The 144,179-nt window shown below is 36.4% G+C and overlaps 1 long non-coding RNA gene across 1 annotated transcript; it reads right to left on the bottom strand.

The window, feature by feature from the left end:
* Positions 1-77,121: 77,121 nt before the first annotated feature.
* LOC108586520 lies at positions 77,122-140,976 on the bottom strand. Its single transcript, XR_001903934.3, has 3 exons — positions 137,032-140,976; positions 128,418-128,473; positions 77,122-79,238 (listed from the first exon to the last, which is right to left on the bottom strand). It is a non-coding gene; the product is annotated as an uncharacterized LOC108586520 (long non-coding RNA).
* Positions 140,977-144,179: the final 3,203 nt, after the last annotated feature.

Genomic DNA, 144,179 nt, shown 5'->3' with positions numbered 1-144,179 from the left:
GGAAAGTTTTACAATACTGACATTTTTGACTGTGTAGTGTGGGATTATTTTCATCCTTCTTGTTCTTATTTTACTTGCAGAAAAAAAAAATGTTGTGCCTGTCATATGACTTGGAAAACTTGAAGAATTTGATACTGTATATAAAAGTTTGTAACCAAAAGATACAGCCTGTATGTTCAAGTTTGAATCAATATAGAAAAATTTAAAGAATAAAGTATTGTCATTTAGATTAATTCCAACCTTCCTAACTTTCTGAATCTATTTCTGCAAAGGTCACTTCTTGCAAGAAAATAATCAGATAAAGGTGAAACTTGCTAGCATCAATATCATAAACCAAACTTTCTCAAGCCAGAATTAGCTAAAAGTAGAACCAAGAAAACAAAATTATAACACACTTTTTAATAATAGAAAGTGTTATTTGACCTCAGTCTCTGATGTTCCTTAAATAGAAAAATATGAATTACTCATGTACACTCTTTAAATTTTTGGTATACAGGAAATTTTTATCATCTCTGAGAAATTAACAAAAATATTTTAATATTCAAAGCATTTTAACATTTCGTCAATTCTGAGCTTCTAGGCTGAATCGTGTTTGTTGCCACATCATAGTAAGGGGCTCATCACATCAGTGAGGATTTCTATTATTTATAGACCTGTGTGCCAGATGCTGACCATCTCAAAGTCTCAATCATGAGAACTTTCCTCCTACCATCCTAAGGACTTATCAATTTATATTTTTGAATCATCTTGTCAGAATAGATGCTAAAAGGAAGGCCTGACAGTGTACACATTGTATGGGCTTTCAATTATTCAGCTGTCTGTCATCTTATGTGGAGTCTGGACAACCCAGATCAGATGAAATGCAATAATAAGTACCAGTAAGTAAGCCCAACCTCATGAGAGGCATAAAAAGGAAAAGAATGTCAGGACCATACTTCTTGGTAACAGAAAACTCATACTAATTTATAATCCTAGGATATAGTGTTTTCAAATGGAATTGCTGTATTGAGATCTGCAGTACAAATTCTACTAATTGCATTTGCACACCTGCTCTATCCCTGCAACTGTGGGTTTTGAAGCCTGGGGATATTTCTAGCAATCTTGCCATTAATTACACTTCAAAATTATCTGATTGCATAGCACAATGTTGGAATAACACATGAAGCTGGGCTTTGGTATGTCATGTTTTTGTGGAGGAAAGGAGTTCTTTTTTCTTCTCAATGCACTCACCTCCTCATGCTACTGTCTTTCTGACTCTTCTCTCTTTTCTTCGCAAGTTCAACTGCTTCTACCAAGACACTAATGTCGTAATTTCTCAAGGCTCTATCCCAATGCATTTCTTATTTTCATTCTATACTCATCTCCTAAGAATTTCACCTGTACTCATGTCATTATCATCAATATACATCTTCCTAGAGCTTTAGATTCATATACCCTACTAGCTACTTGAAGCCTTGTTTAAATATTATAATTGTGTCACGAGTCCAATGTTTCTAAAGTGGAACCCGACTAAGCCTATAGATTCCAAAAGATCTTTAATAAATACTGTTTTTCTTTTCTCCTGGAATTCTCTCTCTGCACATTTTCCCCTAGTTAACTCCTACATATTCTTTAATCAGGTAGGTTTCTTGATCTTCTTAGCAAGAGAACATTCTTTTAAACTCTCATTGGACTCTGAACCTTTTCTTTATATGCTCTATTAAAATTCTAATTGAAATCAAATAATCACACAATAAAAATGTAACAATGAGCTTTACCACTTGGGTGTCAATGCCAAGAGGACTAAAACTATGTTTATAAAGCCTCATGATTGTACTGCTAGTATCCAGGATACTGCCAGACCAGCGGTAGATGTTTGAATATCTATTAATTAAACAAGAATGAAGGAATGACAGAACTGTCCTTCATTCCTTCAGTACTGCTGAAGATCCACCAAAGAGAAAGAAAAAGCTTAACTTGAATACCACTTCAGCTGAAAGATTTGAGCAAAGTGAAAATTGAGTGTTCTATGAAACAAAATTTCATTTTGGCTCATCACATTGCCAAATTCCTTATGAAATTTAAAGGAGACATCAAATTAGCCACTTCTTGGGAGTATAGAATGACTTGAAAATGAATAACTTCACCTGAATAGTGACTGTCAGGGGAAAGTAAATTTGATAATATTATTTTGTATTCAAATGATGTGTTTGTTTTGAGACAGGGTCTCACCCTGTTGCTCAGGCTGGCACCTCACAGCTTACTGCAGCCTCAACCTCTCTGACTCAAACGATGCTCCCACTTCAGTATCTAAACTAGCTGAGACCACAAGTGTGTGCTACTACGCCTGACTAATTCTTGTATTTTTTGGTAGAGAGGGGGGTCTCATTCTGTTGCCCAGGCTGGTCTTGAACTCCTAGGCTCAAGCATTCCTCCTGGCTCATTCTCTCTAAGCCAGAGCCATTGCACCAGCCTTATTATCACATTGTTGTGATACAAATATGAAGATATTATTTATTATAAAAGGTAATATGGCTGGTGAAAATTAACACGGAAGCACATGTATAATAGTTTTAACTTCCTAATAGCAATAATCCAGTAGTTATGAATGCTGTAATTCAATCAAGAAACATGCACTTTTAGGGTTTCTACCTCAGAAAAACACTAGATGCTCTGGGCATAGTGGTTTATAATGTGTCCTCAGCATACCTCCTGCATGGACTACCAGTGAATCTAAGGTTTGTGGGAAATCCCTTGAGCACTGTCTTAGTCCATTGAGACTGCTGTAACAAAATGTAGTATAAAATGAGTATCTTATTAACACCAGACATGTATTGCTCACAGCTCTAGAAACTGGGAAGTCTAAAATCAAGGCACTAGCATATTCTGTGTCTGGTGAGGGCATGTTTGCTCATAAATGGTGCTTTCTTTCTATGCCCTCTTCTGGCAGAAGAGGTGAAGGATCCCCGTTGGGTCTCTTTACAGGGACTGTATGCCATTCATGTGGGCTCTGCCCTGATGACCTAATCAAGCCTCAATAACCTCACTTCCTAATAACATCACCTTGGAAGTTAGAATTTCAATATATTTAAAAGTCTTTGGTAAATTCTGCAATTTCATGAGCCAGGACTTCTTTCCAGGAGAGTAAGGGCAAACATCTGGTAGAACTATCAAAATTCAACAGGACAGAGACAATAGATGTGCCAGAAAGAGAAGGTAGATAGAAGTGGGGATGGGCAAAGAGCCAGAAAAATCTCTGAAAGCAAGTTACCAAATTTTTGAACCTCTCACAAAAACAGAAGAGGGAACTCTGTGAAGTAAGAAGGCTAAACTAATTTATACCATCTAAAACCTCAAGAAGACTAATTTTAATTAAAAATGAGCTTCTGAAAAGTATTGAGGTCACATTCAATGTGGAATAATTACAAAGAAGAAAGAGAATGTTGAGTAGAAAAGCATCCATCTAGGACATGTAATAACCAGAAAAAAATGCCCATAACATAGATTACAACTCAAACCTACTTCAAAATGAGCTAAAGCCTTGAAAAAATGTTATAAAGTATTTAATAACTACATAAGTTGTAACTAGAAAACCTCAGATATGTTATGGCAGAATTCCAGAGAGAAGTCCAGACACAAGGAAAAGCTCAATTCAGAAATAAAACAAAACCAGAGGACAGAAACAAACTGAAAAAAAAAAAAACAAAAAGACATGAAATACCTTCAAAGAAGTAGAAATTGAAAAGGAGAAAAAGTGTAAAAATTAAAATGTAATTAATAAAGAGATAGAAATTATTTGAGAAAAATGATGAATATTAAAAATAGATTAAACATTTTCAACACATACATAAAAGAATCCTTGAATAAAACCAAAGCCAGAAGCCAGCAAACAGACTGCATACTAAAAAGTCTAATTCAAAAAAAATTCTTGAAAGCTAAAAACTAAGTAAAAGTAGATATAAAAGGGCACATTATATACCTTTTAATTTGGGCTTACAACAATCAACTCTGCCATATATTCTGGTAAAATTAGTAAACTTAAAAATAAAGACAAATTGTACAAAGCAAAACTTTAGTGGCTCTAGGCAAAAATAGCAAATGAAAATTAGACTATCATAAGACTTTTGACAGGAATATTTTATGACAGAAGAAAATGGAGCAATATGTTTAAAATACTCTGGGGGGAAATGTGAAAAAATATTTTATATTCAGAAAAATTCACTTTTGATCGTAAAGGGCACAGATAACTGTTGACAACACTCAAGAACGCAGGCGACTTTGGTTTCATCGCTGTGTCCTTAGGAATTTACTAGAGAATGAGCTTCAGACAACAATGATGACTGGAAAGACATCAGCAGAAAGACTAGTAGTGAGCATTAAATATAGAATCATATGTAGCACAAAAACTAAATAGAAAGTTTAAATTGAGTGAGTAAGATATGTAATGGGTACATGCTATAATGATGCAGACATGAGAAAAGATTGTGTACAAAAATAGAAATCATTTTCAATTATCTTATTGGTGTTAATAATATCCGTATTGTAATATCAGTATTCTAAGCATATTTTATGAGTAACGTAAGATAAAGCAGATCCAACGGTTGCTTTCTTCAACAGATAAAAAGGGGTAAAAGAGGATGGAGGTGAAAACTGTATAATTAAAAACATTCCAGTTTTTAAAAATTAAGCAAGACTAAATATTAGCATCCAGAGATGTATTATTTGATAATAAATTATCAAATGCAAGGAAATAATTACCATAAAAGTGAGAATAGTACTTGCTTTTGTTAACAGACAAAAGAAGGGGCTTCCAGGGTGGCTGGCAAAGTTCTATTTCTTGACCCAGGTATTTGCTTTATGATAATTCATTAAGCAACATAAAAATTAGTATTTCTATAACTGTTTCTGTTTTGTAAAAATTAAATGCAAATAAAAATAAGTGAATACCTGAAACTTACAGTTTTATAACATGGATTATTATATTCATTTTTATTACTGGTTACATACAAAGAAATATATTACAATTGAAAAGAAAATACCTTAAATATAGTGATTGTCCAAGTAAGGAAATACTACCTAGGTGCAAACTTTGTTTTCCTTTTCTTTAGAACTTGAAGCAAAACTGGAAAATAACTATTTCCTCTTGCATTTATTTGCCACACTGCCATTTATCTTATTGTGCAATGAAGTTGGCATGAACCACAAGCTTCTGTTATTACGATGATCTGAAGTAAGACTGAAGAATTAAAAATTTCATGAATGTCAGCTTAAAAGGTTCATGAGATGCTGTCTGGATGATAGCAGGTCGTTTCTGAATCCTCAAGATTACTGTATTACCTTTGTATTAGATTATCTGGATGAGTACCACCCAATCATCTCTGGATGATTGCCAACTGTTCATTACATTTTCTGTTATGCAGGATTGATCTACCAAGCTAATTCTCAGAGTTGAGATTATTTTTCTATTTTATATTATTTTTGGCTTCTATCTTTCTAGTAAAAGAGGAAATGCATTTAATGGCCAAAATGTGTAATACTCATGTTTACATTTTTAATTATCTTAAGGGTAAACACATCCTTGAATTTTCTGTAGGACAAGCAATGACTTTACTTAGTCACTAATTCCTTCTTTCAGTTCATCATTTGTTTCAACTCTAATTTGATCCATTTGAAGATAGCTTTTCTTCATGAGAAGATAGCTCCAAAATACCTTCATGATTCAGATAATTTCAAAGAACAAGCTCTTTATAAATATCGATTATATTTTCTAATGCTAATAAAAATGTCACATTACTTAGTGAAAAACATTTTAAAAAATAATTTCTAAAATAAGGCTAAATGTATAGTGCATGTATTTGTCTAGTCTATGTTTATGTTTATATTCAGCAACAGAGCACCACAGGGCTTTAAAGTCCTTGCTATTGTTGGTCATCAAGGATAGAAATGACTGTTGTTTTTTTCTCTGTGCCTCTCTGGCAAATAGAAGTCTTAACCCCGCAGAAGTGGCTGTTATAAAATCCAAGGTGGGAGGAGGGGGAGGTTTGTTCTCTATTGTAGTATGTCTAGTCTGTGTTTAGAAAGCGCATTGTAAGAAAATTCAAAATGTAAGCTCTCCCCACCCTAAGCCTTGCTCATTCCTTTAAGATGCTCTGCCCTCCAACATGATAGATTAAAGTATCTGCTCTGGAAGGGCAGCTGTGTTCCATCATGTAAGACTGATGCTCTTGGAATTTATAGTGAAAACTCATGCATCATGATTATTGTGTAACTTACATGAATTTATTATTCATCCAAACAAATCACACATGTACCTCTTAACTGACCCTCATTAAGTGGGGCCTCCCTCGTTTTAGAGTCCCATTTATCTCTTTTCCGTAGCCAAGTTGCCATCTGGTCAGTTTATTGATGGCAATTGTTATTTTTACATGAAACTCAATTGAAACTTAACAGAAGTCAGTTGTTTTACATGTCTTCAATTAAATTTAAAATTAGCTATCACTCTCATGTGAGAGATTTAAAAATTGCTACAGCTGCCTTTAAATGGTTAAATAATTGAAGCAAAATCTCAATGGTAGAGAGCAGTCAGATCGTTTCCATATGCAAATTGGAAATGCTAAAATAGAAGGGTAAACGGTCTTTGGTAAACTTAATATTTTCCCTTTCCTTATTAATAATTCAAGAGCATGTGTCACTTTAGACATATATGACATATTACGGATATTAACATAATCCAGAATCGTGTAATTACCCACACAAAAGTCAATGCCAGACCCTACCACAGAGCCTTGGTCACTAGGCATAATAACATAATAAATGCTGGTTAAATGCATAATAGTCAATGGAACATGGAAATATTTTTCTCAAGAAAAGAGGACTCTGTTTTGTGAGATTAAAATGAAACTATATTTGTGAATAATTTACATTGGATAAAAAATACTCTGATTATTAGATTCTTACCTCCTACCGACTGAAAAAAAAATGACATGGGGGTTTTTGATATGTAAGTAGTATTGCATAGTACTTAGGTCATTGGCTTTGGAATTTGACAGAATCTGTGTAAAACAACTGTCATCTATTACCTGTCAACCTTAATCTCTCTCTGTCTTAGTTTCTTAATCTATATTATGGACACAGTATCTATATGGTAAAGTTTTGGCTAAGGGTTAAAATGATGGTATATGCATAACTTACTTAGTTTATGGGAAGGAAACTTTTTATTTGAAAAACCTGCTCATAGGAGATTTGCTTATTTCTAAGCAAAAGCTGCTGGTGGTATGGCCTACAGGGAATCTTGACATTAAAACAAAAGGTATTTATTCCTCCTAAAAGCTTAGCAATTAGTACATAATTGAAATAATTGCATATTCCAGGTGTGATATGCAATGTCTTCTGAAATGGAATAATCAAATTTTCCTTTATTATTAAAGTTGCAAAGATTATTTGAAGTGGAATATTCCAGTAAGTGAACACTTGAAGAAAATGTTTGTATGTCACAGCATAAAGGTAAGTTGGGTTATATTTATGAAAAGATTGAGTGTAATATTTTTATATTGGAATGTATTAATATAGATCCCATTCCAATGTATTAATATACATTCCATGACAGACACAGTATCTCTGTCTTCAAACTTTTTCTCTGAAACCTGTAATGCTATTCTTGGGCATTCAATTTCTTTTTTAAAAAAATTTATTTTATTATTCTTATTATTGAGATGAGGTCTTGCTATGTTGCCCAGGCTGGTCTTGAACTCCTGGACTGAAGCAATGCTCCAGTTTCAACCTCCCAAAGTGCTGGAATTACAGACGTGAGTCACCACCCTTGGGCTATTTCTTTTAAGTTGACTTCATATGTTTTTAGTGCATTATTTTTCTTCCTTGAATTTGTTATATTTGCATTCAAATAATTTAGGTTCACCTCACAAATTCACTCAGACACTTTCTTAAAAGCACTGATAGAGATACCTACTCTTGACTTTTCCATTTGATTAATAGAAAATAATCACTTTCTCACTCTCTCTGGTGCAGTTTGGTTAATTAACTGATATAGGCAGCACAAATAATTCCTACAGTAGTGTACTTATTGTTTTAAGAATTATGTGAAAATTAGTCTCTTACTACATGATTAGATTTTTAGATCTGGTAATGAACAAAAAGAGTCTTTCTGTGCCATCTTTTAATGTGTTTTTAATCACCAGCTAAATAACAAAGAATTGTCTTTTAAAATAATTAAGACTACATATCGAGTCTCCATAGGATGTCAACAATAAAGGGGTTAATGAAGCATCCAATCATCATGGAAACAATCAAAAAATGTCTTGCTTTAAACAACCCAAAGCAATTTCCACAATCTAAATGCATCTGTGCTAGAATAATTTCCATAGCATCTGAACATTTTTCATCCTGCAGAGATTACAAGACAAAAAAGAGGGAAGCTTACAAATGATGGCAACCTCCTATGTAAGTGGAGCCAAATATTTAAATGAAAAAATCTGTCAAAAAAGCCAAGCTATTACAGTTTTATAAACCATGCTAAACATCATGGCATGACCTCAGTCATGGCACAATTTAGAACCACGAAAGAATGCTGCAAAGAGAGATTTCCATTTACACATTGTACATAGCTTCTCAGAATATTAATAAAACCTTTGTTATATGTTAAAGCAACGCAAGGTTTTTCTCCTTTTATAATCCAAGAGCAATTCAAGGCCCAAACCAAATACCAATTTGTTGCATCGTTGTAAACATCTCCCATAGACATGTATGGAAATAATATATGCCCTAAATCAAATTAAATGAGCTTTTATTTAAACAGTCTGAAGATAAAAATTACAAGAAAAAAATGTTGACAGTACATAGACTTTTCTGTGGATTTATATTAACTTGTCAGTATATTTCATTCATGCACAAGTTATGATACAAACACAGTTTTTGGAAGCTGGATTCAATTCAGTATTATATTATTGAACATGTTAAAAAACCAACTGCCTTAGGTACCAGGCTCAGAGACATCAAAATTAAAACAAACTCATTTGCTTTTTATCTCTAATATATTTACTAGCAAATTGCATTGGCAACAGAAAGCTCAATATTTGTATGATAAATTAATAAATGTATAAAGAATCTCCCTAATCTTAAGTTTTTCCATCTATTAAATGGGAAATACATATGCTATAATATGAGTTAATCGAAGTGTTATACATATTTTGTATTTTATATATACCTATTATATAGTATATGTACATATATTGCAAATAGAAATTATGTCAGGCATACATAATAGATGTTCATTAAGTGATACTTAAAGGACCATTAAATGGTAGTAAAGCCTTCACTAAAGAAGATAATACAATAAATATATTAAATGGTTACTTAAAAGAGGATTTTTTTCAACTCCATGGACAAGAAGTAACATACAGTACTAGCCATCCATATTATCTTGAAGCATAAATTTACACTTTTCTATTGGGTACCATTTAGATGAAGAAAATAGGTCAAACAGCAATGTCCAAATATAATTTTGTTTGTCTTTTTTGATTGTATATATTTGTGTACTTGTATATACAGTCCTTTGTATACTTCCTTTATTTAATAATTTCTAAAAAGCTTTTTCTTGATATTTGAATACAAGTTGGTATAATTTCTACTTATGATCAGGAGGGGACTAGAGAACAATTAAACATGGAAACTGAAGTCATTTCTACTTAATGTCACTATAATCAACATGGAAAACCAATTTGCAGCCCCAAATGATTGTTTTGCCTTGATAAGTGAGTTGTTTTGGCTGAGTGTACTGAATAAATGTTCAACTTCATAGACTTGGTGCCAGTCAGCTTGCCCTTATACTGGAAATGGATTCCAGGTTTCATACAAGGACCATTTCTATAGAGCCAAGAGTGAAATGAAGAGGGGCTGTTTCCTGGTAAATTTTTCAAGAAACCAATTAATTGTCATAAAACTATTGGTAACAATGTAGAAAATGTGCAGCAAGCACACACAGTTTAAATACATAATTTCATTTTTAAATTAATCCAAATCATATGCTTTCTCTCTGATAACATTCTTAAGATTTTATAACACTCACTACTCATGGGAATCATGAGAATTTTGTAGAATATAACAAACTAACTAATTTCAAACAAGCAGTGTACACCAGGGAATTCTTACATGAATGCATAGTTTCCAAAATCTCACAAAAAAAATTACATCTGGGCTCAGATTTGCAATTGGAGGAATATATTTCATGTACCTGGCTTCTAAGACGAACATTTTTTCCCATATTTTAATATTTCTGAAATTACAATATACATATCTAGGGCATCACCTCTCCTTCCTCAAATACCTGTTAATTCAGCAATATCACAAAATAAAATAAATAAAATATATTGTGATTTTAAAGTCATATAATATATACTAGATATCAAGTTTATAACATGTGTAATGTATTATAAATATATTTATATGTTTTATACATTACGTTAATGAATAACACATAATGTAAACATATATTTAAATATATGTAAAATGTAATACAGTAATATACAGGTAAGGCATAGAATGCGTATTGTGTATAATTTGTAAATGGGTGAGACATTGCTTTTCAGCACCATTGAAGGTCTGTACAACATGATACTTTAATAATCTCATAAAAGTTTAATTAAAGAAACACAATTGACAGTGAGCTCTGTGGTTTGGATTTTCTATGACCGACCACATTCATATACTCGGAATAGGTAATCAACTAGTTCACAACAGTAAATTCTCACCAATAATTTCTGAAGAGTTCACTTATTTAGCTTTCCGGTCATTCTTATTATATACTTTATTTTAACAGGTGAATCATTATTTTATTAAATTATTTTTGAAGCACACTACAAATGCAAAATAGAATTGTTAATAATAAAACAAGTTCTAAAATAAAAGCTTAAAATACAGCTTTAATCATTCATGTTTCATAAGGCTTAGGAACAATTACAATAATTATTATGAATAGAATTTAGTATTAAAATATCACATCTTTATACCCAATTATCTTTGTTTAAACCACTCTACTTGTTTTCTAATACATTTAAAAGCATGGTACGGGTATAAAAGTTGACACAGAATAAAGAAGTCAGAAATAAAGCTACACATGTACAGTCAACTGATTTTCGACAGTCAACAAAAATAAACAATAAGGAAAGGATACCCTATACAATAAATGGTGCTTGGAAAACTGGCTAGCAAATCCAGAAGAATGACACTGGACCCCTACCTCTTGACATATAGAGAAATTAACTCAAGATGAATCAAAGGCTTAAATGTAAGACCTCAAACTATAAAAATCCTAGAAGAAAACCTAGGAAAAACTCTTCTGAACATTGGACTGAACAAAGAATTTTTAGACCTCAAAGAAATAAAAAATTGACAAATGAGACTTAAACTAAGGAGCTTCGGCACAGCCAAAGAAACAATCAGAAGAACAAACAGACAACCTAGAGAATGGGAGAATACATTTGTAAACTCTGCATCTGACAAAGACTAATATTCAGAATCTATAAAGAACTTAAATCAACAAAAAGTAAACAACCCAAACAACCCCTTTGAAAAGCGGGCAAAGGACATAAACAGACACCACACAAAAGAAGACATACAAACGGCCAACAAACATATGAAAAAATGCTTAACATAATGAATCATCAGAGAAATGCAAATTAAAACCACACTGAGATACTGTCTCACACCACTCAGAAAGGTCATTATAAAAATGTCAAGAAATAACAGGTGTTTGTGAGGATGCAGAAAAAAAAGGGAATGCTTACACACTGTTGGTGGAAATGTAAACTAGTACAACCTCTATGAAAACCAGTTTCAAGATATCTCAAAGAATTAAAAATTGAACTGTCATTTGATCCAGCAATTCCACTACTGGGTATCTAGCAAAAGGAAAAACATTGTCATATCAAAAAAAACCAACTGCGTTTGTATGTTCATCCCAGCAGTATTCACAATAGCAAAATCATGGAATCAACCTACGTGCCTATCAACAGTGGATTAGATAAAGAATATGTGGCACATATATACCATGGAACACTATGCAGCCATAAAAAGAATGAGATCATATCCTCTGCAGCAACATAGATAAAGCCGGAGGCCTTAATCCTAAGCGAATTAATGCCAGAACAGAAAACCAAATACCATATATTCTTACTTATAAATGGAAGTTAAACATTGGGTACTCATTGTTTCTGGCATAAGGACAGAAACAATAGACATTGGGGACTCACAAAGAGAAGAGGGGAAGAGTGGGGAAAGGGTTTCAAAATAGACTGGATTATGAAAATGTGGCACATATACACCATGGAATACTATGCAGCCATGAAAAAGGATGAGTTCATGTCCTTTGTAGGGACATGGATGCAGCTGGAAACCATCATTCTCAGCAAACTATCGCAAGAACAGAAAACCAAACACCTCATGTTCTCACTCATAGGTGGGAACTGAACAATGAGAACACTTGGACACTGGAAGGGGAACATCACACACCGGGGCCTGTTGTGGGATGGGGTAAGGGGGGAGGGATAGCATTAGGAAATATACCTAATGTAAATGACGAGTTGATGGGTGCAGCACACCAACATGGCACATGTATACATATGTAACAAACCTGCACATTGTGCACAGGTACCCTAGAACATAAAGTATAATAAAAAAAGAAAAAGAAAAAAAATTAGTTACTGGATAATGGTAATATATTCACTCTTTGGGTGATGGGTTCAATAGAAGCCCAAATCCCAGTATTACACAATATACCCACGTAACAGACTTTCACGTGTACCTCCTGAATCCAAAATAATGAAAAATAGCAGTACATTAGTACATAATTTTACAAAATGCATTGCATCATATTTTCATATTTCTAAAATATGTAGGTATACCTTATCTCTTTTAGTCTTTTCAGTGCTTATGAGTCAGTTCAACCAACACGCACAAAAATTCAATTGGTATATCTGTAGTTAGCTAAGTCATGAAATCTGAAGATGACTCACTGAATAAGCAAATGTAGTTGTTGAATATTAACTGACATGAGATTTACAGGCATTTCACCAAAGACTATTTAAAATATTCCTCTTCTAATGAATTACTAAAGAATCACAACATATAATTAGGTTTACAGGCTTTAATCAGTGACTGGAGTATATATAAGATTTAATGGTGGCTATCATACTGAATTTGGGAATATGCTGTAATCATCTGAGATTTTCAAACATTAAATTTCATAAAATTCTATCAGTTGATGCATGTCATAAAACATATATATATTTCTGATGTGAAAAAAAACAAAAAAGGTTTAAAAAGAAACACTCCAAATTAAACAAGTAGTAAATATTTACATACTTTTAAAGTAATGGAATTATTGTTTTATTACAGTCATTTAAAAATCTTTAGAAAACAACTGTACACCTCCCACCCCAAGGCATAGTAATGAAAATTTTGAATATTTGACTAGATTATTTCATAATTGAGCAGATTTTTCAGGGTGAAAAAATAAGATTGGGGAAACTTTAAAAATATGAAATTACTAGATAGCTCAATACTTGTGAAGGTATAATATTCTCCACAGGAGACAGTAGAGCACAAAGGTTAAAAAATACAGGCTCTGATGATCATCTGCCATTGAACTCTAGATAGTTTATCAGACTTCCAGTTTCTTCATCTGTAATATCATGATAATAATTCAATATAATTAGCAGGACAGTTCTGAAAACTACATATTAAAAAAAAATGACTACATTAGAAGTGTCCATTAAATACCAGCCATTGTTTCTGTTTTGATAATTTATTTCACACAGCTATATTCTAACACTGCTATTACTAACATCGCTCATCTTTCATCTCTAATGATGGTGATAATGGTGATGATAGGGAGTAGAAATATTGCATTTTCCAGAATTCTGGTTTGTTATTATCAGAATCAATAGATGAAAGTTTCTGTAAATTTATTGTTCTTTTAAAAATATTAGTTCATGCCTGTAATCCCAGCACTTTGGGAGGCTGAGGCGGGCAGATCACCTGAGGTCAGGAGTTCAAGACCAGCCTGGCCAACATGGTGAAACCCTGTCTCTACTAAAAATACAAAAAATTAGCTGGGCGTGGTGGTGGGTGCCTGTAATCCTAGCTACTCGGGAGACTGAGACAAGAGAATTGCTTGAACCCGGGAGGTGAAGGTTGCAGTGAGCCGAGATTGCGCCATTGCACTCCAGCCTGGGCAACACGAGCGAAACTCTGTCTCCAAAAAAAAAAAAAAAAAAGAAAGAAAAGAAAAGAAAAGAAAATATATTAGTTGGCTAATTTAAATTTCATGCACTTTTCCTTTTTTTTCTTTGTTAATTACCTGGTCACTAAACACACCTTGAAAAAACTGACCAAAAGACCAAGAGCAAAAAGAGAAGTATCAAAGTTCTACAGGAGACCTGCATCCTGAAATAAAAGAATAGAATTAAAGTAACCAAGAGTTATTACTATTTCCTAGAATACTATCTATTACAATATCCAAAATGTAAGAGCTGATACTGGTGAATTTATAAACATTGTGATCATCACTCTTACTACAGTCCTTGAGTTTCAATTTTCTATTATTTAGAGTTTTATGTTATGACAATATGACGATATCAAAATTTGATGTTATCCAAACATTACCTAGAAATCATGCTTTGTAACATTTTTAAAGTAGCTTACTTATTTTGAACATAACAATAAAATAATTGAGGAAGAGACACATAAGAATCCTTGCTTTTCAGAAACAGCAAGATAAGGTCTGGGATACAATCAGTTACCATATTTTCTAAGTGTATAACAGTGGTCCACTTCTTACAACAATATAGCTCATGAGTATTCGAGAGACTTCAAAATGTGGAGTCAAAATCATGTGTTTAGAGTGGTCTCTCCATGCCTTTGATGTACAAAGCAAATCAGCCTGAAATCATCAGAGAATTGCCATGACAGGGGTTGGACATATCTCAGCATGATCAAAGCATTCCAAGCCAATGACATTTGAAAGAAAATTAAAGCTTTCTCCACTGAGATTTAGCCATCTTCTAAACAGAATAAATGTAAGAACACTAAGATGGATGGATATGTGAAGTACAGCTAGCATTCCCCCAAACCATCACAATGGTGCTTCATTTATTAAAAAGTAGTGTTCACCATATCCATTTGCATACTATGGAACTCTCCATGCAAAAGCTTTTATTACTATTTTTTCATCCTTTTAATCTACTCCAAAATGAGAAATTACCCTTTGAAAATGGCATTTGTTTGTCATTGTAGATAAGGAATCATGCAAACTTAAAGACAGAGTTGTTGAGAATTAATCTTCTATTATGTCTAATGCAAAAAGTCTGATAACAACTAATGTAACTCTCTAGCAAGAACCCCTATAATGGGCTGAGCACAGTGGCTCACGCTTGTAATCCCAGCAATTTGGGAGGCCGAGGTGGGCGGATCACGAGGTCAGAAGTTCGAGACCAGACTGGCCAAAATGGTGAAACCCCGTCTCTACTAAAAATACAAAATTTAGTTGGGTGTGCTGGCACGTGCCTGTAGTTCCAGCTACTCAAAAGGCTGAGACAGGAGAATCGCTTGTACCCAGGAGGTGAAGGTTACAGTGAGCTGAGACCGTGCCATTGCACTCTAGCCTGGGTGACAGAGCAAGACTCTGTCTCAAAAAAAAAAGGAAAAGGAAAAAGAAAAAGAACTCCTATAATGAAATGTAATGACTTAACATGTTTTAATGATTCAAATGACAGTTATTACTTATCTAGGACAATAACTGAAGTTCTAAAGTATATTGTTATCCCTGACATGATCAGAGGTTAAAAGGACAGATTGAAAATTCAAAGCTTGCATTTGCTTTGCAAAGCACATCTTCAAGTGTTCTCTAATATTCTGAAAGACCATTCATTCTGAGACAAACTGAGCATTGAAATATTCTCAGCATGTTGATTGTTCTAGAAATGTTAAATAGTACAAGGCGTATTATATAAAATGGCCCTGAGAACTGCTTGCTTTTACATATTCAAAAATAATTTTGCAATGTAATAAGCTTGTTCTAATTTAGTTTTGCAGATGGTCATTCACTGAAGGCAAGTAGACTTTGTATAAAGCAAATATAGGAAAATTCTCTTTTGATACACTTAAGTACTCTGTCCCTTGGAATAGAGGTGAACGTTACATATCATGTTTTTAGTATTTGTTAAGTATATTGTTCAAGATTCACTATGAAAAACATTTTGGGCATTTTAAAAATGAAAAATATATGATTGCACCTAAATAAGATTTTATTTTGATGGGCATATAATTAGAGAGGCATAAGAGGAGAAAAATAGTGATCAGTGCCAGAACTACATGAGGCCATTCCATGTAACAGGTGCTTCTGTTAAGAAAAACAAGTTTTGCAACATGGTACAGGATTTCAAGACCAGAGTATGGCTGTATGAAAAGTCACTGGTATCATGGCTAACATTCCAAACTCCAGAGTCAGGCTTTTTGGATCCAAATCTTGTCTTTCTCACTTTCTGTGTAGGTTTAGACAATAAAGACAACAGTCCTTTAAGTCATAGAGCTGTTGTGAGGATCTAATGAGATGATGCATATGAATCCTAAAAAGCAGATACATAAAATGAACAAGTCTAGAGATCAAATGCACAACTTGAGGACTGTAAGTAATACAATTATACTGTATTTGGGATTCATGCTATATGGGTAGATTTTAGCTGTTCTATCCACAAAACAACAACAAAATAGATAACTATTTGAGATGATTGGTATGTTAATCTGCTTCAGCATAGTAATCACTTTACTATCTGTGTATATTCCATAACATCATGTTGTGTACCTTAAGTACACACAGTAAAACTTATTTTTTAAAAACCTGATAAATATTAAGCCCCCAAGAAACATTTACAATGTTCATTAACATTGTTATTTTTGCTACTGTTTATATTTTCATGTTGATAAAGTTTATTTTTATTTGCCATTTTTAACTTGGGTTTTGGTAGACAATATTTTCCAAAGAAATTCGAGGGTTTAACCATTTATATGTGATAAATCAAGTAGTGACAATGGTGCTGAAGCTGGTAAACAGAAATGTCTAGAGAATTGATGCAGGTTCTTCCCTGAATTGCAAAAGTTTTGAAAAAACATGTTCTTAAGTAATTCAGTCCCTGAGTATAGTATGACCATTCTCTGTCATTTATTTGTTTGTTTACAAAAGAGAAATAAGCTCGGAGAGGTTAATGACTGAGGCAAAGTCCCAATCCTAGAAAATGGAAAAATCAGGCCTAATAGGTACCTTGTGATTGCAGGTACTTTATATTTCCTCATTCTCCCAACTCTCTCACTTATGGTGTTCAAATATAGCACTTCTTTTACTATCCTTTCAGCAGAAGATCTTACTTGCACATCACTTTGTTTGTCAGCTGTTAGTCTTTCAAACATTTTGCAAACATTTTATCAGATACTGTGTTTGCAATAAACATTCTCACTTTTTACAACTGACAGAGACATATATGACATCTATAGTTAGATATCTGTCAAACTTTTGACTTTTCTTGTTAGTAAAGATATTGCTCAGGGAATTATCTACACATCCTCATATGTGGCTGACTGTTCTAAAGGCTTGTTGAACATGTATTTGGAAAACGCACCCACTCTACATATCATATATCATAAACTACTTTTGTTACATTTCCTATACTTTTACCTGTAAAAAAAAAAAAAAAAAAAAAAAAAAGAAAAAAAAAAACCCTTGCAGTTGTGTTTTTTAGTTAAACTCAAGAATAGTCTGTTTAGAGACGACAGATAACCCTCTTTAGATAGGAGGCAAACAAATCTAGATAGAAATTCCTTCCTCTGAGATTTGGTGTCCAGAGAAAAGTAGAAGTAATCATGTTGTCAGTACAGAAATGCAGCTTAAAACAACACTTTGGTCATTCTAACTGGTGTGAGATGGTATCTCATTGTGGTTTTGATTTGCATTTCTCTGATGGCCAGTGATGACGAGCATTTTTTCATGTATCTGTTGGCTGTATGAATGTCTTCTTTTGAGAAATGTCTGTTCATATCCCTTGCCGGCTTTTTGATGGGGTTGTTTGTTTTTTTCTTGTAAATTTGTTTGAGTTCTTTGTAGGTTCTGGATATTAGCCCTTTGTCAGATGAGTAGATTGCAACAATGTTCTCCCATTCTCTAGGTTGCCTGTTCACTCTGATGGTAGTTTCTTTTGCTGTGCAGAAGCTCTTTAGTTTAATTAGATCCCATTTGTCACTTTTGGATTTTGTTGCCATTGCTTTTGGGGTTTTAGACATGAAGTCCTTGCCCATTTCTATGTCCTGAATGGTATTACCTAGGTTTTCTTCTGGGTTTTTATGGTATTAGGTCTAACATTTAAGTCTCTAATCCATCTTGAATTAATTTTCACATAAGAAGTAAGGAAAGGATCCAGTTTCAGCTTTCTACTTATGGCTAGCCAACTTTCCCAGCACCATTTATTAAATAGGGAATCCTTTCTCCATTTCTTGTTTTTCTCAGGTTTGTCAAAAATCAGATGGCTGTAGATGTGTGGTATTATTTCTGAGGACTCTGTTCTGTTCCATTGGTCTATATCTCTGTTTTGGTACCAGTAGCATGCTGTTTTGCTTACTGTAGCCTTGTAGTATAGTTTGAAGTCAGGTAGCGTGATGCCTCCAGCTTTGTTCTTTTGACTTAGGATTGTCTTGGCAATGCGGGCTCTTTTTTGGTTCCATATGAACTTTAAAGCAGTTTTTTCCAATTCTGTGAAGAAAGTCATTGGTAGCTTGATGGCGATGGCATTGAATCTATAAATTACCTTGGGCAGTATGGCCATTTTCATGATATTGAGTCTTCCTATCCATGAACATGGTATGTTCTTCCATTTGTTTATGTCCTCTTTTATTTCACTGAGCAGTGGTTTGTAGTTCTCCTTGAAGAGGTCCTTTACATCCCTTGTAAGTTGGATTCCTAGGTATTTTATTCTCTTTGAAGCAATTGTGAATGGAAGTTCATTCCTGATTTGGCTCTGTGTTTGTCTGTTACTGGTGTATAAGAATGCTTGTGATTTTTGCACATTAATTTTGTATCCTGAGACTTTGCTATAGTCGTTTATCAGCTTAAGGAGATTTTGGGCTGAGATGATGGGGTTTTCTAAATATACAATCATGTCATCTGCAAACAGGGACAATTTGACTTCTTCTTTTCCTAAGTGAATACCCTTTATTTCTTTCTCTTGCCTGATTGCCCACACCAGTTAGAATGGCAATCATTAAAAAGTCAGGAAACAACAGGTGCTGCAGAGGATGTGGAGAAATAGGAACACTTTTACACTGTTGGTGGGATTGTAAACTAGTTCAACCATTATGGAAAACAGTATGGCGATTCCTCAAGGATCTAGAACTGGAAGTACCATATGACCCAACCATCCCATTACTGGGTATATACCCAAAGGATTATAAATCTTGCTGCTATAAAGACACATGCACACGTATGTTCATTGCGGCACTATTCACAATAGCAAAGACTTGGAATCAACCCAAATGTCCATCAGTGACAGACTGGATTAAGAAAATGTGGCACATATACACCATGGAATACTATGCAGCCATAAAAAAGGATGAGTTCGTGTCCTTTGTAGGGACATGGATGCAGCTGGAAACCATCATTCTCAGCAAACTATCGTAAGAACAGAAAACCAAACACCGCATGTTCTCACTCATAGGTGGGAACTGAACAATGAGATCATTTGGACTCGGGAAGGGGAACATCACACACTGGGGCCTATTATGGGGAGGGGGGAGGAGGGAGGGATTGCATTGGGAGTTATACCTGATGTAAATGACGAGTTGATGGGTGCTGACGAGTTGATGGGTGCAGCACACCAACATGGCACAAGTATACATATGTAACAAACCTGCACGTTATGCACATGTACCCTAGAACTTAAATAATAAAAAAAAAAAAACAACACTTTGGTCAATGACAGACCTCACACATGATGATGGCCACACCTAAGATTATAATAGAGCTGAGAAATTCCCATTGCCTCATGACATGGTAGCCATCTTAATATCATAAGCATCATAAACATCACATATTACTCGTGTTTATGATCATGCTGGTCTAAACAAACCTACTATGCTGCTAGTCATATGAAAGTATAGCTTATACAATTATATATAGTACATAATACTAGATAATAGATGACTATGTTACTAATTTATGTATTTACTAATATAGTTTTTATCATTATTTTTAGCATGTATTTCTTCTACTTATAAAAAAGTTAACTGAAAAACAGCCTCAGGCAGGTCCTTCAGGCAGTATTCCAGAAGAAGGCACTGTTATAGGAGATGACAGCTCCATGCGTGTTATTGCCCCTGAAGACCTTCCAGTGGGACAAGATGTGAAGGTGGAACACAGTGTTATGGATGATCTTGACTCTGTGTAGGTTAAACTAACGTATGTGTTTGTGACTCAGTTTTGCACAAAAATGTTTTAAAAATGAAAAAATATTATAAATAGAAAAAAGCTGAAAGAATAAAGATGAAATTTTTGTACAGCTCTAAAATGTGTTTGTGTTTTAAGCTAAGTGTTCCTACAGAGGAGTTAAAAGGTTTTTTATAAATGAATAAGTTTATAGAATATAAAGGTTCCAGTAAGCTAAGGTTAATTTACTATTAAAGAAAGAAAATAGTTTTTTAAAAATTTAATGCAGCTTAACTCTACAGTATTTGTAACGTCTATGGTAGTGTACAGTGAGGTCCTAGGCCTTCACACTCACTCACAACTCACTCACTGATTCATTCACCCAGAGCAACTCTCTGACCTCCAAGTTCAGTTCATGGTAACTAATTATGCACACACATATATAGGTGGTACCATTTAAAAAACCTTTTATGCGGTAGTTTTGCTGTACTTTTTCTATATTTAGATATGTTTAGATATACAAGTACTCGCCATTGTGTTAAACTGCCTACAGTATTGGTACACTAACATACTGTACAGGCTTGTAGTCAAGGAGCAATAGGCTATACCATATAACCTACATGTGTAGTAGGCTACACCATCTTGGTTTGTGTAAGTACACTCTGTGATGTTTGCACAATGACGGAATTGCCTAATGGTGCATTTCTTAGAATGTATCACCATCACTAATCAACACATGATTGTATTAGTATCTCCAAACTTGTTAGTCTTCTAGTGCTATTCCATTATTTCTGTGTTATATTTTTGATCGTCTGCTAAATATATGTGAAAGATGCTGCCTCATGAACTTTGGAAATTTCTTGGCCATTTATCATATCAAATTCTTTGCTTTATCTGAAAAGGATAAAATACATAAATTATCTCTAGAAGAGTATAGTACCCCAAGACTTTGACCCTCTTATTTCTGAGAGGTTATTTTAATATTTATTTCACAACATGAGGAAGAAATTAAAGCATAATATATTATGCAGTCTTTCTATCTCACATTAAATCATGAGAAATTTTGCATTAATGTTTCTTGTAATATATTTATTTGGAGATAGAGAAAACTACTTTAAAATTCACATTGAACCAAAGAAGAGCCCAAATAGCCAAGCCAATTCTAAGCAAAAAGAACAAAATTGGAGGCATCCTACTATCCAACTTCAAACTATACTACAGGGCTACAGTAACCAAAACAGCATGGTACTGGTACAGAGCAGACACTTAGATCAATGGAACAGAATAAAGAACCCAGAAATAAAACTGTACACTTAACAACTATCTGATTTTTGGCAAGCTTGACAAAAACAAGCAATGGGAAACGGATTCCCTATTCAATAAATGGTGCTGGGATAACTGGTTAGCAATATGTAGAAAATTGTAACTGGACCCCTTATTTACACTTTAATTCAAGATAGAGTAAAGACTTTACTGTAAAACCCAAAACTATAAAAACCCTGGAAGACTACCTAGGGAATACCATTCAGGACATAGACATGGCCAACGCTTTCATGACAAAGACACCAAAAGCAATTGCAACAAAAGCAAAAATTGACAAATGTGATCTAACTACACTAAAGAGCTTCTATACAGCCAAAGAAACTATCAACTGAAAAAAGAGACAATGTATAGAATGGGAGAAAAAATTTTGCAAACTATGCCTCAGACAAAGGTTTAATATCCAGCATCTACAAGGAACTTAAACAAATTTACAAAAGAAAAACACCCCATTAAAAAGTGGGCAAAGGACATGAACAGAAACTTCTCAGAAGAAGACATACATGCGGCCAACAAGCATATGAAAAAAAGGTCAATATCACTGATCATTAGAGAAATGTAAATCAAAACGACAATGAGATACTATCTCACACAAGTCAGAATGGCTATTACCAAAAAGTCAAAAAATAATAGATGCTGGTGAGGTTGTGGAGAAAAAGAAATGCTTTTACAATGTTGGTTCGGAATGTAAATTGGTTCAACCATTGTGCAAGACAGTGTGACGATTCCTCAAAGACCTAAAGTTAGAAATACCATTAAACCCAGCAATCTCATTACTGGGTATATACCCAGAGGAATATAAATCATTCTATTATAAAGACACATGCACGTGTATATTCGTTGCAGCACTATTCACAATAAGAAAGACTTGGAACCAACCCAAATGCCCATCAAGGATAGACCGGATAAAGAAAATGTCGTACAAATACACCATGGAATACTCTGCAGCCATAAAAAGAATGAGATTGTGTCCTTTGCAGAAACATGGATGGAGCTAGAGGCCATTATTCTTAGCAAACTAGTGCAGGAACAGAAAACAAGATACCACATGTTGTCACTTATAAATGCAAGTTAAATGATGAGAACACATGAACACATAGAGGGGAGCAACACACACTGGGGCCTATTGGAGGCTGGAGGTTGGGAGAAGGGAGAGGATCACAAAAAATAAATAATGGATACTAGGATAATGCCTGGGTGATGAAATAATTGGTACAACAAACCCCCATGTAACACACTTACCTATGAAACAAATCTTCACATCCTGCACATGTACCCCTGTACTTAAAATAAAAGGAAAAAAAAAAAAAGGTAATCTGACCTTTAACCTAAAGAAAAAAATAATATACAGGAAGAGACCACCTCTCAATGCCCCTAAGAAGAGAGGAAACATGCGAGATAGATGGCATTTTGTTAACTATCTTGGGCATAAAGAGTGTGTCAGGTCATTTTGTTCTGTGTATCTAATATCCAGATCATGCCCACAGAGCTTGATTAGTAGGGAAATTTTGTAGTGAATGCCACATCTAATAAGAAAATGGCAGGTGGCGGTAAACCAAAATCGGTAGCATTTGGACTTTCAAAACATTTTCATTAACACAGATGGGGGAAAAAATGGATATATGGTGACTGGTTTTCATTAATATCTATAATATTTAAAAACTTTGTTAAAAAATACTGATGGATGTCTATCTCTTGAGAGTCTGTTATTCACTCAAACACCTAATAAAAAATTTCATTAATTAATGTAGTACTTGGCAAGAAGAAGGGAGTCTTTCCTAACCTTCAACCAATAATATTTGTAAAAGAAAAATATTATAGCCATCTTACCTTAGTGTTAGATCTGATGAGACTGCAAATTGGTTAAAATATTCACATTAAATTCACAGCTAAAGAAATATTGTTTTACTCTTTATCTTTTAACTGAAGGTTGAAATGATTGGTCCCTAAGTTGTTCATGAATCATCTTTACAGATATGTAAAAGAATATACATATACAAGTCTTTATTAAATAAGCTTATCATTTCTAGCTCCAATTTGAAAATTATTACCATGGAGCTAAAAATCATATGGCATCATACTGTGCTAAAATTTTTTCAATCACTTATTCAAAAGTTTATAATATAAGCAGATTCAGGAAGTGAAATGTCATAAAAGATGTTTTGAAAACATTATTGCTTAAGGCAAACTTCCTGGAGTGATGAATTTTATTAAAATAAATATTAATTAAGGGATGCATTGTTCTTCATAATCAGTCAATTCAAATTCTTTTACAGTCATCATTCATAAACTTGTGAGTTTGGAATAATCTGGCCAATTATGATTATGTAATAAACGACATAAAAGGTACTTCTGGTTATTTGGTTAAATGATAATTTAGCAATGATATGAGTCACTGAATACACGTGATTACAACTGTTGGAAAATTTTAACAAAAATGCCTCTAGACTGAACATACACATCATGTCACCCTTTGGCTCAACTATGTTCATATGTGTTTCAAGGAGATGAGGTTGATGTCCTTTCAATATTCATTAATTGGCTATAAAATACTAGTCCTTATCCAATTTGATGTAGTCGCATTCTTTTATGTTAGCTTTAGATTTTTCCCTTTTGACCTTCATTCATAATGTGCTTCAACTTTTGCTTTTGAGTCAGCATCCTTGTTGTTGAATAAGGTGTTTTACTTCTTAGTTTACTGTGCTCCTGCATAATAGAAATCCATATAAAATATCAAAAACAAACATTTGTATTTCACATTCTTTGTAAGTAAACAAACAGTGTATACCACTTAAAGAACCTGCTTATTCTGAACTAATGTTAACAACTTTAACTTCATTTCTTTTTAAGTGTCTCAGTAATTTGTTTCTCAAAAATCATTTAAGGCCAGGCAAGGTGGCTCAGGCCTGTAATCCCAGAACTTTGGGAAGGCGAGGTGGGTGGATTACCTGAGGTCAGGAGTTCGAGACTAGCCTGGCCAACATGGTGAAACCCATCTCTACTAAAAATACAAAAATTAGCTGGGTGTGGTGGTGTGTGCCTGTAATCCCATGAAAGAGGAAGCACCTTACTTCATGTACAGGTATAATTTCAATAAATGTTAGCTATAACTATAATGGATACTCTGGACTTGGGAAATGATTTACAAATATTTAGAACTGAATTAAATTTCTTTATACTCAAGAATTTAGGCAGATATTCGAAATATGTACTATAACAAAAACTAAAGATTCTCCCTTCTTCCTCATATAATCTTTCTCTACAGAATTTCTTATTTAGAGATCTGCTGCAATTATATAGGAGTCAAATTCATCCTGTTTATTCTGCTAATTGAAATGCTGTATTTGATTTTTATCTCCAGATATGAACCATAGTCAATGTATAAGAACTAACGTTAGTTGATTGTTGATTGGCTACATCTCAAATGTGATCCCAAATGGGAAGACTGCTTTTCATGCTTTGAAGTGTACATTTTCATATGCATAATGCACTTATCACAGAGAAGTTAAAACAGACCGGGAAATAGCCCTGACTCTGAGCCACCAGCAATTTAATATTGACATCCCATGACAATAAGTTCTGGTGAATTAACAATGCAGTAGAAAACCTCTAGGACACCTGTCTAGCCCAATTATGGCTTTTAAGAAATTTCCCCTCTTCTCATTTACATCTACAGGTTTGGACTACATAAGCTCACCTACCTGGCCAAAACCAATTACGTGCAATAGATACTTAACCCACACTGGAGTAACCAAGTTTTCTTTTCAGATATTTTTGAGTTAGGTCATTGGGGTTCAATTCAGTTGGCTAATGGTGCTAAAAGCAGCAAAATTCCTGTTCTGAATAAGCAATCAAGCTCATTAGGGAAAAACAAAAATAAAAAACAAAGCAAAACCAAATCCAACAGAAAACAAAAAAGAGAAAGTCACTCTATGGTGACATAAAAACAATAAGCAGAGACAGCAAACACCAGAGATTTGGAGTAAGCTATAGGGTTACTAATGACTTTCCGTTTTCTGGTGTCAACCCTTATCAATCTAAACCACACTTTTTTAAATTTAGCTAGTGGGAAACATTCCTGTATCTATGAAACATATGAGTTTTATTAATATAAAGCAACTGGCTATGTTAAACCCATTCTATGCCATAATTCTCATGAAATTCTTCTAGAGTTCCAGGGCTTTTACAGTAGTATATTTTTGTACTCATATAAATGAATTTCATGAAGGAAAAGAATATGTGGGTTTGAGGATTACCCATGGAACCATCATCTATGAAGCACGTTTTAAATAGCTTCTTTAAACTTTGTTTTAATCATAAAACTTTCAGTGGGTTTCCTACTTTTAAGTCAGTTTTAACTATGAGCTCTTTCAAAGTAAGATCTATTAGAGAAGTATACTCTTGATCTTACCAGAAATAGATGAATTTTTAAAATGAGACAGCTATGTGAGTCATAAAATACATGTTAAATAATTGATGGAGTTTATAAACTTTTACTTTCTAAGAAATAAACCATTTAATTAAGAAATCTGCAATTGAGACATTCTCCTGAAAACCAGACTACAATTTCTTCTTTGACTTATATCTTTAAAAAAAAACAACTTTTTCATGATTTTGTGCTCTATTTATCAAGATGAAACTTGAATCAAAATGTTTTATCATGGCTTGAAATAACTTTTGTTATTTTTTTATTGTTGTTAATTAATTATTCTCATATAACAGGACCCTAAGTCTATTTCATGTTGCCTATGCCAAGTGGTTCATATTACATATTAAGAACATATATTTTGTCCTTTATCACCCACATTACTTTATAGTATAAAATATATTTTTATTTTTTATTTGCTATGAAGAAAAATGAATAAATCCATTACAATCCAGGCAAAATTAGTTTATCAACATGTAAACACTATATTCAATTTCCTAGATATTTTTCTAGCATTGCCTCATTTGGAAAGGTTCTCATGGATGAACCTATTTTGTAAATTAAGACAATTTGAAGTCAGGCTTGAGTAAGATTACTTTGACCTTGTGATATTGGGCTTTAGATTTTTCTAATTTGAATGTGATGCATTTAAGAAAATAGTCATATTTTTCTAGCTCTTCTAATTTAGTGTCTTTAATTTTCTATTAAGTAAATTATGCATGGGTTTATTTATTAGAGGAAAATATGTAAATGCTAAGTGGACCATTTACCTGAATCCTTAGCACCTAAAACCTTTTAGCAAATAATAACATTGCCTTGTACATCCAAAATAACAATTTTTATTTCCAACCGTTTTTACACCTAATATATATATATAGAGAGAGAGATTTATATCTATCTATCTATCTATATATTTGAGATGGCATCTCACTCTGTTGCCCAGGCTGGAGTGCAGTGGCATAATTTTGGCTCACTGCAACCTCCACCTCCTGGGTTCAAGCGAGTCTCCTGCCTCAGCCTCCCAAGTAGCTCAGATTACAGTCAGCTACCACCATGTCCAGCTAATTTTTGTATTTTTTAGTAGAGATAGGGTTTCACCATATTGGCCAGGCTGGTCTTGAAGTCCTGACCTCAAGGATCTGCCCGCCTTGGGCTCCCAAAGTGCTCCCAAAGTGCTAGGATTACAGGCGTGACCCACCGCACTTGGCCTTATTTGTATATTCTTTTTTTTTTTTGAGATGGAGTGTCACTCTGTTGCTCAGGCTAGAGTGCAGTGGCGCGATCTCGGCTCACTACAAGCTCTGCCTCCCGGGTTCATGCTATTCTCCTGCCTCAGTCTCCCAAGTAGCCGGGACTACAGGTGCCTGCCACCACGCCCAACTAATTTTTTGTATTTTTAGTAGAGACGGGGTTTCACCGTGTTAGCCAGGATGGTCTCGATCTCCTGACCTCGTGATCCACCCGCCTCGGCCTCCCAAAGTGCTGGGATTACAGGCAGGAGCCACCGTACCAGCCCACTACTGTATATTCTTAAGAGAGAGATGGGTCACAGGAATATTACCTCTATGTCATTATAAAGAACACCAGTCTCTGGTGAGATTAAATGATATTTGAAGGTCACACACCTGGCTACAAAAGAGCTGTATATATTTCAGTCCCTCAACTGATAACCTCACTAGCTCCACAAAGTCAATGTAATTTTAGTAGGACATCCATAGCCTGGCAAGTGAGGTATTGGAAGAACATTTGAGCCTTTCTCAAAAAAACATAATAAATCCACCCATTTTTCTCCATCCTTAATCTCACCTTGACTCATGCTTTTTATATTTTGATGGCTCCAAGTTTGTCTTTCCTTCTTCCTTTCTTTTACTCTTCCAGTATATTGACCATAATGACTTTCTTTTTATGTAACTCTCATGCCAAACTCACCTTAAAAATAAGCATTAAGTGACTTTCCCACAGTTACACAACTAGTCAATTGTATAGCCTGGAGCAAAGCCATCCTTTATGACTATCAGATTCCTGAATAAAATCATGAATTCTCCAAGGGTGGAGATTATCATGCATTTCTGCAATATTAAATCTCAGCACTTCGGGAGGCCGAGGCTGGTGGATCACCTGAGGTCAGGAATTTGAGACCAGCTTGGCCAACATGACGAAACCCCATCCCTACTAAAAATACAGAAATTAGCCAGGCATGGTGGCACATGACCGTGATCCCAGCTACTCGGGAGGCTGAGGCAGAATCGATTGAACCCGCAAGGCGGAGGTTGCAGTAAGAGGAGATTGCGCTATTGCACTCTACCCTGGGCAAAAAAGCCAGACATTGTTTCAAAAAAAAAAAAAAAGAATAATAGGTGCATCATAAATAGTAATTATATCAAGGTCAATATGGACTAGCTAAGGTATTAGCATTAATACCTTGCCCCAATGAAATTGTGGTTGTGGTTGTCAGGGACGAGCAAATAATCAAATATCAAACACTAAGTGCAGATGCCATGTTCAGTTAAACTTGAGTTACACGTTAAGTTAAATATTTTTAAAACGATCTAAGTACAGGTTATGTATTGAGTTACTTTCAGAGCTGCAGTGTTTTACTTGTGATCAGACAGGGGTAGCTTCCTAATATACTTTATATTGTTTCCTGGTATATTTAGGTAAACTTCTTTAAGCAGAGACATTGTGAATATAAAGAAGTAAGAGCAGGCTTTTAGCATTAACCTTAATTGATGCTCTAAGGCCGAATAAGCCCTTCAGCAGTAAGTGTCCTTAGCTAGATAAACCGCTGTGTCATAGAAGGCCCCCAAACTGTACTCCTTCTGATCTCCCTCCATACCAGCCAGCTGCTGCCTGGCAGTTCAAGAAGACACTGCTTAAAAGGACTTGCAAGTTTGACAAAAAAAGTTGGAGAAATTGATTGGTATTTAGAGTTTAGTGGTCTCCTATGGGTATTCCTGGGTTTCTGTGACTGATTTTGATGAAGTGCTTTTATTTGTCTCTCTACCCAGAGACTGCAGATGAATTTGCAATAGAGCAGCATGCCTCCTGTTTAGCTTTGTCAGGCACCACTTAGACATGTTATAATTTATTTTCCAGGAAAAATATTTCTCATGAGGGCTTCTGGCTAACACAGTTATAAAGCAGCTGGCTACCGTTCAGCCTGCTGTCTGTTGGCAGCTGGGCATCCCTGTACAGGTTGAAAAGAAACACAACTAGAAAGAAAAGTTGTGGAAGAAGAGGGGCACAGTTCAAAACTCCTACCTATGCAGGCCCAGATCTTTTCTTCCTGGCTGCTTTCGGTAGTTAACAACTTTGCAAACATCCTACTAAATCTGACAGGAAGTGCTGTTATTTCTTTTGTGTGCTTGTGGTTGCATGGTTGTGCTGTGGAGATCATCTTAAAAACAGGCACCGGCTTGTTCTAGTCATTGTGCAGACTCAAAACTGCCCTTAAAAATTCATTGAATCACCCAGTTATTTTTTTTTTCTAACATAGAACACTCTAGCTAGAGCTTCAGATAATTACTTTGTTCATTTTAAAGGAACATGTTTTAAAAAATACTTAACACTGCATTCACATACTTTGTGGGGAGATGTTCTATTACGAGCAGTGCAGAAGAATTGAAATTAATTGGTATCAGTGTTCCTTGTTATATATTCATTCTAGGGCATATGTTGACCAAACGGAATAGCAAGCAAAATTGCCAAATAATTTAACTTTTTCTTTTCAGTAGTGACATACCATGCGTCATCAAGTCTCAGAGATTATCAATTATAACAAAATATTTTAATGAACTACTAGAAAATGTTTTAAAATCTGCCAAATAACCAAAAGCATATACTTTTTGTCACTTCAAATTTATTTTTAATTTAAAGAGCTCTTTTAGACTTAGATACTTATCCTAACATTCTTTCACATAAAAAGGAAAGATTAAGGTAAATAATTGTGCTATGATATTCTTAAAACTTCTTCACCCTTTGTCCGGTTGTTCTGAATCATTCTTCAATTCTGAGGCATCAATGCCTGAGTTTTTTCCACAGAAAATTCTGTGCCACTGAATTGACACATACTGAAATATTTTGTAAAAACACAGCAGTATTGCCTCTAGGAAATTTTTCTCAAACTTGCTGACACCCATTATGCAAAATTTGATGCTTCTATTTTCTTACTTGTGTCTGCAGGTGTCAATAAAAAATCATCAGGTAACAACTAGGTATCATATTCTTTCCTCATATGAGTCTCAAATTGTTGATTGACGTAAACATCAACATTGATAGTCTCCAATTGTCCAGTCAGGCCTCCAGGAACAGCAAACCAAGTTCCCACGGGCACTGAAAATTATGTTCCGATTTTAAGATGTCATCAATGGTAAGATATATCTGGATTTTCAAGATGTTAAAATGTGAAAAGATACATCTTAAATTTCAATATATATAAAGGATGAATAGGTTAAATACACATATGGACAAGTCCATTGTGTGCCACAAGTGTAGAAGGATTTCAGAGAGAAGTAGCCTACACGAGTTTTGAGTTGAATAACGTTGTGATCAGAATCACACAGAAACTTGAAAATGTGGATAATCTTACCATCTAGGAACTGAGGCCTGGTTAACTTAACAAGCAGTCCAGGGGACTGTGACGCACAGATAGTTGGAGAAAACACTTTGTAGAAAGTCTGGGGCCCACCGGCTGTGTGTTGCTGGCTGTCACACACTTTACATGGGAAGAGCATACCTCCAGGTTTGCCCAGGATGGTTCGAGTTTATGCCTCTTTTCCTACCTTCTTATTATTACTATACCCATTCACTCTTAAAAGTGTCCAGTCTTGGAGAATTTTATAAAGTCATTCTAATTTTATGTGAGATGTAAAAGATGTATAATCATAACATTTATGCAGCCTTGCTGCTAACATGCAAATAGATCCTGTTTTTAAAATGGCTACTGAAAACCCACTGGCGATTTCACTCTCAGGCCACTCAATGAGAATCCAGTGTGCTGAGAATTTATCTTTAAGACAGAAAAGACAAAATTAACGAGGAATATTTTGTGCTTTGAAAAGTCTATCAGACCCAAACAAACTCTTAATAAGGACAAAATCACTAACAATGCTAACTCTAGGATCCCACTGGCTGAACGTGTGGGGTTTTTCACTATGTACTTTTCACCGTTCTCATATGTATTGTTCAGAGGCTAAAATCACTCTACCAGAAGTAGCAAGCTTTTCACGGGTTGTTTCTATTATTACACGATGGCCAGTTTGGGGAGTTTTTTAGATGGTGTAAGTTGAGGTGTTTCCTTTTACCTGGTATTCATAATGGAATTCTCCAACTGATTCTCTTCCCCGATCTCAGTTTAACTTAAAATGGAACAAGAACAAACTTTTACCTCAAAGACGGCATCAATTCATGTAATGGAAATAAGGAATGTTTAGTATAAGCACTGTCTGTACAGGGAAGAAGTGAGTTCTTTCCAACTGAATCAAAACAGCCAAAGAGATGTAAGTTTCAGAATATCTGTGAGTCAGTTCAGAAGAAGTGCCTTGGAGAATTATGAAATTTCTCTATGAGTAAATTTGGTGATGCGACAGATTTTGTCAACAAATTGTGATTTGACAGTAGCACAGTATTTGAACTCTATTTGTCTAATTAGACCATGATTTAGGAAATACTTGAAACCAATCTCTGTTTCATTGAGGCTTACAATTGTGTTGACCATATAAATCATTTGGCAACCCAAATGATCTGCATTAGAAAATGAAAAATCAAATATTTAAGGGGCTCTTCTTCCTTGTCTACCGTCTTTGGCTAACCTAGGACCAGCGGGTGAATAATTGAGTAAATAGGCTGGGCGTGGTGGCTTATGCCTGTAATCCCAGCACTTTGGGAGGCTGAGGCGGGTGGATCATGAGGTCAAGAAATCGAGACCATCCCGGCCAACATGGTGAAACCTCATCTCTACTAAAAATACAAAAATTAGCTGAGCATGGTGGCTCATGCTTGTAGTCCCAGCTACTCGGGAGTCTGAGGCAGGAGAATCGCTTGAACCCAGGAGGCAGAGGTTGCAATGAGCCGAGATTGCGACACTGAACTCCAGCCTGGCAACAGAGCAAGACTCCATCTCAAAAAAAATAAAATAAAAATAAAAATAGTAAATAGATTTTGGATTAATATGAGGATGGAATTAGTAGTAGTTAGAGCTTGCAAATTTGTTAGAATAATTCTTTTCTTTGGAGGTGAATTCCCCATCTCTGGATGCAGTTTGGTCCAGAACAGAACCCTTAAATGTGGGATGTGTGTACATCAGGGAATGTGCAAATGTGCAAATGTGTGGTGAGCACAAAGAAAATATAAAATAATATAATCCCAAAATAAGGAAAAAGGCTTTACTGATATTGAAGATACAGAATGACTCTGGTCCCTCATAGGGTCCACAAGGCAGACCATCATGCGAGAAGGAAGTGTGGGAGTTTCACAGGACGGAGTGGTCAAGCGATACCTTCATTTTTTTCCCTCACTTTTAGCGTATGGAAACGCAGAAGTTTATGTGAACTATGCTAGGTGGATTTATACAGATAATGAATGGTCTAACGTTTAAACAAACCAACTACCGTAAACTGATGATGTGGTTTAAAAACTATTATTATCTATATCCTTAAACTCAAGATAACATTTATTATGAAAGCCCAGTTAGAAAACAAGAGAATGGTCAATCTGACACTTTGTCTGTTCTTCTTTAAGTATAAAAGTGTTCTTAACCACAATACTGGGTTAAAAACCATCTTATCAGATTTAATAAGAATTGGTGAAAGAGATCATTTGAAATACAGATGAAATTTCCTTTATGTGTTTATTTTGCCTTAAGGTATGAGTAATAATATTAAAATAAAGCCATCACAATTAGCAAGTTTGTTTTTTTTTTTTTTTTTTTTTTTTTTTTTAAGACAGAGTCTCTCTCTGTCACCCAGGCTGGAGTACAGAGGTGCGATCTCAGCTCACTGCAAACTCCACATCCCAGGTTCATGCCATTCTCCTGCCTCAGCCTCCCAAGTAGCTGGGACTACAGGTACCTGCCACCACATCTGGCTAATTTTTTTGTGTTTTTAGTAGAAACGGGGTTTCACTGTGATAGCCAGGATGGTCTTGATCTCCTGATCTCGTGATCCGCCCCCCTCAGCCTCCTAAAGTGCTGTCACTCAGGCCAGAGTGCAATGGCACAATCTCGGCTCACTGCAAACTCCACCTGCCAGGTTCAAGTAATTCTCCTGCCTCAGCCTCCCAAGTAGCTGAGACTACAGGCGCATGCCACCATGCCCAGCTTATATATATATATTTTAGTAGAGATGGGATTTCACCATGCTGGCCAGGCTGGTCTGGAACTCCTGACCTCATGATCCACCCACCTTGGCCTCCCAAAGTGCTGGGATTACAGGTGTGAGCCACCACGCCCAGCCAGCAAGGTATTTTTAAAGTAATCATTCAGATACTTTCTTGAAGTCTTTTACTTGTGAAAGATTAAAAAATTTCCTTCTGAGAGAACATTAATTCTGTCATAGTAAAAATGACTGAGATAATGTGTGGCAAATGATTTGGTGACAAACTAAAAATGCATTATGATGATGATTATTATTTTAGACAGAGTCTTGCTCTGTCATCCAGGCTAGAGTGCAGTGGTGTAATCTCGGCTCACTGCAACCTCTGCCTCCAGGGTTCCAGCAATTCTCTTGTCTCAGCCTCCCAAGTAGCTGGGATTACAGGCGCCCACCACCACGCATAGCTAATTTTCATGTTTTTAATGGAGATGGGGTTTCGCCATGTTGGCCAGGCTGGTCTGGAACTCCTGACCTCAGATGATCCGCCCGCCTCAGCCTCCCAAAGTGCTGGGATTACAGGCTTGAGCCACTGCACCTGGCCTAAAATGCATTATTTTGTTTGTAAATAGTGCTGTCACAGAGAAAGTATTGCTGAAATTTTGAAGAGATATGTGTTAGAATAAATTAAGCCATTTTTGTTACACTGTTGAATAAATAAAATACAGATTTTTTCCCAACCTTTCTTAGCTTAAATATGAATTTGCTGGATAGCATTTCAATAATGGATGTAAGAAGAACAATTGAAGGAGCTACTAAAGAAACAATGTATCCAAAAAAGGAAGCTAACAACAACAACCAAAGCCCTTAACCTAGTAAGTGAAGGAAGAAAAGTAAGAGCTTTAAGCGGGAGAATAAAACTGTAAGGATAATAACTGATGAAGCAGGTTATCTGATCAGAATTGAGAGAGAGAGAAGCTGAGAGAGAGAGATTGCAGAGTAAGGCTGAAGAGCTATTGCTACACATAGAATGTATTCGATGAATCTTCAGGAAAGCTCTCATAGCAAATAAGTTACAATGGAATTATAATAGGTGACACATTAGTGAATATGTTAGTAAAAATATTAAGTGCAGTCTCAAAAGTTTTTAGGCCTAGACTCAAAAAGCTGAAAAAGTAGATTCCAGATCAGATATGTTTGTAAACTAGGCCAAGAGATAGTGAAACCTGACTAGTAAGCATTGGCTCATTACCCAGGTGAGGAGTATATGAGAGGGAGTTGGGAAATTCACTAGTGAGATTATAGAGAGGATTTCTTTAAGGATAGAAATAGTGAAAGACTGCTGTCTTCCCTGCCTTCCTTCGTGTTCTACAATCAACCAGAAGGACTTCAAAGAAATACACTCAGTGGTTTCTAAGCATCTTTTTTAAGAAAGTTTAAGAGGGCCGGGCACGGTAGCTCACGCCTGTAATCCCAGCACTTTGGGAGGCCGAGGTGGGTGGGTCACAAGGTCAGGAGATCAAGACCATGCTGGCTAACACAATGAAACCCCATCTCTACTAAAAATACAAAAAATTAGCCGGGCGTGGTGGCGGTCGCCTGTAGTCCCAGCTACTCAGGAGGCTGAGGCAGGAGAATAGTGTGAACCTGAGAGGCAGAGCTTGCAGTGAGCCGAAATCGCGCCACTGCACTCCAGCCTGGGCAACAGAGCGAGACTCTGACTCAAAAAAAAAAAAAAAAAAGTTTAAGAGACATAGATGGCAAGAGTGGCCTGTGCTGGGAGAGTGAAGAGAGCATCCTGGATTAGGAATGAGTCACAATTCCCACCATGACAGCCCAGATGTAAGTTTTTCCTTCCCTCTGGCTTTTGCTGGGGAGCCTTGAGTTCGACTTTACCCACATGGGCTTCATATAAGGTGAAGAAGACAGGACAGCAGGCACTGAGGAAAGTGGAAGTAGACAGCCCAAGAGAGCACTGCCTGTATCAGCAAACTGCATTCACAGAGCACTAGCGGGAGGAAGCTCCAGGAAACCTGCAGAAGTGCTCCAAAAGACAAAAGAACAGTAATGTAGAATTGCAGCTCAGGTCCGGCTTGGTGGCTCCTGCCTGTAATCCCAGCACTTTGGGAGGCCGAGGTGGGTGGATCACCTGAGGTCAGGAGTTCAAGACCAGCCTGACCAACACAGAGAAACACAGTCTCTACTAAAAATACAAAAAAAAAAAAAAAAAAAAAAAAGCCATAAGCGGTGGTTCACGCCATAATCCCAGCTATGGCTGGAGGCAGGAGAATCTGAACCTGGGAGGTGGAGGTTGCAGTGAGCCAAGATCACGCCGTTGCACTCCAGCCTGGGTAACAAGAGTGAAACTCCATCTCAAAAAAAAAAAAAAAAAAAAAAAAGAAAAGAAAAGAAAAGAAAAAAGAATTACAGTTCACCCAGAGAGCACTGATAAAAGCTACAACTCTCTCACTGAAGATCCTTTTTACCTGAATTTCCCCTTGCTCTTCTGCCCATTCCTAGAGCACCAAAAAGCAGCACAGTGAGTAGACTAAGATGGGAAGAGGGAGTTGTGGTCAGGGTAGAAAAGGTAACTGTGTACCTCCCTCTCTTTGCCTCCCCCAGGTCCTCATTCTTATTCCTATTCTCACAGCAAAAGCTCACCCCGGCCAGGCGCGGTGGCTCAAGCCTGTAATCCCAGCACTTTGGGAGGCCGAGGCGGGTGGATCATGAGGTCAGGAGATCGAGACTATCCTGGTTAACATGGTGAAACCCCGCCTCTACTAAAAACACAAAAAATTAGCAGGGCGAGGTGGCGAGTGCCTGTAGTCCCAGCTACTCGGGAGGCTGAGGTGGGAGAATGGCGTAAACCCGGGAGGCGGAGCTTGCAGTGAGCAGAGATCGCGCCACTGCACTCCAGCCTGGGCGACAGAGCGAGACTCCGTCTCAAAAAAAAAAAAAAAAAAAAAGCTCACCCCGATTTCGGCTGGGCCCAACCTAGTGTGGAGAAGGTTTAAATTGGATGAGACATTAACACCATGAAATAATGATATAAACTGGGCATTTTTAATGAGACTATTTGTGAACACTTTGAAAATTACTGAGAAAGCTTGGACATTTTGGGTCAGAGCAGGCAACAGGAAAGAAGAAAGCAACTTTTGTTTGTATCCTATTAAGCATTCTTCTGCTTGCTCTATTTTATTTTTACCATTAATTTTTATTTAAAATCCAGAAAAGTTTGAAGGCCATTGGTCTATGATCAACATTTTTGCACAAAGAATCATTATACTCATATAAATATATGTCTTTTAAGATCAATTTTATCACTCCAAACCCAGCCCTAATAATAAACCCAAAACAGCTGAAAGGAAAGGTGTTCTCTGCCTCAGTTTCAGATCCAACAACTAGAGGATCACCTAGGTTTAATATCTAGAACATAGGTGTCCCAGCTTCCTCTCTTTCTATTTCTTTTCTTTCTTCCATAGCCTTTTTTTCTTTTTCTTTCTTTCTTTCTTTTTTTTTTTTTTTTTTTTTTTTTTTTTTTTGCAGAGGTGGAGAAGAGGGTATTTCTCTGTCACCCAGGCTGCAGCGCAGTGGAACAACCATGGCTCACAGCTGCTTTGACTGAGACTGAGCTCAAGTGATCCTCCCATCTCAGCCTCCGAGGCAGCTAGGACCACACGTGTGCACCACCATGCCCACACTCAGCACTTTTTTTTTTTAATTTTTGTGTGTGTGTGTGTGTGTAGACACAGGGTCTGCCTATTTGCTCAGGCTGGTCTGAAACTCCTGGGCTCCAAGCGATTCTCCTGCCTCCTAAAGTGCTGGGATTACAGGCTTGAACCACCACACCCAGACTTCTCCTTCATTTCTTTTCTCTTTTTCTTTTTTTTTTTTTCTTTCTTTTTTTGTTTTGAGACAGAGTCTCTCCCTGTCTCCCAGGCTGGAGGGCAGCGGCGCCATCTCGGCTCACTATAAGCTCCGCCTCGCGTGTTCACGCCATTCTCCTGCCTCAGCCTTCTGAGGAGGTGGGACTACAGGCGCCCGCAATCACGCCGGGAAAATTTTTGTATTTTTAGTAGAGATGGGGTTTCACCGTGTTAGCCAGGATGGTCTCCATCTCCTGACCTCGTGACCCGCCCACCTCCGCCTCCCAAAGTGCTGGGATTACAGGCGTGAGCCACCGCGCCCGGCCCTTACTGCTTCATTTCTTACATCTAGCCAATCAACAAGTGTGGCTAGATATCACCAATCTGCACTCTTCTCTCCTTATTTGTACTACAATTAAACATTTCTAAATTACTCCCATAGGTATTTGCAACCACTCCTAAGAACTTCTCAATGAATTTTACTCTTTCTAGGGCCTTGAAAATCATCTCTCTAAATCACAAATCAAAGATGTCTTTTTTTTTTTTTCTTTTTAAAGACTATTGTTGGCACACATTAGTAAAAGGACCATATTATTTTCCTAGTCCCACGCTAAACCAGAACATTTTGCAAGTGAAAGGGGCACACTTAGTGATTATTCCAGAACAACAGGTGTAAACTAGGACTGTCCAAAACAAACTACCATGTCTGGGCACTGAATCCATCAATAAGAAGATAAAATCAATACCTATAAAATGACAAGTAAGTTCCACAGTCTAAGTCCTGCCCATCTCTCTAGCAACATCTCTCACCACTTCTTTATTTTATACTCAAACTATAATTTTTTACTCTGCTGGCTAAATGGATACTACTTCTTTAAGACCAAGGTTATATGCCATTTCCTACAGGAAACTTCTTATTTTTTTAGATTGGGTTAGATGCCTCTCTCAGGAACTCTCACATGCCCTGTGAGTATGGCTCTGACTTTAGTTCAAAGGGTACATCTCTCAGCTTTATCACCCTGCTTATTTCTAAAACAGATGGTAAGAATATGTACATTTTAAAGATGTGAGCTTTCAATCTGTAATGAATATAAATCATTGATACACGATTTTGAACAAGTCATTACTTAAGTGTTAGCTATTAGTTTCTCAACTGCTATGAAAAGCATTATTACTCCAAAATGAAATTATTATATGAATCTTTAAGAATAGGGATACTTGATTTTGCAGGCCACTATATTTTTCTCTTCACCTCTAGAAGGATATTGGGGAAAAATTCATCAGAAAATAGAAACTAAAGTCCAAAGGAAATCCTTACATTCATTCCCATGATTTTCACGCGAAAAAATAGGTGGTGTATTAGCATATGTTTTACTAAAAACTTTGTATATATTCAGTGACCTTAGTGAAACATATGAAGGTTTTTAAACATGTTCACAAATTTCATGATATTGATCCCATTGAGGGTGAGGTCCTTGTCTCCTCCCCTTGAGTCTAAATTGGCTTGTCTGCTTCAATCAATATTGAACAGTGAGAGTGACACCATGTGACTTCCAAAGCCAGGTGATAAAAGTTCATCCAGGTTTTGTTTTGTTTACGGGAACACTGGTCTTGTTGCAAGTAAGAAGTGTGACTACCTCAACGTAGCTGTGTTGAGAGAAGCCTAAGTTACATAGGGAGGCTGGATGAAGGTAGCCAAGAATCACAGCTGTGTCCAGGCTTCCCATCCTTCCATTCCAGGTCTCAGACATATGGCACCAGGGACCAGTTTCGTGAAAGACAATTTTTCCATGGACCAGGTTGTGAGAGGATGGTTTCAGGATGATTCAAGCACATACATTTATTGTGTACTTTATTTCTATTATTATTATTACATTGTAATATATAATGAAATAATTATGCAACTCACCATAATGTAGAATCAGTGGGAGCCCTGAGTTTGTTTTCCTGCAACTGGGCGATCCCATCTGAGGGTGATGGGAGACAGTGATAGATTATCAGGCATTAGATTTTTAAAAGGAGCGTGCAACCTAGATCCCTTGCACTCACAGTTCACAATAGGGTTCGCCTCTTATGAGACTCTAATGCCGCCACTGATCTGACAGGAAGCAGAGCTCAGGCGGTAATACAAGTGATGGAGAGCAGCCAGTACCAGTCTGTGGCCCAGGGGTTGGTGACCCCTGCTCCAAATAATTCCAGTCCCCAGATATTTGACTCTCCTCAGCTGAGGTTCCAGACATCGTGGAGAAAGGCCATTCTTGATGTATTCTGTTCAAACTCTTGACTTACACAAACCATAAGCATAATAAAATGGTTGTTTTAAAACACTAAATTTCAGGGTGGCTTGTTGCACTGCAATAGATACTTGGAATAAATATAGTCCTCAAATGAACTTCATAACTGAATGCTATTCAGTGACACACATACCCTGATCACTTAAATATTACTATATAGTGCCTATAAAGCTCTGTTTCATATATTGCCTATCCTGAACTTTTTACTCAGGATTCCTTCTCAATATCTCTTCATTCCTCAAAAATTGCTAGTCGGTGCCTCTTCATCAGATATAAAATTACGTCAAAAATCTTCAGCTTATTATTCAGGGCTTATATACATGTTAGCCCAGGCCTACTTTGCCAACTTTCTTTTTCATTATTTTCCAACATGCACTTTTTTCTCCCAAAGTTCTTGGCCACTATTTGCTGTGAAAACCTTGCCTCCATGCCTTTGTTCCTACTGTCACTCTCATCCGAGAATATATCTACCTGCCACACAAACATCCTTTTCCACATATTCCAGTTCTCTTCACCCTTCAAGACACCTGTTAAAGCAAGTACTATCCCTTCACCCATCAATTACACTTTCTTTCCCACATTAGAGCATGTATCATCTTCTCTTACATAGCCTTAGGAGTGATTTCCTCCTCTTCTACTCATTGTGTATGGCTTAGGAGCCAGGACTGTATTTCTTTTTACCATTTTCTCATTCAAGTTACCTAAGCATATAGTTGCCAGATGGCCTAATATTTTTAAAAGCTACAGGGCCAGAGGTTGAAAACGGCAGTTTACTTTTTGAAAGGGTTTTTCCTCTTACAGGGATAGTTTCTGTTTATTCTCTCTGCTTTCCAGTAAAGTAAGACCAGGAAGACCTTTTCAGTTTGCTTTTTTTCTTATTTTTTTATTTTTAATTGAAACATAGTGATTATATATATTATATATTTATGGAGCACCAGGTGATGTCTTGATATGTGTTTACATTGTGGAATGATTAAATAAGCTAATTAGCAAATCCATCACCTAACATTCTTATTATCTTTTCTTGTTAAAACATTTAAAAGCTACTCTTTTAGCAGTTTTGAAATACGCAATGCATAATTTTTATAGTCGCCATTCTTTGCAATAGATCACTAAAGCTTATTTCTTCCAACTGACTGAAATTCTGTACCCTTTGCTGAACAGTTTAGTATTGTGGTGTAGTGAGAACTCTCAAATTTATGTTAGTGGGAGCGTGTCTACTGCCAAAACTTAAATTCACAGAAATTTTGAGTAAAAAATGTAGCAAAGCAGCAGCTTTAAAGTGGAAAATATTGGTTTTAGTCACATGACTAATAGCTAATAGTTAATACATTGTAGTTTTGTTTGTTTGTTTGTTTTTTGAGACAGAGTTTCACTTTGTTGCCCAGGCTGGAGTGCAGTGGAATGGTCTCGGCTCACTGAAACCTCTGCCTCCTGGGTTCAAGCGTTTCTCCTGCCTCAGCCTCCTGAGTAGCTGGGACTACAGGTGTCCACCATTATACCTGGCTAATTTTTGCATTTTCAGTAGAGATGGGGATTCACCATATTCGTCAGGTTGGTCTCGAACTCCTGACCTTGTGATCTGCCCGCCTAGGACTCCCAAAGTGCTGGGATTACAGGCATGAGCCAACATGCCCAGCCACATTGTAGTTTTTAATGCATTGCTTTTTTTTTCTTTTTAACTTAATCATTTATCCCTGTTAAAACTGAATTATAATCATTTCATAAGTGAAGACCTAGAAGCATATGGTAAAAATCACTACCAGGATTTGAACTCAGATCTTTCGCTTCCAAAAATCAGTTTTCCTTTACTCACAACATTTTTAAGCTGGTGAAATTATGCAAAATAACTGAAATATTCCAGGCTCCTAAGTTACTTATGTCTGGTATTGCACCTTCTAGATCTATATTCCACAGAGCAACCAGAGGGATCTTTTGAAAGGTATACTTCTTAATGTCCTCTCTTGGTTAAAATCTTATAGTCTTCTTATTATATTTGGTGTAAAAGGCCCTACAGAGCCTGTCCCTCACCTTCCTTGCAGTCTCAGCTACTGACTCTTGCTCAGTATGCTTTACCCATAAAATCCTTCCTGCTGGCCTGGCCTTGCCTCCAAGTCTTGGCACTCATTTTTCTCCCTTCTTGGAATGCCATATTCCCCTCCATTTACATGACTCACTCCTTCTCAAATTTCTGCTCAAATACTACCTTAGAGAGGACTCCCCTCATCGTTCTGGTTAAAATGGCACTCAGACTCATGACTGTTTCATATGATTGCATGGGTTTGTGTACTTGTTTGCCTACTTGCTTATTATGTAATATTACCTATTATATAATTATGTAAGTCAGGAAAGTGTCATGAGAACAGGAAAATGTTTCTATCTTCTAAAATGAAAAATTCACAGTAACTAAAAGAGCACCGAGCACACAAAAATACTAGGGTATAAAGGTATAAATAAATACATGAATAAATAAATGAATGAATGATCAGTAACTGTATATGACTAGATAAGACTGTATGTGGTGAAGTACAGGGAGGATGGATAAACAGAGTTCATTCTTTTCCATATTAAGGTTTAAACTTGATCTTCCAGCCATTGAAAGTTTTCCAGCAATGAGAGTGGCATAATCAGATGTGGTTTTCAGAAAAAAATATTTTTGTTGTGATGTAGATTATTAATTATAAAGGACAGAGGCAAGAAGGCTAGTAAGGGGACTTCAGAATGATTCAGACAAAAGATGATCACCAATGAACCAAGCAATGAAGTCATGGGTCTACAGAGGGCTTGATGAATTCTACAGATACTAGGGAGAGACAACTAACCTTATAGTTTACCTGAATGTCATGGCTAAGAGAGGAAGTCAGGAACAAAACTCAAGTTTGTTTCTGTATGGGCAGCTGGTTATATGGCATTGCCAAACAGTGGGATAGAAGAATACTAGAAGTGTTCATGAGTGGTTGACTGGATAAAGAAAATGTGGTACATACACACCATAGAATACTATGCAGCCACACACACGAAAAGAAAGAAAGAAAGAAAGAAAGAAAGAAAGAAAGAAAGAAAGAAAGAAAGAAAGAAAGAAAGAAAGAAAGAGAGAAAGAGAGAGAGAGAGAGAGAGAGAAAGAAAGAAAGAGAAAGAAAGAAAGAGAGAGAAAGAAAGAGAAAGGAAGGAAGGAAGGAAGGAAGGAAAAGGAAAATGAACTACCAACGTTAGTAGCTCATGGCTAATCTTTTATTTGATGAGTTAAAAGAAAACTAACTGTTCACTTTTATTGTTTGATTCATCTGCTCATTAATTCCACCTGCATTTGTTGCATATCTTCTATTTATGCCAGAGCCCAGGGACACAAAGATGAATTTGTCGTGTTTTTTACTCTCAAATCCTTGTAGTCTTTGACCATAGAAAATTAGATTCAAGGCTAGTACCCTGCACATGACAGAAATATTGAAGAGGGCCGGGCACACTGGCTTACGCCTGTAATCCCTGCACTTTGGGAGGCCGAGGCGAGTGGATTACCTGAGGTCAGGAGTTCGAGACCAACCTGGCCAATGTGGTGAAACCTCATTTTTACTACAAGTAAAATTAACTGGGCATGGTGGTGCATGCCTGTAATCCAAGCTACTCAGGAGGCTGAGGCAGAAGAATCACTTAAACCTGGGTGGCGGAGGTTGTAGTGGGCCGAGATTACGCTGCACCATTGCACTGCAGCCTGGGCAACAAGAGTGAAACTCCGTCCCGAAAAAAAATAGAACCAAAAAAAAAAGAAAGAAAAATGAAAGAAAAGGAAAGAAAAGAAAAGAAAAAGGAAAATAAAAGAAAAGAAAAGAGAAAAGAAAAGAAATATCGAAGAGGACGGCCAACAAGGCATGGGTTGATGGGGAGGTGCGTGGTCCTTGGAAGGTTTCCTAATAGAGATGACAGAGACAGTGTGCAGCAGTATGTCGCGTTCTATGGCTGGGAGGTGGGGAGGAAGAGCCTTGTGCATGATGGTAGAGCTCCATGTTGGAGTCAGGGGAAGGAAATGTTCAGGGTTGGAGTCTAATGGCCCGTGAATCTGAGACAGACAGGAAGCTAAGGAGTAGATAGGAGTCAGATCGTGAAGGGGCTTTAGTTGCCACTTATGAAGCAGCAGAAACAGTACCATCATTATGATGAGTTATTTTATTACAACTGGATACACTAACACTGAGCCTTAATATACTCCTCTGGAACATACAATGATTGGTCTGCAGTGGGTTTATACTTTTTGTTTCTGGGATTATTTTTGCACATGGGAGTGCAATAAATAAAAATGGGGCTGGCATGATGGAGGCAAATATGGGAAATCCAGGCCATCCCCCTCCGCCATAACCACTTCAGAATTTCCTCACGTTCCCAAGCACAGTAATCCAAGAAGCACACTTTTCAAACTCTCAAACTAGATGATCTAAAATCTCATTTATTTTAAGGTTTAATATACTAAATTATGTTTTTCTTATTTTTCTTTTTTATTAAAAATATGATAATATTGTCATACATCAGTAATGAGAGGAAACTACAAATTGTCTAAGTTTCTGGGTAAAGAAAATTGATAAAATGGTAGCACCAAATACTAGAGGAACTATTTTTGTTAGCTTTTGCTGTGTAGCAAACCAGACTAAAATTTAGATGCTAAAACAAAAATTGTTTCTTTCAATTCTATTGGTTGTGTAGATAATTCATCTATAGATTTCAGTGGGGCTCACTCTATTGGCTGAATTCAGCTAGCAGTCAGTGAGGATGGAAGACCAAAGAGGCCTCACTCGTGTGTCTGGTCCTTGGTGTCGACTGTCACTGTGGCCTCGGTTCTTCCCCTCCTTGCCTCTCCTCCTCCATAGGCTAGTCTGGCTTCTTCACATGACAGTCTCATGCCACATGCCACATTCCAACAAGGTCTCTTAAAGCCTAGCCAGACTTTAAGACGTCAAAATAATGTCTCTTACACATCTCTTACACGTGGTCAAAGAAAATCACAAGGCCAGCATAGATTCAAGGATTACTTCTCTTTATGGAAGGAGTGGCAAAGTCACATCTGAAAGGGGCATGTATACAGGAATAAGTCATAGTTTACAAACCCCCACATTTGCAGCCTATAGATCAACAGTTTCCAGAAAGTGGCTACTTCTACTTTCCTATCTCAAGATAGCACTGGAATGCTCGTACTTGGAAAATTTCAGTAGCTTATTATGATATAGCTGTCCTCTTTGATCTGTATATTGGAACATAGTACACAACTGCATGTACTTGCAGAAATATGCTTATTGAAACAACTCAAGGGAATCTTCTGAATTGAGGAAAAACATTTACATTGGAACAAATTACATTTTACTGAAAACCTAATTGTTACACTGAGAGCTGTACACTGTTGTAATTGCATACTCTTAATTACACACACTGCATTATTGAAAAAAGAATGGCATTGTTTATTTGTGATACTCTCTGCTTATTTACACTTGCATATTTGAGCAAGGAGCAAGGAGTTAGTTCTGCCATGCGGCAGAGATTGCTATCTGTTCACAAACATAAAATTAATTCGGTAGAGGGAAGCAGCTCTCAAACAGGAAGAGAGAAATTTCTCCTGAGGCAAGACATTCTACAATGGTTTCTAAATTTCTGTATAATTAACAAAGCACTTACCATCTGCAATGATTGACCTGTCAGAGCTGCTCCTCTGAGATAATTTTGGTGACATTAAAAAAATTGAATATCCAAAAGCCACATTTGACATAAATGAATTAGCCCATTCTTGTAAATAGAAGTAATACTCAAGACAGAATGTTTTATGAGATGGTGCATAACGTGGGTAACCTTAACCATATTAACTCCCCTCAGGCACTTGTGTGAGTCTCTCTGTGCCCGCTCTAATGGTAACCTTGTTCTTTCTGTCTCATGATTTTGATTTTGTAACTGCCACTTGAACCTCAAAGCCAGTGGCCCAGTCAAACCTCTTACTTAAGTATATGGTTAAGTGTATAATTCCTTCTGAATTATAATCACATTTCCTGATTGATGTGTCAGGATAAAAAAAAAAGAGGGGGCTCAGAAATTCTTCTAAAAGCACAAATGGAAAAGTTTCCTTCTCTTCCCTACATTTCTCATTCTTCACTAACAATTACTGTTCATAATTTATAAATGTGCATATCACAAAAGAAGGGGTTTTACCTACTCCTACCAAAGAATCAGAGTGGTGTATAATAGGTACTTTGAGTAACCTGATTATTTTCTCAATATCATGAATATTAATAGCATAACTGACAGTTGATGTGGTTTTTAGAAAGGAGAAAAAAAAAAAAAAAACCAACAAAGAACATTCCTGATTAGTAGTAGCTCCTTCAGCCACTACCAGTCTCTTTTAAAGACATATTTAGGTATGAAGTTGTCCTTTTTGTCTCAGGAGCAAACAGCCTTTTTTCTTTTTTCTTTTTTCTTTTCTTTTTCTTGTTGTTGTTGCTAAGGCATAATATGTTAATGCATTCAAGTTTTAAGAAACTAAAAGCTCAGAAGTGACCAGGATCGCTAGCACAGGGATGTTTAAATTTTCGTGACCTATAGGGGATCGTCACTTACTGCATAGTTCACTGAAATGGTTCCTTTACCTTAATACATGAAAGAAAGAGGAGTCTAACATTTCATCCCTTTTCAGAGGAGATTCCCTCTACAGACCAGTAATAAAGTATCCCTACAAGTCCAGTCCGTGCTCCTAGCAGAGAAACTTCTAAGTCTGTAAGCTTGTGACTGATCTTTCCTATTTGATGTATTTGAACTTCATTACTGTAGTAACAAGAGCTTAAAAACATAAGAGTTAGGCTTACATATGTCTAAAGTGTCTTACAGTAACTTCCTAGGTGTATACCAAGGATTAAAGTAGAGTGTCAATATATCTTATGATAAATGAAAAGATCTTTTTTAATCAGATGGCCTCTCCATTATGTATTACTATCATTAATAGGTCTTACTTGCTTTCACTGGTTTAGATTCCATTTTCTAAAACTAGGAAGCTAGGAGTGATATTTTTCCTACAGCTTAAATAAAGAGTCATGAAAGCCTTTCTCTATGACAAAGGTTAAAAATATCATCAAATAAGATTTGCATTGTTTGCTTCTTTTTCAGAATACAAATTTTTCTGGGATTTTTGTATGATGTGATATCTGCTTCTGTGAGGGAATGCTATTAACCAACAAAAACTGTTTAAGAATGTAAAATAAAACATTCTATCATTTCAGGTTGCTAAAGTCAAATGCACTTTGTTATTTCAGCACAGCTTCAACCAATACAGACTGATGTGTTCTTTAGCAAGGGTTGATTCACTGGAATACTCATCTTAACAAAACAGTTAAAGATATGATGTATGTTTACATAGATCAATTTTATTTTTTATCATACTTCTGTATATTGATCAGATTGTACGGCATTACTACATTTTATAATTCACTGCAGAGGGGAAGTGCCTACCTACTTTATTCTTTTCAAAGCAGAAATAATTGAGCAAAGATATTAGTTTACTTGAATTCTATTTTTGCTTTTCTCCTTCTTAATAGCCAACTATGAAATGTTATTTTCTCCTTTGTGCATTTCAGTTAAAAAAAAGAGGGTGTAGTTTATATTCTATGTTTTACTAGAAAATTGCAGTCTTCCTCATTTCTCATCTTTTGCTTTTCTGTCTCTAACGGAAGTGAGGTCACATCCTTTCACTTTTTAGGAACCTCCTACACTCTAAAATTTTTACTTTATTTATATGTCTCACTCCTTTTCTGCCTTGCCCAAGGTTTGTTTCCCATAAATAAACTTCATTTGATACGGAAAAATGTTTATTTTTTATCAAGTTTATTTGATAAAAAGAAAAAAGTCATAGCTTTAGCAGAGAGCAATATAACATTATTGTAACTTTAAACTGAAATTTTTTTTCTCTGTGCTGTTCTTATAGTTAATTCAGGAAAACATTCTGTGTATAACTTGATCACACTCATTTAGAAATCTTAGGACACAAAAGAAAGAAACATTGGAAAACCAGAGAGAAAATTGTGTTTTCTTCTTTCAATTTTGGTTATCATGAAAAAGTAATTTATGCTTACTAAGTATAGACACACAGAAAGTAGTGAGTAAATTTTCAAAAATAACTATTACCCAGCTTAGCATGGTGAGAAACCAAATGTATAATCTGGCATATTTTATTCTGGTCTTTCTTCTCCATATATCTGTGTGATTTCTTTGTTTAAACAAGCATAATTTGGTAATACACAATACAGTAAAGAAGAAATCTTAGTTATATTGAGTAATTTACATCAGTGGATCTGGCCTAGGGAAGGGGAGTGTAGAAAATTAAGATCTGAAGTAGAATTTAAGAAAATCCAAGCAGATTTCATATTCCCCGATCTCCTGGTGAAAATCCACTTAAGATAAGAAAGCAACCTCTGTAGCTACTTGTATCCCTCACGCGCATTTATACGCTTTGTCTAAGACTGAAAGAGAAAAGGAAAAAACCAAAGATTTAGCTGATCCCCACTCTGAGCCCTCAGACGGATCCTGGAAAGGTTTGGATGCCATGTCCACACTTTGCACACTCCCTTTCCGCTCCGTTGGCTTGTTTCATGTTCACATTTCTGCCAGTGAAGGAGTATCTCAGAGAGGTGAGAAGCCTCTCAAAATAAAAGTAAAGATGGTTGGTGGAGGTTATATGAAAATGGCTTTATAAATCCAAATTAAATGCCCAAGAAGAGAATCAAACATGTGACCTGCTTTTGAAGGGCATCAAGGAATGAGAATATGGTGATTATTCTAGAGTATTTAAAAGAATTCTTCAGAACATCTCTGTGTAAAGTGAAAGGGGAGAAAAAGAACAAACAAAAATATGGCTTTCGTGACCTAATCGTTCATTGCCTATTAGGACGGAGCCCACTGACTTATCTTACAAGGAAACTGCCAATTCTGCTCTTAATGTTATTAATTTAAATTGAGTGCTAACTGTAATAGACATGATTAAAAATATATAGAATTAGACATTGTCTCTGCTCATTAATTTCTGCTTCCTGGTGGCTAGTTCTCTGCCCATCTTTCATGTTCACAGCTTGCCAGGTGAACAAGGACAGAGTTAAAAATGTTTCATGAGGTTGATCATTGTCATTATTCCCAATTAATACTTTGAGTGCATATGGGGTGCATGGTGCCATGCCGGTTCCCTTACGAAGCTTGATAGAAATTAATTAAAGGCCTTGAAGGAACATCAGATATAAAGGGCAAGTAATACCTCAAGGAAGGAAATACATCATAAATAAATGCTTTTTAGGGTTTTTTTTGTTGTTGTTGTTCATATTGGTCTGTTTTCATAATGTTATTCAAGTTAAAACTGTGAAGTAACAAAGAGGGAGGAAAATGGTATATGAGCCAAGATGAGAAAAAATTAAAAGAATAGAGCAGAAAAATATGAGTTAGAAATCACTATTCACACAAGAAAAATAGAGATAAGAAAGTATTAATTAAGAATGTCTGTGCCATAAGTTGTGAAAAATCCAACTAAAATTGGCTTAAGGAAAAACAAAGAAGAATTTACTGGCACACAAAAAAAGTCAAGTGGCAGCCTCATGGACAGCTTGATCCAAGACTTTAAACAATGCCATTGGAGTTGAATTTTAAAGTCTTTCATTGTTTAAATTTGTGTTCTGTCTTTATTCCATGGCAACAAAGTTGCCAGCACATCTCCAGCTTCCTATCATCTCAGGGTAGACAGCATGAATAAAGCATTATGCTAAGGAAAAGAAAGCAGACTCGTAGGCTGACTTTCCTTCTTCTAGCCCTACAACAGTTATAGTAGCTCTTCTTGGATAACACGCCTATCCCTGAATCAACCATGGTGGCTTCCGTAGTGCAATAATTCTTTAAAGGACCGGCTCTTAGATACATGGGTGGGATTTGCATCACTCAAATCTATCAACTTGGAGGGAGGGAGAAGTGAATCTCCAGAAGGAAAATGGAATGCCTTCATAAAAATAAGTGGAAATAAATGCTAATAAGAAACAAACAAACAAATAACAGAGAAATCCTCCACTATAAAAAGTACACATATGAAAGAAAAGACAGGGCAGAATAGACCTGTTTGCATTAAACTTTCTCTTGGATTTTATAACGGATGGAATAAAATTAGGACAAGTGAAAACCACTGACTTTGTTATTACCATACTCCCAGACACGGTTGAATGACTTGTAAATTTTATTCACTCAACTCCTAATTCCTAATTGAATGGGAATGCCAAATGCTTAAAACTTCAATTTCGTTATGTTATGACTCTTAAATATTTGTCTGGCACTATAGGGCAGGGGATGGTGTTTCTGCATTTGTGTTTGCATTCAGCCCTCACTGGCACGGAATCTGCAAGACGAGTAAGAAGCTTACACACTGAGACCAGAGAAAAGAGAAAAGGGTTACAACATACTTCTCAACAAGGATCAGGAAACAAGTATCCTCAGGATGTAAAGAAAAAAATAAGAGATCTGCTTGCTGCAATCTAAATGGGGAAAGAAACGAATTTATGTTGAAAGTCTAACATATGCTGAGCACTTTATCTTCCTCACCTCATTAAATCCTCATAGTGATCCTAAGAGATAAGAGATTAAATTCCAGATTTACAATACTTAAAAAAAAGAAGAAGAAAGAAAGAAATGGGCACCGATGAAATACATTCTAAAGGTCCTAGTACTGATAATGTCCAGGACTGGGATTTGAACCCTTGTCCATGTCGTTGTAAGATGCAATTTACAAACTGCCAAGCTCGCTCCCTCTGTGGAGTAGTTTCACTGGGCATATGACATTGAAAGCTTCTCACACTTCCTACTCTCTGTCCTTGCATCCACCCTCTACACCAAACTGGGAGATGGGAGGTGGGGGATGAGGTAGTTTTGGGGGCAAGGGAATTCTGGGTAGTATGTAGAGAATACAGAAATTTAAAAGTGACTTTTATGAAGTTTTGCCTCATGGCTGAATCTCCCTTTAGTACTTCAATAAAATACCAATTTCTTCTTAAAGCATTGTGGAATGGGATCTGGTTCATGGTTGTTTTCAAATATTGCTTCTATTGAAAGTGAGAAAATGGGCTAACCTCAGGAAGATAATCACATGTGGGTGAGGCTTAAAATAGGGAGTGGGACTTTGAAAAGTTATCTGAACATTTTTTAGAATAATTTCTAAAAGATGTAATTATGAATAATTATAATAATTCCATCCCTGCTTTCTAAATATCAGGGATAAATGAAAAAGAGAAAACTCTGTATAACAGCACAACATTTAACATTTAAAACAATAGAAAGCATGCACGTTATCCTTCATGGAAGAGAAACTGTTGGCCCTATTTCCACATGCGTTTCTCATATTGAAATATTGTGTTCAAATAAGATGGCAGGTACACAACCAATTATATTCTTACTCTTATAAAGAAGAATTTTCCCTCATATTCTATATTTCTCTATGAGAATATTTTGTTTGACTAATCTTTTTTTTTTTTTCTTCTTCTTTTGAGACAGAGTTTTGCTCTTGTTGCCCAGGCTGGAGTGCAATGACCTGATCTCGGCTCACTGCAACCTCCACCTCCCAAGTTCAAGCAATTCTCCTGCCTCAGCCTTCTGAGTAGCTGGGATTACAGGCGCCTGCCACCACACCCAGCTAATTTTTGTATTTTTAGTAGAGACGAGGTTTCATCATGTTGGCCAAGCTAGTCTTGAACCCCTGATCTCAGGTGATCCGCCCACCTCGGCCTCTCAAAGTGCTGGGATTATAGGCATGAGCCACTGTGCCCGGCCTCTTTGATTAATCTTATACATATGACATATTCTTAAGAAAATCTAAAGACAGGGATGAAACACTAAAGGTATTTATTATGGCTCAGGGTAGTCTCAATGCTATAGTATTGAGGACGTAGAAGGTATGTAAAAGATGGCAAATATTACTTATCATTATAAGGAACATTTCCTCTGATACAGTCAAAAAAAGTCAGCTAAGAAATCTTTCAAAAGTCTGAGTATCATTTAAAAGTAAAAATTAGGAAAGAAATGCAAGGTTTTATTCAAAATCCCCACTTGTTTTTCTGACGAGACTTTTTTCCCCCATATGACAATCTGTGAATGGTTTATCCTAATTCATTATAATTTTATTGGTTTTCTTCCTCATTTCTTTGTGCATTTTTACATAATAAAAACCATAAAAACAAGTTAAATATTTACTTAAGATTCATGATAGATATAAAATGAAATAAGGAATATTGTAGAAAGTGAGACTAATGCTTCATTCAACATAAGGCTCTGTCACAAGTAATTCCACACAAAAAAGAATCTGTTTTCTTCTTCTATCCAGGTGAATGATGTACCATGAACACGTCCAACATTATACGAATAATATGGCTCAAAGAGCATTAAATTTCTTACATGCAACCTGTTCATTTTTAAAGGCTTTGGTAAAGGTAGAATTTTACTTGTTAGCTCTGCTATTAGAAAACACAGTTAAATAGTGTATAATGCTTCTTTTTTCTTTGCTTTTGTTTTAGAGCATGATGTAGCAAGTGCAATGCTAGTTGGAACTAAAACAAAAATCTTTCTCATCTTACTATACTAAACTTACTAGCATCATGCTACCGAGCACATTGTGTAACACCTTCAGGCCTCACTAACCTCATCCGTAGAATGGGAGTCCAGAATGGCAAATCATTTTTAAATTGTTTTTTAAAATTATTATTATTATACTTTAAGTTCTGGGATACATGTGCAGAACGTGCGATTTGTTACATAGGTATACACATGCCATGGTGGTTTGTTGCACCCATCAACCTGTCATCTACATCAGGTATTTCTCCTCATGCTATCCCTCCCCTATCCCCCCACCCCCCAACAGGCCCTAGTGTCTGATGTTCCCCTCCCTGTGTCCATGTGTTCCCCTTGTTCAACTCCCACTTATGAGTGAGAACATGCAGTATTTGGTTTTCTGTTCTTGGGTTAGTTTGCTGAGAATGATGGTTTCCAGCTTCACCCATGTCCCTACAAAGGACATTAACTCATCCTTTATTATGGCTGCACAGTATTTCATGGTGTATATGTACCACATTTTCTTTATCCAGTCTATCATTAATGGCATTTGGGTTGGTTCCAAGTCTTTGCTATTGTGAACAATGCTGCAATAAACATATGCGTGCATGTGTCTTTAGAGTAGAACGATTTATAATCCTTTGGGTATATACCCAGTAATGGGATTGCTGGGTCAAATGGTATTTCTGGTTCTAGATCCTTGAGGAATCGCCACACTGTCTTCCATAATGGTTGAACTAATTCACCTTCCCACCAACAGTGTAAAAGCATTCCTATTTCTTCACATCCCCTCCAGCATCTGTTGTTTCCTGACTTTTTAATGATCACCCAGAATGGAAAATCTTTTAAAGGTAGGAGTAGAGAGCCAAATAAACTCACTAGCTCTAAGATCTATTAAAGAAATTATAGGCTAAGAGCCTTTGGCAATCTTAATTTTTTATATCACATTTGTCAATGGTGGTATATTGACTGAAAATATTTATCGATTTAATAATTTTTGGACACATCAGAAATACTTGCACTTGAAAAAAATAGAAACACAAGTAGCAGCAGATTACTAACCTAAGAAATCTGTCATTATCAAAAATGCATGTATTGTAACTTTCTTAGAGAATGGACATTGAGATATAAAATGTGTCATCCTAATATTCAGCAGCAACCCATATTTCTCTTCATCATTACTGGTCTTTAATTGTAAGTCCCAGGAGATAAAAATTCAATTGTCCTTATATAATGCAGCAACTGCAAGGATAGGTAGCTACTACGTGTTCTGTTGATGACTGGTTCTACTAGCTAGATATAAAGCGTGCTTACTTGTGTCTTCTTAATTCAAAAAATGTTGACTCAATATTTTTTCTTAGTTCTTCCACACGTTATTTTATTTAAATACTTGAAAAAATTTTAAATAGTATTTCCTGATATTTGTGGATTTCGAACTTGAATATACCATTAAAGGAATATTGCTGTGGATATAAAAACTGTTCAATATATTAAAATTTAACTTTCTGCTCAAACTATATTGCATATGTAGTACAACTTTATATGAGCATCTACTTTCTTCAGAACATCTTGATTTTTCATTTGCTTGGTAAAATAAAACTAATGTCAAAAGAGCATGACAGTATTCAATGAAAATACATTTCCAAAACAAATTTCCATCTTTTCTTTTTCATTTGTAATTTGTTTTCATTGAATTTTTTAATAAACATGTTGTATGAGTAGTTGCTCTTTTGACAACAGAAAATAACAATATTAACTTAATTTCACTTGGTAATGTAAGTAAGGCTCTTTGAAAACCTTTAAATAGGAACCATTTGATACTAGATTTTCTCACTTTGTTTTTGTAAGAGAAAATATCTATGTGCAAAGAATCATCATTAATCTTTGCTCCAAACCAGTGATCAGAAAATCTGTTAGGTTAAAAATTAATTGATGCATTTGTAAATTTAATTAATAACAAACAACATTCCTGATGGTCTATTTTTCCTTAAACGTTTTAACATCAATGGATAATATTATTTGCCCATTTTCAGAGAACATGATGCAGATTCGGTGCTGGGCATTTTGCTAGGAGAATGATCAGAACTCTCCTCTCAAAGGTTAGAACTGGAAAGAACATTTACTGCTCTTATTTTGAAGACTGTTGTAGATTTCAGTCCATTCTCCATATTGTCATCAACAACAATCTGACTGCCCCAGAATAGTTGTTTAAGAGAAAGAGGCAGCGGACAACGGTAAGAGGTAGAAAGTTGGCAAGTACCCACCTTTAACGGTAGACATAAGATTTAAAAACTAACAAAGAAGATGGGGAAGAGGATCAAAAGCAGCTGAGAATTCAAGAAAAATGATATTAAATAAACTAGCATACCATTACCGTAAGTGGGAGAAAACTGAGGAACAAAATTCTGTTAAATATATGTGTTACTGATTCTTTGTTAAATGTTGGCAGGTGTAAAATCATGATTTTCCTGCAAAGTATAAATTATCCTCATTTTGGTAATGGACTTCCAATATTTCTTTTGAGGAAACAACCTCTCTGCCATTTTAATCCTTATAGCTCAGGTTGGGCTGGCTCCACACACTCTGGCTTGATGTAAAAATGTTCCTGGGAAACAAATGTGAATCCTAGATCTCACCATGCAACAAGGGGAAAAACAGGGTGTTACAGTTGTTAATATACAATAGGTGCCCAATAGATGTCAGCTGACATTTTATTACCAGTATTACACCATTGTTTCTATTCACACAAATCATGATTTACTGGTGTTATTGACACTTTAAAAAAAAAAAAAAAAAGATTTGTGAACTGAAGCTTTGAGAATTTATTTTTGTTTATAAGGATGAAGACAGAGGAACAGAAATAATATTGCATGAGAAATGTTAATGCTTTACATATGTTAAATCATTTAATAGATAAGTTTGTCTTTAGCATAACATAATGAATTCGGTTCTGTTTTTCTGCATTCATTCATTTATTTATTATCAAATAAATGGAAAACAAACTTTTTTTTCTTTCAGAAGTCATTTTTATTAGTCTAGAAGCTAATTATGTAAAATGGTGAGTTTCATGACTTTGAGAAAGGATTACATTTAATTTTTGTAATGTAGCCTTTACATAAATCCATGTTCCTTACCATTTTGTACTTGACAAATTGTTCAATTCTAGTGGAATTTATGAAATAAAAATAAATACTATCCATTGAAATCTATTTCATTGATTTCAATGGCAACATGCTTTTATTCTAAGTAGATTTGCTACCAGTTAACAGATTTTCTCTTTTTAGAGTAATCGTGGACAAAGGTGTAAAAACACATCTACTTAACGAGTACTGCTAGATGGATAATCACCAAATAGAAATGGTCCAAAATATTCAGAGGAGTATTTAATACTACATATATTGTAAAAATATGAAAGTTTTCTATCACCGATGGATAAAAAGGATTCAAATGACTAAATCTGGGCTCAGCTGTGAGCTCTTTTCTTGAAACTAACATATACTTGAAAGAGAAGAAGCTCTACTTAAAATGAAATAAAAATGTTAGTTATTTTGAAATAAGAAAATCATACAAAAGCTATTTTGATTCACAAAGATAGACATAAACTTTGTGCAGTAGGCATTGCATTGTTAGCATTACTGCCAAGTTACATTTTGAACTCTTGCAACTTTTAGTGGTTTGTCTCCAAACTGATACTGAAGGTAAAAGTCATTGGTGCTCTAGTATTAATAAGGAACAAACAACAAAATTTACTGCAACTTAAAGATGGTCTTATTTTTATAAATATACAAATTACAGAGTTTTTCTTACTTCCTTTAAAGTATGTCTCAGCTTGAATTTTCCCAGAATATACTCCCTGATGGATTGCCCCAGTCTTAAAAACTTAATGCACCCTATACTGTTAGGACTAAAACATTTCCCAAACTGGATTCCATCAAACACAAACACTAGATGATGCAAACAGGTCCATGGCTCAAAATAAGGCTCCCGGACAAATAATCACGTTGAAGACTGGGTATATTATGCATTCCTCTGGCATGCATAATAAACATTTGGCATGTATAATGAGTGTTAGTATCATATTGAGGTTCAGAATTCCTGAACCACTGTTAAAATTTGCTTCACCCCTCTTTCCCAAACTTATTTGTACATGAAACACCTTTTTCCCCATAGCTGCCCTATTAATATCCCCAGGTAAAATCTTCCAAGGAACAACAATGGAGGAAATGCTGTCATAATTATGATTCAAGTATATTTAGAAGAATAAACTCTGTTAGAGAAACATTGTGACAGGTGAGGGTTTCCTAGTTTGCATCGCATTAGGAACCAGAATGTTGGCAGTAATGATCAGGTGGGGTTTTCTGAGTCTAATACTATGTTAAAGAATATTTCAACTTGGGAATTTAAGATTGAGAATGACTAAATTTACAGTAAGGAATATGTGTGTATGTGTGTATATAGCATATGATATACAATATAAAACATGATTATGATATAGAAAATAAAACAGATACATTATAGATAAAGCCAATAGAGTTTTAAATCTAACATGCATTTTAAAGTCTTATTCACTAAGGAATTTGTGTATTTCCTAATTACATTCATGGTAAAGAAATTATCTCCCTTTTTGCTACCTTCTATAATTTAGGGTCTGCTAATTCTTCTTTGTGTCCCTCATAATCAGTATGTTTGTCTTTTATCCCTCTGTAAGAATGGTGACTTAATTCTATGGATGTTAATAACAATGTCACAAATTCTCTTTTATATTTAAAAAACCATATCTACACATGTATGCACACAGAGGGAGCAAGAGAAATGATTACACAATGATTCTATGTTTTTAAGCTTATTAAACTTATTTTTTTAATGACTTAAAATTAAATGTATGAAATTGTTCTCAGCAGTTCTATCTAGCAATGGGAATAAAAAAGCATGGGGGTATACAGTATTTAATTTTGTTTTACTATCATCCTATATTTGACATACTACTTGACAAACAACAAAATAACAGCAGAATATGCATTCTTCATCTGCCATGATTGGAAAGTACCTATTAAAGCCATACTGTAACAACTGCACACGTTCCTTCAATGTGCTCCAGGTATTATCACACAAGGGGGCTCCTAGCTTTAACTATTTGTCAATGTGATTTTACTCTGTCTCATAGCCTTTGCTTTTGTTCTGTTCTGTGTTTCCTTAACCTTCCTTGGTCATTGGCTTTTGGTCTCATGGCCTGCATTTGCCCAGTGCTGCAGCAGCAGGAGAGGGCTTTGGCATGCTTGCTCTTTGATAAAAATTGTAATTTTTACATTTGGTTCTAGCTGAAAGCAGACCTTGCATATTGCACCATATTAGATGATGGGCTATCCAGAAACTGCTGTTTTACAAGCCCTTTGATAGCATCAGCCCCAGGGTTTACTGTTTCACCCATCTAGGTCGGCAGTTCCTAAAAACTACATCAGCATTGTGCTTTGCTCAAATAAAACAAGCCACAAAGATTGGCTGATAACTATTGATTAATCAAAATTGTAAAATGCTTATTTGTAAAGTACAATTTGGAAATTAAATGTTTTATATATGGTTTCCTTTGTGGTTTGGTTTTGCCTTCCGGGTTATCTTATGTACTTTTTGAATCTGATAACATATTTCATATCTCTCCCCCAATAATTCTGTAGGATATTTTACAAAAGCAAAGTCTCACACAATGCCTGTTGCTTGAGAAAATGTACACAAAACAAACTAAATATGCTGTGGAAAGCTAATGATTGAAACCCTAATTTCCTCTGGCTTTATTTTTGAATAGAGCCTGCAAGATTAGTCTAGAAAGGAACGATATTGCCTAACAGGGTTGTAAGGGTCTGCAGTGTTCATTCATGCATTAATTCTCTCAACCACACAAGATTCATAAAATGCTTTCTGTACTGATGCTGAAACAGCTGGAGAACAATTTACAATGTTTGTCTTCAAGTAGCTTCTAGTCCAGTGGTGAGGCATACATGGAGGTTGATGATTACAAATACCAGATAGCAGGTCCACTTAGTCTTCTTAAAATTGGTTCCTTAGCCTGCCATCTATCCCTGACAAGGGGTACACACATGTTCCTTATCTTCTATATATGCATAATTTTAACTTAGGAAAAATGCCTTCAGGATCTAGAGCCTACCAGATCAGGATTCTGCAGTCACCCGTAACTTATACTCCAGGCACCTTCCAAAATATATGTCAAGCCAAACCTTAAATATATAAATTAAATACATATAAAAATTAAATACATTTATAAATTTTATATATATATATTTTATATATATATATATATATATACCTTTGGCCAAGGTGATGGAATGTTGGCTCAGAGCAAGAAAACTACATACACAAAATGGAGGGAATGTGTGTATACAGGCTTTCCCTAAACAGTCATAAAAATACTTTATAAAAATGAAAATATAGCCAGTGGGGAGTGGCCTCCTTTATACTGACAGAGTATTAATTTGGAAAGAGAAAGCATTTGCAAATGCTTTGATGCTGCTCTGTCGTTGCTTTATAAAGTTCTTAGCAACATTTTTGGCTGTTATGTACCTTTCCTTTGTTTCCAGTTTGTTTAACTACTGTATGTGTGTGCAGGGAGGTATGTATGAGGGGTCCATGCAAGTAGAAACTCCATTTCTGAGGCTTCAAGCTGCTCTAGCAGAGCAGTTGAAATGATCTTAAATAAAAGTAGAATCATTCCAACACTGCCTGAGTGTGAAAGATGATATTAACGTGAGGATCATAAAAAATCGATTTCCAAATTGCCATTGGGTTGCTAAATAGCACAGGGAGGTGAGATGAAGAATTAAGAAGCAAACGGAAACTTAGATATCAGAAACAGCTCAGAGGAGGGCTGAATGGAAGGGAAAGGCATAAAATGATTTTGCCAAAGGCAGCTGACAATATGCATCAGAACAGCAGGGGGAGCTATGGTATTGCAGTTGTCAAATCTCAGTTTTAATAAAGAGAAGTTTCAGATTTATGGTTCTAACAAAGAGGACATGTTAGTGATTCTTACTTTCGTAATAAACAACCTAGCTACAGACACTGGGATGAGCTTTAATGATCTGTATCTTCTATTGAGGCCAGGAGCGTGATCAGCACTTTCTGGGCTTTGCAAAGAAGTGGTCTGTATTACACACCAGTGTGAATGAATTTACCCTCGGGCTGGTGTTTTTCTTTCTAAATGTATAGGTTTGAGTTTTGAAAAAAATCATTCTTGCCTTTGGTTAATTGAGAGGAGAAACTTGCGACGTGGGAGAAAATGTGCGAAGTGTCAAGTAGGAAGCTAAGGAAAGATTTCTAAATATCAGAGGTGGTTTATTTAATTGTTGATACAAGTATTTTTCAAAACAGTTTCAGTTGGCAAAGATGCAACTGACAAGTGGCAGAGTAGGTGAATGTACACATCAACTCTTCCATAATAACGTGCCCTCCTACCTCCCATAAGCAACTAGTTTCTTAGCTGTTTAGGCTGCCTCCTGAAAATAACTGTGTGTGTGTTTTTTTTGTTTTGGGGATGGAGTCTTGCTTTGTCGCCCAGGCTGGAGTGCAGTGGCCCAATCTCAGCTCACTGCAACTTCCGCCTCCGGAGTTCAAGTGATTCTCCTGTCTCAGCCCCCCGAGTAGCTGGGATAACAGGCACCTGCTACCACCCAGCTAATTTTTATATTTTTAGTAGAGACAGGGTTTCATCACATTGGCCAGGCTGGTCTTGAATTTCTGACCTCAAGTGATCCACTGTTCCTGGCCTCCCAAAGTTCTGGGATGACAGGCATGAGCCACAGTGCCTGGTCAACTATGTGTTTTATTCCTATTTATATTCTTTCTTAAAATAGATGACTAGGTGTAGGCACAGTGAACTGAACTTACATCTCCTAGATCCATCCTTATTTAAAATTACTTGGACACCAAGAAACCTGCCCATCTTCTTTTAAAGCTACTAAGACATTACTAATGAGTGGACTCCCAGTATCCTTTTGAAATGGTAGCAGGGGTGACAGCCCATAGGACAATTATATCTAAAGGCATCTGTCAAGCAAACTCCCTGTAAACTGAAATGATTTATTATAATTCAGGACACTGTATTAGTTTGCGAGGGCTGCCATAACCCATTACTAACAAACTCAGTGGTTTGAAATCACAGAAACTTATTTTCTTATAGTTTGTGGGCTAGAAGTCCAAAACCAAGTTGTAGTCAGCAGGACCATGTTCTGCCAAAGGCTCTAGGGAAGAATCCTTCCTTGCTACTCTCTCGCTTGTACTGGTAGCTGGTGATCCTTGTCATTCATTGGCTTTTAGGTGCATTGCTCCAATCTCCGCCGCCATCTTCATATCACCCTCTTTTATATGTCACGATGTCCTCCCCTCTTTTTATACAGATATCAATCACTGGATTTAAGACCCACCCCAAATCCATGATGATATCATCTCAACCCTTAACTAATGACATCTGCAGAGACCTTATTTCCAAAAAACAGGTCATATTCTGAGGCTCTAAGTGGACATGAATTTTAGGGCGACACTGTTCAACCCATTATAGGCAAAAGTAAAGGTAAGTGAAGATTCTTGTTACTGGTTTTAATTGAAATAACAAAGAGCGGCAAATTAGTAAAACTGTGATGACCTTAAAGAGTTAAAACATGAGAAAGTAAGTACTTAGGAAAATAAACACAAATATGCTCCCAGCAAGGGCTTACACACTGTTTATTTATTTATTATTTTATTTTATTTTTTTTAGACAGAGTTTCACTCTTGTTGCCCAGGCTGGAGTGCAATGGTGTGATCTCGGCTCACTGCAACCTCCGCCTCCTGGGTTTAAGTAATCCTCCTGCCTCAGCCTCCTGAGTAGCTGCAATTACAGGCAAACCCCACCTCAAGCCTAGCTAGTTTTTGTAGTTTTGGTAGAGATGGGGCTTCAGCATGTTGGTCAAGCTGGTCTCAAACTCTTGACCTCAGGTGATCCGCCGGCCTCGGCCTCCCAAAGTGCTGGGATAACAGGGTAAGCCACTGCGCCTGGCCCATCCCATTTATTAATGGAGTTGAAACAGAACTAAAAGTAGTTAGTGGCTACACCAATAAGCTGACTTACAAACTGGCTGACACATTTCACTGCTAATGATCAAATGATTTCGTTTGGATAACTGCATTAGAATTGTGCCATTCAAATTGTACCTGTATATGACAGAAAGAAAAGTTGTATGGAGACTGAGGGTTATTACTAACATTCTAGCATTACCACACATTAGTGGTGCAATGTAGGCTATTTACTCCTTCTGGGAATTTGTTTATTAATTTACAAAACTGAATTCATAATGATGTCTTTGGAATTCTTAGAGGACATGTGGGGGCAAAGGGCAGAGAAAGGGACACAATAAATATTAATTTACTTATCCTCTTTTCTTTCACTTCTTCAAGTACTAGTCTCTTTCCTCCAATAGAAATGCATCCATATGTTTGAGGGCACACAAATTTCTGCTGGTTTGTTATTTCATACAATGATAATATTGAGTATTTTTCAGGCATCATCATAATAATGATTTATCCAGAATAGTTGCATAGAAATTATGCTAATAGATTTTCTAAGACAGAAAAAAAATGTCCAATACCTACTTGTTTTCTATGTTACCAAACACCCAGCTTACTGAACAGTTCATTTATTTGACAAATATTTATTGAACAGCTAAAACTCTTAGCACAGTACTTGGCATATATTCATGTATTTATTTTTCCTTCTACAAGCATGGGTCGTATGATTACTACATGCCAATACTGTGCTGGACCTGGGCCTTGCTCTCATTGAGCCACACTTAGTCAAGGAAACAGTTAATAAAATAATCATGCAAATGTAGCACTCAGGCATGACAGGGAATAGCACAAGAGAATTAATTGTGTTCTAGGAGTAATTTTGACCTACCCAGAAACTGCAGACTAAGTTTCCTTAAGGAAGTAAAAATCAACAATAAACTTGAAAGACAAAAGGAATTAACCAGGAGAAGAGGGTGAAGGAATCTTGCTATGGGTGGAACAGAATGTACAGGCAAAAGGGAACCTATGACACATGAGAAGGACTGTTAAAAGTGTGACTAGAGAGGGAAAAGCGATGGTAGTGTGGTATAACATGAGGCTCAAGAGGTAGAGAAGAGCGAGACGGTGTGGAGTCATGCAGGTGAGGTTAATGAGTTGTATTTATTTTTCTATTTTTTATTGTATTTTATTTTACTTGAGATGGAGTCTCTCACTGCCCCCCGGGCTGGAGTGCAGTGGCATGATCTCGGCTCACTGCAACCTCTGCCACTCAGCTTCGAGCGATTCTTCTGCCTCAGCCTCCCAAGTAGCTGGGATTACAGGTGCCTGCCACCACGCCCAGCTAATTTCTTGTAGTTTTAGTAGAGACAGGGTTTCACTATGTTGACCAGGCTGGTCTCAAACTTTTATTTTTAACCTAAGAGTAACAGGATCTCACTAAATCTTCTTAAGTAAGATAGAATGCACAGATTTGGCAGCGGAGAGTTCCTTCTTGTTGCAATTCAGTTGGAGCAGGGCAAAAAGTAAACTTAAGTAAACCTATTTGAGGGGCCACTGGAGTAGGTCAAGTGACTAGTTTGGATCAGAAAACATGTTGAGGGTGAAATCCATAGAATTGGATATGAGCAATATTGACTGAAAAAGGGACATGGGAAGGGGACCAATTTTTTGTAAGGAAGAGTTGGGCCATGTTAAATATGTACATAGGCAGCTGGGAAAAGGGATCTAGGGTCCAGAAGAAAGGTCTAGATTGGAGTTACTAACATGGGGGTTATTAATGTGATTAAAATCATTTCTAGCAACTATATATAAAAAGAAGAGAGATCTAAGGATTAAAATAAATATATGCCAATATTAGATACATAATAAATAATGGCAACTAATTTTTTAACTGTCATTTGTCAAATATATGATTTAAAATCCTAAAGTGATTTTACCTTATGAATTATCAAAACCTGAATCATTTTTTAAAGTAAATCAATACATGGAGTAAAAGTTCTCTTCCTACATTTTTGACATTTTCTAATTGGACTAGGTCTTGAATTAGGTTGCTGCAAATCAATTTATTCTACACATACTTGATAGTACAAGGGTGGGTAAGACAGGCTCCAACCAGTTCCCAGGGGCTGTAGCTAGAGATTCTACAAGTAAAAGTGTAACCACAGAGTAGAGGAAGCACTAGACTGCATGTGTTAAGGAACCTAGAGTTATATATAGGAGGGATGATATTGTGTGATATTTTAATGGAATTTGGCAGAAGGAATCAGGGTAGACTTTTAAAGGAAGTAATATTTAAGCAGAGTCTTGAAGATTGAATAGAAGGAAGCCAAGTATAGTGTGGAAAGGAAGGATTCCAAGAGCATAGAAGAGTGCACTCAAAGGCCCAGAGTCAAGGCCATGATGCTCTCTCTCAGAAACAAAAGCACTTCGATATGACTAGAGTGAGTGAAATGCTTCATTTCAAGAAGTGGATCAATTTTAAATCATAAATGTTCAAATAAAACCTTCTAACGTCCCTTTTAAATAGCTGGCAAGGAGTTGGAAAGGAGGCATCAAATGCAAATAAAAACACCTTTATAATGATTCAACATTCCTGAAAGGTTTGCACGTTGACATAGGGAAAAACATTTCTCTGAAATTGCTTTGAATCTTCATATAGGATATAATAGCACATTATATATAAGTTGGTGTATCAAAATTTTCCTCTACTCCCTTGACAATTTCCTTTTTTTCTTTTGAGCTGCAACTCTGTTAAAATTTGTTGATTACCACTTTTAAATAAAGAACTCCCTCCCTAGTGTGAGGTTTTAAGGCTTTCTGGTGATGAGTACCAGCACATGATATGACATTTGAATGTAATATTCACCATGCTTCACGTGTAAAGTCCTACACTCATTCTAATTCAACAGCATGGTCCAGGGAACAATACCAGCCCATTATCTAATGAAAATAGTGATTGGTGATGGAAACTTAGTCTGGAAGATACCTAATGATCTGAAGTACAAATAGTACTTGAAAACAGTTGTGATCACATTAATTCTTTCTTATATATTGATCAGGTATATTTGAAGTGAGATTTCCCAATATATTACTTTTTTTTTTCTTCCAAGTGAGGATTAGAAATTTTTCTGTCAGCTGTTAACTTCTCCAACCTAAGGTTATTAGCACTGGTAATTAAATAACCCTGTTATGTGTGAGAAGCATTAAGATAAATACTCTTAAAGGAAAGAAACAGTTGGAAAAAACATATATACGTGTGTGTGTGTGTGTGTGTGTGTGTGTGTGTAGACTACTTCCATTGCTGATTTTCTCTTTCCTTAAAATTAAATGAATTCTTCATTTGCTATTATAAACTAAATATTTCCTTTGAGTCCAATTAGCATTGCTGAAAGAAAAAGCAAATCAAGGCTCTGTTCAGCATGCATCAATGTAATGGAAAATCAGGTCTTTTATTCTAGCTTTAATAACTGCAGCTTGATTAGAGGCAAAGAAAAGCCTATGAAGGGAGAAGGGGGAAAATGAGAAGGACTGCCAAATTAGTTCTATAAGAATTCTCAACCTGTCTGCTCTCTGGCTCACTATTCAAATGCTAATTGAGCCTTTCGGTAAACAGAATGGGTAATCATGGAAGACAAAAACAGACACAGCAAACAAATGACATATCATACCTTATCCAAAGCAGCATGGCATTTTTCTGATAAGCTTCGGAAGACTTAAAATTTTAAGTCCTAGGGTCTTATTTTTTTTTTTTCTGGAAAGATTATAATTGATATAATAAAATAAATATTACATAATCAAATAAAAAATGACAAAGAACCACTTTGTTTCAACAATGAAACCAGTCATGTTCTAATTAGATAAGAGGATTTATATTCATAGCTATAAACATGAAAGTAGACCATGAGTCTGGATAAAGGCAAGTTTTTAATTCTTAAAAATTAATTACATGGCATTATTCTTATCAGTACACAGAATGCATTAATTATACAATTAATAAAAAGATGAAAGGGTTTTTTTTTGGGGGGGGGGCAATTGTAATGCACAGGGGGACATTTGGTTTTATACCCAAAATTGTCCTTCAGGCATTTCTATAATCTTCTTACTAGGCAATGTCAAGACCCTAAACCAGTTAGGACGAATATTGAATGGAGTGGGTCTTTATGTTAGCGCTTAGACACATTTCGGAAAGGTTGTGGATTTCCATGTAATTGGGATCTAAGGTGTAATAGGTTTAATTTGAGGTCCTCTTTAAAAGAACAGTAGGAAAAGGCATTGTCAGCAATGTGTAATAGCCAGGAAGAAGTGGCAGCTCACTCATTCACAATGGGCTTCCATAAGGATGAAAAAGTGATTATCTTACTACAACAGTTATTTCTCTGAGTGCTTCCATCATCGGCAAACCACAGAAAATGCCTTGTGTGTGCCACCACTTTATCCTTGAAAACATTTTAAAGCTATAAATAACATTCACGAAGAAAAAACGTAGTAGTGGAAAGACAGCTGGCTATCAGGAGCAGAGCCACAGGCCAAATCCATTTTAGCAAACTCCAAGGGACTGTCCAAATTCTCTTGCTGTCTCTCAATTGTGTTTTATCAACTATTACTTGGAGTAAATGGGCTATCAGCCAAGGCTAGGAAATCTGTTTTTGTTATATACAAATTGTTGATGTAATGTATAGCAGGAAAGCGTGGTCTGACTGCAATGGTATTTGACTTGCCTGACCTGCTGGCAATATCGCATGTGGGAACAAACACGCTACTAGTTTTCACCTGAAAAGATAGCACTCAGCTATTTTACAACCTCTAAATAACGCAAAATAGTCTTGAAATTAAAAAGCCCCAGATGTTAAGTGTTTTAGAACAAAACTGGAGCAGTATCTGGACTATCATAACAATGACCACCTTGCTGTTTGGGATAGGAAAGGGGAAAGACCCCAAAATAGAATGTATAGAATCACAATCAGTGTTGGTGTTTAGGCGGGCACTAAGTGGGTGGCTATATCTCCCCCATTATGTCCACCTATCTCTGTTCTTTGATTTGGATAATTAGTATAAAGTGATATGAAAATGCATCTTCCTACCCATTCAGATCGTATTACTAAGAACCCCATATGCTATAGAAAATCTGAGATTAAACATGCATTTCCATTCTGTCATGCTATTCTGTCTCTTTCTCTCTCCGCCACACACGCACACACACGCACACACACACCCCATCCTCTACAAATATTCTTTGCCTTTTCTATAGCCTGTCATTGTGTTGTTTTCTGTCCCCGGGCATATTAACATTCCAAGGTTAATGATGAGGCACCTTGAAAATGTGGTGTTTGTTTAGCTTAAGGTAATGTTTTAAATGTCTGTGTGTGGCAATCTCATTGCTTCTAAAACAAAGCCCATCTGCAATCTGAACCTGCATTCTATATTAACACCTCAGACACATTTCTGCAGTTTTTTTTGTCATCCTGTCCTGGTTGAAAAATTATATGTGAGACTGGAGGTGGCAAACACTAGAATCAGTTTGATAGGTTCAAGCTTTGAAAATCACATCTCTCCAAGCCTTATTATCAAACTGATGTGCTGTGGCATCTTATCCTTCCAAAGTTTCCTGAATTCCTAGAAAATGGAGGAAAGGAACTGGGTATTTAGCCTCAGTTCATTTAGGATTCCTTTGGAATTATAAATCTGAATTTTAGCCTTATCCCTCTATGAGGAACTTTGTAATTCTTATAAGAATAGGTAGCAAATTTTTCCCTAAATATGAAGACACTTCTACTTAATAGGGATGTATGTGCTCATAATACCTAATAGTTATTTTCCCCTTATCGGACTCACAGTTAATCTAAAAGGGGATTCGAGTTGTCATTAGAGCACATGATAGATTTGTGCTTCCCTACTCTGTTGGTGGGTGAATGGACTGTGGTTTGCTTTGACCAGTGACATGGGACCAAAAGAGTTGTGTTTCTGAATGCAATAGCAAGCAAAATTGCCAAGGAATTTAACTTTTTTTTTTTTTTTTTTTAAGATGGAGTCTCGCTCTGTCACCAGGCTGGAGTGCAATGGCACAATCTCGGCTCACTGCAACCTCTGCCTCCCGAGTTCAGGTAATTATCCTGCGTCAGCCTCCCAAGTAGCTGGGACTACAGGCATGTGCCACCATGCCCAGCTAATTTTTGTATTTTTAGCAGAGACGGGATTTCACCGTATTGGCCAGGATGGTCTTGATCTCTTGACCTTGTGATCCACCCAACTCAGCCTCCCAAAGTGCTGGGATTACAGGTGTGAGCCACTGTGCCCAGCTGAATTTATTTTTAAGAACAAAAGAAACATACACCATCATTTTTGTGCATACACACTTAATACTATATTTTTTTTATTTTGACAGTCCTGAAGACAGCATTTGAAGCTACTACTATTTGGTAAAGTATATGTCTAAAAGGACTATTAAGAGAGAGAGAATCAAGCTTTTTTAGATTTTCAGTATGAGTGTGTTGAGAAGACAAAGCAATTGTTCTCACAAATATGCTTATTTAAGATCGTTACAGAAATTTGTTTCCCTTCTTCCAAAGAGTATGTTTTGAGAGCTAAAAATCATCCTATCATATTTGGACAAGTAGAAGTAGTGACTGCTCAGGATCAAGTGATTACTTCCTTTAAAAGTTGTGTATGCTACATTTGATAATCACAGCTTCTAATTCTCAAAATAAGTTCTCACTTTGGCATATCTTTTGAATTTGAATTGACACTATGGATATGAATCTATATATTCAAATATTTTGGTGTAAGTGTATGTGTTTGTAAGATACACAAGCTTATCCCCTTGCTTCAAGGAAATTTGAATAGCAATCCAAATTTGCAAACAAAGTAGAAGGCAATTATTCTGGAAATTATTAAGAATATGTATGATTGCCATAACATTGGGTATATCCTGGGGGTATAAACAATTGAAGAAAACCTCCAATACTCTGTCTCTTTTATAAATACATACACATTATGTGGGTAGCTCAAGGGCAAAATACGTTGAAGATTGATTTCCCAGATTCATTCTGTGTGTTGGAGAAGTGCCCTTCCCAGTAACTCAGAACAAATTGAGGGAGAATTTCATCATGAGAAGATAGGCTGGTATGGGAGAAGTTTAATAAAAAGTATTTCATCCAGATTGCTGATCTAATCCAGATAGAGCTGAGTAACTTTATTCAAACTGTGGAAAATTTTAGATTTATATAAGGTCCAGTTAGACTTCCTCCATTTTGTGAATAAAGCATGTATGAATGTTGTTTGGTGAATTCATTATATCAGCCTATATATTGCCCAGAAAAATATTTCCATTTATAATTTTTCTGCCAGCACGTGATGACAGGCTTTATGTGCCAAGGAGATTGAAAAGGACTTATGAAAATATTCAGGACAGCACAGAGGGTTTTTAGGGCAGTGAAATACTCTGTATAATACTATCATGACTTGTATATGTCATAATACATTTGTCCAAATCCATAGAATGTGCAACACCAAGGGAACCCTCATGTAAGCTATGGACCTTGGGTGATAAGGATGGTCAATGTAGGTTCATCAGTTGTAACAAATGTATCAATCTGGTGGTGAATTCTGATAGTGAAGGAGGCTATGCATATGTAGAGTGGGGGTAGATGGGAAATCTTCCATATCTTTCTCTTGGTTTGGCTGTGAAGCTTAAACTGCTCTAAAAAAAATGAAGTCTTTATATATATACATGAAGAAAATATAAAGCCTCTTGTATTCTGCTGCCTTCCTCCCTTTCTGAACTTACCTGCGACTGTTCTGCTGCGTGGAACCTACCCTTCCTCTAATCCAGACTTTTTGCAACATTCTGAACATGCCATTTTCTTTTGCACATGTAGTTCTTTCTACTGGAAATGTCCTTCCTTCTTCTCTATGCACAACTATTTGCTATTTCATCCTGTGAAGCCTAAGAGCTCCATTAATCACTGTCTTTTCCAGGACCAATTTTTGTATTCTCCCATGTGGGTTAGGAATACTCCTCTCTAGTTTCATGGCATAGTGGAATTTTCTGCTCCTACCATATTATTTTGTAAGCATTAGTTTACATATTTTCAGGCATTTAGAAATAATAATCTTGGTTTTGAAAAAATCTCTTTATTCATGATATCTGCATATACAGAAACTCAATAATTTGTGGAGTAAATGAATGGGTGAATGAAAGCTGACACATTGGAAAGGTACTTTGGCAATTCCTTAGCTATGGTAAGACACTGAAAAAACAATGAGGTAGAGGCGTGCCCATACCACACAAAGTCAAAAGTCAATATGATGAATACATACACTGCAAGCTCCTAAGAGATTTAGTTGAAATTATTTATTAAATAAATGCTTTCATGTTCTATTATGTCATATTTGTTTTGTCTTCATTTTTTAAGGGAAAAAATTGTTATAGTTTGGTGTCCACCAAACTATAATCTCCAATACAGTAGTGTTGGGAGCTGGGGACTTTGTGAGATGCTTAGGTCATGAGGGCTCTGGCCTCATTCATGAATTAAGGCCATTTAAAAAGGGCTTAACAGAGGGAGTTTGGTGCTGTTTTCGCCTCTTTCATCTCTTCTGCCATGTGAGGATATAACATTCCTCCCCTCTGGATGATGCCTCAGCAAAGCACTATCATGGAAATGGAGACTTGGGCTCTCACCAGATGTCAAACCTGCCAGGACCTTGATCTTGGACTACAAGATTCCAGAACTGTGAGAAATAAATTTCTGTTCTTTATAAGTTATCTAGTCTCAGGTATGTTGCCATAGCAGCATGAATGGATTAAGACAAGAATATTAAAACCCTACCTCACTGGCAAAATGCCCCTGCATACCTGAGGCATGAACATGTGAGCTTGCTTCTTTGCCACCTCTAGTCCATCATAAGAGGTTTTCCAATGGTTTTGAAAAGCTAATGTTCACTTCCCTTGCCTAGCCTTTAACATGGGGTCAGTTGCAGAATTTTCAGAGCCCAGTTCAAAATAAAAATGTAGGTCCCCGGCTGGGGGCAGGAAAATCAGTCTCCCATTCCAAGGAAGCCATTGCCCCAACCCAAGGATGAGAGGCAACCTTCAAGGTCTTGCAGTCTTCATGACCGGACTCACTTGGAACCCAGTAAAGGTGTGAGTGAGAGGCCCCCTGCTAAGCACACTGTGGTACTACTGGCTCAGTGGAGAGCTGGTTGCCACTTTATTTACGGCACCAATAGAGAAAGGGAGGAAGGTGATTAATATACTTATCTGCCAGAGCAGGCAGGCTTCATAGCCATGGCACCAAAGCAGTAGCAAAGGGCCTTCTATTGAGAAAGGCCCAATATTTGGGGTTCCATGCTCTGTGGTGGCTGTCTTGAGATTCTTAACACTTTTATCTTTGAAACTATTTTGTAAGATATTCAATGGGAGGATGGGACTTGTGTCTGGAGGCTTGAAGCTTCAGCTCACGTGCATGTGAATTTCTGGGTTATACTCTTGGTAATCCATGTCTTCCCCCTAGAATTCTGGCCTTGCCTGACATCTCCACTCACATGTCCAAGCACCCCACAATGATCTTAGCCCTCTGTCCAGTGGGCAGCCCAGTCGCTTTGGCATGGAAGGGTCCATGTTCTAGCAGGGGCCTCTTCCACGAGCAGGGGTTTAGGCATGAGCCTGTGGAAGGCTAGGATATTTTTTTAATGACCAAATCTTTGTCATCCTTAATAAACAAAAACAGCAAAAGCTCATAGTTCTTGTAAGCCTCTGTCTCATCAGACTGCTGTCTTTTCTTCCTTACCCTTCACTGAAAAACTTCTTGAAGCTCCACTGTTCTCCTATTTTATATCTTACTCACTTTTCAACTCACTACCAATTGGTTTCTGCTACCATTATTCTACATTAAATATGTACTGTATTATCAAACCCTGACAACCAGTAAGTCTTAGATCAGTGTCTTAAGAGCTTTAATAATATTGTCTTAATTTTCACAATAATCCTTTGGAGTAAGTACTACATTATATCTATTTCATAGATGCTAAACACAAGGCACAGAAAGATTAAATCATTTGCCTCGGGTAACACAGTGAGTGGTGGTGCCAGTGTTTTAATTCGAGAAATCTAGCTGTAGAGGCCCTGCTGTCACTACTATGACCTCTGGCCTTGCAAACAGTTCAACTCTGGCCTTCTGACTGACAAATCCAGTGGTTTATCCATTTATTTACATCTTCTTACTATCTAAATGATTTTTCAAACAATGCTGAGCACTTCTTCCTTTTTGAAGCAGTGCTCTCTACCTTCAAGGGCAATGTTTCTTCCTGATTTACCTCTTATACCTCCAGTTGTCTCATAGCCTTTTACTTCACGTCCATCTCCTGTTGATTTGCCCCTTACATATTAATGTCCTAAATGAGTCTTTTCCCAGTCCTGTATTCTTTCTGCTCTACAAAATCTGCCTGAATGATCTCTTGGACAGTAGCCACTCTCTTATCTGAGGTCCCCTAACAGGCCTTTTGAATTAAAGAGTCATATCTATCTTTTCTGTGAAAACTAGTGACTCATGCCCAAAGTCTTTGACTGCTTGTGACTAGTTGGCTACAATCTGTGTCCTGTCTCTCAACCATCATTTTCCTTTCACCTAGCAGAGTTGTTGTCTCACCCCATCAGTCAAGTTTATTTCCAAGCATGAGTGTTGAAGTCTGTTGGCCTGCTAATGAGCAATATCTTGTAACTGCTGATTCAACCAGCATTTAAACTTGTTACCCTGGACTTCATTTCATGAGAAATTATAAATTTCCTCATGTTTTTCTGTTAGTTTTCTTTGTGTGTGTGTGTGTTACATACTGGTTTGGCCATGAACTTCTAAACCAGGAAATAAGATGCTGAAAATCTTTGTGTCTAGTTCAGAGTCTGTCATATAGGTGTTTGATAAACATTTAACGACTGATATGCTTTGGCTCTGTGTCCCCACACAAATCTCATCTCAAATTGTAATCCTCATGTGTCGAGTGAAGGACCTGTAATGCCTGTGTGTTGAGGAAAGGAGGTGATTGAATCTTGGCAGCAGTTTCCCCCCATGCTGTTCTCCTGAGAGTGAGTGCATTCTCATGAGATCTAATGGTTTCATAAGGGACTCTTTCCCCTTCGCTTCTCTCTCAATCTCTCTCTCTCTCTCTCTCAGCCCCCTACACTGCCATGTAAGATGTGCCTGCTTCCCCTTCCACTATGATTGTAAGTTTCCTGAGGCCTCCTCAGCCATACAGAGCTGTGAGTCAATGAAACCTCTTCCTTTATAAATTACCCAGTCTCGGGTAGTTCTTTATAGCAGTGTGAGAGTGAACTAATAAAATGACTAAATGAAGAAATTAGAACATGAGCTTTCTTAGATATCTACAAGATATTTTCAGTGTACAATTTTTAGAATCAATCTTACACAGTTAGCTAAGCTCATCATATTAACATTATTAGACCTTAAAAATATATCTTTAAAAGAGAAAAGCAGAAACCACAGTAAGAGAATCTTTTTTTTGTTGTTTATTTTTTAGTTTCATGAATTGTAACCTAAAGACCTAGCACAAGATTTGAGATCAGAGGAAAGTGTTGAACCCTTAGGGCAGGTCAGTTATTACTAAAAAATGAATCTTTATTTACCAAGAGGAAAAACTAACAAATCAAAAGGGAAATGATTTTCATTTTTATGAAAGAATTTCAGTAGCTATTAGTATTGGTACATTAATAACTTAAATAACATGCGGTGGGAGCAGCCTGCAGATTTGGCCTTAGACAAAATTGTAAACAGACAAAGTTCATCTACACAGTCTCTCTTTTGGTTTTTCTTTCTTTTTCTATCTCCTTGGCCAAGTTTCCAGCCATTATGTTGACTTTTAATTACCCAGTTTCTACTGCTTTCTTAGCTCACCTGTGTCTTCCCTGGGTCTTTCCAGCACCTTGTCTAGACATTGTTTCTTCTTTCCCTCTCCAGAAGATACTGTGCTGACATGAAGAGACAGTAACTTTAGAGTTTAAAAAATTAAACTGTAAATATTCTACCTATTAGTTGTGCCATCCTTCTAAATCAGTTTTCTCACTTGTAAAATAATACCAGCTACCTAATAGGATTATTGCAAAAGTTAGGAAGCTAAGGTAGCAGAGAGCACAGAGTAAGCACTCAAATGTCATCTACTGTTGTATGCCTGGGTACATGACCTTGGAACAACTGCTCATCAGTTAAATGGGGACAACATTCACTACCCTAAAAGATTGTTCTGATGTTAAATAAAATAATGTATGTTATGTGTCTAGCACAGAGTGTGATATATTATAATCTGGATAATAAATTAGTTGACATTATAATTCTTTGATTGTCTAAAGCGTTATCTACTAAAGGTTTCATGTCTCCTAATATATAAAGCAAGTTAACTAAGTTTCATATACATTTCTGAAATCATGGTAGAAGAAAAGGCAGAAACTAGAATACTTTTAATATTAGTGTGACTGGTTCTAAGCTAAATAAACCAATATGGTTTATAAGAGGAAAGATAAGAAGACTGAGGTCTGGGGAACTCCAACCTGCAGAATTTGGGGGAATCAGGAGTGACCAGCCCAGGAGATGAAGAAGGTAGTGCCAGTGAGGTCTGGGAGCATGTGATGCCTTGGAAGGTAGGTGAAGGAGGAGTTTCAAGGAGGAGAGTGATCAGCTGCATCATATTGTGCTGCTTGCTCAAAACATGAAAGACACTAATTTACTATCTAATACTTGAAAGTTTTCCTTGATGAGTGTTCATAATTTTGCATCTGTGTAAAATAATAAAACCCATGTCCTCCTTTTTTGGAGTGTGGCATACTATTTACCAACACAGGTCATACAAGGCAAGGTTTTCAGAAGCCTTCTATTTGCCCACATACTCACTTGTCTTTTCCCCTTAGGCCTAATTTCTGACGTTTCCCTCTCGATAAGATAGCATCAAATTGTTCCATTTGAGCCAATTACAGTTTCTGGAGAAAGCAGGTTTTAAACCTGTCCTTAATCCAGTCATTTGTGGCAAGTGAAAGTTTTACACCAAAATTGCCGGTTTGGATAAACACTGAAGAGCAGCCTATCTTACTGGGCTGTTTATAAATGGAAAGCTTATCAGTTTGTGGGGAAATACTTTATTTTAAAACTTCAAGATATTGATAAACACGTTCCAAACTAGGTAAACCTCAAGCTTGAACTATGTTCCAGTTTATTAGGTAGAAAATAGTTAATACCATGACGTTTGCTTTGAACACTGTTCTCCACTTTGAACTCAGTAATTTCATACTTTCAGAGGATAGATGGCTGAAACTTCCTTAGCAAAATGGACAAAGCTTTCTAACATGTGGATGGAAGATAATGGCAGAGAAGTCAGCTCTTTCTGGTTTTCCTACTTATATAAACCTGAGAAATTAGATTTGTCAAAAAGGAGTATTTTGTTTATATTCTAAATTTGCATTATATGTTTTGCAGTTGATGTCATGGCATCCCCCAAAGAAGGTGGAAAAAGAATGTGTTTTGCAACAAAGGCTAATCGAGTTTATTACATGTAAACCATTCATAAAACATGGAGCTAAAAGAAACCTTTTTTTTTTTAAACATTGTTGATTCTAACCAAGTCATCTTTATACATCGTCCCTCAAACTATGGGATTATGCTGCGATTATGGCTTATTAAACCATTCATTGGATCTTATTATTCTGTGCTATGCCTTTTTATATAGATTATCACATTTTTTCCTGGGCAAAATTGCCCTAATTTCTTTGGGGTTTCTTCCTTCCTCCCTATTTCTTATCCCTTTAAACATTTAGGTAATCTGCTGAGAATTTTTTTTTCTAGCATGCTTTTAAAATATCAAGATTTGTTATTTGCTCAACAACAATGTTCTTAACATCTTTTCTTTGTTTTCCCATTAATAAAGTGGGATTAATAATAGCATCTATTTTACGGCAGTGTTAGGAGGAATACATTGACTAATCTCTTTAGAAAGAGCGTGACACAGAATAAGTACTATGGAAGTGCTGAAAAATTAAAGGAATTTGTTTACATAATCTCATAACACCATAGATGTGTGTAATCAATTTACTTTATCTCTATCTTGTACACATTTTTTCTAGCTGAGTCTCAAAACTTTGAGAAAAGCCATGTCTTATTATTAGTATTATCTATAGTTGTAAAAGTGAGGCATAAATATTTATGATCAAATTTTGCCAGTCTTTGTAACGGTATATGTGTCTCTCTAATTGATAGAGATAACCAAATTGAAAAAATTATCTAAAGCATGGTTAAAAGAATAAAAGAACATATCAATTACTGACTTTTTAAGAAGAACACAAAAAGGTACACTAAAATTAATTCTAAATTGATTGTCTAAACTACCCTACACAAAGACATTGAAGATTCTGTTTCATTAAAAATGAATTATTACAGTAAGTTTAAATCTATAAAGTAACAGAAAGTTATGAACATTAAACTAACGTTTATTCATTAAATTTACAGAAGAAATCACAAAACACATAGTAGTATTAAGATATAAGAAGAAATTTTATAAATCAAATTATGAAAATGTTGGGTGAAATAACTAGAGTAATCTAGTTTCTTGCTTCTCAAGGACTGCCAGACTCTATTTCTGCTTTGCTCTTTCATTGTTTTTTGCTGTCTTGTTATACACAAATAGAAGATACAAGAGTCAACTTAAGACGTTATAAAAGTTATTGTGTAAAAATTTTTGTTATCTCAAAATAAATGTAAGCATCCTACCTTTACATTTATGTTGAATGGGGATTTTGGATGTTAAATAAGGTTATGCAGGTAGATTCTGGAACACAGCTGCTCACAGCATGGGTATGAGGGACATGGGAGGAAATCATTCATGATCAACCTCCAGAAAACTTACCTTCCCTTTACCCTCCTGGGCCAATTGCACAAACATTGTGGTTCTTAGGTCATTTATTTTCTGAGTTGTTCTCATTAATATACCTTCACTTAAAATCATTTACATTCAATTCATTTTATTTTTAAATTAAATGTGCAGACTTCGTTCCTTCACTTCCAAATTCCATTTCTACGATTTCTCCAGTAAAAAATTCTAAATGATATTTATTGTAACATTATTTGTAGTTTTCACTGTCCACAGAGAAATGACTAAATATATTTATATTTTAGAATATTGTGTAGTCATTAAAACAAATAAATTAGCCCTCTTTCTATCAGCATGCAATGTTGTCCAAAATACATTAAATGAAAACTGCAAGTTGAAAGACAGCAGAATAATTCTTATCCTTTTTCTGTTAAAAAAAAAAACAACATAATTTGAGTTAACACAGATAAAAATGTGTGCTCAGAAAAAGCTACCAGACTATAAATTGTGGTTCTTCTTCAGAGTGAGATGGGACAGAGGGAGTTTCACTTTTATAAATTTCTGTGCTTGTTTTTGAATGAACAAGCACCAATTTTCCAATAAAATGTGTGTGTATATTTAATTATATGTTTAATTGAAACAGTAACACAATTCTTGAAAACAGTAATATAGGTATATGGGAGTGTATGTGTTTATATACATATACATCCATATAAGGATTTAGAGAGCATCCTTTTTTTTTTTTATATGTATATAGAGACAGTCTCTCTCTTTTGCCCAGGCTGGAGTGCAGTGGCGCGATCTCGGCTCACTGCAAGCTCTGCCTCCCAGGTTCACGCCATTCTCCTGCCTCAGCCTCCTGAGTAGCTGGGACTACAGGCACCTGCCACCACGCCCGGCTAATTTTTTTTGTATTTTTTAGTAGAGATGAGGTTTCACCGTGTTAACCAGGATGGTCTCGATCTCCTGACCTTGTGATCCACCCACCTCGGCCTCCCAAAGTGCTGGGATTACAGGCCTGAGCCACCGCGCCCGGCCGAGAGCATCATTTTAAAATTCCCATTTCTGGGTCCTGCTTTAGAACTACTGAAGGTATCAGAATTATTGGACCACTCCAGGTAATTCTGATGATCAGGCCAGGTCTGAATAGCTGAGTTTGAGAACAGCTGTTCTAGCTTATGTAGTACTGGCTATTCATGCAATTAGTTTAAGTCATGACTCCATTTATCATTATTATAAAAATCCAGTGAACTGTGCTGCTCTGTTTATTATTAAAAATTTGTTTGCTACATTAAACAGTACATATTCTAAAAGAACTTTCGGAACATATTTTGAGGAATGGTGTATTGATTCAAGAAATTATATCATGTGTGCTATATGATGGTTTCTGTGGTAGAAACTCAAAGGAGAATGAAATAGAAAAGACCCCATCTCATGTAGATAATCCTCTCATTAGCAACTATTCAACTTTTCTCTTATGGCTAATTCCATAATACAGTAGTTCTCAAATTTGAGCATGTATCAGATAACCTGCAGGACTTGTTAAATCCGAGAGGATGAGCCCCATATCCACAGTTTCTAATTCAGTAGGTCTGGAGTGGAGCCCCAGCATGTGCATTTCTGACAAGTTCCAAAGTGATGCTGATACTATGGGTTGGGAACCATACTTTGGAGAACCACTGCTAAAAGGACATTTGGGTTTTTCTTCCACTGGCTGGCACAGGGTGAGATCCAACCCTGGGGTTTTCCTCTAGCAAGAATATAAGACTTTGTATGATCAGTACTAGTTTCATAACCTCTACCTTTTTATCCTGATACCTAAATCATATTTTATCTGAAATTGTACATATTCATTTAAGCATCTAAAATACTTTTTGGAAACCTGTCTGCTTCAATGTGGGAAGAAAGGTAATGAGGCAGAGACAGAACCTGAAGCTTATTAACCACCTGCAACAGGGCACCTAAAGTGAGTTTAACAATACTTTGCTTCCTCTGGGAATTATGCCCACCAAATGTAATTATCAGAGTGGCTGAGATCAAATGAGTTAATATTTATGAAAAATTTAAATGTAAAGAGCTATAAAATGTAGGTTACTTAGGGAATTCTTCATCTCATCTCTGATTCCTAGAAGAAAAACATAGAATATGTCTTCCTTGGCCAACTCAAAGAAAACCGCTCCCCTTTGCATTGGAAACATTGAGTTTGACCTCTTGCCTTCCAAATTGGTGCATATGTCAGACCTAGGACATGCTGTGCGTCACTCATTAAATGCCACTGTGGTGAGTGTCCCCTTTTGAACACAGCTGTGAGTCTCCACACTGTGGAGAGAAGCCAGACACAGGCTTTACATGCACCTCGAGATTCCTGGAGAACATATGCCATGTGTTTGTCATCTTTTCAGGAAAGCACTTCTGAAGAGCCCTTTAATGAGTTTCCTAGAGAAATTCTGAAGGAATCGTAATGCAACTAATCATTTCCTACCTTCCCACTGAACCTCTTATTAATTAACATGTTAATGCTCTGTTTGATTTCTTAAATTTAGTTTGAGAGACAGTAAAACAGCTATTTTCAAATTAAATTAAATTGAGTTGTGAGAAGATTTTCAACCGATATAGGGCTTTTTGTACTCTACTAATTCCAGTACTCATTAAGGTAAAAAAAAAAAAAAAAAAAAAAATCAATGAGCTTGGAAATGCAAGTGTTGATATTATTGTAGGGTAAATCTACTTCTGAATAACTTACTCCCTCCATGACAATGTTTTACCACGTATGCGACATTAGAAAATGCAAATTCCAGTATTTAAAGAGAGGGAAAATTTTCCAGAGTTACCATAAATGTCGCCCAAGTATCTGTTTGGGGAATTAACATGCTCATAAACTATAAAAATTAAGGTTTTTTTCCTAGTACAGTAGACATTCTTACCGTTAATAGGCTGCAATAATCCTTTGGTTTTCAATGGTATATTGCTCTCAGTTCATTGTGCAGATTTCAGGTATAATTAATTATCTTTTATCTTCCTCTAAGGCTTTTCCTTTTAGCAAAAGGGATTTGTTTTGACTTCTGCTCTAATGGAATCTCCTGGGAAGTGTCATATAAAATAGACCTTATCATTGAGCTATTGCAACATTATAGACCAATTGGTTTTCACTTACTCTTCCTCAATAAACAATTTTCAAATACCTTTATTTATATTGATTTGACTTTTTAAAATTTCTCCTCATGATTTTATGTTGAAACTCAGGATATCTTCTATTGCCAGTATTTGCAATTAACCATTTTTAGATTAGCATGCAGTAACAGATTTTTGAGTTGACACCAGAATTCCATACAGGAAAATTACCAACAGGAAAATTTTCCTATATGTGATGGAAATCTGGCGTCAACTCAAGAATGACATAAGTCTGTCAGTACTTCTCAAACTTGGATGATGTAAATTCATCAGTACTTCTCAAACTTTAATGGGCATCTGCATAACTGGCTGATATGGTTTGGCTGTGTCTCCACCCAAATCTCATCTTGAATTGTAGCCTCCATAATTCCCACGTGTTGGAGGAGGGACCAGGTGGGAAGTAACTGAATCATAGGGGCAGGTCTTTTCTGTGCTGTTCTTGTGACAGTGAATAAATCTCATGAGATCTGATGGTTTTATAAAGGGGAGTTTCCCTGCACACTCTCTCCTGCCTGCCGTCAGGTAAGATGTCCCCTGCTCTTTCTTTGTCTTCCACCATGATCGTGAGACCTCCCCAGCCATGTGTAACTGTGAGCCCATTAAACCTCTGTCTTTTACAAATTACCCAGTCTTAGGTATGTCCTTATTAGCAGCCTGAGAGTGAACTAATACACTGAAAGATCACGGTAATCCACAGATTGTGATTTAGTGGATGTGAGGTGGGGTCTGAGATTCTACATTTTTAACAAGCTTCCTGGTGATGCGGATGCTGCATTGAGTAGCAAGGGCTTAGATGACATTGATAATCCAAGAGGAACTGTAATATGATGTCTTTAATAGTTGCAACTCTCACAGATTTTCTGGCCACCAGAGTTTTCTACTCATAAACTGCACCTTCGGTTGGACCAATGTACTGTAGTAAAAACAGAAATCTCTCTCTCTATATTCCTAAAGTACAGCAGATTTCCTAAAGTACAGCTTTCCAAGCTGGAAAGATATTTTCAGGAGTTTTCACTGTATCCTCTATTTATAATTGTAAATTGTAAGATATTTGTAATTGTTTTTTTGTCTTAGCTTGCCATTTGACCAAAGCATTTTGGAAGCTCAGTCCAGGGCACTGTGGTGATTCATTCTATTCCACTGTGACAGAAGTTCTTCAGATATGTTCGTTCTTTAATCTTCATTGAGACTCTTGTGAAAGCGAGCATATACAAACATACTACAGCTTGGGGAGGTAAAAGCCTGTTTCATCTTACAGACAGCAGTCACGATGAGTCAATTTTTCCTAAACACCAATCGTATTTTCTAGGATCCCACAAGAAGCAAATGGACCACCAGACACCAACAAGTGTTTATGTCTCTTTTTAGAATATCTAAATATCGAAATGTCTTGACATCAAACTCTTTGTGCCTTCTAAGTGTTCAGTGAGGAATTTCATTTATATCTATAAGTTTTTGTTGTTGTTGTTGTTGTTACTGAGAAAGAAACTCTTTAAAAGAAACTTCTCCCTTTTCCTGAAAACCTCCTTCTGTTTGAAAGTGTGCATTTGAGTTCAGGGCAGTGGTTATCAAACCTTACTGTGCGTTAGAATCACCAGGAGGGCCTGCTAAAACACATCTTTGCTAGGTTCCAACTCTAGAACTTCTGATTCAGTAGGTGTGATGTAGGATCCAAGAACATGTATTCCTAACAATTTTCCAGGGAGGATGATGTTGCTCGTCCAGGGCCCACACTATGAGAACTACTAATTTAAGAAAATACGCTCCTCTTTTGTCCACTTCTCTAAGATGTTTTAACTAATTGTGAGAATGCTATATTAATAAGAAGAAATGTGAGACTCTCAAAACTTGAAACATCCAACAGATATCAAGGAGCACTGATTTCCCTATATCCCACCTAGGGAGAGGGATCGTTCCAGTAGCAGCTTACAGATCACTTAGCCAGGGCAGTTTTCTTGACCCCATTTATCAGGACAGTTTCCCTTGCAAAGACATAGCACCTGATAATTGATCTTCATGATGAGAATCACAATTGTAATTATACAATTATTTGTGAAAATATTTAATGACTGTATTCCCTATTGGAAGCTTAATCTTCTTAGGTGCCGTCATTGCCTTTGCTACTTTGACATTTGTTCAGCATCTAGTTTGGAGTTTGGCACAGTCAATGTAGTATCTGCCAAAATAAATTTTTGGAAAAACATTAGGATTCTTCCATTTATATAGAAATGGTGGGTTCTAAGAGCCTTAAATCAGAGATAGTATTCTCCTGCATCCATTGCCACAATTTTTTTAATTGACTATGACATTCTTGCATGCTGAACTCAGACTGCGCCCAGAAATGATCTTCAATACAGGCGGCTTCCACCAGTTGTAATATATGGCCTATGAGATAAAATCTAATTGCCATTGCTACAATGAATTCTATTCAGGATGGCCTTCGCTTTGTTCACTCAATATTCCCTGAGATTTTGCCTCTATCTTTGTTCGTGCTGTTTCATTTATCTGAAATAGCTACTTTCCTCCAAACACACTCCATTTGTTGAAAACCTATTAATTCCTTAAGTCCTATCTTGAGCACCATCTTTTCTGCCAAGCCTTTTGAAATCCCCTTAATTAGATGAAATCTCTGATGACTCTAACCTTACTCTACCTTACAACATAGTAATTTGTATGCTCGCCTTTACCTCCTTACTAAAATGGTCCTCCTTAAAGACAGGAAAAACGTATTCAACCCCTTACCATAACTTCAGTTATTAAACACATATACATTTGTCTCCTATCATGTGCCAGGCCCTGCGCTAAGTACTGGGGGTATAAAGCTAAAGGAGACCTAGCCTCTGTCTTAAGTAGGTCATCGTTTTCCAGGGCATTAAACAAACGCTTAAAGACGTGGTTGTAGAATAACACAGCAGATGCTATACCGGAGGCATTTACAAGTCACAGTGATGGGTTGAACAAATAAATGATCATCTCTGTTTGGGCTGGATGTGGTGAGTAAAGATATTAGAATGATCAGAGACAATTAAGTAAAATGCTTAAGAGATGGGTAGGAGATTTTACAGACATGGTAGATGTTTAGTTCCTTCCATTTAACCAACTTATTTGAATTGATCTTAATGCAGCTTGTAAAATTGAAGCTGGGAAAACAAACTCTATTTTATTTTCTTACTTCTCTTTAGTTTTCTGAATGCTGCATAAAGTTTTCACATATCCTCTATCTGGATTCTCCTACTGTTGACTGCCTTTCCACACTACAGTTTGTTCAATTCATTCACGCAGGCCTTGCCACTGTTATATAGACTCACCCTGGTTGCCCTGTGCTCTATAGTAGTTGCATTATTTCCAATAGGAAGTACCATAATAAGCCACATCAAACAGGTATTTGGACTGTGCTGAAGTAGATCCTCCTCTACCAACTTATATAATTGTGTGGGTTGAGGAAATGTGCCAACAACCCAAATCCAGTTTTCTGCTATAGGATGTAAGGGCTGCTGAAAACAATGTTCTCATCCGGGACAGAGGCAGTACAGTTATCAGAATCACTAGGAGATATATCATTAAGTGGCACAAAGTCGACACGACTTCCCTCTTTTAAAAAAATACCACCCAATCACCATTGAAACCTACTCCTCCCAAAATATTAAATGCTTCAGAAAGTCAATGAATGCAGCTTGATAAACTTAAAATTGCTAACTGAACTTCAAAATAATGCTCAGGAAAAGGAAGATGCCATCAGTTGAATAATTTGGGAATGTTTCTGAGAAATTAAAGATTGCTTTTCATCGAGTAGAAAATATTTGGTATGTTAATCACACTAAAAAAGATGATAATTTCCATGTAAACATGAAGGTGCTGCAAGTTCTCTTAGCTGAAAGTGTCTCAAACTTTAGGGTTCTCCAGTCTTACCCAGACATCTTGCTACAGACATTAGGTAATTGAGCTCCACTCCTAGAGATGTGTTTTAGAAAGTCTGGGTATGACTCCAGGACTTTGCAGTTTGAACAGGCATCATGGTGGGTAATGTTGCGGGCAGCCCACAGACCATACTTTATCCCAGGTAAATTATCCCTGATCTTGTGGGATTAAAACACAGTGAACTGTATAGCTGACCCTTGAACAACACAAATTTGAACTGTGTGGGTCTACCCGTGCACAGATTTTCTTCACCCGCTACCACTCCTGAATCAGTAAGGCCAACCCCTCAAGACCAACCCCTGCTCTTCCTCCTCCTTTTCAGTCTACTCAATGTTGAAGATGAGGTTGAAGACCTTTATGATAATCCACTTCCTCTTAGTGAATAGTAAATGTATTTTCTATTATGACTTTTAAAATAACACTGATTTTCTTAATACCGCTGTATTTTCTCTTGCTTTCTCAATAGGCTATTAATAGTTAAATTTTGGTGGAGTTAAAAGTTATATATAGATTTTTCAAATGCATGGAGGTCAGCACCCCTAACCCCTGCATTATTCAAAGATCAACTATATAACATTCTTCCCACCACAACCTCTATATGCTAATGTGGGAAACAATATACAAAGAGATTAAAACTTCTACCTTTGACAAGTGGCCTGCCCCCAAACTTCTCTGTTGTCCTTGACTGTTCTTTTTTGCCAAGAAAGGGGAGTAATCATCTTCCCCATCTCCACATTTAATACAAAAACAATTTTAGAAATCTATTTCTCTTATTGATCGCGCGTGTGTGTGTGTCATCATGATTTACTTAGGCAAGAAAGAGCTAAAGCCAATCTCCCAACCAATCATTAATGAAGTTTTAGTATCTACTGATTACTGACCACTAGGCACAAGGAGAGTTTCTCATCTCACTTCTCCCTCACAATAACTTTAGGAAAAAGGGGCAGCTGTCTTCACTTTACAGATGAGGAAACAAGATGAATAGTTAGGGAACTTGCGAAGATCAAAAAACAAGTGAAATCCAAGCTTCAAACCTAGGTGTCAGATTTGACCAACCACTTTGTCTTTACCATAGCTAACAGTTGTTATTTGCCTTCATTTTTGGGGGGCTGTAAACTTTGAGGGAATGATGAGTTTGTACCAGCGGCAATTTACTGTTTAATGATACAAGTGAAGCTATATCTTTCCCTCATATCCTTCAGTCTCATCCCCATCTAAGGGTGGGATCTGTAATCACGTTCTCCAACAGCCAGCTTCTAGCTTCTGTGGTTTTCTCTGCCTTTGACAACCATTTATTCCTCTTCGTTTAAGATTCTGTCTCATCTATCTTTGATCTAGGCACCTTTTCTTTCTTCTCCAGAGTGTTTCTTCCCAGCAGTCCCCTAGTTTTATTATTCGAGATTTCAGACCTTCCTTTCTCTTTTAGCTTTAAGCTTTGGGCTTTTCTCTCCCTCTCTATCTGTGGTGGTCATATGGCATGCTGTTTCTTTCATTTAGTTTTCTTTTTCGTGTTCAACCATATATTCTTTTCTGTTCCCCATTATTCTAGATTGCATCATGTCACCTTAATCCTTACTAACCTGCTGGAAAGATTTTCCCTCTCTAGTATTTCTGATACCAGCCTGTTAACCATGGGGAAGAAGGGAACATTTGACATCCTCATAATTAATTTTATTGATCACATTGATATTTTTCCAGAATTTTGCATACTTTTTTATTTACTCAAGTGTGTGAGTATCCTATCTGTGGCCTAAAATGAATTGGCAAGTTTTGATATAATTGCCATCGAGCCTCAAACTTAGCAGTGAAGTGAATTTACAGCAAGAGATAGGATAATATACTCACACCTGAAACCACAAGGACCTCATCAGCCATGAAAAGTAACATTTCCTGAAAATAGAAAACAGGCTAGTTTCCAGACATTTCAAACCAGTGGATTTTTTTTTTTGTTCTAAGACATCTTCATAATAACTACTAAATTTAATTTAAAAAAATCAAACTCTTCTTTCTCAGGCTTACAATCCAGTACAAGGGCAGATATAAATTCTGTCATTGGAATGATTTACCTGTCACTATCATATAATTTATAAATAAGATAGAGAACAATGTAATTTTTAATACCATGAGTCATATGCTTTATGTTGCAATAATTTTAGTTTAGTCTTTCTTTGCTCTTTAGCAAAATAAAAGCAAAAGAATTTCCAGACCAGAGGAATTGTGACAGGGAGAACAAGAAATGCAATGCATCAGAGCAACACAAGATGTCACTTTTACACAGGCCTGCATTTGCAGCGTAAGGCTACATCTGCATTGTGCATAAAATAGTATGTGAAGGGAAAAGCATCAAGATTTACAAATGCTTCAGAAGCATGAACAGGAGCAAGAAACCTTGGTTTTGTTTTCAGTATTTTTAATGATATCTTGAAATGTATCGCCAAACTGGAATTATTCTCCTATATCTGTGTAAGTTCACACAATACATCGCTTTAACAATACATTGCATCCGCAAATTTCTGGATAGCACAGAATCTGAAAACAAGCTTATTCTCACTGCATAGCGTATTTTTTCTCTCAGCTTCCTTATTTCTGCTTCATTAGTTGCCTTCCAACATCTTATTGGGGGCCTAATCTGTTAAAAATAGGTCTCTATTTTTCTTTTTCTGGTCCTGCCCAATTAACCCATTTTGCACACTGCTCCCAGGTGGACCCTCTTGGGGGCAATTCTGATCCCAATATTCATCTGTTCTCCAAGATCAGGTTGAGCAAGAAGTATTAGTTTCCTATTGCTGCTACAATAAGTAACCACACCAAGTGGCTTAAAGAGCACAAATTTATTTTCTGCGGCTCAAAAGTCTGACTTGGATCTCACTGAGCTAAGATCAAAACGTTAGTAGGGTTGGCTTACCTTCAGGAGCTCTGGGAGGAACCCATTACCTGACCTTTTCCAGTTTTTAGTGACCACCTGCTTGCCTTGGCTGGTAGCCCCTTCCTCTGTGTTCAAAGCCAACATTATCAGGCCAACTCCTATCCTGTTGCCATCTCTCTGCTTTTTCATAGTCACATCTTTCTCTAACCCTTTTAAAAACCCTTGTGATTACGTTGAGCCCACTGAGGTAATCTAAAATAGTCTCCTTATCTTAATGTCTTCAGGTCAGCTGATTAGCAACTGTAATTCCATCTGCAACCCTAATTCCCTTTGCCTTGTAGCCTATCATACTTACATCTTTAGGGAAGTCATTATTCTGCCTACTATACAAGGTATCCAAAAGGCTTCAAGATCTGGCCTAGTTTTACTTTCCATCCTTGAGCCCCTTCCGGGGTCTGTTCTCATTTCTTTTGTGTCAAGTGTTTCGGCCAAACTAAATTTCCCATGAAGTGGCCAGTGTTCATTCTTTAATCTCTAAATTTTGTTCGTGCTGTTCTCATTTCCTACGTTATTTTCCAACTTCTCCGAAAACATATCTTCATTCTTCAAGTTTCCTCCCCTGTGAATCTTTTAAACACTCTCTTAGGCAGAACTGATTACTCCTTCACGTGTGCTTTCATTGACTATATCTTCTACAGAATTATTGTGTTAAGCCATTTGTAATTTTTTTCTTTCCTTTTTTCTTTTTTTTTTTCCCGAGGCCCCAGGATATACTTCTCCCTAACCCTTCCAGTTGCAAAATTGTGAAAGGTGGTAGATATATTTTGTTAGATGCTTGAAAAGTATGTTATAAAGTAAGAGAAGCTGCCATTACAGACTCCCTTCTCCAAATACCAGTGGCTTAACATAACAGAAGGTTATCTCTTGATCATTTACAATACAAGGCTGGTATTTCTGGTCTACTGGTAACTCTCATCCACACTGATTCAAGGACCCTGGTGCCTACCACCTCCTGGCTCTGCTGTACTACCAGGCCCTTCTAATTCAAATCCAGACAATAGAAGGTAAAAGAGAATGTTCAAGAGATTCATTTGATTTTTAAAAAGTGGCTTGGAGGCTCCTTCATTTTTATTACATTCCCTTGGAGAAAACTTTGTTACATAGTCCCCTCGGTGCCCCCAAAAAACTGCAAGGGAGCCTGGGAAATGTAGTCTAACCAGGTATCCAGCAAAATCCTATTACCACAGGGAGGAAGGTAACGGGTTTTAGTAGAAAACTGTGATATGTGCCACAGAGTGAAGAGTCTGGTTCCTCCATGACTCCCCTGAGGGAAGTCATGCTTCCCTCCTGCCAACTCTTATTTGAACATGTATCTCTTATGTAAACTATAATATTCCACCTTGTATCCTATTTCTTTGTAATATATGTCTGACTTATTCCAAAGTACATAAATCAGATCAATGCAGTAGAGGAATGGTAAAAGTATGTATAAATCCTACATTTTACACAAGCTTTCCTATAAGAATATTTATTAAGTATCATTCTGTTAGATTGAATTGTTCCTTATGACAAATATAACCTGGATAAATAAGGAAGATATAATTTTTTTTTTTTTTTTTTTGGAGAGGACAGAGTCTCGCTTTGTCACCCAGGCTGGAGTGCAGTGGCGTGATCTTGGCTCACTGCAAGTTCCGCCTCCCAGGTTCACACCATTCTCCTGCCTCAGCCTCCTCAGTAGCTGAGACCACAGGCACCCACCACCATGCCCAGCTAATTTTTTGTATTTTTTAGTAGAGACTGGATTTCACCATGTTAGCCAGGATGGTCTCGATCTCTTGACCTTGTGATCCACCTGGCCTCCCAAAGTGCTGAATTATAGGCGTGAGCCACCACACCTGGCCCAGGAAGATATAATTCAAAGTCTTCAGATATAATTTTAAATGTTGAGAGAAAAAGTAGGCATTGTTCTGTGGCAATGGTAAGAATGATGGAAAGCAAGATGGTAAGAAAAGAATACAGGACTTGACAGAAGGTGAGACTTTTGTCAAGAATGTTAGTTATGAGCTTGGGGTTTAAAATTAAATGGATTAGTTCAACATTTTTATGGCTAAGTCACTTAAACTCTCTGAGTCTCAATTTCAGTATCTGTCAAATGGAGGTAACTGTTTACAATTTTTAGAAGGTTTAGATTAGGTAAGTTTGTAAGACACTTAGAATTTCTAATTCATAAATACTCTAAAATGCTAGGTTTTATTTTTCTTAAAAATTGTTGAATAAGGAAATCTATATTAGCCTTAGATTTTTTAAAGCATGCATATAAAGAACAAAGACAAATAGAAGTTTTGAGTTAAGAACAAATTCAGGAAAGCTGAAATTCAAAGACCTGATGTTTATAAGGACACAAGGACAAACAAAAGATCTTTCAAGGTTTTTACATTTACGAGAAGAAAACAAAAAAGTGCTTGAAGTTAACAAGCTACATTTTTTTATCCCCCCAAAAGCATAGCATCTCAAGAGTGGAACAAACACTTGAGAGAAGTGGTTGAGGCACCATGCAGGTAAAGTGGTTGGGGAGAACCATTCTGCCCTGAATAAATGGCTTTATGGCCAGGCTTTGGGTGTCTAAGTCCCAAAGTGAGAAAACTTGCCAATGAGATTGAAAACTTGATATTGAATTAATCAAATAGAATAAAAGACCAATAGGAGAGGCACAAGAAAGTTGAGAAGAAAAAGGTAGCTCTCATTTTCAAAGAAGAATATTGATAACTATAGACTGGAACATAATCTTTAGCATTCAAAAGATTCATGACAGGTTACCCTAGCTCCTCAGTGGGACATCACTCTTACAAATGCTGTTGCATTTAATATATACATCAATTTTTAGAAGCAGTCTGATTTCAGAAATAAGACAGTGTGTGCAGGCAAGAGAAGTGTCTTAGGCTAAACACACATGAGTTGACTAGAACAAAATTGGAAAAGATGAATAAACATGATTGTTATGCTGAAGTCCAAGTGTGTTCATTCAAGTCTTTAATTATATCTTTTTGGACTAAGTTTTAGAAACAGGGTGGGTGAGATGCATTTTTGTAAATTTAGTTGGTTGTTATCTTATTTAAGCTAAGTGAGAAATGTGTGTGTTACTCAAGAAGAGTGTTCTTAAAGCATGAGAACTTTGACCCAAGTCTTACTATAAATTTTAGCAATTGATAGAATGATCAGAAGGAATTATTTTCAAATTAAAGATAAATAAAATCAAAATGATTAGGCATATGGATTTTGAAATTGTTAAGACTCGGAAGAGAGCTCTGGCTTCACCATTTATCAGATGTGTAGCTTTATTCAAGTGATTTAACTATTCTAAACCTCAATGTCCTCATCTATAAAACTATAATTTGGAAAAGGCCATCTACCCATTGTATGGATGATGTGGGATAACTAACATAAATGCACCTAGCATATAGTATATGTCCATCAGGATGGAGATAGTTACAATGCTGTTGTTTCAAATAAAACTGTCTCTCACAACGGAGAGCATTTCAGTAAAGTTAAATAGCTTACAGAAGTGGATAAATCAAATCAAACAAGATTAAAATGAATTGCAATATGCCATTTGAGCAAAAATATAAGAGAACAAGTAATGTTTTTGTACAGGAATAGAACTAAAAAGGCAGATAATCAGAGGCAGATATATAAATGTTTGAACCATTTAAGTAACTATGTTCAATATGAATCTATTAAAAAACATAAATTGATGAAAACATGTAACTAACAAAATACCTAGTATTTTCTTTGACTACATCTGTGAAAATATGGAAAGTAATATAAATCCGAGACCAGCTTCACTGTGCTCTGTACTGTCTAACAACACTGAAAATCTTACATTATAAATGGAAGTCAGACAAAAGGAAACATATTCAAAGGAGAGTAATCAAAGCATGGGGAAGCATGCCATCCGAATAATGACTGGAAGAGAAGTGGTAGTTGTTTCCGGTTTGGGGCTATTATGAAACAGCTGCTGTGAATTTTTTATATAAATCATTTTCATAGACATATGTTTCCATTTATCTAAGGTAAATATCTAGAAGTAGAATTGTCTATGGTAGGTGTACATTTAACTTTATTAGAAAGTGCCAGTTTTCCAGAGTGGTTGTACTATTTTACACTACTTTTTAATTGTTTGTATATTTATTTCAATCTCATTCCTTGATGGAATTATGTCAATCTTTCCAGATTCCTGTCTTAGAAAAAAATTGGAAGACTTAACCACTCTGCACTCGTATGCAGTGACCAAAAATAAGCAGAATTGAATATCCATTACCCTTTTAGATGGCACAGGAACAGTCCAATTTCCCTCACACTTCACTCATCACTCCTGACTCATTCACTCATTTGGTACTAACTGATACGTATTAACATGAGTTTGCATACCCTCATGTAATGGAAGACTGACACAACCCCAGTCATTTTAACTTGCTGACAGCAGGCCATTGTTGATGCTTGCATTTGAGTAAGAACATAAACTTCGACGTGTGTGTATGCGTTTATACTTTGTCATTGTTGTTGCTTTTTGTAAGTGCCATCTTGGAGATATTTCTGTTTTTCCTTTTGACTGCCTCCTCCTTCAGTTGTACCCAGAGGGTGGGAACAGAAGCAGCAGCAGGGATGTTGCTAGGCAAAAAGGTTCTGATGACAAGGATGGAGATTGCAAATTACGATTAGTGCAAACCCGGGATGTGTCATCAGCTTAGGATTCTGTTATTTACCTAATTTGAGCCTAATGATATGAAACATTGTTGTAATGTTGAAGTTTCCTTATCCTTTTCAAGGTGCTTCAATTCCCTGAGGAAAGAGGCAAGCAGATGGAACCTTTCGCGCTGCAGACATAGAAGAACGAGATAGAAATATGCTCTCTGTCCTTGATGTGAAGACGCTGTCACTTTTAATTCTCCAGCTTGTTTACTCTTCTACTACATAAGAACTGGGGCTTGTTTTAGCAGCATTGATTAAGTTGTCATTGATTTGCAAGATAGGAAATAGAACTTTCAAATTTCCCACATGAATTTTAAGTAAGTCAGATATTAACAACAAGATAAAACATTTACCATGGCAATGACAGAATAGTCAAGTATCATTCAAAACCTTTCAAGGCTCACAAAGAGCATATGGATTCTAGATGTCAATACATACATGACTAGGTATTAATTTTATTATTTAATCTAAATAAATGCTTCAATAAGCATCTAGCACAAAAAATAGAGAGTTCACTTATTTTTCTACATGTTTGTGTTCACTCGAAATTTGCATAAAGGTATATTTTCTACCAGTCGATAGAAATCAGTCTTATTAACAGTTAAGATTTATTGAGCTCAGTATTCTGCTAAACTTTTAGAGCACTATGTGAATTAATCCTCACAAAAACCTCAGAGCAGAGTTTGCCCAACTTGGAACTATTGACATTTTGGGCTGGATAATTATTTCAGGGTAGGGACTGTCCTGGGTATGGTAAGATATTGAGCACAATCTCTGGCCTCTACTCATTAGAAACTAGTACCATCTCTCATCCCAAATGGTGAAAATAAGACAGAGTGCAGTGGCTCACACCTGTAATCCCAGCACTTTGGGAGGCTGAGGCAGGAGGATCACTTGAGCCTAGGAGTTGGAGACCAGCCTGGGCAAAATGACAAAAGCCCATCTCCACAAGAAATACAAGAATTAGCTGGGCGTGGTGGTGCACACCCGTCGTCCCAGTTACTTGGGAGGCTGAGGTGGGAGGATCTCTTGAGCCTGGGAGGCAGAGGCTGCAGTGAGCTGAGATTGCACACTTGCATTGCAGCCTGGGCAATAGGGCAAGACTCTATCTCAAAAAAAAATTGAAAATATCTTCAGACATTGCAAATGTGCCATGGGGGCAAAACTGCACTCTGGCTGACAACCATTGCTTCAGGACAAATATTATTATTTCTCCTCCATTACAGAACTTACCTGGAGACACACAGTCGGCAAGATGAGCATCCGGAGCAGAGAGGTAAGCTTGTTTGGATAAAGCCCGGGAACTTTGTATTAATTGATAATGTCTCCAGTCGATTTCAAAGATACACGAGCAGAATTGTGTCTAGTTACATGTGAGGGTTTTCTTAGTATTTACTTTAATGTATATGTGAATTGAGCATTTACTATTTGGAAAATACTGCACCAGAGCAAAAAGTGATAACAAACTTAACTTACTCATGGCCACTGAAGAACTTAAACCTTGTCATTGGTAAATAGCTAATTCACCACTGAGGTTAGGAATTTCATGTACTGTATTCAAACGCCTTTAAAGAATGAAATATACATTCAAGTTTCTTAAACATTACCTTTTAAACACTTCTGTTCATTTAAGTTTTGGCATCATTGAGCAAATATGCAAATATAAAATTATTACCTATGGTAGAATTATCTTGTGTGAGAGAGTGTATCTCTATACTACAATAGTTGGCAAATCTAGCCCACTACCTGTTTTAGTAAATAATGTTTTATTGGGACATAGCTATGCTCATTTGTGTATGTGTTGTCTGTGGCTACTTTTATGCTATGATGACAGAGATTAGTAGTTGTGGCAGAAATCATATAGTTCACAAAGCCTGAGACTTTTACTATTTGGCCTTACAGAGAAAGTTTGCTAACCCTGACATAGTATTTCAAGGTAGTCAGATTTTTGTAGCTGTGTAATCAAAGGTATTCTACTTGTCTGTGTTTATGCTTTGTATATTTTTAAATGTATATTAACCTAGAATACATCTGTGAAGCACAAGAAATAACATTCAGTCTTTTCTCCTATTAAATTGCCTTAATAAAGAATAATTGATTAAAATGATCTGAAGACTCATTCTGTGCTAGTCAGTTTGCCAGGAGTTCTACATGCATTACACTACTTAATTGTTACAATAACACTGTGAGGTAGTCAGTCAATTTTCACTTTTTATGAGGTCACTGAGACTTATGAAGGCTATGGAACTTCCTCAAGGTCATGCAGAATCAGAACACAGATATGTTTGATTGCAAAGCTCAAGTCTATTTAACAACTGTATTATACTCTGTGCACAGAACAAAATGTCAATAAAAATTTTTACTTGGTTTTACCTATGTTTTAAAGATCTAAGCAGATAATTTTTTCAAAGTTTATCCACATTTTCTGAATCTTCTTATAAAAGAAAAATACCTTATGCCTGCATAAATGAAAGGAGACTAAGATTATTGACTTATTAATTTAGCAAATACATCGCGAGCCCCTATCCTCCACTAGGCATTGTGCTAAATACTAAGGATATAGTTGATAAGATACATAATCCTTTACCTCATCAGGCTCTGCTCCTCGTGGGGAGACAAAAGGAAAGCAGAAAAAGATGACAACACAACGGGCTGAAATGACCATAGTACAGGTATGTGCCAGGTACTGAGAGAGGATGAAGGTTTCACGAATGTATTTGAAACCAAGACTTGATAGGTGAATAACGATCAGCCCTGATGGAGGTTTGGACTCTGGCTATGAAGTGTTTGGAACTGCCTTGGGATACAAAAGTGTTTTTGTACAATTCCTGACTCTGCAAGCTTGTGTTTTAGTTAGGGGATGCAAGCTAGAATGTGCAAAATATCCATTAATAATACAAGACATCTTATGAGTAACTGCTAAATTGTGTGGAACAGCAGAAAAGTACAATAGCAATTGAGAGTTGAAGCGAATGAACAGAGTGTGGGGGGGAGTCATCGGGAAGGAGGGATGGAAGGTGAACGTTTAAAATAATCAGAACCTGGCTAAATGGGGAAGGGGGGTGTTGAGGGGACTGAGTATTTTTGGTGACCAACTGAAGCAGGGATAGTGTCCACAAGCTCTTGACTCCTAAAGAGACTGGCCTCGATAAAATCAGTGTTAAAAATAGTGGGAAAGGTCTATTGGTAGCTTTGGGCAAAAATGTAGATAGTTTGGAGAAGAGTGGAAGAAATAAGAAAACATTTATCTGGGCTGGGGGCGTGGCTCACACCTGTAATGTCAGCACTTTGGGGTCCGAGGTGGTTGGATCACTTGAGGTCAGGAGTTAGAGACGAACCTGGCCAACATGGCAAAACCCCCTCTCTACTAAAATTACAAAAATTAGCTGGGTATAGTGGTACGCACCTGTAGTCCTAGCTACTCGGGAAGCTGAGGCAGGAGAATTGCTTGAACCCAGGAGGCGGAGGTTGCGGTGAGCCGAGATCATGTCACTGCACTCCAGCCTGGGTCACAGAGCAAGACTTCATCATCTCAAAACACACACACACACACACACACACACACACACACACACACACATATATATATTTATATACTATATATATATATATCTCATACTGATAATAGGTGGTTTGTGAAGAGCATAACATAATCTTAGGTGAATAAGTGAAAAAAGACCAAATGCATTAAATAAATCATTGCTGTAGACAATTTTTACAAATTCTATTAATGTAATTTGATCCCAAAATAATTGATATTCATGCCACACTGAAGAGGCTGCACAGTACTTTAAAAATGAATTGATATCTTCAAGTAAATAATTCTAGTTTATCATTTAATAAGGGTACCTACCTTAGTGTGTATCTGACACTGTGAATAAAAGCATCTATGACTCATCATCACCTCCCTAGCTTTCAGTCTAATAGAGGAGGCAAGGAGTAAATCAAATTATCACACAATGACCCCCACATTTAACAACTAGATAAGAATTCCAAATCAGAAGCAATCACCAGGAGAGTTCATCATAAATGATGCTGGCTTAGGAGTAGAAGACATTAAGGAAGGTTTTATTCTGATTAAATGGGATTTAAAGGGAGCTGAAAAATAAATAAATGTTGCTGAGGCAAAAGGCAGGTACGTGTTGTGGACTGAGTAAGGAAGAAGCATCCAGGCTGAAGAAGTAGCATATACAAATCCCTGGAGGGAGAACAGAATATTCTAGCTTGTGAATTTATTTGAAATGTGAAAGATACATTTGGAGTAGTCATTAATGGTCTCAAATTCCTACTGTTGAACTAAAATTGCAGCTTCACAGACAAGGACACATGGTTTTCTTTATTATTCAGATGTAAAATCTGTACATCTGGCACAAGCAATGTAAGTAGGTAAGGTATAAATAATTTGAAAATGCTAGACCATTTTAAAAATTGTTATGTTTCTCTGCCTGAAAATAGCACTCCTTTTTTCTTTCTACCCAGAGACAAAAGAAAGATCAGTTATACATCTAAGTCTTGGGTTGAAATAGATTGGGTCTTAAAATTAAACACACATAGTTAGGATTATTTGATCTAGATCAAATAACCACTCCTATATTGATTAATGTAGCTCTTAAGTAAAATTCATCTCCTTTTCCTTCCTCTGTTCCATTTATTTGCTTTTTTGGTAAAGTTGCTTATTTTTGAATATGATTTAAATACTGTTTTTAGCAATCATGAAAATAAATGTTAAAATTGTTTTTGATTAAAGACTTACATTTTGTTCTGCTTCTCATAAACTTATGAGATCAAAATTTTTAATCTTCTATCTTGAACCTAGATAGCTGTTTTAAGCAATACGGAAAGGAAATATTTACGAATACAAACTTTGAGAAAGGCACAGTGCCAGGCACCACTGTGGGGAATATCACCCCACTTTCATCAAGTTGCTCATAGTCTAGATGGGAAGCCTAAACTTAAATTACAAGTATAATTATATATCCCATAGAGATGAACAATATGTATGAAATAAAAATGAATTGAGAAAAACTTATTTGGAGAAGAGAATGGTCTGTAGTGTTCTGTATGAGAGCTTCATGGATAAGAAAGCACTAGAGTTGGATCTTGAAATAGATTAGATTAGATTGGAATACAAGAGACCTATTAAATTAGTAGATGGGGTGTTTATCCATGTCTATTAAATGTCAGAGTTCATATCTCCATCTAGTATGCTATATTTTCTACCTAATGGCATTTTTTAATATCATGATCAGTTTTGATAGAATTCTTCTATTATAAACACAATGTGTTTTTATTGTCTGTTTTTCAGGAATTTTACTTGAACAGAAGATAGTAGTGAGGGCTTGAACACTAAGGAATTAATGAGAGATCAGGTAACCATCAGTTAATACACATTCAATGCTCTTTTAGCTTGGTTATTTTCATTCTTTCAAGTCTCATTTTCATGAGATAATTTCTTCCAAGGGGCATTAAGATTTGACTTTTGTAATCAGGTCATGATGTGGCTTGTTTGCTTATGTGAGAGGATTTTAGTGCAAAGTGAATTAAATTCATAGAAGAGCGCTCTGTTGCTTGAACTTATGAAAAGTTTAGCTTTTAATTTGAACAAGAGTATTTTACAAGAGACAATGGTGATTTTAGACTATGCTGATTATTCACATATTTGAGTAAAAGTGAGTAGATTGTAGTTTTTCCAAATTTGTGGCCATTTTGAGAAGACAGCAATGTATATGTAGTCTAGTTTCATAGAGAATTCTCATAAGAAATAGTGAAAGATAAATTGATATAGAAAATGCAATTAAGGCCTAATTATAAGCATACTTAATGGATAGGTGAAGGCATTAAGGAAAGAGAGAGGGAGAAACAGAGAGCAATCATGTGCATTTCAAGTGTAAACTGGTTATTGTTTGAGGGATTTGTGAAAGGATATTTGGAAATCAATGTTTTATCACATGAATATGAGAAAGGACGCCAACAGAAATATAATACTTCACAAAATTATTTTTGCACATGGTGATAATCATCAGTAAAATAAGATTTACTTTTCATCCAATAAAACATTAGAATAGTGTATCCTACAAATATGCTATTTTCTTCATTACAAAACAAATTCTGTGAATTTTCTCAAAGTATCTCTCTCAAAAAAATGTGAGGTTTTAAGATTACATAAGTAATATAAAACAAGGAAGAAAAGAAAAAAATGAGAACTAATTACATAAAAATTAAATCATCAGTTTTCACACTCTAATATTGTTGAGCTTCAAATGGAATGCCATGAATGATTGAACACATGAACAAAAATGCTATTGTGGTCATTTCTCAATATTCACAAAAAGAAAATTATAATAATCAAAATGTAATCTATGCTTAATACTAGAATATTATTAGTACTTAGATTTTGAATATGATTCTGAACATGTTGAATGTTTTAAGAAAGTACTTTATCCCAAATGATGACAAAACTATTCATGACAGAATAATCTGAGATTATCGGAAGTTTCCTAATTTGTTCTCGTGTGTTTATTGTTATTCAATTAATTTGTTAACCTGAGACTGAACATTAACTTCATATCTACTTTATAATAATGTTTAAAAATATATAATAACAGAAATTGAACACATGTTTACTAGACACTAGCAACTATTTTAAAAGGCATTACTTTAATTCTTACACTATTCTTACAACATGCAACATGTTAGTATAATCAATAATTTCATAAATAAGAAACATAAAGCTTAAGAATTTAACACCTTTGAGGCAATTAAGATGGTAAGTCATTGAGCTAGAGTTTGAACCCAGATCCCAGTGATTACAAATAAAAAAATTTAATGATCAGGTTATACGGCCATCTATAGAAAGGACCACAAATACCCTACTCAGTAACTACAGAGGTTCCAGTAACTGGGTTACAGAACTTCAGAGAACCACTTACTAACTGAGCTAGTCATTTATTCTCTTTAAACTTCCTGCTAATTATCTGTAATGCGGCATTCATGTTAGTACTTACAACCTCTTAGGTCTGAAGTAGTAATTTAATAATGTAATGCACAGAGGTAGTTTAATAGTTTAATTTCGATTATGCATGACCCTAAGAAAGTGAGCATTAAAATAGTTTTTATTATTATTCTTAGATTCATATACCTATGTTTATAAAACTGGGTACCTTAGATTTGTGTGGCATAGCAGAGCTTTCAAAATGTTTTCACGCATAAAATATTCATACATATGTTATTTAACATTTTATGTCATGTTTAATTAAGATAGGCTTAACATCCGCGATTGTAAGGCTTAAGAATGACATATAATATTCCGGTGCTGCAACTCAACTAGCTTTTGGGGGAAAAAACACAGAATACATTTTTTTTTTAGGTTTGAGATTCAGTTCTGAAGAGTTTGCTGCTTTACATTCTGAACTTACTCACTTGAAATATGGCTTTCTTTCTACGATTCTGTGGAATTGGCAACCTCTGTTTTTATTCTAACAATGTAATACATTTCTAAATTAATATTATACACATTTTTCCCCCAGCAAAAACTGCTTCAATCAGAATAAATACACATCTCCCATACTTTGCCTACACTTTTACTTATCTCATTTGAGGAACGTATCTATTTTAAGAAAAACAAGAAATATAACCTGATTGTGTTTCTAGGGGTCAGAATCCTGTTCTTTGAGTATCCTCTGATCACAGTAAGCTTTTGATGAATTTTGCTAAAATTGTTGAACATAATTTGAGTAGCTACAAGCTTGGGGATTAACTATATAAAATTATATCCACGCCATCAAGTGACTTGCAATTTTATTGGTTAGAATTCTCTTTTAAACAGTTTTTTTTTTTTACCAAGACTTTGATAAATGTAATGAATCTTTTTAGAAAATGTAAGTAGTTGTACTAACAAATGCCGAGTGAGGAGCAAGATGGCGAATAAGACAGCTCCAGTGCCAACTCCCAGCATGTGACACAGAAGACAGGTGTTCTGCATTTTCCAGCTGAAATTCAGGTTCTGCTTCACTGGGAGTGCGGACGATCAGTGCTGGTCAGCTGCTGCAGCCCGACCCCAAACAGCGAGAGCTGAAGCAGGGGCGAGGCATGTACCCTCACCTGGAGGCTTACAGGGGGAAGGAATCCCTTTTCTAACCAGGGGAACTGAGACACACAACACCTGGAAAATGGGGTGCTTCCCACACTGTGCTAAGCTTTAAGCAAACCAGGCACACCAGGAGATCATATCCCACACCTGGCCGGGAGGTCCACCCGGAGCCTCCCCTCGTGCTAGCACAGCAGTCACAGATCTGCAGGCAGGTAGCAGGGCTGGGGGGCTTGTGCTGGGCTGACAGGTAAGCAAGCAGGAAGCTCCAGCGGGTGAGGCAAGGAGCACCATCTGCTGGGCTCACTCTGGGGACAGAACATTACACAACAACAACAACAACAACAACAACAAAAACGTGAGAGCCCTCTGCAGACGCAAACTGACTCTGTCTGGCTGAGAGGCAGTGGATCTCCCCAACACAGAGGTTGAGATCTGAGAAAGGGACAGACTGCCTGCTTCAGTGGGTCCCTGACCCCTGGTAGCTAACTGGGGAGACATCCCCCACTGGGGCAGTGTGACACCCACTCACGGGGTGGAGTACACCCACAGAGGAAGCTTCAAAGCAAAGAATCAGACAGGTACACTCGCTGTTCAGAAATATTCTATCTTCTGCAGCTCTGCTGCTGTGATACCCAGGCAAACAGGGTCTGGAGGTGGACCTCAAGCAATCTCCAACAAGACCTACAGCTGAGGGGTCCTGACTGTTAGAGGAAAACTATCAAACAGGAAGGATACCTACTGCAAAACCCCATCAGTATCACCATCATCAAAGACCAGAGAGGCAGATAAAACCACAAGATGGGGAAAAAGCAGGAGACAGAAAAGCTGGAAATTCAAAATAGGAAGAGCACATCTCCCTGACAGGGAGGCAGCTCATGCCAGCAACGGATCAAAGCTGGACGGAGAGTGGCTTTGGCGAGATGAGAGAAGAGGGCTTCAGTCCATCAAATTTCTCAGAGCTAAAAAAGGAGGAATTACATTACCCAACTTCAAAGAAACTAAAAATCTTGAAAGAAAAAAAGTGGAAGAATTGATGGCTAGAGTAATTAATGCAGAAGGTCCTAGAAACAGGAAATGAAAGAGATGAAAGCCGCGAAAACCACGAGAAATAAGCTAACAAATGCCAAGCTTCAGTAACATTTCGATCAACTGGAAGAGAAAGAGTATCAGCGATTGAGGATCAAATGAATGAAAATGAAGCGAGAAGAGAGAAACAAAGAAAAAGAAAGAAAAAGGAAATGAACAAAGCCTGCAAGAGAGTATGGGATTATGTAAAAGACCAAATCTACGTCTGACTGGGGTGCCTGAAAGTGAGGGGAAAATGGAACTAAGTTGGAAAACACTCTTCGGGATATCATCCAGAGCTTTAATTAGAGACAGACCAAAATTAAATCCAGGAAATACAGAGAATGCCACAAAGGTACTCCTCGAGAGCAGCTCAAGACATATAATTGCCAGTTACCGAAGTTGAAATGAAGGAAAAAATCTTAAGGCGAAAGCCAGAGAAAAGTTGGGTTACCCACAAGGGGAAGCCCATCAGTGAAACGGTCTCGGCAGAAACTCACAAGCCCAGAAGAGAGTGGGGCCAATATTCCAGCATTCTTAAAAGAAAAATTTTTGGCAGAACATATCAACCAAACCTTCAAAGTTTCATAAGTGAAGGAGAAATAAAATCCTTTACAGATCACGCCTGTAATCCCAGCACTTTGGGAGGCGAGCGGGTGGATCACGAGGTCAGGAGAGATCAAAGACCATCCCACCTGTGAACACAGTGAAACCCCGTCTCTACTAAAAAACTAGCGAGGCCGAGATGGCTGAGAGCCTGTAGTCCCAGCTACCGAGGGAGGCTGAGGCAGGAGAATGGCGTGAACCCGGGAGGTGGAGCTGCAGTGAGCTGAGATCCGACCACTGCACTCCAGCCTGAAGCAGAAAGACTCCGTCTCAAAAAAAAAAAAAAATCCTTCTGAGGTAAGCAAATGTGATTTTTGTCTCTACTAAGGGCCTGCCTTACAAGAACCCTGAAGGAAGCACTCAACATGGAAAGGAACAATTTTCCAACCATTGCAAGCAGTACAAAATGTAGGTATCGAGGGCTGGGAAAACTTCATCCGCTAACAGAGCAGAAATAACAGATTAAATAGCATCACTTGTGGCAGGATCAAGTTCACCTATGCTCAGCCATATGCCAAAATGTGAGACTAAATACTCCAATTAAAAGACACAGGCTGACAAAACTGGATAAAAGTCAAGACCAGTCTACTGTATTCAGGGCCATCTCACGAAGAGAGAGGTGTACATGGAAATAAAAATAAGGGAGGTGAGAGGAAGATTACAAAGCAGTAGAGGCAAAAGAGTTTTAATACTAGTCTCTGATAAAACAGACTTTTCAGCCATCAAAGATCAAAAAGAAGGGTAAAAAGAAGGCCATTACATAATGGTAAAGATCAATTCAACAGGAAGAGATAACTATCCTAAATATATATGCCCAATACAGGAGCACCCAGATTCATAAAGCAAGTCATAGAGACTTACAAAGAGACTGGAGCTCCCATACAGCCAATAATGCAGGAGACTTCAACCTCCACTGTCAACATTTAGACAGATCCAACAAGACAGAAAGTTAACAAGGATATCAGGAATTGAACTCATCCCTGCAGCAAGCAGACCTAATGAACATCTATAGAACTCCTCCACCCCAAATCAACAAGGAATATACATTCTTCTCAGCACCACATAAAAGTACTTACTCCAAAATTGACCCGTGAGTACGAAGTAAAAGCACTCCTCAGCAAATGTACAAGAACAGAGCTGGCTGGGCTGGCGGTGGCTCAAGCCTGTAATCCCAACACTTTGGGAGGCCGAGGCGGGCGGATCAAAGGTCAGGAGATCGAGACCATCTAGCTAACATGATGAAACCCCGTCTCTACTAAAAATACAAAAAACCCAGCCCGAGGCATTGGTGGCGGGCGCCTGTAGTCCCAGCTACTGGGAGGCTGAGGCAGGAGAATAGCTGAACCTGGGAGGTGGGGCCACAGTGAGCGAGATCCGCCACTGCACTCAGCCTGGGTGAGCTGCAGCATGGGGCACAAATTAAAAACAGAAATTGCAGCAGCATACCTGGAGACACGTTTGTCCGGCTAGAACTTTCGAGACCAGAAACCAAATGAAACCGCTCAAACTGAACACGTACATACAGACTGACTACTGGGTACATAGAAATGAAGGCAGAAATAAAAGATGTTCTTGAAACCAATGAGAACAAAGATACAACATACAAGTCTCTGGGACACATTTAAAAAGCAGTGTGTAGGAAATTTATAGCACTAAATGCCACCCACAAGAGAAAAGCAGGGAAAGATCAAAATTGACACTCCTAACATAGCAATTAAAAAGAACTAAGAGAAGCAAGAGCAAACACGGTAATAGCAAGAAGGCAAGAAATAACTAAGATCCAAGAGCAGAACTGAAGGAGATAGAGACACAAAAAACCTCAAAAATCAATGAATCCAGGGGTTTGGTTTTGAAAAAGATCAACAAAATTGACAGACCACTATAGAGACTAATAAAGAAGAAAGAAGAATCAAATGAAGCATAATTAAAAAAATGATAAAAGGGATATACCACCGACCACAGAAATACAAACTACCAAATAGGAGAATACTATAAACACCTCTACACAAAATAAACTGGAAAATCTGAAAATGGATAATTTGGACACTTACACTCTTCAAGACTAAACCAGGAAGAAGTTGAATCCCTGAATAGACCAATAGTAGGCTCTGAAATTGAGGCAATAATTAATAGCCTACCAATAAAGTCAGGACCAAGATGGATTCACAGCTGAATTCTACCAGAGAATTTTTAGGGAGGTTGGAACCATTCCTTCTGAACTATTCAATCAGCTAGAAAGAGGAATCCTCCTAACTCATTTATAGAGGCCAACATCATCCTGATACAAAGCCTGGCAGAGACACAACAAAAAGAGAATTTTAGACCAATATCCCTAGAGTGAACATGATGCAAAAATCCTCAATAAAAATACTGGCGGTAGTTCAACAACACATCAAAAAGCATCCACCATGATAAAGTGGGCTCATCCCTGGGATGCAGGCTGGTTCAGCATTCACAAATCAATAAACATAATCCAGCATAGAAACAGAACCAAGACAAAGTCATGATTATCTCAATAGATGCAAGAAAAGGCTTTTGACAAAATTCCAGCAGCCCTTCATGCTAAAACGCTCAATAAATTAAAATTATTGATGAGCGTACCTCAAAATAATAAGAGCTATTTACTTGACAGACCCACAGCCAATATCATACTGAATGGGCAGAAACTAAGGAAAAATTCCCTTTGAAAACTGACACAAGGTGGGGATGCCCTCTCCTCACCACTCCCTATTCAACATAGTGTTTAGGAAGTTCTGGCTAAGACAGTCAGGCAGAAAGAAAGAAATCAAAAGGGTATTCAGTTAGGAAAAGAAAGAAGTCAAATTGTCCCTGTTGCAGATGGCATGATTGTATATTTAGAAACCCCATTGTCTCAGCCCAAAATCTCCTTAAGCTGATAAAGCAACTTCAGCAAAGTCTCAGGATACAAAATCAATGTGCAAAAATCACAAGCATTCTTATACACCAGTAACAGACAAACAGAGAGCCAAATCATGAATGGGCTTCCATTCACAATTGCTTCAAAGGAATAAAATACCTAGGAATCCAACTTACAAAGGGATGGGGACCTCTTCAAGAACTACAAAACCACTGCTCAATTGAAATCAAAGAGGACACAAACAAATGGAAGAACATACCATGCTCATGGATAGGAAGAATCAATATCGTGAAAATGGCCATACTGCCCAAGGTAATTTTATAGATTCAATGCCATCCCCATCAAAGCTACCAATGAGGTTTTCTTCACAGAATTGGAAAAAAACTGCTTTAAAAAGTTCATATGGAACCAAAAAGAGCCACATCTCCAAGACAATCCTAAGTCAAAGAACAAAGCTGGAGGCATCACGCTACCACCCTGACTTCAAACTATATACTACAAGGCTACAGTAACCAAAACAGCATGGTACACAATTTGCCAAAACAGAGATATAGACCAATGGAACAGAACAGGGAGTCCTCAAGCCATGCACACCTACGTAGCCATCTGATGCACGACAAACCTAGGAAACAAGAAATGGGGAAAAGGATTCCCCTATTTAATAAATGGTGCTAGAGGAAAATTGGCTAGCCATAAGTAGAAATGAAACTGGATCCTTTCACTTTACTCCTTATACGAAATTAATTCGAGATGGATTAGAGACTAAATGTAAAGACCTAATACCATACAAAAATCCTAAGAAGAGAAGGAAACCTAGGCAGTACCATTCAAGGACAGGCATGGGCAAAGACTTCATGTCTAAAACACCAAAAGCAACGGCAGCAAAGCCAAAATTGACAAAATGGGATCTAATTAAACTAAAGAGCTTCTGCACAGCAAAACTACCATCCAGAGTGAACAGGCAACCTACAGAATGGGAGAAAATTTTTTGCAATCTACTCATCTGATGACAAAGGGCTGAATCATCCAGAACCTACAAAGAACTCAAACAAATTTACAAGATAAAACAAACAACTCCATCAAAAATTGGGCAAGGATGAACAGACATTTCTCAAAAGAGACATTCATGGCCAACAGACTGTATGAAAAATGCTCATCATCACTGGCCATCAGAGAAATGCAAATCAAAACCACAATGAGATACCATCTCACACCAGTTAGAATGGGCGGTCATTAAAAGTCAGGAGGAAGCAACAGGTGCTGGAGAGGATGTGGAGAAATAGGAACACTTTTACACTGTTGGTGGGATTGTAGTTCAACCGTATGGAAAACAGTATGGCGACTCCTCAAGGATCTAGAACTAGATGTACATATGACCTTCATCCCATTACTGGGGATATGCAAAGGATTATAAATTATGCTGTTATAAAGACACGTGCACCGTATGTTTATTGCAGCACTATTCTAATGTAAAGACTTGGAATCAACCCAAATGTCCATCAGTGACAGACTGGATTAAAGAAAATACATGGCACATATACACCATGGAGTCTATGCAGCCATAAAAATGATGAGTTTGTGTCCTTGCATAGGGACATGAATTGCAGCTGGAAACCATCATTCTTAGCAAACTATCAGAACAGAAACCAAACACCGCATGTTCTCTCACTCACTTGGGTGGGAACTGAACAATGAATCACTTGGACTCAGGAAGGAACATCACACACCAGGGCCCTATCATGGGGAGGAGGGGGAGGAGGGAGAGGGATTGCATTGGGAGTTATACCTGATGTAAATATTGAAGTTGATGGGTGCAGCACACCAACATGGCACAAGTATACATATGTAACAAACCTGCACGTTATGCATGTACCCTACAACTTAAAGTATAATAATAATAAATAAATTAAAATAAAAAAAAAAAGAAATTAAGAGAAAAAAAAAAAAAAAAGAAAACCAAAAACAAATGCCAAGGTACTCATCTTGATTTTCTTAATTCTTCATTGTCAAAAAATTATTGCTTCCAATGAATCTGTGCATGTCTGTCTAATTCAAGTTTCTATATGTTTCCTAAAATTTATGTATTTCTACTCAATGTATAATATTAAATTGTGGATTTTATTCTTTACCTAAAGAGTGTTATACTGTACCTATTATTTTTTTTTTTCTATTTCATTTTTAAGATTAGCCATGTAATGGACATAGATCTATTTCACTTTAATTGTCGAACAGTATTACAAGATTTTAAAATACTGTATTTTGTTTATTACCCTGGTAATGGGAACAAAATGAACAATAATCAACAATGTTTAACAGTATATTCTTGTACAGACGTCCTTGCTGACATAAGTAGGAATAGTTCTAACAAATATACTTTTGAGTGAAATTGCTGGATTTAAGGGTGTATGTGTTTTCAACTACTTTGGTGTCAGACTCCTGTTGCTCACATTCCATATTTATAGTCAGAAAATCCAAACTGCTGTACCTGTAAAAAATGTCTAGGCATGACCCTTTTTATCACTTCTACTTGTCACTGTGGTCTGAACATCCTCTTGATAAGTTACTGCACCAGCAAACTAACTGTCCTCTTTGCACCCGCCCTTCCTCCTATAGACCATCTGCCACACAGCAGCCCAGGGGATACTTCTAGAACTTAATTCGGATCCTACTACTTTTCTGCCTCAAGCCCCATAAGGGCCACTAATTCATTCAGAGTAAAAGACAAAGATGTTATAATAATTTACAGCCCACAGCCACAACTCAAGATTGCTTTGTTTACTTATTTTCCTTTTTCTTCTTCTCTAGACGGTAGATGGAGACTTTCCCTCCAACTTCATCCCCATTTCTGACAATGGGAATCATGAATACTTCCTCTCTTCCTGACAGTGTGTTATTTTGTGGTTCTTATTTAATGTGGGTTTGGTTTCCCATGGGGTTCCCAGCCCCAGATGGCAGGCACTGACTTTGACTTTCCTCCTTCTACCCAGCAGAGCAACAAACCTCAAAGCCCGGTTTACTTAGATTAGCAGATACTCAGGGAGAAAAACAGTTAAATGCTCCTGTGATCTTTATTTTGCTGGGTTTCCACTCTCTCTTATATTACAGCTGGTTATTCCCACCAATCTTGTCAACACTTGGCCTCTTAAGGAGTTTTAATTTTTTAAAATCACCCTTGGTCACTAAACTTACTATTTAAAGACAAAAACAAACAAATAAAAACTATCATGAACATATTCTTTATCAATAAATGAATATAATAGTCCCAATAATTTTAAACACCATAAACCATTTTCTTCTCCAGAAAATCAAGGGCTCTAGTCTCCGAGAGGGAGAGTGAATCTACTCCGGTTGAACACAATCAAATACTGAATTATTATTATTTTAATTGTCATTGTAGTCATTCCTAGACCTTCAGAAGCTTGTCAGAAATGAAAATGTTATGTGGTTATTACATTATTTAGTGTCTTGCATGAATAAATGTTTTCAGTTTCCCCTATTTGGACTATCTAAATAGTCTAGAACAATTGTAGAATCTGCTTGAATTTCTGATAGCCTTAGAGAGACAGGACAGAGCATCAAAATGACATGTATGATGGCAACATAAATTAATAAAGACACAAATAAGTATCTACTTTAGATAGCTTTCCTTTTATATTTTTATTTAATTGGAAAGATATGAAAACAAAAATTTAAAAATCTTCCATAAATTTCTCACTAAAAAAAAAGTACACACAACAAGAAAAGTGGTGTTATTTCTTTTCTGATCTTCCAATTCTAATACCAAAAGAAAACAGTTGCTAATAACATGATACATGTTTCTGGATTTCTTTATGCATGTTTACATATACTTTTTATAAAACTTAGATCATAAACTATCCCGCACACTGCTTTTTTTTTTCCACCTTAAGGGGTTATTATAGTAAATGCATACATTTAGTTAATTTTTCAAATTATGAATAGCACAGCAATACTAGAATAAGTATTAGACGTATGTGGAATTAGAATAAGACGTATGTCAGCACAAAAATAATTAATACCCACAGATGGAATTACAACTTAAAAACTGCTTTATAAATTATTTTCAGTTAATATGATTTTTGTGTTATTCTCAGAAATATTTACTATGGAAAATGCAGATGTCACCTTTTTTTCAATTAGTAATATAAGGGCTATATGTATATACTCATGTTTGCTTATAATATCATTTGGATAATTTAGTATTATGAATATACCTCCACTTACTTTAGTCCCTATAGTCAATTTTTTTCATTTCCTATCATAATTTAGTAATACACATTTACATAAAAGATTTCCACATATCTTGACATATAAAACTACAGTATGTGAAAATGATCATTGTAAAGTTTTTCTATAATGTATTAATTGGTCACAGCAAAATCATTCCTACTTCTTTGCCTCATAAAATGATTAGAAGTGACAGTTTAGACCTGCAGCATCCAATATGGTGGCCAGGAGCCACTTGTGGTATTTGGGAATGTGAAATGCTGCAAGTTCGAACTGAATAGTGTTATAAGAGTAAAATACACATTGAATTTCAATGACTCAGTATGAAGGAAAGGAATATAAAATATCTCATTAATCATGTCATATTGATTTTATTTGAAATGAATATATTTTTGAACACTAGGCAAATAAAATATATTTTAAAAAATTATCTTCATCTTTAATTTAATTGGATTTATTTTTGAAATGTTGCGACTAGAAAATTGACGACTGCATTTGTGGCCCCGTTATATTACTTTTGGACAGTGCTAGTACAATTTTTAAAATTAATATACCTCTTGCCTTTAAGACATAAAAATGCAAAGTCAACAAAGAAAGGTATAACTCATTGAAGCAATTTACTGACCTAGATGTGGCCAAGAACTTTTCCAGGGACCCATGGAACCTACTGCAGATGCCAGAATCAGGAAAGTGAAAACTTGCACAGCTGATGGCACACACTTCTATATTCTTTCATTTTGTTCCCTATGTGATCCTTAAGAACCAGGTAGTTGAACAGATATACAGGGGCTATGCAACTGAAAATTTCTGCACTTCACTTGTATGCAAAAAGGATGAATGACAAGTGAGAAAACTTAAGTATTTAAGTATTCACTGAAAACCAAAACTGCTTCTGGGTCATGCATAGATTGATTGAATCCAGTTTTCTGGATTCAAAGATTGTCTTAGACTGTGTGGGGTGCTATAACAAAATTCTTTAGACTGGGTAATTTCCAAAAAAAATAGATATTTATTATTCACAGTTCTGGAGGCTGGGAAGTCCAAGATCAAGTCACCAGCAGATTTAGTGTTTGGTGAGAGTCAGTTGCTCTAAACAGCACCTCACATGGCAGAAGGGCAAAAGGTCTCCCTCAAACCTCTTTTATTAGGGCAGAAATCATATTCAGGAGGGAAGAGCTCTCCTGACCTAAGCACCTCCTAAACGCTTCATTTATTAATACTGTCACTTGAGGATTAAGTGTTAATCTATAAATTTTAGGGGACAAGCATTAAAATCACAGCATTCTGTCCCTGGCCCCTAAAAGTTAATGTCCTTCTCATTTGCAAAATACATTTACTTCATTCAAATACTCCAAAAGTCTTATCTTATTCCAGCATCAACTTTAAAGTCTAAGTCCAAAGGTACATCTAAATATCATCTAAATAAGATATGAGTGAAACTTAAGGTTATAATTCATTCTGAAGCAAATTTCTTCCCAGCTGTGAGCTTGGGAAATCAAACAAGTGATGTGTTTCCAAAATACAATGGTGAAACAGACACAGACATTCCCATTTCAAAAGTGAGAAATAGTAAGAAAGCAAGAGGTACCTGGTCCCAAGAAAGTCCAAAATCCAACAGGGCAAACAACAGGCCCAGGAGAACTCTAAAGGGAAGGATATTCCCAAGACAAGAGACCAGTAGAGCTACCAGTGTGCAACTCTTGCCTAGGAGAGATGCAGGAGTGTGACTTCCATGTATCAGAGCTGCTGCATGAGCTGTGCCCAGCAAAACCATGGGGCCATGGCTTCCTGGAGCCTTGAGGACTCATTTACCACCCCAGTTTGTTTGGAAGGTTAAGACATCAAGCCAGAGATTATTTTTAAGCTTCAAGTCTCTCTGGAGTATTCTTTGAAACTGAAGTGGAGATAACTATGTGCCTAGAGCTTGTGTACTCTGCATGCCAGCAGAAATAGCACCTTTCAAACACTATGCCCTCTGGAGGGGCAGCTGGAAGTGCTCTTCTACCTGCTGGAGTCACAGGATGGGTAGATCCTTCAAATCACTCTGCCTCTGAAGACCCTGGAATTCTGGGCCTATGATGGGAAAGGCAGTCCTGCCTCTGAAATGCCTTCAGGGTCATTCTGTGTGTGTGTGTGTGTGTTTATTTTTGTTTTTTGTTTTTTGTTTTTTGAGACAGAGTCTCGCTCTGTAGCCCAGGCTGGAATGCAGTAACAGAATTCACCATCTTGGCTCTCTGCAACCTCCACCTCCCAGGTTCAAGTGATTCTCATGCTTCAGCCTCATGAGTAACTGGGACCACAGGCAGGTGCCACCACATCTGGCTAATTTTTTGTATTTTTAGTAGAGTCAGGGTCTACCATGTTGGCCAGGCTGGTCTTGAACTCCTGGCCTCAAGCGATCTGCCTGCCTCAGCCTCCTAAAGTGCTGGAATTAAAGGTGTGAGCCACCGTGCCTGGCCCAGGGTCATTCTTTTCTTTGTCTTGAGGAGCAGCACCTAGATTCTTTCTACTCATACAAATCTCCTTGTTCAAGAGTTGCTTGCAAGGTTTGCTTGGCCACATCCTTGGTGTTCTCTCTGAAACTGTCTTTTTCATACTTTAAACATGGTCAGGCTAAGAATTTTTCAAATCTTAAATACTGCTTCCTTTTGATTATAAATTCCATTTTTAATTTGTTTTCTCTTCTTCCGTTTTACTGTAAATAGTCAAGAGAGACCACGCCATACCCTCAACCTCTCAACACCTTGCTTAGATATTTATTCTGCTAAATATCCAATTTCATCACTTGTAAGTTTCTCCTTCTACAAAGCGCTAGAACACTAACACAATTCATCCAAGTTCTTTGCCACTTTATAAAGAGGATGGCCTCTCCTTCAGTTTCCAATAACATGTAGCTTAGTTGCAGCTGAAACTTCACCAGAATGGTCTTCACTATCCATATTCCTATCAACATGATCACACGACCACTCAGGCAATCTCTTAAGAAGACTGAGACTTTCTCTACAGCTCTCTTCTGAGCCCTCCCCCAAATCGCCCTTAATGGTCCATTCATGATGATGTAGGCTTTTTCTAGTATGTACCTCCAGCCTCTACCAATTAACCAGTTCCAAGGCCACTCCACATTTTAAGGTATTTCTTAGAGCAAATACAGTACCCCCATTTCTTTGCACCAATTTCTGTCTTAGTCCATTTTGACTGTTATAGCAAAATACCTTCAACTCGGTAATTTATAAACAATAGAAACTTACTGCTCGCAGTTCTGAAGACTGGAAAGTCCAAATCAAAGCACCAGCAGATTCAGACTCTGGTAAGGGTCTGCTTCTCCTAGACGGTGCCTTATAGCTGTGTTCGCACATGACGGAAGGGCAAAAGGTCTCCCTCAAGCCTCTTTTATAAGGACACTACCCCCTTTATGAGGGCAGAGCCTTCATGACCTAATCACCTCCTAAAGGCCCTACCTCTTAATACTGCCACATCAGAGATTAGGCTTCAATTTACAAATTAGGGAAGAAGCAGCACTCTGAACACAGCAAAAATGTTCATAAAAGTGTCACCGGAGTTCCTTATGAATTGAAGAAAGATTTCAAACAAGTTTTGGTTTTCATTATAATATAGCTTACTGTTTCCTCAATATTGAAAATTAACTATCCAAAGAGTTGATATATAAAATATCTTCAGAAATCAGAGTATTCAGTTAGTTCACTTTGTTTCCAAAGAAATTGAATAACAAGTGTGTCCAATTATTTAGAATATTTTTAAATTTACCTTTGGACAGAAGAAGGGTGGTTTAAGGAACACTAACCGATCTGATAAGACAGGTGTTTGAATTCATAGCTCTCCTTGGTTAGATGACCTTTTACAAACTGCTTACATTTCTCGATTTCTGCTCTTCAGATAAAAAAGTCAAGTTTGTATTAGAACAGTAAAAATGCTGTGGTTATACTTTAAAGTGTTCTGTAGTACAAAATCTTAAAGAAATGCAACTAAGAATATAAATTGAAGAGATGGAAGAAGGCTTAGGTAACAGTAGAGTATCCTCATCCAGAGGTCCTCCCAGGGAATTTCCAGGGATTACAAAGGATTCCATTTTGAAAGTTTTCTGTACTGAGCTTATCTAGTGGCAGTATGAGCTCTCAGCATCAAATAAAAATTGAGCCCTGAATGAAGCATTTGCCATTTGTCATTCCTAGCAGTGCTATGTCTTCTAATGCAGTTTATCATTTTAAAATATGACATTCCTGATTAAGTTTTATCATTTTAAATATCAAGAAAAATATTCACCCGTTCACCTCACCCCCTCTTTCCCATTGCTTATTTCAGGTGTCCATGATTGTCCTATAGATACCTAGTGAAGGGGGTAAATTTTAGGTAACAATGCTTGCCGCATGATTCTTTATATTCAACCTAAGCTGATTGTACCGGAAACAAATGTAACTCAGAGGCCACAACAAAATAAATAGATCAACCAGTGCCATTATGTTCTGATATCACACTAAAATATGAATATAGTCTATCAACTTTCTTCTCTTGAGAATATGAACTCAGAATTAATAACAACATGAACATATTTTAAGTGGGCAATGTACCTGGAAAACTGTGATGTAGAGATGAGCCCTGAGGTGGGGTAGAGAATATAGAAGGGTTTTTTAAAAATTGAATAGATAAGATAAAAATAGAAGGGAAGATTTCATGAGAGAAACATTAAACTAAGCTGTGATCAATTTTATTTGGAGTAACATGTCTTCCATTATATTGAAAACAAAAAGTACCATAAATAAAGTATGCATCACCAATTATGTTGCTCATTAATAATCACACAATTGTAAGATGTGCATATACTTTTGTTTTGGCCCTACTTTTTACTATATATGAATCTGCATTTCTTGTGAAATGGGGAGAATAATACAGTTGCTATGGAATTCCATTGGAAATAAAATGAAATAATGTAGGCAAAGAATCTTTTGACTACATTATTTCTAAAATTCTAAATAGAGTTCTAAAAAGACTTTTAGAATATATTACTACTCAGTTCTTAACCAACAATCTTATTAAATACCTTGCTTTTCATTGGAAAACATTTTGGCATTACTCAAATTTGAAAAGGAAGATAAATTCTGAGTCTACAGAATGTGTGTCACAATCTACAGAGATAGACCATGATATTTTAAAGATAGTAAATGTTTAAGGAAATCAGGTCTTAGCTGAAAAAAATTTTACCTCTCTTCTGACATGACAGTTGAAATTCTCTAATTCTCTTAATGAATTTCACCTACAACAAAATAGGTGGCAGTATACTGAGCAGAATAATAATACTGTTCTATGTCACAACTCTCAGTAATGGACTTTTGATTATGTTTAATAAGTAATTTCTTACCAAAAAATCATGTTATAGTAATAGAATATGATAACCAGAAATGTGGCTTATACTACACAAAAAGCTATTTCTCAGATTTAAGCAGTTCCATTGTTCAAAATAAATACACTAATACATGATATAAATCAAGTTTTTTTGATGCTCAAAAATAGTTTTGACTGAAGGAGTGATAATATTCAGCCCTTATTACTGATGTAATTGTAAACCTCCTTGAAACATTCATATGAAGATGATCACAGGAAAATAAGGCATAGTACAAAACTTGAGCTTGGGCAAGGAACATCACAATGTGAGACAGCTAAGGACTTAAAAGTGATGCCACGGTGAATACTCTGGGGAATGAAACACTTCAAATGTTCAAAAATTCAGAAAAGAAATTATGCCTCACCTATGTGAAGCCCTATGTGTCCTTTTTTACATAGCACAAGAGAATTCTAAGGGGATTGGGAATTGGTGCAGAAGGAAAGGAGGAAGGAAATTATTGCATTTTCACCTTCTCCCACTTTATCACTGGGCTAGGGGATGACTCATGTACATCTTCTTGAAATATCCATTGTCATCAATAAAATGAATTTGAAGTTTTAAATAAAGCAATATTGAAATTAGAGTCACACTTATTTCCTGTCATTATTTCCAATATGTTGAATAATCCAGATGAATGGAAGAAAAAAAGGTCAACGAGTTCATCCTTAAATATATTCAGAGAGAAGCTTTCAGGAAACCAGACTCAATAAAAAAAAAAAAAAAAAAGTAAAGAAACATGAGACTAACATAATACGTACGGGATAACTAAAAACTCATCCAGTTCTCAAAAGGTTCACATATGAGGGGTACTCTTCACCTGCCTGATGGTACATTTCCTTTTTGCTTACTCTACGAGCATGAAATCAACCAAGCAAGACAAACGTGCCTTTTTTATATTGTGTGCTTAATAAGCAGTGATCCGTCCTACTCACTTAAAAAATCTAGTTAAGCAGATTGGATCCCAGTCTTCCAAATGTTTACAAATGGTGATAACACTGGTAGGATTAAGCTCCACTGGGTACATCACATATTTTTATATATAATACATGTTTCTGGATTTCTTTATGCATGTTTACATGTACTTTTTATAAAACTTATGTCATGTTGCATAAACTATATGGCGTACTTCTTTTTTTTTCAACTTACAGGGCTATTAGAGTAAATGCATATATTTAAGTAATTTTTCAAATTATGAATTGTACAGTCATATTAGAATAAGAATTAGACGTATGTCTTATACATCAGCACAAAGAAAAATACCCAAAGATGGAATTACAATTTAAAAACTGCTTTATAAATTATTTTCAGATATTATTATTTTTGTTTTCTTCTCAGAAATATTTACTGTGGAAAATGCAGACGGTGCAGGTTGGTGCAAGAGTAATTGTGGTTTTTGCATTGCTGAAATTTGCTGTTTGATATTGGAACACATTCTTAAATAAATGTGGTTATGGTTACATCATTTTAATGTGCATTTCTCACTTTATGTTTTTCTACTAATGACTTATTACTTGTTTATTTCATATTTCTTTTAGCCTATGGAAATGATGTTAGACAAAAAGCAAATCTAAGTGATTTTCCCCTTTTTTTTTTTTTTTCTTTGAGACAGAGTCTTGCTATGTCGCCAGGCTGGAGTGCAGTGGCGTGATCTTGGCTCACTGCAACCTCCAACTCTCTGGTTCAAGCAATTCTCCTGCCTCAGCCTCCTGAGTAGCTGGGACTACAGGTGCCCGCCTCCACGCCCAGCTAATTTTGTATTTTCAGTAGAGACAGGTTTCAACATGTTGGCCAAGATGGTTTCAACCTCCTGACCTCAGGTTCCACCCTCCTCGGCCTCCCAAAGTGCTGGGATTACAGGCGTGAGCCACCGCGTCCAGCCACGGTTTTCTTATTCAAGTTCAAAATGGGTCATAAAGCAGCGGAGACAATTCACAACATCAACAACACATTTAGCCCAGGAACTGCTAAGGAACGTAAACTGTAGTGGTGGGTCAAGAAGTTTTGAAATGGAGGAGAGCTTTGAAAATGAGGAGTGTAGTGGCAGGTCATTGGAAGTTGACAACAACCAGTTGAGAGCAATCGTTGAAGGGGATCCTCTTACAGCTACACAAGGAGTTGCTGAAGAATTCAGCGTCGAACATTCTATGATCATTCAGCATTTGAAACAAACTGGAAAGGTGAAAAAGCTCCGTAATTGGATGCCTCATGAGTTGAGAGAAAGTCAAAGGAATCATTGTCTTAAAGTGTTGTCTTCTCTTATTCTATGCAACAACAATTAAGCATTTCTTGATCAGATGTGACATGCGTGGCCGGGCATGGTGGCTTATGCCTGTAATCCCAACACTTTGGGAGGCCAACGTGACTAGATCACCTGACGTCAGCAGTTCGAGACCAGCCTGACCAATAGGCGAAACCCCGTCTCTACTAACAATACAAAAATTAGCCTGGTGGGGTCACTTGCGTATGTAGTCCCTCCCAGCTACTCAGGAGACTGAGACAGGAGAATTGCTTGAACCCAGGAGGTGGAGGTTGCAGGGAGCCAAGATCAGGCCACTGCACTCCAGCCTGGGTGACAGAACGTGACACTGTCTCAAAAGAAAAAAAGAAAAGAAAAACTAAAAAAAAAAAAAAAAAATTGTGACTTGATGAAAAGCGGATTTTATACGACAACCACAATGATCGGCTCAGTGGTTAGACCAGGAAGAGTCTCCAAAGCATGTCTCAAAGCCAGACTTGCACCAAGAAGAGGTCATAGTCACTGTTTGTTGGTCTGCTGCCAGTCTGATCCACTACAGTTTCTGAATCCCGGTGAAACCACTATATCTGAAAAGTATGCACAACAGATTGATGAAACGCACTGAAAACTGCAATGCCTGCAGCCAGCATTGGTCAACAGGGCTCATCTCTTCTCTATGGCAATGCCCGACCACACGTTCAGTGCACAACCAATGCTTCAAAAGTTGAATGAATTGGGTTACACAGTTTTGCCTCATCTGCCGTATTCACATGACCTCTCGCCAACTGACTACCACTTCTTCAGGTATCTCGACAACTGTGAAAAATGCTTCCACAACCAGCAGGATTCAGAACATGTTTTCCAAGAGTTTGTCAAATCCCAAAGCATTATTTTTACGCTACCAGAATCTCACTGGCAAAAATGTGTTGATTGTAATGGTTGCTATTTTGACTAATAAAGACGTGTTTGAGCCTAGTTGTAATGATTTAAAATTCACAGTCCGACCCCAATTATATTTGCCCCAACCTAATAAATTGATGTCATGTATGGAGAGTCCGTAAGGGAAGAATGCTCCTCTGAGGCGCCACAAGTCATTTACATTAGAGATCAGAGACATCTACTAAATACAATTAATGTTTGACTCTATTTCAAAAGTTTTTTTAAAAATTACAAAACAAAAATATCACAAAATTAAATAAGTATGCATGAAATAATCTCAGGAGAAAGAAACAGTAAAGGCGACAACAGCATAGGCAATTGAAGGCACTTCCTTTTCCTAAACATGCTTGTCTTCCCATCTTTTAATCATAGTTCTGGCATGTAGCCCAAGCTAAAGCATAATCTTTTCAACAGTTCTCTGCAGCTGTCTGAGTGCTCTAGGTGGATGGTGAAGGGGTTAAAATGTGCTATTCCTGCATATTGACTATTTAAGTTAAAGACACTTGAAAAATAGCAGATGTGAAAAGATCACATTGACCTTGTGCTGTTTCTCAAAAGCAGAACAAGAAATTCCCATGTGAAAGGTGCTCTTCCTATATTAGAAAGAGGCAACGTCCTTATCCTCAAGGACGGGAAGTCGAAACTGAGAGAATTCTATGCAGACACTGCTGATATAACTCAGAAGTCTCCATATATAATTTAGTTGCTTCTTCACTTTTACTACTCTTTGTCTTACTCACTCTGTATAAGTAATAGATTCTAACTGCTTCTTTAGCTCTTCAGTTTTTTGTTTTTTTTTAATGAGGGCTCCCATGCCATATAAAACTTACATTTTGCTTTTCTCCTGTTAATCTATTTTTTGTAAATTTCATTCTCAGACCCAATCAGAATGCTAAGAGGATAGAGGTAGAGTTGTTCTGACCTCCCAAAAGAAAGACGTGATACTATTGGCTGTTAGGATTCACAGGCCAGTTAAGATTAATACATGTGTGGGTCTCCATATCTTTAAAGTGCATTTGTTCCCATTAAAAGAGTAAACATATAGCCATATGGATTATTTAGCACCCTGAATGTTAAAAACAGAAAGACAAAAATTTGTACTTTTAAGGATGGTGAAGTATTACATGGTATGGTTGAAGTAATATTTCTATTCTCCATTAACATGGCAACTTTTTAGGGAAGAGTAACTATTTTTATTTTTTTGGAAAGTCCTTGAAAGAGACTTACAGAGACTGAGGTAAACACTTCAATGTTATGTCTGAGGCTGGCATGAAAACCCTTTTGCACTATGGTCATTTAAAGTAAGACTCTTTCTAAATATTAACCAGAGCCATTTTCCAGATTATTTAACTCTGTTACTAAATGTGCTATGAGAAATGAAACTTGACTCTCACGCTGCGGTGTTAATGGACTGATTCCTTTTCCTTACAGCATATTGTGGATATTCTGTTCACATGCGTTATGAAGAATAATGATAGCTTTATGCAATATATATTTTTGTAATCTGGGAAAATGTATATTACTTTATATCACATTTGATTTCTCATATAAATTACTGTAGCCCTTTGCAAAACTTTGAAAATCCATCTTTGGAGTTCAGTATGTTAGTCATGCCTTTTAGTGTTCTTTATTTGTATTTTGGACAATAATGAAATTACTTAATGTCATTTCGAGTTCATCCCATTACATATACACATGAACTCAGAGCTGGGGTAATTCACTTATGTAGTTCAACATCTCCTTTGTTACAGATGGTAAATGTGCAGATTTCGCCCTCCAGGAAAGAAACTCTTTCATAAAATAATTGCATATTCTGCTCATTTTTTTCTCTTCACTGATGTTTTTGTATTGTTATTACACCCTGTCAGATTAGTAATTAGCACGTAACCTCCATATGACATAAATGCATTTATCTTGCTTTCTTAAAAGCCCCTTTAGCGACTCAAAGCATATTATAACGCCAGCTGGCCAAAAAGAGATGAAATAAATAATATAACAGGAACAACTGCAAGAGCAAGTGCAGCATCAGGTTGGTGCATTTCTTTTGATCAAAAGGTCAATTTGCAACTGCTCTTTGAAGAGCGTGCTGGTGACAGTGTGCAACCTTTGCAGTAAGATTTTTTTCATTACTTTTTAATAAATAATTGAATTAATAGCCTCAGTCGCAATCTGAGGGAGGAAATTAGTTGAAGAAGGAAAGAACTCTGTGATAAACCTTCTAAAAAGGAGAAAAATAAAAGGGTTAATCCATAGGCCAACCTTAGGAGGGACTGAAGACCCCCAAAAAAACTGACCAAAGAGTCTATGCCTAGTAGAGTCAGTTTGAAATTATGTAGATTAGAAATGGAATTACAGGAACAAATTGCTAATTCATACCCATATACGGAGGAAAATTTAGTCTGCTTGGATATCTTTTCAAAAGGAAAATAATTCAATAACAATAACCGAGGTGAAAGTATTCTGTGAAATTTCTATACTGAATAGAATCGGTTATTTAATTTACAAAGTTCAGTGCAAAATGAAAATGCAAGTTTTCTTATTCAAAGTTATTAAGAATTTCAAATTGTCAAAACAGTGATAGCAGAGCCTTAAACTAGGTTGGGGGAGGGGAATGCAATGAGGATAGGAGCGGATATCGGCGGGGTGGGGGGTTCTAAGTGAGTCTATACAGGTTGCATGTCTATGAATCTTGCTCCTGCAGGTAGCTCCTGGACTGGCCTTAGGCTGCTTTCAAATTAAACCAGCACTGTAAAGAAGAGAGCAAGTACCCTAAAGCTGAATGAAGGAGCATCTTAATTCCAATCCTGGCTCCACTGCTGACTGTAAGTATGACCCTGGATGAGTTACCTCTCTCAGTCTCAGTCTCCTCATCCACAAAGCAGGGATCACAATAAATGAATAGCACCTTTCAAAGAACCCACCATATAGTGAGTGTTCAACAAATACTGTGTTCACCATCTAACATCATAACACATTGAGTATCCATCAAAGCAGAAAGTAGTTTGCACCTGGACATTTCTGTTTCTTTTGTTTGCTATCCTCCTGGTGTTTTACTTAAATTTAGTGTGGTCATATGAAAGAAAATTACGGCCCTTCTGCTATTTAGTTAGCATTTTTATGATTTTTTTAAAAAAAGTATTGCAATAAAATTAATAAAATTTGCGTTAAGTCTTTCCCATTTAACTAATATTATGTAAAAATAACTACCTCCCGGGACTACATTATAAAACAACATACAGTAGCTACCCAGGGGCAGCTATCTGAATTGTTGAGAAAGTTCTACAAAGAAAGTACCTTCCTCTGGACATACCTATTCATATTGCCAGTGTCAGGGATGCTTAGCATGGTTATAGCACGATAATAACATGATACTGATTATCAATACACAGCAAACGAACATACTTCCTCAATTCTAATAAAGCATCAATTGGGACACACGGGCTGTAAAATGACTAATAGCCTTTAGATAGGGAGAAAAACAATTAGAATGCCATTAAATTACATGTACAAATGAATTTAAAAATGCAGTCTGATTTCCAAAATACTAGGCTATTTTATACACATGTTAGTACTGAGGAAGTATGTCAGGACATTCCATTGACCTATGATATAATCATTAAACTTTGTTCATTTATTGACCTTATAAGAGTTTGTTCTTTCATTCGCATATATATTATATATATATATCTCCCATTTATATATTTCCCTATGTATCCTATATATATATATGTATTTCCTATGTGTGCATCTCTCCATATGTATAATGTAGACTACATCAATAACGTTCTTCTGGCTTGTTTTGAAAATGGGAATTATTTCTTCCTTTATTCATTCTACAGATGTTTATTGAGTCCCTTCTATGTGTCAGGCACCTTTTTAGTACTTTGGGATAGGACAGTAAATAAACTGGAGAAAAATCCCTGTCCCATGGAGCTTACATTCTATGAGGGAAGATTTCAATAAACAAAATGAATAAGTAAAGTAAGAACTTGGTAATGATAAGCAATGTAGAGAACTTTTCTCTTTTAAAAGAAATCTGGAATTCTGATATTTGATTTTAAGTACGTGCTCAAAGATGATATGATATAGAATTCTTCCTTTGATATTCTAATATAAAGGGTGACTCCCCTGTACTATGACCTAGATTGTATATATCATGATCTTTTTGTTTGATTGGTGTCCACTGTTAGTCTTTTATCGTACTGGGCATTTTAAAGAAATAAAAAAATACTAATAAATCATGGTTGCACATTACAAAATATGAATTGAGAATAAAGAACAATGAATCTAGACACTGGACAAGATATTTCATTAAGTGCTAAATTATAAGGTACAGCCATAAGTGTTGACCACATTCGGAGAAGAATATAGGCAATTCCTAGCAGATCCCGGGAGGCGCACCTCTTCTTAGAGTTACGGGGAGAGACACGCTTTAATTAGGCATGCGTATCCAGCTCACCTAGGAAACATTGAGAGCCTCTAGGGATTGCTTATCTTTGATTCCCAACACCTTGTCTGGGATGTGGAGACAAAAAAGATAATCAATGAAGAATTACAGAATGAAAGCATGACTCCTTCCTTCCTTCAATCCATCTCTCACGGGGTGGGGAGAACTTTTATAAGGAGGTGGTTCTTATTTTTAAGCAGATTATAATTATTTCTGGAAATTTTGTTATTTCTATAAGATTCTGTTCATATATTGACAAATCTATATCTACATTCTCTCAGATTATTGGGGATATTATTCAAATTCTTTTTTAATGAAAGGAGCTTTATCCTTAATGTTTTGTTAGAGCCTATACTGTTTTTGTTGAAATGTACTGTGATGAATATATTCTAAAGGGACAGAACTGTAATTTAACCTTGGAGGAAATAAGTTTTAGGAAGTACTAAGTTGTTCTACGTTTCAGGTTGATTGCATATGCAGGAGAGTAGAGAGTAATTGCTCTAATATCCATAGCTTAAGGTCACAATTGTAGTACGAATTTCATTTTGTTTTACTGGTTTGTTCTCAAATACTATTTTAAGTTCACTCATACTGAATTTTCACGTTTGGATACTAAGATCTAATTATTTGCAGTATAGCTAGGTGTATTGCATCAGATACAAATTATTGTGTTTTTCGCCCCACATAACTCCATGTTCTGATTAAAATTCAGCGACACTAATAAGATATCATAGCCAAACTAGCTTACATTCTCACAATTGTGTTTTTTAAAAAACTCAGAGTAAAAATATTGTTTTGGTGAAAGGAATGTCATTGACTTTTACTGAAATAGTAGTTCAGACTTTTGTTATATAGCTGAATAATATAATCTTGAATATATTTAAATGATTCATAGTTCTTAATGTTTCATCCAGCAGCATTTTAAGCATCACATGACAAAATATACATTTTGGGTTAACTCATTAAATAGTGTTTGCATAATTAAATAGGTAAATTAGCATCAATAGAGTAGGTGCCATCTTTATGAAAATTAAAGCACGGTCAACTATACAACAAAAAAATATGATTTTTAGGTTTTCAAATAATACATTTTGAGGTTACTCCCCTCTGCGATCAAGTGATATTTATGACTTACAAATACAAGGTAGGCTCTGTTTTAGATCATTCCTGTTCTTGACTGCCTACTTTCTCTGAGCTGCTTCTCTCACTGCTCTAGGCTCGGGCTAAAGAGATGTAGCTATAAACAAAATGCTGAAAGTCTTTGCCTTTCTATAGATTGTGTTTTGGCAGAAGAAAAAGATGAAAAGAGATGAATAAATACATTATTAAAATTGCAAATAGTGGTAAATACCATGAAAAGAAACAGGGTAATGGGGAGGAATGGGGAAACGGGGGGTATTCTAGAGACCGTGGTCAAGGAAGGTATTTCGAAGGAGATAAGGTAGCATATTGGCAGACATCTTGAGGACAAGACTTTGGAAGGTATTTGAAAATCTGTAAAAAGCCTTCTAGGAGAAGGAAAAAGTACAAAGATCCTGGGTAAGACATGAACTTGGTATGTTTAAAAAGCACGAAGATCAGGATAACTGGAACTTAGTGTTCAAGGAAAAAAGACCAGGAGAGGAGATCAGAGAGTAGACAGAATGGCAAGGATCAACTTCCAGAGGGCCATGTAGGCTGTGGGAAGGAGTTTGGATTTTATCCCAAGAGTGATAGAAGGCTACTGATGAGTGTTGACTAAGATAACAATATGGGTTCTTTTATAGTTTAAGAAAAGAACACCCTAGTTTCTTCAGGGCACAGATGAAAAGGGGAGACAAGGCTGTTACAGGACTATAAGAAAGTGATGAAATGGCATTTCCCTTGATGCCTAGGCTGGAACTGAGACACACCACATTATTGTGTCATTTAGATATCCCAGTGTTTGGCTGAGTGTGACAGTAAGATAGACAAAGTTGTCTGGTGATGTTGGCCATGTCCAAAAAACCCATTAACTGACACCAGTGAAAAGAAAAAATCATATTTCAAGGTTAATCACTGGTCTATTTTTAGACAGTTATAAAACTCATGATTATTTAAGCATAGTCTGTACATCTGAAAATAGGAAGAAATATTTTGACCTGTGGTCATTTTTAATTTTTGAGGAAAATAGATAAACTATATAAATAAACAAAGATTAAGTCTAGATATATCATTTGAAAAAGATAATAAAAGCTTGCAATCACTGCTGTAGTGACTGTACATTTATGAATTCACTAAACAGCATCTCTGTGAAATACTCATTGCATAAAATGATGGCTACATTTTTGAGTGTCAGTTACCAGACACTCTGTTAGGTAATTTGCTTTATCTCATTGACTCTTGGTCACTCTATGTCATATGGACATTATTATCACCTGTGTTTTTAAAGTTGAGGACATTTTAGGCACAGGATTTTTAAGTCACTTACCCTTAGTAAGTCACAGAGCTGATAACTGATAAAGTTGGGGGACTCCAGCCTAGGTTACTTTACCCTTAATCACTGCCCACCAGTGTATCTTTGTTTGTTTATTTATTTATTTATTTATTTATTTATTTATTTATTTAAGTTTTTTGAGACAGGGTCTCTCTCTGTTGCCCAGGCTGGAGTGAAGTGACACAATCAAGGCTAATTGCAGCTTCAACTTCCAGGGATGAAGACATCCCCATGCCTCAGCTTCCCAAGTAGTTGGGACTACAGGCATACGCCACAACACTGGCTAATTTTTTAAAACATTTTTTTGTAAAGGTGGGGTCTCCCAGTGTTGCCTGGGCTGTTCTTGAACTCTTGGATTAAAACAATCTTCCCTCCTGGGCCTTCCAAAATGCTGGGATTGCAGGCATGAGCCATGGCAGCCCACCAGCACCAGTGGTTAATTTAGTGAAAAACACACCAACCCAGTTTCTCTTAAGAGTTAAAAATAGCCTGCTGATGAAGACTTTTCCTATTCCATTGGTTGTTTTGAAATACAGACACAGCACCTGTGTGGTAGCAATATGCGGCAAGAAGGCAGTTTATAAAACAGATATGTCCCTCTGCAGGACGTACACTGGCCCTTTTAAAGTCAGCGAGCCAATACAACCACCAAGGATGTAAATACACTAAGTGACAGCATAATTAATCCTTCGTTACACAATCAATGAGGAATAATAACGTTTCTTGGGAAATGGAATATAGTAGACGGAGCCTGAATTTTCCCAGAGCACAGATGTTGAGTCGTCATTTGATGAATCTTCCCTGGAGGGGAACCGTAACAAATACACAGAACCTCTCAAGGACAGCCAGAGTTGTAAATTGTGGGCTATAAAAATAATATAAATATTGTGCCAGCATTTATAATTTATTTGTTGGACTCACAGGTGAAAAATAAGGTCTAGCTGGCAGGTCTAATGTGAACTAGTATTGGCAAATCCATGCTGCATACTAAACCATTGCTTTCTGTATTTCATTTCGTTTAAAAACATATAATAAAGCTCAGAAAAAGGAAGTTCCTTTGGAAAAATGGAGTTATGGACACAGATTTTTGTAATGTGACATGATAAAGTTATTGGGGTGTTAGTAAATTTAGTTTTTCTTGACTTGTAATGGTGAAATTTAGGCACTTAGAGCATTGAGGGAAATCATAACATCGAGGAACAATCCTGTTTAAAAACACGCAACATTGCACAGGTGTATTTTTTTTGGTTGGTTGGTTTTTTACTGTAACTTAACATTGGAAAGTCAAAATCATTAACTGAATAAGGACATCATTGTGAGACAGCGAGGGGCGGTGAAAAGAATGTAGTTGTTCAGTCTAAAAATCTGTTTCCTAATCTCAGCTGTGCCTTAAACCCCAGTGATCTTGGGCAAGTTCCATAGTGCCCCAGGGCCTATAGATACTTGTGGCAGTCCTCGCTAAATAAGACTCATGAATATAAAGTGAGGTACACGTAAGAGAAGGCAGTATTGCTTTGAGCTTTAAGATGTGCACCATTCTCAGCTGTGCTGCATTAGCAAACTCTTCTGTTTCCATGTACCTCAGTTTCCCCATCTTGTCAATGGGGATAATAACACTTATCTTTGTGAGTTTTTGAGGATTAATGGAAATGTGGTACATGTCAAGTTCTGGGTACTGTGTCTTAGAGAAATAAGAGCTCAATAATTGTTAGCATTGTACATTTACTGTAATTCCTCAAGGTGGCCAACCTTCAGTAAATGTTTTTTGAATACAAAGAATAAATATGGTCAGAGGTTCTATTGAATATTTATTAGATTCCTATTTAGGGCTATAGTTTGCTATAGTTCATAGATTTATACCAACTGAAATGATGAATAAGCCATAAGACAAGTAGCTATTTCTGCCTGAGAATATCAGACAAGCATACATGGAAATATTTGAGGCCACCCTATCAGATGCACAGCCAAAAAAAGAAAAAAAGAAAAATGTGGAGACACCACTCCATCAACAGATGGACAGGGTGGTAGAAGTATGACATCTATTTGGAGAACTATCAAAATTAAATGAAAGAACGTGTTAGTGAACAGAGTGCTACGAGGAGCAGAAGAAATAAGAAGTGAGGCTTAACTATTATTGTTAGGAATACAAATGTCCTGGTGTTAAATAAATTAGATTTTCTTTTTTTGGAGGAAGATTTCAGTAAATCTAAATGTAAAATAAAAGTTGCTAAGGAAATATATTTCTTCTCAGACTATCAATAATCATCTCTTTAATGTTTCAATCAGTCCTGGGCAGGTTTAGTCCCTCCTCTCTTACTTAACATGCATATTTATCTCTTCTAGATTCTAGATACAAAGTTCATGGAGGGCAGACCACCTTGTTCTGATAACATGATGAAAGAGAGCCTTTTTAAGAATATCAAACTGGCAGAGATATGTTAGATGAAGTAAATGGATTGGAAGGAAAAGGGGAGACCCCCAAGGAAACAACTTAATTAGCCTAGTGGTTAGGTGGCAAAGTCCCAGCAAATGTTGTGACCTCACTGGAAAAAAACAAAACAGACGGTATGTGTGTTGGGGAGGAAGTAAATGCCAAACAAGTTTAGTAGGAGCATACTTCTTTATTTTGTTTTTATGATTATTGCAATGCATGTGATGACTTGAAGTATTGGATGGTGTGTTTTACCATCTCTGATGGTGGTTATTATGGTAGCGGGGGGTAAGATTGCTGAATTTCTGGAAGAAAATATTTAAAGTTTAACATCTAAAATTGTTCTTAATGATTTTAACATGCCAGAAGTCTTTCAATAATTAAATAACAACATGTGTCTCTAATTTGGGGGGGAAAGTTGGTCCTGAGTATTCTCATAACTCATACTGTAATGCTAGAAAAATGGTCCCCTAGAAATAATACATTTCTGATGCATGTATGTTGACATCAAAACTAATCTCTAAAATCATTAAGAGAGTATAGCAAAGGACAGGGTCTTCTCTTGTCAAATAACTGTACATGATGTATAAATTTTAGTGAGAAGATATATTTTAGGAAACATATCTATTTATCCCCAGATGCCTTCCACCCTCTGAGTAGAGAACCCTGCTAGCACATTAACAATAGAATGTTAGAGATGGTTGCAATAGTTTAAATGTCAGTTTATCTGCATTTATCCAACTCTGTAATCTCTCCTGTGGATATATTAGGTTTGTTTGCATTTTAAAAATCTCATTACAAGTTTTTGAAAACAGGAAATTGCTTCTACTATAAGAGATCAATGTACTCTTGATGCTAGCATTTTCAACAATGGTTTATCAGTGCTGATGTAATGGAGATTAGGGGATACGAGAATGAGTTTGGGTTCTCTAATAGGCTTGGGAAAAAAGTCACTGAGCAGAAATACCACAATAATTATGAATTCTTAAACTTAATGATGCTTATTCAATTAGATCATTCAATTGCCCAAAGAAGCAAAACCCTCAAGTTCATACCTACTTTTGTTGTAAAATTGTATTTTTGAAGAGGAGGAGGAGAAAAAAGTGTTTGTAATATCAGGGTTAATAGATTTAATTCAGAGAAAATTGTATTATATTTTTCTCTGTAATTAGAAATGGGGAAAAAATCTCTTTGAGATTTGGCCCAAAACATAAGCCAAAGCATTTCAAACTGGAAATGATTCCAGAAATGTAAGCCTAGGATTTTTCATTTTATTTCATCTTGGTCAGAAACAGCATGAGATCAATTGGGTAAAATTTTACTTCTCATTAAACAGAACCTGTTAATATGTTCCAAAATAAATACCATGATGTGGCCAAGTTTGGTACAGATTGTTGTCTGCCTGAACCACTCAGGGTCACTTTAGTTCGCATGCATTGCCTAGATAACTATCCTAAATCCTTTACCTCCCTCTTTGAAAATTTTTATCTATTTCCTGGATTCCATGCTAAGCCCTAAAGCTCTAATTCAAGCTCTCTATTGCATTCTACCCAGAAGTTCCATAGGCAGCTCAAAAGTCATTTATTTAAAACCAACAAAGCATATACCTGTCTTTTTAATAAGAATATTGTTGTATTTTTAGCTTGATTTCTACAACTTTTCATTAGATTTAAATTTATTGGAATCTCTAATTATACACCTTCAAGTGACCCTCAAATGAATTTTCTTCAGAAATCTTTTTCCAAATTTGGACACCACCCCCCTCCATTTAGGTTTTCATTGACTTTCAGTACAATTACATAAGTTCTGAATGTCTAATTGTTACTCTTTGCCTTGAATCCTCCATTTTTCTGCCAAAGTGGTCTTGACAAATCCCATATGTTAATATGTTATCCCATCAGTAATTCAATCCCTAAAGTCCTTCAGTGATTCCTTTGGCCATCAGGATAAAATATCAAGCTCTTAGAATGACTGCCAGGCACTTCATGAACTGGTCCTCATTTTAAGCCGCCACATCTCCCATTTCCCCCCTACTTCAGACATACTTCTCATTTTGCAGAAAATTTTTTTGGTGGTAGTGGTGGTGGTTTTTTATTCTCTTTTTTATTTTTTGTAGTTACATTCTGTATACTTCAAGATATTTAACATTACCCTCAATACAACAAAATCTAAATTTCCTTATTTTTTTTCTTCTATAACTTTAGGTATATTAAGCAGCATTAAGAAAATAATAAAGTAAGACATTTGCATAAATGCCCCCCTATGCCATTATTTCTAATCTCTTCTTACTCTCATCTATGATCCAAAGCACTTCTTAAAGATGGTTGTAGTTAGAAAAAGGGTAAAACTGTAATTTTATCCAGCTAACATTTAACGTACATACATTTTACTCTAGGATATCCTTTGTGTAGTTAACATTCTGTTGCATTCTTATTCACATTTTGAAAGACCTAATTTCTCCTTTTTAACTCTAGGATATCCTTTCTGTAGTTAACACTCTGTTAAATTCTTATTCACATCTTAAGAGCCAATTTTTTTGTCTGTCCTATCCAATGAGAAGATTTCCTTGCTTGGGAATCATGGTACACAATTTCAACCCATCTCTCTCGGTAACTGATAGGAAAGTAGACAGAAAATCAGTTAGGATAGTTGACCCTTAAAAAATTTCAGTCTGAACTGTGTGGATCCACTTATACTCAGATGTTTTTCAATAAAATTTACACCGAGTGTGCCTTCATCTCCTGCATCCCCTTCTACCTCCTCTACCTCTTCTGCCTCTGTCATCTGTGAGACAGGAAGACCAACTCCTCCACTTCTTCAGCCTATTTAACACAAAGAAAATGAAGATGAAGACTTTTATGATACATTTCAACTTAATGAATAGTAGATACGTTTTTTCATCCTTATGATTTTTTAAATAACATTTTGTTTTATCTAGCTAACTTTATTCTATAAAATACACGTACCATACAAATAGGTGTTAATCAACTGTTTATGCTACCAGTAAGGCTTACGGTCAACAGCAGCTTATGCTATTAAGTTTTCGGAAAGTTAAACGTTACACAAAGATTTTTTGACTACACAGGAGATGGCACTTTTAACTCTCAAGGGTTGTTCAAGGATGAACTGTGTATGAAAGACTTAAACAACACTGTCAATCATCTTGACCCAATGAACTCTCCACTCAACAATAACAAAATATACATTATTTCTATGTGTGCACAGAATATTTGCCAAAATGCACCATATTCTGGGCTATAAAACAAATCTCAATACACTTCAGAAAACTGAAATCCCAGAAAATCAAGCCCTCTGACCACAATGGAGTTAAATTAGAATTCAATAACTAAAAAGTATCTGGAAAATCCCTGAAATATTTGGAAATTAAACAACACTTCCTAAATACCTCATGGGACAAAGGACAAAGTAAAATGAGAAATGTCCGTACCAGATAAAAATAAAAATAAAAGTAAACCAGATAAAAACATAACATTATCAGAATTTTCAGAGTAGAGCAAAAGCGGTGCACAGAGGAAAATGCATAGCATTAAATACTTATGGTAGAATAGATGAAAGGGTCAATTAATAATTTAAGAATTCAACTTTAAAAATTTAAGACAAAGGGGAAAATCAGGCAAAAGAGCTAATTAAATCCAGTAAGCTGAAGGAAAAGAAGTACAATAAACACAAGAAAGAATAAGAAGACAATAACTGCAACAATTAATGAAATAAAAACAGTAGAGACAACAAAGAAAATCAGTGAAGCCAAAGCTGGATAACTGAAAAGTCTATCTGTTTTTTTCTCTATTATTCTGTTTCCTTGTTCCCACCTGACAAAACCTACCATTCTGCCATTATCTAGTGGGAGCTCTTATTCTAACTGCCCTGATTCATGAATCACAAACAAAAGCCTGTTAGATCTATAAATTTGTAGTACCCTCCCTACAGAAGAGCACAAGGGAGTTTCTTGGAACAGTGAAAATATTCTGTATCATGATTTTGGTGTGACAACACTGTATTGTACATTTGTTAAAACACATCAAATTATACAATTAAAATTGGTGAATTTGTTGCACATAAATTATAGGTCAAAATATTATTTTAAGGGTTATAAATTTTCAAAAGAAAATTAACTAATTAAACGATCAATATGCTACAGGGTAATATTAAGATAGTATTGGGAGGGAGACATTTACTTGTTAATTTTGCCTCACTTGTTTTAGACAATTTGGGTCTAAAAATATGTATATAGGTGACATAGATGAAAAGAAATGTACAGGCTGTTTTATTAGTGAAAGTGTTTTTACTTTTAATATGAATATTTATTTTAATGAATAGTATTCATTTAAATGCTGCTATTCTCCAACTTACCCAGCTAATAGAATTTCTAAGCTGTTGTATCATTCTACCTCCATCATATGAACAGTAGTTCTACAGATAAGAATATAAATTATATTCTTACATAAGACATAGATGTAGTACAAAATGGTAACTTCTGTAAGGGACTATGTTTCACACCATTTCAGATTAGGAACTAGGTATTCCCCAGGCTATGGTGAAATATTTTATTGGTTGTTACAGCCAGTGCAATAGATCCTAACTTATCTTTCATCTGACCTTAAATATAAATGAAAAACAATAAATTTATTTCAAGGTTGCACTGAGAATAAGCAAGGCCAATTGAAATTGAGACTTTAAGCCTCTTCCAATTTATATTCTGAGCCAAGCTACAGTAAGAAAAGAAAAGAATTAGACTTAACTTTTCTGTTGTCAAATTATATTTTAATATTGGAAGCTGTGATTATATTCTTTTTCTTGTTTGTATGTTAGGGGAAAAAAGAAAAAGAACAGCATTCAGCATGAATAAAGGACTAACCATTATTAATGAATATCGATGAATGCTTTAATGTAGCAAATCGTAAGCATATGGAAATACTGGCACTGATTAATATTTCACATGAAGTTGAATTATTTCTTTATTGAAAAAAGTTTTCAAGCATCTTTTCTTATGGGGGTAATATGAAAAACATAGGCATGTATCTTTTCCAAATACTCTTTTAAAGATCATGGGATTAGAGTACAACTCTAAGATCTTAAAATTAAAAGCAGGAAATAATCAAACTTGGAATAAGGTATGACTTTAAATGAATATCAAGTAAATGGCATAGATACATAGCTATAGAATTAACTTGAAGAGCAACACATTGAAAATCAGCCAAAGTCTCAGCCCACAGGATTTGAGAAAGATTGCTGTGTAATATACTGTCGGGTTTGTTTATTAGACAAGGCTTGGATAGGAAACTTCTTTTGTTGCATTTGCTCCCAGTGAAATTTGAATCCGAAAAATCCACGACACAAGTGTTCCATTTCATTACTGTGTATTGATTACTCATGTGTATCCTTCTAAGAAACCAGAGAAACATGGCTGTTACAAATCCTCTTACTTCACACTGATACTCTAGTTTAAAAAGTGAAGTGGTAAAACACAATTAAAAGACTGTTAAAAATCATTCTGAATTTTAATTTCCATAATGAGGAAGGTAAACTTAAGGTAGCCAAGCAAGAAAGGAGAATTATTTCTGTGCCAGCCATCTCTGGTTCTTGCCTACCAGGCTCACAACCATTTGAATGGTAGTAACAACGGATCCAGTGGAAAGAAAATACGTTTAGGACTTACATGAGGGTAAAACCATCTTGAAACAAGTCAACTTATCTACAGAAATGGAAAGCCTACAATAACAAGAGTAGTTGTCAAGATTTTTATGTAGTGCTATTTACTTCCATGTTTTTCTTATGTAATTTTTTTAGCCTCTTTCTCCCAAGGTAACAGTGAACCTTTCAAGTCTCCCATCTGATACTAGGCAACATACTTTAAGTCACAAGTTACGACATTGCACGCATCTTCACAGCCAGCTTCCCTTGGAAATGGTAAGTTGGAATACTGATTACTTGACCACTTTCTAGGAACTCTACGTCTTCCTTCTCTAATTGGAAGCTGTGTTGACTTCGGTTCAATAATTTAACTTCCATAATTTGACTTTGGAAAATTGGGTTTATGTGACTCTCAATGTCTTTCCAAATTTAAATATATCATTTTATTAAGTACATCAAGCAATACAGTGTGAATGTATTAAAAATAAGTTTTGTCACTTTGGGAGGCCAACCAAACCAAGAGGAGATGCCAGGATGCTGCCTGGTGCTAGGTGCACGTGGGGCCAGGAAACCAGATACCCCTGGTGTTCCTTAGCTCTTCTCTCTCACTATAGACCAGCTTTGTCCAAAGGGACAATGTAAAGAAAAAGAGAATCCACACTCTAAGCTCATTTCCAACGAAGATATTTATTACATTTATTAGATTATGAATTACAAAATTTCTCCCAGTCTTCTGAGCCTCTAGCAAATGTCTGTTATGATCCTCAAATTGCCCCTTTGCTTATATTATGAGCCTTGCCTGAGAAACATGCAACTTGATGGCTCAGCAGCAAATAACAAGCTTGTATAACTTTTATACAAACTCTAAATACCAAATTTTGGTAATGGCACTATCACTTGATTAGTATTTACTATCCACTGTAGCATATTTGAATTTAGATATCAGAATACCTAGTCATGTGATGTACACATATAAAGGGTAGTCACACACACATGCAAATGATAAATACATACATACATGTGTGTATACACACATATATACACAAAATGAAAATTTATGCGGTTGCTGACCCCACACTCCTTTTCTAGCAACTGTGGCCCCATCAGCACCATCGCCACAGGAGTAAGCATTTTATTCAAAGTGACCCTTTCCACTGACAAGAGGTGATTATCAGATGAGGAAAAGGTTAATTATTGTGACCTGGGAATTTTAAAACTTGCAGGAGCATTGACTCAATCTCTTTCTAATGGCTGAATTTCTAAACTGGAAACTCGGAACATACCAGGCATGTTTCATGACCAGGAAGTGTATTATGCATTGACTCAATATCCTTTCTCTCTTCCAGTCTTCTTCTAGAGTGCTTTCTTGCACTGCTGAAGCTGAAGGGCTAAAACCACCTAAAACTACCTCTTCCAGACTTCCTTTCAGTGAGAGTCCTAGGTGGACTCTGGACTCTACCAATTAAGTGCACATGGATGAGACATGAATTCAAAACTGAATTTCCAGCGAAAGGCAGAGGTTTTACTAGTGTAGAGTGGAGCAGAGGCAGAAAGTTTAGCAATGAACAGCAGCAGTGGTGACTTCCAGTTTCACTGGCAATTTTCAGTTAGGTTAGAGGCAGCAGTGTTCTTGGCTATGTAGTACTGCAATGAGCCTTTAGAAATTGTTCCTGGAAATTCAGCCTAGGTTCTATTTTTTTTTAGCTTTCCCAATAATTCATAATCTAATAAATGTAATAAATATCTTTCTGTTGAAATGAGCTAGAGTGGATTCTTTTCTTACATTGTCCTTTGGACAAAGCTGGTCTATAGTGAGAGAGAAGAGCTAAGGAACACCAGGGGTATCTGGTTTCCTGGCCCCACGTGCACCTAGCACCAGGCAGCATCCTGGCATCTCCTCTTGGTTTGGTTGTGAAACACTTTTCTGGACTTTACCAGCCAATAAGTTTTACTTGCCGCTCTTAAATTTGTTTGAATTTGTTTCCTATCCTTTTTCTGACAAGAATTGTACTGATATACTATGTTTCTCCTATCCCATATCACACCCTGTCATAAGGAGAAATATGTATACCTTAATATCTATCCTTTGCATATCAAGCCTATTTCATGACTAAAACTTACTGACTGAAGCAGTTTTTATTGTTGATGCCTCTATAAATACATAAACTAAAATATTTTGTTTCTTTTCTCATATATATATCTAGAAAATATGTAATATATAATTATATACATATTATATAAAAAATAAATATTATAAATATGTATTTAAATAAATATTAATATTTATTATAAATATATATTATATCACATGTTATATATTATGTAATATATATTATATAATATATATAAATTCATCGATTATATATATAGATGAATTAACTGCGATTGGCTCAACAAACATTTTAAATGAGAAATTCTCTGAAATGTTTTCAACTTTTTTGAAGAAATCCCAATCATTTTTTGATTCCATTTAGCCATACTCAAGGATAATCCTGATAATTACATGATTATTTTGCAAGTGGAAATGTCAACAATGAAAGATTAAGCATATTTTGCAGAGGCCAGCAAAGATTCCCTTTCTTTGATGAAGAAAATTAGCCACCTCAAATTGATAATAGCAGTCAAACAGATCCAGACATAACTTTAATACCTTAGAGGCCTATTAAATATTTGAAGATAATTTAACTACTGATTCATCCACTAACCTTTTAAAAAGTCCTTCCTCCCATTTCCTTGGGAAAGGTGCAAAAATTTCTCCAAGGACAAACAACTGAAGGAAAGAAGGCACCTACTCTAGGAAAACCATTTAACACATCCAGGGACCAGCTACAGTCTTGACCTCATTTAAATGAGCTTGGACTTGGCATGAGGCAAAAAACAGTTTGAACAAAAAATAAATAAATAATCTGCTAACGATCACATGCCTTAACTCACAATCTGGCAATAAATCACTTCTATTGGAATGAGAAGGAGGAGGTTCAGCAGCACTACTTAAATCAAACTCCATTTTTTTGTGGTTATTTTTACTTCGGTCATAGGATTTAACCTTTACATGCAACATAAATGGAAAGCATTTTTCCAGTTTAAATTTGGACATGAAAAATTAAAGTGAATAAGAGATTGTTTATCTTCTCCAGCATGTGATGGTAGCATTTATAATTTCATATAACAATAGATATCTCTTGCTTGGTGAATCTCTGCCTGGAATAAATCAAATTTGTCATGTCTATTTTGCAATTTTGCATTTTGTTTGTCTTGTGCTGTTACTAATGTGCCAGGTTTAAAAATCTCAGTGACGCTGTATCAGAGCCATGAATTCCTGAGAAAGACAGAGATATTACTTGATCTCTCTACATTCTATTTCCTCTCTTTATTTTCTGTTTCATTTTCTTGTTGATTTTTTAAACTATGGAGACTTCATGATGTGAGTGACACCATCAAAAAGATTTAACAGTTTTGAGTTAGGATGTATCCTACATTTGAACAGAGGGAAGACTGTCTATCTGGGGCAATCTGATAAATGTTATAAAAGAGTCCTTCCTTTCATAATATATCTCTCTCCCAGGCCTCGTACATTTCTACCAATCACGATTTAATCTATGGTATTGTCTTCAAGTCTCTAGGAGTTCTCTTTTGAATAACAAATATTCCCAGGAGACAATTTTTTAAAATGAGAAAACAAACACAATCCTAAGTCATTAATACATTTATGTGAGCTAATTAATTAGAGATGCAGTAACATATGTTTTCTTGCAAGTTTCTTAGAGAAAGAAACAAGTGATAATTAGGTTATGACAGGGAACAAAAAAGATGTTTAAAGCTGGAGTATGAGGCACTACTTTTTGGTGCTTACTAAAGGTCAGGCTCAGCATGTGGACCCTGGTGGCAGGCAGGAGGGAGGATTAAAAGGATAATAAAAGACGAGAGAGAGAGAGAGAGAAACACACACAGATAGAGACAGAGATGGAAAGAGAAAGAGAGATGTCTCATTCAAACAATCTCCTGTTATTCTTACATATTTATTCTAAGTGCCTCTGGGAAAATTTTTGGTATTAATTACCAGTTTACTAAATCCCAGTCTGACCACCTTTAAGCAAATTTTTATCTGAATGTAGTAATGTCCCAGTGTGCATTTTTAATTCAAAGTTCAGTATTTTTAAGTGAAAAATATATGATAGGAATAAAGCTATAAAATAGCTTGTTTAACTGGGGTTAATATATACAAAAATTGTTGATAGCAATGAGATGAAATTTATATATATATTATATATATACATACATACATACACACACACACACACACACACACACCCCAGAAGTGTTTTGGACTTAGGATCTTTTCAGATGTTTTAATATTTGCATATATATAATTAGATATCTTGGGAATGGAAAGCCAAGTCTAAATATGGAATGTTTTTGTTTTATATATGCCTTTTGCAGATTGCCTGAAGATAATTTCATGCAATATTTTTAACAATTTTGTGCAGGAAACAAAGTGTTGACAGCATTCTGACTGTGACCATGTCTTTGTCCAGTTTGTGTTGCTGCATAGGAATACCTCAGGCAAGGTAACTTATGAAGAAATGAGATTGGTTTGGCTCATGGTTCTGCAGACTGTACAAGAGGCATGGCACCAGCATCTACATCTGGTGAGGGTCTCAGTCTGCTTCCTCTCATGGTAGAAGGCAAAGGGGAGCCAGCATGTGCAGAGGCCACATGGCACGAAAAGAAGCAACAGAAATGGGGGAGATGCTGGGTTCTTTTTAACAACCAGATCTAGAGAGAACTAAGAAGTGAGAACTCACCAACCTCCAAAGAACGACATTAATTTTTTCATTAGGGTTCCAGATCTACGACCCCAACACATCCCATTAGGCCCCACTTCCAATAAGGGATCAATTTCAACTTGAAGTTTAGTGGGGACAAACACCCAAACCATAGCAGCCCATTACATGAAGTCAGGTATGGAATTTTCCACTTGAGGCCTCCTGTCAGTGCTCAAAAAGTTCAGGATCTTGGAGCATTTCAGATTTCAGTTTTTTAGATTAGGAATCCTCAACTTGTATATTTAAACAGCTATTTTAGGGAAAGACTATTAGCTTAGAAATATTATCCTGATCCCAAAATTGTAAACAGAGCTTTGGTATTGCAAGATGAAAGTGAACCACAGAATTTCACTACTCAGATTCGTAATGGCTTCTCTAAACATTTCTAGTTTTGGAGACAAAGGAAAATGGGACCACAGATTAAAAAGTATTCCAAAATTTTAAAAGATTTTAAACATGTATTAATAGAAAAAAACATTTAAAACATTTAAAATTATTTTTATAAGACTAGAAGTAAACATGCCTAAAAGTATTATTTATATATAAATACAACAACCCTCTATAGTGATAGTATTAGTAAGTATTTACAAGTGTTGTCAATAATTATTTGAAACCTATGAAGATTTAGCCAAAACCACAAAATAATTATTGAGTTATACAACACCAAAAAAGTATTGGTTAAAGCTTATTTACTTAAATATAAATACACTGCCCCTTTCCCATTGGCCATTGGGACTGGAACTAGACCTTGTTAAAAAAAAGAAAGGAAAAACATAATGCTACGTAGCCAGTTAAGATTTTGCTTAAGGGTGGATCCCATTCCCCTGAGTTCTGTAGATTATCTATCTGTTATCACAAGAGGTATGAAATCCAGAAGTAAACCAAGGCACGAGGAAGCAGACCTGTAAGTTTCTTAGCTACAGGAACTTGGCTGTTATGTGGTCTAGTCTCTTCTTCCACATTTAGGAGACCACGTTTACACAGCTGCATTGGGACTGGCTATACTAGAGAATCCTCAGCTTGGTTCTCAGCTGTTGGTCCCCTGGCAACAAGGAGGAAGAAGAGTTCCACAGGAGCTTTGTGAGAAATGTATTATCACATATCTTCTACTCCATTTAATTAATAATCTTCTGGCTCTAAATATTATATCTGAAATGATAGTGGTATTAAAATGGATAACAAAAGTGTCACATTGTTATATATTTTTTCTATTTTTATCAGTTTACTAAGTGTTGTTATACGTCTCTCATTTCTCTCATTAAGAAACAGCCCTGCACCTTATGTTGTATCAGTTAAAAAACTGTAGTTGGCAAGTAAAAGAAAATTCAACTTAAACTAGTATTGCGGTGGGAAAATGTTGGTTCATCAAAGTGAAAAGTCTAATTTCTTTCAGGTATGGTTTAATCCAGAGATTCAGATGACATTCAACACTCACTACTACTTCCCACTGGCTTCGTTTTCAGACTCATCCTCCCATATCCTAGTTGATTTTGAATGAATAATTTGCCCCTCTTAATATGTAGTTTTATGCCTGAGACATACTTCTATCCCTTAAGGCCAGAGGCACTGTGGTGTATTAATTGAGTCATATTTGGTAGTATACGAACCAAAATATTCTACCCTGAAGGTCAGTTTGAACCCCACTTAAACCACAGGGACGAGAGGAAGTTATGGCTCCTAGAATTCTAGATGCTGATTCCAAAGAAGAAAGACATAGTGGCCAAAATACTCTTTCTTGCAAAGAAGTATAAGCATATATTTGGTCCATTGTTTGAAGACAAAAGGTAACGCATCCCCCCAAATTAGAAATAAGCTTGCTTTTTAATAATAAAAGAGGATACAATTTATTGAGTGTTTAACTGATGTCAGAAACTGAGCTATGTGCTTTATTTGCATAATTTCTTTCAACTTTTATAACAGCTCATATGAAATAGTCATTGCTACTATACCCGTTTAATAGCAAGGAAACTGAGGCTTAGAATGTTGAACCAATTGCTTAAGATCAATAAATAAAAGAGCCAAGTACTGGAGAAGTGGAGTCAAGATTTGAACTCAAATAGTCAAATAGAGGAACATGTACTTAAAACACAACTCTATCAGCACAGAGTCTTCCAGAGCCTGTGTACACAAAAGCTCCTTTAGTAAGCCAGGCTCTCCTTCCTTGTTGAAGATATGGTCATCAACCTAAAAAAATTAGAGATTACTTAAAAGAACTCTTGGAGAGTATGCCAATGTGGAATAAGATTACTGCAGAGCAAACACATACATGGCCATTCATTAATGGAGTCTACCCTCTTAGCTAACTGGCCTTGAGAACTCAGTCCCATGGAAAGACAATCTCTACTGTTAAGTGGACAAGTTAGAGTATTCTTTCCTGACACTGTTAACTTTTCAATTCATTGAACTCTTTGTTCTGATTAAGCTGATATCCTCTAAAGAAACTTCTGATAATGATTTAATTTTCTGTAGGTTCACTAATGATTTAGTAAAAACTAATGATTTGGTTTCCTGTAAGGAGAAAATAAGCTAGCATGGGATTTTGAATGTTCCAAATTCTAAATGGTTATCTCCTTCTCTGTATGATTAAAGGGTTATCTGCATTGGTACCTCACTCTCAGTAAAGCCACTGTTCACATCTTCACTTTTCTGAGCCTGTAAGGCAAGTTTCTAGGCTGGGCAAATTCACCCAAGGAATCTTCGGAAGCTGCCTGCTGGCCATTTTCTTCTGAACCAACCTCTCTGCATTGCTATGTATAGTTTTGTAATGCTATTACTACATTTAATATTATTTAATTTTAATGGATCTGGAAAATAAAGCTTAGTGAGATAAATAGACTCAACTAATTTAAAAGGCTAATAAGATACAGAGACAGAGTGAAAGCTCCAGTTTCAGCCTCTAATTTGTTGGAATTTCCACTATACCATAATGCCTGTGATATGTCTTTTTTCTTTCATACATTTTCAATGCTTAAAAGTATAATTTCTAGAAAATGTAACAGTATATCCACTAAAATTCATGATGATTAGTCTAAGTAGTCAATCTGAAAATATAGCCTTTCTTAGAAGATTGCCATAACCATTTTTAAAAAACATTAATAGATTTTACTTTACAGAGCAGTTTTAGGTTTACAGAAAAATTCAGTAGAAAGTAGAGAGTTCCCACATGTACCCTCTCTCTCACCATCCCCTACCCTTTGTACTCACCCATTTTCCCCTATTATTATCTTTTATTTGTGTGCTATTTACATATTGAAGTGTTCAATTGTATTGATATAGCAGTGTTTATCTATTCACATTTACAATTGGTGAACCAAAAATGATGTATTATTGTTAACTAAAGTCCATAGTTTACACTAGGCTTAATTATTGGTGTTGCACATTCTGTGGATTTTGTCAAATGCCTAATGTCATGTATCTGCAATTACGGTATTATGCAAAATAGTTTCACTTACCTAAAAATCCTCTGGGTTTCCCCTGTTCATTCTTCTCCCCTCCCACCTGAACCCTAATGACCATGGATCTTTTTACTGTCTTTATAGTTCTGCCTTTGTTAGAATGCCTTATAGTCAGAATTGTCTAGTATGTAGCCCTTTCAGACTGGCCCTTTTCACCTATCAATGTGCATTTAAGGCTGTTCCATGTCTTTTTGTGGCTTTATCAAGAAATCATGGCTGATTTCTTTTTCAGTTTTTGTTAATTCTTCATTTATTTTAATTGACAACAATTAAACAATTGTTTGTTTAATTAACAATTATCTCTGTATCATGGACAACATGACATTTTGAAATATGCATACATTGTGGAATAGTTGAGCTAATCAACATATGCATCACTTCACATATTTATCTTTTTTTGTGATTAAAACTTAAAGTTTATTCTCTTAGCAATTTGCAAGAATACAATACATTGTCATTAACTATAGTCACCAGATTATGCAATAGATATCTTCAACCTATTCCTCCTAACTGAAATTTTGTATCCTTTGCCTAACATCTCTCCAGCAGTCCTGCCTCCTCTCCCCCAGCACCTGCTAACCACCATTCTACTTTCTGATTCTATGAGTTCAACTTTATGTTAGATTTCACACATGAGTGAGAGCATGCAGTATTTGTCTTGCTGGGCCTATCACTGAATAGTGTTCAATTATATGGATATACCAGTGTTTATCTATTTACATATTGAAGGACACCTTGGTTGCTTCCAATTTGGGGCAATTATGAATAACAGTGTTATAATCCTTTATGTACAAGTTTTTACATGACATAAGTTTTCAACATAGTCTAATCTTATAGTACAAAAATCATGCTCCTTGGTGTGGGTAAATACCTAGGAACATAATTTTTGTCTTGTAAGGCTGTGTTTACCTTTGGAAGAAACTGCAAAACTGTCTTTCAAAGTGGCTATATCATGTTTCATTCCCACCAGTAATAAATGAGAGTTCCTTTTGCTCCACATACTTGTCAGCATTTGGTGTTGTCGGTTTTGGGTTTTAGCTGATCTAATAGGTGTGCGGGGATATCTTGTTGTTGCTTTAATTGGTAGTTCCCTAATAACATATAATATTGATCATCCTTTCATATGGTTGTTTGCCATCTCCATAACTCTTTCAGGGAGGTCTCTTTGGAGATCTTTTGCTCACTTTTAATTGGTTTGTTTGCTTTCTATTTGTTGTTGTTGCTGTTGTTGTTTTTGAGACAGAGAGTTGCTCTGTCACCCAGGCTGGAGTGCAGTGGCACAATCTCAGCGCACTGCAACCTTCACCTCCAGGGTTCAAAGAATTCTTCTGACTTAGTCTCCTGAAGAGTTGGGACTACAAGCATGCACCATCATGCCCAGATAATTTTATTTTTAATTTTTTTCAGCGGAGTCGCGGTTTTGCCATGTTGGTTAGGCTGGTTGTTTGCTTTCTTTATATTGAGTTTTAAGAATTCTTTATATATTTTGGATACAAGTTCTTTACTAGATATGTTTTTTTGCAAATATTTTCTCCTAGTCTGTGGCTTGTCTTTACATTTTCTTAAACATATATTTCACAGAGCAGATTTATATTTTAGTGAAGTCCAACTCATAATTCTTTTCCTTCATTGATTGCGCTTTGAAAATGCTTTACCAAGCTAGGGTGACCTAGATTTTCTCTTATGCTATCTTCTAGGAGTTTTATACTTTTGTGTTTTACACTTAGGTCTATGACCCTTCTGGAGTTAGTTTTTATGACAGATGTAAGATCAACATCTAAATTCATTTTTGTAATGTGTGGATATCCATTTGTTGTAGCACCATTTGTTGAAAGAATACCCTTTCTCAATAGAGTTGTCTTTGCTTCTTTGTCAAAGATGAGTGGACTAGAAATGATTGCATTTTTGACAAGAAACAGTCCAGGTGTTTTGTCATGCCACTGTGTGAATAATTATCTGTCTGAATGTACTGTGCATTGTGATATTATCACTGAGAACACTTATGTGAAGTTAATGCAAGCTACCGAAATAATTTAAATGTTAAAACATGCTTCAGTAGAACAATGACTCTGACACAACCATACTGGTCAATTCTTATTAAAATGAGCAATATCTTGTCCTTGTCCATGTACAGATAGCATGCCCTATCCCCTTATTACTTCTTCACTGTTCCACATTTGTGTGTAAGATACATAGTAGCAGAATAGATTTTGACTGTGGATATTATTCACATGATGCTACTTTGACTATTCACAATACTAATAAACACTTAGAAGCCTGGTTAATAACATTAAAGGTATTTCCTTGGACAATGAGAAGGTCACAAGGTTATTTGGGTAGAATATGAGAGAAGAGAGCTACAGCAAGTAATCAAACCAGGGCGTTGTTAGTGTTTCTTCTCCTTCTCCCTTTCCCTTCCTGAGTCATTTTATTTCATTTGCATAACTAGTTCACGATAAAGTAAATCCTGAGTCCTCAAGACATTAGCATTGCAGCATTGATCAAGCTGTGTAAATCAGAATCCAGTAATTAAAATGCAGATAGACAGAAGTAGATGTTATAAATTGCAGCTTCGCAAACTCAATATTATTTTAAGACTAATGGGTTAGCACCTGGAAGGACAGGTGGCAGATGAGAATGAAGAGATAGGCGTTGCCCCACGCTGTTGGGGTTCATGTCTAATATCCTTCCTTTCCTTTTGAAAAACACTCTTGCCTTTCTATGAAATTTTCACTCTAATAAAATTGAACCCACTGGCCCATTATAATCCTTTGCTTGTGTTATTTTCTTAACTTTTTAGCAACAATCCTTCTAACAATGATTTGTCCTCAGGACTGGGTACATAATTCACTCGGTCCAGCGCAAAAGAAAATGCAAGCCTCCTTGTACAAGTATTATTAAGAATTCAAGATGGCAATAATAAAGTATTAATCTAAGCATAGGGCCTAAGTATCAGGCATTGTACAACTGCATGACCCCTATCTGTCCTAAACAGTTTAGATTGTATCATTCATATTCTTTCTACCTCAGTCAACACTAGTATCTCATTTCTCTGAAGTTTCCTGGCATTTTGTTACAGTAGACTTCTTGCTTTCATAAATTCTTCTACCTCTGTCTACCCCTGAACCCCCTAAAATACGATTTTGCCAGTAGTCAAAATTGGGAATTTTAGGAGTTTGTGATTTTCCTATTAAAAATGGATGCTTTGTAACCTTTTAAATGGTCAGATTTTAACACTTGGGTGACTATGGTATCATTATTACCCTATTTACAAAAAGAGGAATGCTTCAGTCAATTACGGGTCTGATTTTTAAAGTCTATATGTCTGATATTTAATTAAGTCATTTTAGCTAAAGCAGACCCCCAGCAGAGGGCAGTCACTTTATGGAGAACAGCCAGACTGTTTTCTACAAGAGTCTCCAACCCTTGTACTCTTAACTGGGCAGGGCCTCTTGACCTGGGTCTCCAGCCACCACTGACCTGGGCTCTTGGGCCAGTAGCAGCTCTGCACTTCTCTGGGACAGAGCTCCCAGAGGGAGCAGGCAACACACCATTTTGCTACTCTGCATCCCTCGCTCCTGTTGCCCTCAGGCTCCAGAGGGCATGTAGTGATAAGGAACTAATGCAGATCCCCAACACAGTGCAACTGCCTTATGGAAAAGTGGCCAGACGTTTTCCATGTGAGTGTTCAGCCTCAGCACCTCTGGCTGAATATTTCCTGTAGCAGTTTCTCTGAGGTGCAGCTCCCAGGGGCAACTGAAAGCCCCTGTGTCCCTGTTGCTGCAGTGGTACTGCCCTTACTGCCCTTGGACTGGGGAAGGAATGAAGACTCTGAGTACTGTAATCACACCCCAGCACACCACACCTGCCCTAAGGAGAGGCCAGTTGGTCTCCCTAACAAGCCTCCCGCCCTCCCTGCTTGTCACCAGGTGGGGCCCTAGGCTTGGGCACACAATGCAACCACCCCACACTGGGCCAATTGCACTGATTACTAGCAGCTCTGCATTTCTATGGGGTGGATCCCCAAGAGACAAGTGAAAGGCCTCTGCCACAGCAACTGTCAAATTCCCTTCCCCTGCTCCCTCCAGCTGGGAAGGAACATAAAGCCTGAGCTCACCCTATACCTGTGGTGTGTACCTCCAGAGTGTCAAGCTGAGACCTGCAGCCAGCACTTGAGTGGGAAAGGAGCCTGCCCTTTCAGAGCACTGACAGCGAATATGGCTGCAATCCTGAGGAAATACAGAAGGGCCACCTGGCTGAGCAAGAGAGTACCTGCCAGCCATTTTACATAAGCATCACAGCCCAAACTTCAACACCAAAAATACTTTGTTGATATACTCCCCTGTAAAACTAAGGACAAGAATTCAGCTACAAAGATAGATCCTGGACAAAGCCTTAGCCCACTGAAAACATCCAGAAAAGTAGTCCACCAACTGTACTCAAATCACACCACAGTTAGAGGATCATCAGTCCACACAGATGAGAAAGAACCAGCCCAAGAAACTCTGACAATTCAAAAAGCCAAGGTGTCCTCCTTCATCCAAATGACCTCACTAGTTGCCCAGCAAGGGTTCTTAACCAAGCTGAAATGACTG

Source organism: Papio anubis, chromosome 5 (assembly GCF_008728515.1).
Source record: "Papio anubis isolate 15944 chromosome 5, Panubis1.0, whole genome shotgun sequence".
Lineage (NCBI taxonomy): Eukaryota > Metazoa > Chordata > Mammalia > Primates > Cercopithecidae > Papio > Papio anubis.
Note: the sequence above shows the minus strand (reverse complement) of the source record. Positions and strands in the feature narration are given on the sequence as shown.